At 43.0% G+C, this 137,068-nt stretch overlaps 3 protein-coding genes and 1 long non-coding RNA gene across 6 annotated transcripts; 2 read left to right on the top strand and 2 right to left on the bottom strand.

The window, feature by feature from the left end:
* Window positions 1–6,040: 6,040 nt before the first annotated feature.
* TMEM125 (transmembrane protein 125) lies at window positions 6,041–9,973 on the bottom strand. 3 transcript variants are annotated; one of them, XM_053575848.1, is made up of 3 exons: window positions 9,867–9,973; window positions 8,380–8,533; window positions 6,041–8,160 (listed from the first exon to the last, which is right to left on the bottom strand). In XM_053575848.1, exon 3 carries the CDS (start codon window positions 8,014–8,016, stop codon window positions 7,357–7,359), a length of 660 nt encoding a protein of 219 aa, XP_053431823.1. In that variant the 5' UTR covers window positions 8,017–8,160; window positions 8,380–8,533; window positions 9,867–9,973; the 3' UTR covers window positions 6,041–7,356. The 3 variants fall into 3 exon arrangements, with proteins under 3 accessions (XP_053431823.1, XP_053431822.1, XP_053431824.1); XM_053575847.1 differs by having other exon boundaries at window positions 8,380–8,517; XM_053575849.1 differs by lacking the exon at window positions 8,380–8,533.
* Window positions 9,974–17,765: 7,792 nt separating this feature from the next.
* CFAP57 (cilia and flagella associated protein 57) lies at window positions 17,766–122,432 on the bottom strand. The gene is made up of 23 exons (XM_053575840.1): window positions 122,349–122,432; window positions 121,926–122,088; window positions 114,007–114,323; window positions 111,955–112,241; window positions 109,960–110,167; window positions 101,795–101,947; window positions 82,928–83,067; window positions 81,714–81,879; window positions 80,895–81,008; window positions 66,402–66,614; window positions 64,330–64,503; window positions 58,040–58,201; window positions 47,028–47,183; window positions 45,932–46,025; window positions 45,136–45,326; window positions 44,398–44,571; window positions 43,211–43,369; window positions 40,421–40,564; window positions 35,181–35,297; window positions 33,663–33,797; window positions 33,440–33,583; window positions 26,566–26,698; window positions 17,766–18,122 (listed from the first exon to the last, which is right to left on the bottom strand). The coding sequence occupies exons 2-23, from the start codon at window positions 122,080–122,082 to the stop codon at window positions 17,911–17,913; spliced, it is 3,750 nt and encodes a 1,249-aa protein (XP_053431815.1). The 5' UTR covers window positions 122,083–122,088; window positions 122,349–122,432; the 3' UTR covers window positions 17,766–17,910.
* Window positions 80,944–122,102, top strand: LOC128574888 (uncharacterized). The gene is made up of 8 exons (XR_008376874.1): window positions 80,944–81,035; window positions 82,018–82,078; window positions 82,946–83,100; window positions 114,073–114,117; window positions 114,252–114,335; window positions 116,345–116,408; window positions 118,861–118,952; window positions 121,973–122,102. It is a non-coding gene; the product is annotated as an uncharacterized LOC128574888 (long non-coding RNA).
* Window positions 122,433–122,518: 86 nt separating the features above from the next.
* On the top strand, window positions 122,519–130,169 carry EBNA1BP2 (EBNA1 binding protein 2). The gene is made up of 9 exons (XM_053575845.1): window positions 122,519–122,717; window positions 122,800–122,883; window positions 123,120–123,292; window positions 123,899–124,022; window positions 125,376–125,465; window positions 127,593–127,668; window positions 127,911–128,004; window positions 129,695–129,857; window positions 129,982–130,169. The coding sequence occupies exons 1-9, from the start codon at window positions 122,652–122,654 to the stop codon at window positions 130,030–130,032; spliced, it is 921 nt and encodes a 306-aa protein (XP_053431820.1). The 5' UTR covers window positions 122,519–122,651; the 3' UTR covers window positions 130,033–130,169.
* Window positions 130,170–137,068: the final 6,899 nt, after the last annotated feature.

The following is a 137,068-nucleotide window of genomic DNA, read 5'->3' as shown; positions in this document are numbered from 1 at the left end:
TTGGATGCTAAGACACAGAGCTCACACTTCAACCTGAGTTCGATCTCATCTGTGGATGAGGGAGTGTCATAATCATGACAGAAAAGATACTCTGGCTGTTGTGCAGAGATGGATCAGAGGAGAGAGGGATAGAGGCAATAAGACCTGACAAGATGTGGCATGTGGACAGAGACTCCAGAGACAGAAGGGAGGCAGAATTAATGGACTTGTCAGATTCAGGTATGAGGGGTAGGAAGCCCTGGCATCTGGAACTGGGGCCAGGTGCACTGAGAAAGAGCAGGCTGGAGGTTTAAAATTAGATGCAGAATTTCCATGGGGAGGTGCCCAGGGACAACAGGGGTCCTAGGGAGAGAAGTCCAGGCTGGTGAAATGGGTTTTGGAATACTCAGCATTAGGGTCACTGGGAGTGGGAATGGATGAAATCTCCAGGGATGGGCAGAGTGAGAGGAGGAGGCCTTACGGACCTAGTGGGAGACACTCAGGGAATATCGGCAAGGGAAGCTTGGGAGGAAGCAGCCAGAGAGGAGGAGAGCTCAGTTCCCGCTGCCCCAACCTTGCAATTATTTCCAAGTCCAGAGCTGGTCTGACCCTCGCCCACAGGGGAAGAGCCTTGGCAGCAGACCTAAGGGGCTGTAGGCATAGACTGGCCTCCAGGGGAGGAGCTGCTGCCACCACAGATAGCTCTCTCACTTCCCACACAGAGAGGCATTCTGCATGCAGCTCAGCTATCCCTGTTTTCATGTACTTTTGGGGACCTGAATTAAGACCTCTGTGGAATCCAGGGGAAAGAAAGGGCCTAATCCCAGATGGGCAGCTGCTTTTCCTGAGCCCTTACAAGGGTCCATGAGCTGGGGCTTCCTTTCAGAATTCATGATGGGTAACAAGCATGGCTGATCAGGGGCCTGGAATCACACGGACCCTTTAAGGATCCTTTAAGACCACTTGTGATTGGAAGAATCTCTCCCATTGTGTTTCACATGCCTGGCCCCAGGTGCAAAGAGAGCATGATCTAGGTCCACAAAGTCGAAGGGCCAGGGGTGCTGGAGCTGCCTGGGGGCCTAGGACTCAGCCAGATAGGTCCTCTTTGGTCTGGCCCTACACTACCTACTCTGCCCTGGGAACCCCAACACAGATCTGACCATAGGGGTCAACCCAGCCACCTGCTGCCTTAACCTGCTGCCTCCAAGGGCAAAGCTATGCCCCTTGTTCTGGGTGGAGGCCACAGCCATGAAATTTAAGAAACTCCAGCAGCATCCTGGTGGAGTGGCAAAGTGAGTTGTAAGCACAGGTTACTTGGATTCAAATCCCAGCTCTGTCCTGTAGATTTTGTAGATGCTGTGTGGTCTTGGGTAAGTTATTTAACCTCTCATTGCTCCAACTTCTCAGGAAAATGGGCATCTGAACAGTACTTACCTCATATGGTTGTGAGCAAGATTAAATAAGTTATCTGTGCAAAGTAGAACAGAGTGAGTGTTCTGGAGGCCTTGTTATATCCCTATAGGCACTCCAGGGCACTGGCTCCCCAGAAGGGGCAAATAGCCAACTACCTCCTTATTCACTTCTAGGCTGGGGATTTGAACGTCTCTGTTTCCCAGGACTCAAGTGGGAAGAGCTGGTCCGGAGAGCAAAGGATTTGAGTTAGAATCCCTGATGCTGTAGAATACAAGAAAAACGCAAACACCATCACTAATAATAGCACTGACGTTCTAGCACTTTTGCTAGGCAGGTAACCTCATTTTAGGGATCAAGATGATGAGGCTCAGACAAGTTAACCGCAATCTGCCTACTTTGCTCAGCAATAAAGCTGTGATCTCACCTTGAAGAAATGGTAAATTAGACTCAGAGAAGGAACCTCTTGGTTGTTGGACATGCTCCCATCTTGCTTGGGCTGACTGCTTCCTCCCTCAGGCTTCCCAGTCCCTAAGCAAATAGGGGCTGAGAAATTTCAGGGTGTAAGCTCCAGGTCTGGGGAAATAGGCTATGAGGGAAAAGCTGGCCTATTTCATTTCATTGCTGGCTGGATCTGGCCCTCAGCATCTGCTGCTCATCCTTGGGGTGAATGCCAAGGCCATGTCCAGGGGAATCTCACAAGTCCCCTGGAGAAGAATCAGGAAGGCAGCTCTTGTCCTTCTGCAGGAATTGGACCATGTTCAGGTCTGCTGGGGTCTGGAGGAAGCTCCTTGAGGGAGATCCAAGTGTTTCCAGAGATCCCAGGGTCTCTTGTGGGATGCAACTAGGTCTGATGTGAGAACTACCTAGACTGGCCCAGATTTGGCAGTTTCAAGAGCATATTCTTTCAGTGTCTGACATGCAGGTGACATGGCTGAGAACCTAGAGTTTGTTTTTTTTGTTTTTTGTTTTTTGGCCAGGGCTAGGTTTGAACCCGCCACCTCCGGCATATGGGACTGGCGCCCTACTCCTTGAGCCACAGGCACCACCCGAACCTAGAGTTTGTTAAGCCCAGGAGGGACGTATGTCAATTTTCTCCACACCTGCTACCTGATGGGAGACTCTAGGTCCAGGCCCCTCCACCAGGTCTCTCCATCAGTCCCTTCTTGTCATTCAACACCAGTTTAAATTTCAGGGTCTGGACCCTTCTTCGTGCTATTGCTTCTTTCTGGTATCCTCTTCCCACTCTCCAGCTTGGCCAGCGTCTTCTCATCCCTCGGTGGCCAGCCAAGATGGGATGTGGGATGTTTGGCCATTTTGTCTTCTTTTTTCCTAAGGCCAATTTCTGGCTTCATTCAGCAGGCAGCAGGCCCCAAATACTATTCTGGCCACAGTACTCTACTTTTCTGACTCAAATCTTACCATGTTTTTTAGTTCCTAAGGACAAAGTCTAAATTCCTCTGTTGGGTGAAGTGGTGAGTTGAAGAACTTTAGCCAGATAGGAAGGGAGGTGAAGACAGGAGGGGCACCTTTAGAGGCCAGTGGATCACTGGCTATGATGTAGACCAAGGAGTTTAGATAAATAGTTTGAGCTAGCAGAAGGTAGATGTTGTGAGAAGTCTGCTTTTGTGACTGAAGAGGTGGGAGCATTCCTGCCTGGCCTGTGCCTCTGCCCAGCTCATGCTATCACCTGTCTCCTGGTAGAGTTGAGTGAACAGGTGCTGACTTCCACTACCCTATGGGATAGGCTCTCTTGGGGCACAAGCCAATCTCTACTTCACATCCTTCCCAGGAGAGCCCGGTGCTGGCCTTGCCCATGGCAGCTGCTCCATCAGATGTTTACCCTGGGTAACTCTCTTCCCCATTTTCTAGCTTTGATGTTTCTGTTTCCTTTAGTTTCTTTTTTTTTTTTTTAATTATCTCACTTTCTAATCAACATTTTATTTATTTATTTATTTTGCAGTTTTTGGCTGGGGCCAGGTTTGAACCCACCACCCCTGGCATATGGGGCTGGCACCCTACTCCTTGAGCCACAGGCGCCACCCTTCTTTAGTTTCTTTTTTCTTTTTTGAGACAGAATCTCATTTTTTTTGTAGAGACAGAGTCTCACTGTACTGCCCTCGGGTAGTGTGCTGTGGCGTCACACGGCTCACAGCAACCTCTAACTCTTGGACTTACGCGATTCTCTTGCCTCAGCCTCCCCAGCAGCTGGGACTACAGGTGACCGCCACAACGCCCAGCTATTTTTTTGTTGCAGTTTGGCCGGAGCTGGGTTTGAACCTGCCACCCTCGGCATGTGGGGCCAGCACCCTACTCACTGAGCCACAGGCGCCGCCGCTCCTTTAGTTTCTTAAAAGAAATATTATGAGGCTGGGCACATTGGCTCATGCCTATAATCTTAGCACTCTGGGAAGCCAAAGTGGGTGAATTGCTTGAGCTCAGGATTTCAAGACCAGCCTGAGCAAGAGTGAAACCCTGTTCCTACTAAAAATAGAAAAAACTAATTGGCCATTTTGGTGGGCATCTGTAGTCCCAGCTACTCTGGAGGCTGACTCATGAAAGATCGCTTGAGCCCAAGAGTTTGAGGTGGCTGTGAACTATGATGCCACGGCACTCGGAGTGACAGAGTGAGACTCTGTCTCAAAAAAAAAAAAAAAGTGAGAATTGTGAAACAGTCTAACCTTGTCTCTAATGAAAGGAAAAGGAATTTCTCCCTATGCAGCTGACCTTCTGTGGTCCTCTATAGCCCCAGGGTTGGTCATAGAGATTCTACTTGGGAACCCAGGAAGAGTGAGGACTTCTGGGGTAGAGGGCACAGGGCCTCAGTGGTAGTGGTCCAAATTCCCTCCCCTCCCCAGTTATAGGGCGTCTTTCCCTCTGCTCTTGTACACACTTGCCAGCTGGCCATACCAGAGTTCTTCCTCTATCCAACAAAGCAGCTACTCCGTCAGAGGCTCATGCTAGTAACCAGGGACACACAGACTAGCAAGATGCAAACCCCATGCGAGGAGCTCCCCTCCTAAACAGGGAGATGGGCACCCAAAGAAAGAACTGCACATTGAAGGCCACAGTGGGGTATTATGGGCACAGAAGAAGGAAGCTCACAAGTTTAAAGGGAGAGGGTTGGGGGGACACCCCAGATGATGTGGAGAAGAACAAGAAAGCAAAGAGAACAGAACCTGTGGGGAAGTGAGAGACATGGCAAGTTCATGGCTCATGGGGTTATCTGTGGGGACAGTGAGACTAGTGAGGAGACCAGGAGAGAAGGACAGAACACCAAGTGCAGGCCTCTCCCTGGGTGTTCCATGGGCACCTTGTCTGGAGGTGACACTGTGCAGCACCTCGGGGTTGTCTGAGGTGGGGAGCCACTGAGAGGTTTTTTTTTTTTTTTGAGACAGAGTCTCACTCTGGTGCCCTGACTAGAGTGCTGTGGCATCATAGCTCACAGCAGCCTCAAGTTCTGGGGCTCAAGTGATCATCTTGCCTCAGTTTTTTTCTTTTTTTTTTATTGTTGGGGATTCATTGAGGGTACAATAAACCAGGTTACACTGATTGCATTTGTTAGGCAAAGTCCCTTTTGCAATCATGTCTTGTCCCCAAAAGGTGTGGCATACACCAAGGCCCCAACCCCCTCCCTCCTTCCCTCTCTTTCTTCCTTTCCCCACCTCTCCCTCCTTCTCTCTCTGCTGCCTCAGTTTTTTTTCTATTGTTAGTAGAGATAGGGTCTCGATCTTGCTCAGGCTGGACTCGAACTCCTGAGCTCAGGCAATCCACCTGCCTTGGTCTCCAGGAGTGCTAGGATTACGGGTGTGATCCACCACACCCTGCCCACAGAGAGGTTTTAAGATGTATTTTCATTTTAGTTTTAGGCTGATCTTGGGGGCAGAGGATTTTAGAGAAGAAAATAGCAAATGTAGGGAGAAGAAAAAAAATAGTAAGGAAACAACTGTATGATTCAGAGACAGAGGGTTCCTTCCAGGTAGTGAGTTTAAAGATATAGATAACCAGGGGAGGGTGTTTGAGGGGAGCCAGAGGAGATGGTGATTTGTTATTGGGCTTGGGTGTGGAGACCGTGCAGCTGCTGTGGCCATCTGGGACAACCCTGAGGGGATGCACGGAACCCCCAGGGAGAGGCCTATACTTGGTATTCTGTCCTCTCCAGTTCTCCTCAGGCTGCTCCCTCCCTCAGCTTGCCACACCCTTGACCTCGCCCTCTGCCTACAGTTTTCTCCAGGAGACATCCTGACCTTGCCTGCTTTGACAGCAATTTTTTCTTATCAAAGCCTCTGTAGCCCTAGACTTCTTTGGAGGCAGGTCTCCTTTCCCTGCCTCTCTGGGTATCTTCCATGGGGCTTCATGCAGCCTGCACTTTGCAAAGCAGGAAGTTGATGACAAAGTGATCTGGAGCTCTGCTTCCAGTGGGAGTTTATTGTTGTCACCCAGGAAATGTAACTGCACACCACAGAAGGGGAGATCCCTTCCATAGCGACTCCAAACAGGAAGTGACTCTTCCTGGCCCAACCCAGGAGCCCAGGAGCGGGCCAGCTGGTGCAGTGGCTGCACTGACGCAGGGTGTGCTGGTTTCAGAGGTGGGGTGGGAGCCACCCTCAGGGAATCAGCTGAAGGGACACAATATAAGGGAGGAGCAGTCTCTAGAGAAACCAGCTCTAATAGCTCATCCTGAACCAGCAAGTGAGCAAATGCAAAAGACTCAGGTCCCCAGCACCCTTTCCCTGGGACTGCAAAGCTACCTCCTTCCCAAAGCTGAGCGTCCACTTGACCCTCTTCCCTCCAGTGCCTGGCCTGGCTGGCGAGACCTTCATGGTGCTGTTTATAAGGCTAAGAAAGAGCTCACTTTGGACAGGTGGGGTATGAGGTCCACAGGAAGGGAGAGTCTCTGAGGTGAGATGGTGAGACAGAAGCAGCCACTATTTTATTGCACGTCTGCCATGAATCCAGTCCTTCCATACATTTTACATTTAATCCTCACATTGATGAACACAATCTCGAACCTCAAGCAACTGAGGCTACAGACGCTAAGTCACTTGCCCCAGTGAATGTCCAAGGGGGGAGGCCATGCCAGATCTGTTCTGTTTCAGAGTCCCTTTTCTTTCCACTTTGCCTCCAGTCACTCTCCTCAATCAGGGGCCCCTGCTGCTGTCTCTGGGGTGGGTAACAGTCACCCCTGTGGAAACTGCTGGTGGGTGCTGCCAGACAGGGTTGAGGGGTACTGAAAATAGAAGTCAAAATCTTTAGGGATCCCAGACACAGGCAGTTCCTTGGACACAAATACTCCACTCCAAGAGGCACACGCTAACCTTCCCATGGTGTGAATGTGTGGAAACACACAGTCTTTTTTTTTTGAGACAGAGCCTCAAGCTGTTGCCCTGGGTGCCATAGCATCACAGCTCACAGCAACCTTAAGTGATTCTCCGGCCTCAGCCTCACAAATAGCTGGGACTACAGGTGGCCACCACAACGCCCGGCTATTTTTTGGTTGTAGTTGTCATTGTAGTTGTCCAGGCTGGATTCGAACCCGCCAACTCTGGTATATGTGGCTGGTGCCAAGCCCACACAGTCTCTTAATCACGCATCACGAAATCCTACAGAGGGCTGACACAGCCCTGGGCACATATACACACTCAATGTCTGTGCATGTATGCACATAATGCACCATGCCCACACCACCTGCACATGCATGCACTTTGCACACATACTTGCACATATGTGTCACGCAGACACATGTATGCACACATGCACCACGTGCATGCACTATGCAGAACACACATGCATGTACATATGTACCACACAAGTAGCACACCATCTATGTAGGCAGGCACCATGCAGCACACACATGCACATACATATGCACCACCCACACATTCATGTATGCACATATGCACCACCTACATACATCCTGACGCAATTCTGGGGGTGCAGCAGGTGGTAGGAAGGGCTCTGGCTCTGTCAGATGAGGTTGGCAATGCTGGATGTGGTCTCTTGATGCTGGCCAGTAGACAATTGTCCTGAGATGCTGAAGATGCTGGCATTGCCACCATGGCCACTGTGGGTGGAGGGGGTGGCTGTACAGATGGAGTTACAGTATCCACTCACGCCCACCTGATATAGCAGTAAGCCCAGCAGCAAGAGTGAGCCCAAGGCAGCCAGAGTGATGCCCACAGAGAGCATGGCAACTAGGGGCTGAGCAGGGGCTGGGGCAGCGGCCAGCCCTGCCAGGGTCAGGCCGGTGACCAGCAGCACGAGGCCGCTGAGCAGCACCACAAGGGCATCAGCTCCCCCACCACTGCGCAGCAACGCAACATGGTGGGCCTGACGTATGCAGTTCATGTCCTGCACAGCTGAACTCATCAGCTGCTTCACCAGAACCAGCAGGGCCAGCAGACAGAGCACGGTGCCGGTTGCTAAGCGCCACTCGCCTGAGCGGCTGCTAGTGGATGACAGTAGGACCACGCCGCCTGCCCCACAGCCTGCCACAAGGCCCACGGCCACGGCAAAGCAGAGTGCCGAGCGCCGTGGCTGTTGGGACCACCACAGCTCCACTTGCTCTGCCAGTACATCGGCAGGCAGCCCCTGGGTCCCTGGGGCTTGAGCCCCCGGTTCAGACATGGTGTGCTGAGGCAGTAGTCAGGGCAGAAGGACAGTGTTAGGGTCAGAGGATGCAGTTCATGGCCTGGTGCCCCGACCACCTGCTTGGCAGTTACAGGCCCAGACTTCTGTTCCTCTTGCAGTCCAGGCCGTGGTTCCCATCACCTGCAGCAGAAGGATCACAGTCTTATCTCCCCAGCCTGCCTGTTACTCTGCTCATACCTCGGAGTCTTGGGGATGACCTCTGGAATCCCCCCACCCTGGGGAAAACCTCCTCCCCAGCTTTGTCCTTTGGGAATGCCTCTCCCACGATCCCCAGGAGAGTTCCTGCCCCCACTGAGGCCCCCAGGACCCCTTGGGGAATCCCCTTCACTAGCCTCTGACCTCTCTGGCTCTGGATCTCCCAGGTGCCTGTCCCGGATGGTGCCACTGTGGACGATGGGACGATGGGACGATGAACAGCCAGAGATAAAGCCTCATTCAGGATCTCACTCACATGGCCAAAGCTGTCACCACTGGTTCCTGGGGGTGGGGGGAGCTGTGAGGGAGGGGACTTACAACTTAACTCTTGTGGAACCAGAGTGTGGCCCTGAATTTCCTCTGTCAGGGCTTTGTCTCCTCTTCCTCTCTGGTTCACTATTGAACCCTAACAGCCCTCTCCCCTGACATCTTGACCAATCTCACATACTGACTTTGGCACTATAAAACTGCTGGTTTCCAAATCTGTCTCTCTCCAACCTGATGTCCCTCCTGGCTCATTAGTCACCTTGATGTCCTTGATGACTCGTAGTCACCCCTGATGCAACAGGTCTCAACCCAAGTTCGTCATCACACCCCAATGCCATCATGCCTTCCTGGGTTCCTCACTTCAGGCACACAAACCTCAGCCACTAGTGGACTCCTCCTCCTTCCTCGCAGCTAAAAATCCACCCCGCCCAGACCCTTCCCACCCAGGAAGTCTAACTCAGGCATTTCTCCATCCAGTTCTCATCTTTCCTCCCACTGCTCCTGCCTCCTCACCCCCTTCCCCCTGCTCTCCCCTCTCTTCTCCACCCACTCCTACCATGCCATTCTCCCCCATAGTTTCCCTAAAGTGGAGTGAGGGAACAGTCCTTCCCACTGGAGGGAACTTGGCAAGGGACCTGACAGCAATGGCTCATTTAACTTGTCCTCTACAGGACAGTCGGCACAACTCGGATTGGGCAAAAATGAAGCAGCTGTGGCCCCTGGGAGCCCCAGGCTGCAGCAAGAGACAAAGCAAGCAGGCCTGACTCCTGCAACTGGTGCTGCATGTGGAGCAGTCAGTACAGAGCCCTGCGAGCCAAAGAAGGGCGTAGGGGGTGGATCTGGGAGCCTTAGTTTCCTATCTGAAAAGTGAAGACAAGGACAATTGGCTGGGAGAGGTTTGAGCCACTTGACACCTTCATTTCAGGATTTCAATACAGCCTAGAGCCTGCATAGATGCTCAAAGCATGGTTTTTGAATAAATGAGCTCAGTGTTACCCTTCCAATTCAGGGTAGGATATAGGACTTAGGTGCTGGATCCTTTCAGGAATCTGACTACGTGGCGCAGCACAGGTCACACCCAGGTGAGGTATTTGTCCTCCAGGAGACCCCTCTGCAGGGCTTGCCCTTCCCCACCAGGGGGCGAGGCCAGTGCTGATGCCCCCCCAGGGAAATGGGGGAGGTGCTGTGGGCGGGGCTGCGGAGTCAGGCTCAGCATTCTTGAGGGCTCTGACTTCACTGGTCCGAAAATGCTTGCACAGTTGTGCTGAGACGGCGCGCTAGGTGGGGCTGGGATGGAGGTTCTCAGGGAAGAGCTCATGGGAGAAGGTGGGGGAGAAAGAGGTGGGGGAGTGCGGGGCACTCACGAGAAGCCTGGACGTGCTGGATCCGATCACAGCAGGCAGGACCGGGCAGGTGGGGCGCTCTAGCTGTGTTTCCGGGGAGACGCTTCACCTGCCTATCCTGCACTCAGGTGAGCCTGGGGGAGGGGGATTAACAGGTGTTGTTTCCAGGGCTGGGCCTGAGCCGATTGGCTGACGTGGCACTGCTCCTTCTGTTGGTCAGAGGCAATCTTGGGAAGGGAGGGCCTTCTACCTGCCGCTGTGAGGGCTGGGAGCACAAGGGCAGACCTGGGCAGCAGGAGAAATGTTGTGTGCCTGTCCCAGAGCCTGGGCCCTGACCCAACCCCCAGTTCCTACCCCAGCTTAGCTTTAGCTGCAGTCTCAGAACCTCACATTAACTCCAGCTGCAGTTCCAAACCTTGACTACATGGTACCCTTATCTCCCATTAGTGACCCAGTTCCTGCTGCCCATCTGAGTCCTACTTCCCCACCTCCATTTCCAAATTCAGTTTTAGTCCCAGCTCCTAATATAACCTCAAATCTGGTTTGAAATCTCAGTTCTAACTTCTAACTCCAACCCAAATTCTAGACTTAGGTTCTAGACCCCCAAACCTGCCCTCGGCTCCAAACTTGACTCTTGTTCCTGAACCAGCCCCCCAAACCCAATGGCAACACCAGTTGATCCCCAAACCCAGCCCCAGTACCTCCATCCCTTGGTCTTGGGATGGAGCCCTCACTTGCTCATTGTCCTCCAAAGCCTCAAATGCCTAGCCCAGATAGGCATCATCCACATGGCCAGCCCCTTCTAGGGGAGGCAGGGTTTGAGTAAACAGGGAAGAGGGGTAAGGAGGCCTTTCAGGTGGGAAGCAGGAGATCCCAGAAGATACTTTTGAATGAATGCCACCCTCCTTCACAAAGCTCATAGAGCTCTTGTCATCCACACCAGGTTAGACATTTGCCACTGGCACTCTGCCCTCTAATGAGAGTAAGCTTTATACAGTTCTGCAGTCTCTGCCCTCCAGTGTTTGAACTCAGGAGTTCCTCTGCCTGGAATATTTACCACTCCCCACCCTTACATTGTTCAACTGAAATGTCACCACCTCCAGGAAGCCCTCTCTGATCAGCAGGCTGGTTTAGGGGCCTTTTTGCTGTACCCATAGCAGCTGTGCTTCCCCCACAACTGCCTTTACTGGAGTGTACTTAATTGTTTTTACTTCCTGTCCACCCCCTATTAGACACATGGTCCCTAGTGAGTGTAGGAATAGTGCCTGTTTCGCTAACCATTGTGACATCAGTAGCCAGCTTGTTGGGAAAACCAATAAATATTTGTCAAATAATTGGCTGAAGAAATGAAAGCAGGAACTGACAGATGTGAGGTTTTGAACAGGCAGCATCTGAGATGAAGCTGGAGAGACAAACTTGGCTCAGGTTGTACAGGACCTAGGAGACTGTGTGAGGCATTTGGACTGTGTGAGGTGCCCATGGAGGGCTCCAAAGTGTAACAGGGACACAGCTGGGGCTCTGTTCCTAAAAGGCAAACCTGGCCTCACACACCCAGACTGGCAAAGGGTGGCTGGTGGTGGTGTGGGTGTTGGCTATTTCTTATTCCTAGGTCTTTATGATGCCTGTTGCTCTCTTCTTCTGATGCAGATGAAATCGAAAAGAAAAACAAAACCAAAGTTATCTTTACATTTTCAGTTCACAAAATAACTGCATCTCTTTTCCTTGTTCTGTGGAGTTGATTAGGGGATCATCATAACTCTAGAACAGTCCTGTCCACTAGAAATACAGTGTGAGTCACACTGTAGTTTAAACTTTTCTAATGACCACATTAAAAAATTAAAAAGAAACAAGTAAAAGTAAAACATTAAAATTCAGATATTTTATTTAATTCCAAAATACATGTGAATATACAAGTTATTGGGTTTTTTTGTTTTTTTGTATTTTTTTTGTAGAGACAGAGTCTCACTTTATGGCCCTGGGTAGAGTGCCGTGGCATCACACAGCTCACAGCAACCTCCAACTCCTGGGCTTAAGTGATTCTCTTGCCTCAGTTTCCCGAGTAGCTGGAACTATAGGCGCCCGCCACAACGCCCGGCTATTTTTTGGTTGCAATTCAGCCAGGGCTGGGTTTGAACCTGCCACCCTCCGTATATGGGGCCAGCGCCTTACCGACTGAGCCACAGGCGCTGCCCATGAATATACAAGTTATTAATGAGCTATTTTATACTGTTATTTGGTACCAAAGTCTTGAAAGTTCAAGTATGACCTTTATACTTATGGTGCGCCTCATTTCAAACATGCTTAGTTGCCACATTTGGCTTGAGGCTGTGTCCTTACAGGGCAGCACAGCTCTAAGATGTCCTTCCCCTCAAGAAAAGTTAGGGCAGGCTGGACTGGGGAGGGGACAATGGTGAGTGGGGTGTTACAGGCTTTCATCTTCACCTTTGCAAAGCAATGTAAAAGGTATCCCCTTATAATAAAGGGGCTCGGCTCAGAGGAGCTGTGGAGCAGAGGGCCCAGAAGGGCTTGATGGCTGCAGACTCCTCTTGTACACATTTGACATTTATGTACCCTCTGGCCCCAAGGAGGGTCCACCCCCAGTCAGACCAGCCGTCCTGGGCAGAGCTGGGACAGAGGACCCATGAGATTTTTCTCTCCTTTTCCCTTCCCTTGGGGGTTTGCTGGGAACTTTACGGGTAGGAGATACAAAGCCTAAAAGCTTCCTCAGTTTAAACATTGACTGGGCAAACCTTTGTTCTACTTCTGGGTCACTGCTGTTACCTTGGAATTAAAGTGGAAAGGCAGGCTCCTCTCAGGGCTGTTGAACTCTGTCCCCAAAGCAGAGGTTGTTGGGGTAGCTCAGATGGATGGCAATGAAGGTCATGAGGAGGCGGCAGTGTGGGCACAGTGTGGAAGGTGTGAATGAACTGCCCCTGATGCATCAGAAGGCAGTTGGTGGGAATAGCAAGGGTGGAACCTATAGGAGAGGCTGCGCGACACCTCTTTGCTTCTGCCATGTTCCACTTCAGGCTATTCTCAATCCAGTGGCCCAGTGATCCCATTAGAAGGTAGAGCAGACCATGCGCTGCCCACCTCCCTTAGATGAATGGCGTCCTCCTGCTATCTCCAAGGCCCTCTTAGCTTCACTCCCGCTGTCTTGGAGCCTCTGCACTGTCTGTCCCCTCTGCCTGGAATGCTTCTCCCTCACATTGCTCCTCCCTCCCTTTCTTCAGAAATGTTCTCAGATGTCACTCTCTCAGGGAGACATGGCTACTTTGTCTAAAATCATAACTTCCCTCAATATTTTCTAGCCTGACCTCACTTTTATTTCCTTTGTTCCCTTATGTTTTTCCTTAGCACTTAGCCCTTTCTAATATGCTGTATATTTCTCTCAATCTGGAATTATGTCTGTCTTGTCCCCTACAATGTACACTTCATGAAGGAAAGTGAGTCTTGTTTGTTCATTGTGTGTCCCCAGCTCCTAGAATATGCCTGGCATATGCTCAATAATTGTTGAATGAATAGTGGAAAGACTGGTTTTGGAACTAAAATGATCTTACAGGTTCAAGGTCTCAGCTCTCGCTGTGCATCCTTAAGGAAACTTCCTGCTCTCTATGTGTCTCAGCCTCTCCATTTGTAAAATGGGGACAACAGTACTTAGTCTACATAGGTGAGGGGTATTAAACAATAGAGTTAATTTAGCATACATTCCCTGTGTCCCTTCTCTGGAGCAGGTGTTGTGTACATGCTGGAGATGCAGGACGAGGAGAGAAAAGCCATCCCTGCTGTCCCAAGGGCAGAGATGAGTGGGCACAAAGTGCAGGGTACCTGCAGGTCCTCAGTGGCCCAGGCACCCCCGCCACCATGCTTAGTGACAGTTGCCTAAGACAGACATCTTTTGGAGTATCAGTCCACTCATAATAACCATCCTCACCCCAGCAACCAGAATTATATTTTGTGACACACCACTATGGCTATAGTTGATTAGACGGACTGAACCCCAAGCTAGGCTGAAAAGATTCTCTGAAAATTGGACTAGAGACTTCATTTCAGCTTGAGGGCTTCTACTAATGAGAGGTGCTAAGGTACCCTTCTGCCAGCTGAACTGGCAAAAGAAAGCTGGTCTGCAGAGAGGGGCAAGGATAGGAGAGGGTGAGGGGTTCCAGAAGTGTCCCAGGCCCTGGCTAAAGTCTTTCCTGAGATCTGTTGCATCTCTGCTATGAGATCCTGTGAGATATCATCCCCAGAGCCAGATAATAAATTCTCCTTTCTTACTTCAACTGGCTGGAGTTGGTTTTTGTTACTTGTAGCTGAAGATGGGCCCTCAGAGCTCCCATGTACAGAACTAGAATCCTGTAGTCCCACTTATGATAATGTATAAATACACGCAGTAGGTACTTAGTGAGGACTAGTCCACATTCATTGCTTCTGCTAAATCTTACCATGTGACACATACTCAATGAGCACACAAGTTCTTGCATACTGTCAGTCAGGTGATAAGTAATAAGGTAATAAGTAACCTTAGTCTCTCGTGCTGCCTGATGCCTACAGCAAGGTTACTTCCTTATAACTCTGTTCCTCAGCCCAGCTCAGCTCAGGGGAGTCTGGCTGCATCTTGCACATGTGTAGCAGGCCCCTGAATCTCCAATGGTCTAGGAGAGATCACCTCAATGGAATTCAAGACTAGTGAACCCCACTCCTGGTCCTCAGATGCCTTCCCTTTCACTTCTCACTGCAAATCCAGAGCAGTGATTGTACGGGGTCCTACCTGGGCATGAAGATATTCCCTGGCCCACTAGGCACCCTTAGGTCCTTCATGGGACGAGCTGGTTGGCAATGGCTGGCCCATGTTTTATGTAAGAAGCAGGATGGTGATGCCACAACATCTTGCAGCATCTTCAGGTCTGAGAGAACAGAATGGCAGAGGAGGCTAAGCTGGGAGCTCACACTGAGCTGATGCCCAGACTCTAGAAGAAGAAGAGGTCCAATAGATGTCTGGGGTCCAGAGAGAGGAATTCTGGAGGCTCTTACATCAGGGTGGCCCAGCAACCACCAATGGAACCAGCTGTCACATGAATCTTCTGAGATCAACAGTGGATTGCAACCAGAAGAGCAAAAGAACAGTCCATGTGCCAATGCCTAGTTGCTTGGGTGACCAGCAGGACCTCTGTGGCTGCTGCAGAAGGAGATGACTGCAGGCTTGTGCCATCCCTGAGGGGTCAACTAGCTGAAGAAACCTTGTGAGGGAGGTGGGGGCAGGAGTGGGGTGAGTGCCTCTGGCCTCCCATGGAGTCAGGACAGACAAGGGAGAGGGAGGTTTTTGATGCAACAGCCAAAGAACCCATGCCACCCAATAGGTGGATGTAGGACTGAAATAAGAACATAAAGCGATAAATAAGGGGCTCGGCGCCTGTGGTTCAAGCGGCTAAGGTGCCAGCCACATACACCTGAACTGGTGGGTTTGAATCCAGCCTGGGCCTGCAAAACAACAATGACGGCTACAACCAAAAAATAGCCAGGCATTGTGGCAGGTGCTTGTGGTCCCAGCTACTTGGGAGGCGGAGGCAGGAGAATCGCTCGAGCCCAGGAGTTGGAGGTTGCTGTAAGCTGTGATGCCACAGCACTCTACCCAGGGTGACAGCTTGAGGCTCCGTATCAAAAAAAAAAAAAAAAAAAAAAAGAGGTAAACAAGGTTGTACCTCTGGCCCTAGACTTTCTAGCCAGCAGCTGTGTTCACCCCGTGTAGTTAAGAAAACACCCTGCTGGCCTGCTAGCCAAGGTGCCAGGTTCCGCAAGGGTAGGGCTCTCCCTGGCCTGGACTTCCTCATCTTCCTCACCAGCTGGATGGCAGCCAGTGTAGGCTAGGTTCAGTTTAGCTTGGCTTGGGAGTTTTTGGCTCCTTTAAGTTCTGGTTTAGACTCTCCAGGTGTCACACTGTTACACCCTCCACCACTTGGCCTGTATTGTTTGGGCTCCTGTCCAGGGCAAGGCACTGAAGGAAGGGCTTGGCGTCATCAGGCAGCCTGGGCTGGACCCCGGCTCTGCCTGTGCTGGTCACTTTTCTCTAGATTTTAATTCCTCATCTGTTAACCAAGGTCCATCTTCACGTGAAATGCAATGTCTTGACTCCAAGATATTTTTCAGTTGAAAAAATCTATCACTTGAAGGTTGATATGTTCTAGCTGTGGCGAATTTCCTTCTGGACCTTAGAAAAGCTCCAGCTTCCTCTGAATTTTTATTCTTCCCAGATCAATGCTCTCTCCCCCTTGGCTGGGCTGACTTCTGCCAGTCCTTAAGTCAGAAGACTTCATGTCTCTCCCCGCTGCCCTCATCTTGGTCCAACCCACCATCCTCTCCCACCTGGGCCCCCTCAATCAGTTCCCCACACAGATACCTGAGTGGGCTTTATAAACAGATGCATCCCTCATGGGTCTCTCCTAGTTGGAGAGGTGAACTTGAGGGTTAGGAAGGAGACAGCATGGCAGGTGTGATGTGGATGGGAGTAGAGTTGGAATTGCCCTCCGAAGGATAAAGTTCATGAAGCGAAGTGTGGAGCAAGAGCATTTCAGGCAGAGGAAACCATGTGTGGAATGACCTGAAGGCAGGAAAGACCTTGGCCTCTTACAGGAACTGAAAGGCCAGTGCAACAACAGCTCAGAGAGCAGTGGGCAGTGACCTCTGTGTGCCTTCAGCCCTGCATGATCTGACCCTGCTAACCCCAGCCCCCAAACTCATTTCAAGTCAGTTTCTTCAGCAAAGGTACAGCCAAGATGTGAGTTTGGAGTGGGGTTTGAGTCCAGAAGAGCTCACATACCTGGCCTCCTAATTTAACCAGCCATCACCTTTGTGGGTGAACCTCTGTGGGGTGCCTGGACATTTTCCTGCTCTCTGGATCTGGTCTCCCAGTGGGACGAGGACATGTGGAGAGCACACTGGTATGGAGGGGACAAGCTGCCTGCTATGATGTGGCACAGGCTGGGGAGGGTAGGTAGTTGCACAGGAAAGAGGTTCCTGCAGACCTGTGGAACACTGCCCCATGGCCTCTGCCGTGCGCCTTCCTTCTGCTGTCCATAACTTTTGGGAGAGCCTTGCCAAATGTGATGGCCAAGTCTTGCTCTCACTGTGAAAACTAGCCCAAGAGCAGTGCCCAGAGTTTTGGTAAAGCAGATTAGGGAAAGATGGGAAGATGGCAAGTTTAAGGTAACCAATGGGGACCAGCAGGGACTATGGCTTAAACATTTGTCATTTAGGTATTTAGAAGAGCGTCTGGTCTCTGCAGGCAGAAGACAGGGATGTTGGGTTATATTCTTTTGCTCATTAGTGCAATAAAAATTATCTTTCTTGGTACTTATGTATGGCTGGGTCTCAAGATCAGCCCAAGAGGAAGGAGAAAAAGTAGTACCCCTAGGAATGGATGAGTGGGACAGGGCCCTGCTGAACAAAGATGGCACGTCTAGGACAGTGTGCAGGTGAGAGGAGTAAGGACAGAGCTCTGCTTATAGTTCTAAGAACAGGGTTAGCAGATAATGTAAGACTTTGGGGGATTCTTGTAGCATTTCCATAACCATTACTTTACTGCCATCTTTTCCCCCTCTTTACATAGATATCAACATCCTCGGAAAGTCTCACTGCATTTCATAAAGGAGAAGGAAGGAAATGTAGAGGCTTTGTCTGGTCCTGACAGAGTTGGCAGTGGGGAAAGCCTGGGGAAAAGCCCCATCCTTGAGGCCCAGGGAGGAAAGGGAGAGGGAGGAGGCCAGCCTCAAGTCCAGCGTGATCTCAGTGCCAGGCTGCCCTGTGCCCACATAGGGACAGGTGGTGGTGGCTCTAGAAGGCCTGGAGCCTCCAGTCTTCTGGCTCCCCATTTCCCTACCCCTGCCTGGGCCCTTAGCTAAGCAGAAATTGGACAAGGTGTTGGCAAACACCTTTATTCCAACTGTGTCCCAGACTCCCCAGGGTAGGAGAAAGAGGCTGGTGGGGTCAGTGTTGCAGTAACCATGGGCGTTCCAGCCGCAGGCATATGGTACTGCCTCTGGCTGTGGCTGCACACAGCTCACTGGAGGGGTCACTTGGTCTGCACCTCAGTGTCCACCTCTGAGGCAAGGGAAGGAAGCCGGATTCCAGTGAGGGTGTGGAAGCCTGGCATTTGCTCCTGTTCCTGGATCTGGTCTCTGAGGCGCTGGATTTCCAAGCGTTGCATTTCGATGATTCTCCACGTTTCTTCTTCTTCGTTCAGTCTCGCGGTGGGGGTGATGCTGAGCCCATCCTTGCTAGGTGCTGTAAGGGATGGAGCAGGACTAATGAGGACTTGTTCACTGGACCACTGCATGGCATCCTCCCTTCCCTAACTTACTCCCAGCCTCCTCAAACACTTATCAGGCACCTTCTGTGGGGCAGACGATCCCAGATGCTAAACACAGAGATGAACCGCTTCACTGTCTAACGGAGATGGACAAACGAAGAGCCATGTTTCAGAGCAATGAGATGAATGCTGAATGCACCCCAACCCAGCCCCTTCTGACCCCTGGGCGCCCCCCGCCCCATGGCCCCATGTCCTGCTCCACATGCCGTGGGCAGGGTGGCACCGTCCAGGTGACCCGTGCTGCCTTCCAGACCACTGATCTTCCTCTTCTTGTAAAACCCCTGCTCCTGCAGACAGACACTGCCCTCACCTCTTGGTGTGTCCACTCACTAATAGTGCTTCTTGGCTGAATAGTCTTTCCTGTCTCAGGGGCTGGTGTCATTGTGGATGACATCAGTGAACAGGAGGTTCTAGGGCTTACCACGTTCTCTGGCCTTACATGCTGAACTCCCAGCAGTAAAGACCTTGGCCTCCATGCCCCATCAACACCCATTCCTGTGGCTTCCCCTCCCTCATCACCACCCAGGATCCCCAACTAGAACCTAGAATCTAGACTGTCCACTCCAGCCCTGTCTGCCTATGCTCAACACACAGGAGCTCTCACTGAATTGAGACCTCTTCCTCTTGGACAGCTGTTTCTCATCTACCGAATGGATTCCTTTACAGTCACCCCCTTTTCTGGCCAGCAAGATTCACAGTGAGTTTGTCCTCCGTCTTCCCATTAGCCCCTCAGTGTTCCAGCCACCTGGTCCTCCTGTCCCATGTGCTCTGCACAGCCCAGACCTGAGACGCCCACCCCTCGGTGTTTCCCTTTCCACATCTGGCCGGTTGTGTGCTACTGCAAAAACTAACACAAGATTCTTGGGCTTCAGATGGTTTTATGTCCATAGTTGGCAAACCCTTCTGTTCCCTGCAACGACATTCCTGAACTTGGACCTCCTCCGACCTCCTCCCCTCACACTTCACAGTGGGCACTGGCACCTCCTCCAAGAAACCATCTGTAGCTTTCTGACACTGTCCACTATCTCTCAGAGCAAGGAGGGGAGGGTGTCTTTCTTCTGCCTGCTGCTATCTGGAGGGAAAACTGGAAAAGAGCAGGTGGTGGAGGCCAGGGAAGTTTCAAAGAGGAAGTGACTGACCCTGCCTTGGGCCTCTAACTGGTCTAACAAGTGAGCATTCAAATAGCACTTGGCTTATCCTGCCTATCTTCCCAGAAGTGTGGACCATTCTCTTTCTGTCTTTGCTCCTTGACTCTTCTCCTTTTCTGCAGATTCTAGGCTCTTGATTATTTTTTTTTAAGATAAGGTTTTCCTGGGATAGAGTGCCATGACATGTCACAGCTCACCACAACCTTAACCTCCTGGGCTCCCAGTAGCTCGGACTACAGATAAGCACTATAATGCCCAGCTTATTTTTCTATATTTTGTAGAGAAAGGGTCTCCCTCTTGTTCAGGCTGGTCTTGAACTGACCTCAGGTGATTCTCCTGCCTTGGCCTCCCAAAGTGCTAGGATTACAGGTGTGAGCCACTTCACTGGGCCCTAGGCTCTTGATCTTTTAGTACTTCTTCTTTTCTTGGTCTTGACCTTTCATCTTCTTTCTGTTGCTGGTTGTCCCTAGCAATTACCCCCAGAGTCAAGCTGTGAGGGCAGCGTGGCCCTGGGGCCTAGGCAAGCAGCTCCCCTGGGGAGGCACAGCACACACAGGCAGACAAGCCTACCCCACCTGCCCTGTCAGCTCCCTCCTCTCTCTCCTGGTTACTAGCATCTTTGGGAACTTACACACACTACCCCTCCTTGCCCCCGGCCCTATGCTCTCTCTCATCTGCCTTTACTCATGCTGCTTACCAGTCACCATCTGGCTTCCCAGGGGGACCCACTGTGTGTTTGTGAAGCTATGGTCCTAGAGGTAGCCACTGGAGTGAACCTGAAAATGCTGCAGCACTTGGAATTCTTCCTCTCTCTCTGCCCTGATGCCAGCAGGCCTGGCCACACATTTGCCCCAGAGCTTCTTCTGGTGTTATAAGGATTTCCCCACAGATCGCAGCTGTAAGGCCCTTTAGGCTGTTGTTCAATCATGGATGAGGCCAAATGCCCTCAGGCTGAGCAGTGGGAGACACTGCAATGGCAGTCTCTTCCCACACTTATAGGGGAGGGAGATCAGACACAGCAGAGCCACTGGGTGGGTTTTCCCCTCTCCTTAACCTTTAGCTTCCTAATTCTCTATTGCTTTGACTGTTTTTTTTTTTAAAAAAGATATGCCTGCAGTAGAAAACTGGAAGGAAAACATGCTTTTCTTTTTTCTTGATTTAATAATTATTATTTATCAAAGTTATATATGTCTGTAATTTAGAGTCAAACAACCCTACAAAGCTTATTTTTTTTCTTTGAGACAGAGTTTCACTTTGTTGCTTTTGGTAGGAGTGCTGTGGTGTGGCAGCTCACAGCAACCTCAACCTCTTGGGCTTAAGCAGTCGTCTTGCCTCAGCCTCCCAAGTAGTTGGAACTACAGGTGCCTGCCACAATGCCTGCCTATTTTTAGAGACAGGGTCTTGCTCTCGCTCAGGCTAGTTCCAAACTCTTGAGTTCAGGCAATCTCCTGGCCTTAGCTTCCAGGCGTGAACTACCGCAGTCATCCTTACAAAGCTTACTGCAAATAACAGTAATTTCTTGTTCTACATACATTTCTCGGTCCTCAGAGGCAACAATTTCAATTATTTTAGCTAAATTCTTTTGGTATTTACTTCCACACTCTGCTTTGATTGACGTGCTTGTGTTGCTTCTTTGATTTGTCATTTTGGGGTATTTTCCACTGACTTCCCACTATGAACAATGAGGACATAGCTTCTCTTTGACACCTTTCCCTACCCCATGGATACTTCTCATCCCTTTACTCCTCCCCCCCAATTTTGCATGAATTAATAGTCAGAATTTACACTGTTATGATTAATGCAACTGCCAATCATGTAGTATACTACATGAAGCATGTAGTATACTACATGAAGCATGTAGTATACAATGATTCTTTTTCCATTCTGCCAATAATTTGCTTTCCCTGGAGTTACTTTTTTTTTTTTCATTCACCTCATTTACATGTACTAAAATACTGAATGCTATATATCATATTGCTAATCCAATCTCAACTCTTTGGTAGTCATGTAAATATTCTCAATAGATATTTAGATATTCTATCAATTTCATCTCTTCCAAGTGCCTTGTGACCTACTCCATCTGCCCAGATTGCTCTTATAGCTGTTGTCTAGCAATTTGCCTTCATCATCATTTTAGGGAGTTTTTTGCTTTTCTCTCTTATTTAAGTATCCTGTTTCTTCAATCTCATATCTTTCTCTTGGTTTACTGCCTTCATTTGGTGAACATCAAGTAGCTTCCTGAGAAAGTATGCATGGAACGTAAATCTATTGAGATCTATTTGTGTATCTGAAAATGTCTTAATTCTAACCTTTCCCTGATTGATTGCTTGGCTGTGCTTACAATTTTGGCTGGGTTTACAATTTTGGATTAGAATCATTTTCCCTTGGAAGATTAAAGACATCAGTCCATCGTCTCCTAGCTCCCAGCTGGTGTTGAGAAGTCTAATGCAACTGGGATTTATTGTTGTTATTTGGCAATTTTAGGTCCTTTAATGTCATAAGGCTAAATGAAGAAACTATTTTTTCCATGGTTATACATGGATGATATAATAGCTTTTTAAATTTAAAATTTTAAAAAATTATGGTAAAATCTATATAATATAAAATTTAACATTTTAAGCCTACAGTTCTGTGGTCTTAAGTACATTCACATTGTTGTACAACCATCACCACCAACCATTTCCAGAACCTGATTTTTTTTTTTGTAGAGACAGAGTCTCACTGTACTGCCCTCGGGTGTGAGCCATGATGTCACATGGCTCACAGCAACCTCTAACTCTTGGGCTTACGCGATTCTCTTGCCTTAGCCTCCCGAGCAGCTAGGACTACAGGCACCTGCCACCACACCTGGCTATTTTTTTTTGTTGCAGTTTGGCCGGGCTGGGTTTGAACCTGCCACCCTCAGCATATGGGGCCGGCGCCCTACTCACTGAGCCACAGGCGCCACCCCAGAACCTGTTTTGTCTAAGCCAACTAAAGCTCTGCATCTATTAGAGTACTAACTCACCATTGTCTTCTCCTCCCCAGTCCATGGCTATCCCCATTCTACTTTCTCTATGAATTTATTCCAGCAATCTCTTTTAAGTGGAATCATATAATATTTGTCATTTTCTGACTGGCTTCTTTAACCTAGCATAATGTCTTGAAAGTTCATGCACGTTGTAGTATTGTGTAGAAGTTCCTACCTTTTCAAGGCTAAATACTATTCCATTGCACATGTATACCACATTTTGTTTATCCATTCACCCATCAAAGGACATTTGGGCTGCTTCTACTTTTGGCAATTGTGAATAATATGGGGTACACATCTATGTTTGAGTCCCTGCTTTCAATTCTTTTGTGTATATACACAGAAGTAGAAAATTTCAGATTACGAGAGTACAAAGATAAAAATCCAATATACATTTCTGGATCATATGGTGGTTCCATTTTTAATCTTATGAGGAACTGCTGTACTGTTTTCTACAGTGGCTGTACCATTTTATGTCCCCATCATCAGTGCACAAGGGTTCCAATTTCTCTACCTCCTTGTTTAGACTTGCTATTTTTTGTTTTTGTTTTTTATAGTAGCCATCCAAATGGGTGGGAAGTAGTATCTCATTATGGTTTTGATTTATTGTACATTTCCCTACTGATTAGTGATATCAAGAATCTTTTTGTGTGCTTATTGGCCATCTGTATATTTGGAGAAATGTCTATTCAAGTCCTTTGTCCATTTTAAACTTTAATTGTTGTTGATTGTGGGTATCCTTTATATTCTGGATATCAATCCTTTATCACATATATGATTTTCAAACACTTTTCTCCCATTCTGAGGGTTGTTTTTCTATTTTATAAATAATGTTTTTTGATGCATGAAAGTTTTGAATTTTGATGTGGTCCAATGTATTTTTTCTTTGTTGCCTGTGCTTTTAGTGTCATCCACCGAAGAAATAATTGCAAAATCCAATGTTCCGAAGATTTTCCCTTTTTATTTATTCTAAGAGTTTTATAGTTTTAGCTCTTACATTTAGATCTTTGATCCATTTTGAGTTAATTTTTGTATATAGCGTAAGGTAAGGCTCCACCTTAATTCTTTTCTGTGTGAATATCCAGTTTTCCCAACATGACTTATTGGAAAAACTGTCAGTTCTTCATTAAATGGTTTGGCACCCTTGCTGACAATCATCTAACCATACCTGCAAGGGTTTATTTCTGGGCTCTGTATTCTATTATATTGGTCTGTATGTCAGTCTTTATGCCAGTATCACACTATTTTGATCCACAATAGTGTTGTAGGAAGCTTTGAAACTAGGAAGTGTGAGACTTCCAACTTTGTTCTTTATCAAAATCATTGTGGCTATTTGGATTGCCTTAAGATTCCATATGAATTTTATGATGAGTTTTTCTGTTTCTGCAAAAATGTCATTGAGATTTTGATAGGGATTGCACTGAATCTGTAGATTGCTCCGGGTAGTACTGACAACAATATTAAGTCTTTGGATCCATGGACACAGGATATCTTTCCATTCATCAATGCCTCATTTCTTTCAGAAATGTTTTGTAGTTTTCAGTCTTTTGCCTCCTTGGTTAAGTTTATTTCTAAGTATTTTATCCTTTTTGATACAATTGTAAATGCAATTGGTTTTTTAATTTCCTTTTTGGATTATACATTATTAGGGTATAAAAAATGCAACTTGTTTTCATGTGTTGATTTTGTATCTTGTAAATAGGATTATTGATCCTTTGTATGAAAAATTCCCCTATTCTTTTTGGAAGTTGGGAGGATTTTTATCTTTGTACTCTCGTAATCTGAAATTTCCTGATGTGGGTCTATTTTTGGCCATTGTTTTGGAGGTTGAGTGGATCTAACAGCTGCTGCTTCTTTTTTTTTTTTTGAGACAGAGTCTTGCTCTGTCACTTGGGTAGAGTACAGGGGTATCATCATAGCTCACTGAAACCTCAAACTCCAGGGCTTAAGCAATCCTCCTGCCTCAGCCTCTCAGGATTATGGGTATGTGCCACCATGCCCAGTTTAACATCTTCTTAAACAGATTTTCTCTCCTGATTTCAGCCCCACCTGTACCTTTGCTTCTAGACATAACTGCTCCTTATAATCCCTGAGCCTTCCGGGGATTTTGTGGTATACATGAGGTTTCTTCTAGGTGGCTTTCAGATGACAATTTCTCTTGTTCAGATAAAGGATTCTTAAAAAATCAACTGAATCAGTCAATTCCTTAAAAAAAAACCTGTGTATTTTGAGCTTACTTGCCTTGCCCACCTTATGTTCAAAATTAGAGGTCAGACTTCAGTTTCTTATGATTGAGACAGACAGTTGGTAATACCTGTCTTCAGTTGTTTCAAATGAAATTTTCCTTGAGTAAAATGAGGGCCTGATGTTTAGTTTGCTTCAAAATAATCCATGCAGGTGTGGGAGGAATTAAGTAGGTGGAGAGGATACTGATGAAACAAGAGTGACAGGAATTGATATATATTAAAGTTGGGGAATGGATTCATGGAAATTCATTAGACTTTTCTCTCAATTTTTGTAATAGTGATATGAATAACCTGGTTATATCAGATAACATCCTGAGGAGGTCCCAACCGACTATTTGTTAGGATGCTTGAGTATATTTGAAACATTTTTATTTTTTATTTTATTTTATTTTGAGACAGAGTCTCACTATGTTGCCCTCAGTAGAGTGCCATGGTGTCACAGCTCACGCAACCTCCAATTCTTAGGCTTAAGCAATTCTCCTGCGTCAGTCTCCTAAGTAGCTGGGACTACAGGTGCCCACCACAACGCCTGGTTGTGTTTTTTTTTTTTTTTGTTGTTGTTGTTGCAGTTGTCAGTATTGCTTTAGCTGGCCTGGGCTGGGTTCGAACCCACCAGCTTCCGTGTATGTGGCTGGCACCATAACCACTGTACTATGGGCGCTGAGCCTGAAACATTTTTAAAAAGAAGTCCTACAATTGTTCACAAGCACATCTGTACTTTATTTCCAAGATGGTTCCAACCTCTGAGGAGTCAAGTATTTCAGTCTTTATAACACATGCTGTGCTCTCATGCCTGATCTGTAAACCTAATTATTACAGCTTGGGGTACTGTGCAGAGGATTTACTCTTCTCTCAACTTCAACTCTAACCAAGAGGGCACAATGAGGAAAGAAAATGATAAACATACATGTATGTATAGAGAGTTATGTAGTTTAAGACTAATAAGAACTTGCAAAAATAGTACAGAATTCCTGTGAACCCCTCAGCCACTTCCCCCAAGGATAGTATCTTGTAACCACAGTATATGAGACAAATGACATTTGAAGGACAACATCCATAGCTATGGGATATTTCCATTCATCAAGGTCTCTAACCTTTATTACCAAATACAAACCACCAGAAAACAAAATATCGGAACTATGTTGGCTTAATTTTCCATAGGCATACCTTATACTCTTGGTTTTTATCTACTGTTTGGATGAGAAGTGGATACTTGAAGAATGTTTATTGTCTGAAAAGCTGTAGTTAAAGACTGTTTATTGTTATTGAATATTCCTTTCCTAAGGATCCAAGTGATGTTTCTCATAAGAGAAAAGAAAAGGTTTGTCTCTCTAGAAAAAAACTTCCTTTGCCGTACCACGAAAACTATGTAAACTATCATTTTTCTTTGTTTCTTTTTTTGCCTGGGCTGTCAGAAATTCAGAGAACCTTTAGAATAGTTAATTGCAGTAACTACCTCATCTAATATTCATGTAATTCTTTCCCCTCTCCCTTTAAATAGTGTCTCATCTTTCTTTTTGTCTTCATTTAAATTGTACAGGTGCACAATCCCTTATCCACAATTCTAAAATTCAAAAAGATCTAAAAATGGAACGATTTTGAAATTCAGGAAGCTTAGTGTGAATATTCATATGTCACTACAGAAATACTAATGTGTTTGATTTCAGAGCACTGCCCCAGACCCCTCAGGGGGAAGTTATGTTATATATAGTATACTCTTCCTAAAATCTGAAAGAGTCTAAATTTCAAACCATAACTAACTCCAGGGATTGAAGACAGGGGACTTGTGTGTGTCACAGATCCTTTAGAGAACAGACATGTGGCATAGATAGGCTCCTAGAAAGCCAGGGTTTCATGTGACCTGATACAGGAGGAAGCCAAGGGAAACCTCCTAGTGGCTGTCATCTGTCCCTTGATCCTAAGGCCCATCTCCTCTGGCCACTGGTGATATTACCTGAGTCTGGAACTTCTTGTGGTCGGATTTTCTTGGAAAGTTTCAGAGCTGCTTCAAGGTCATAGACTTGGGAGCGAGTGAACTTCAGCTCCCTACGGAGCTCATTAATTTCCTTGATCAGAGAGACATTTTCCTGTGGAAAAGAAAGAAAAGAGATTGAGTATGTATGGATGAGTGATCAGTGGGCACAGGGCATGATCTCTTGGGACTGAAGGTGTGGGGAATGGGCAGGATAGGGTATGGACCCAGGTTGACGCTACAGAGTCTCTGCTGGGGCATGAGCCTTTTCCTAGCTCATTGCTCAGCCTCTAGGTATCAGTTAACTTGCCTTCAGGTGGACTCAGCACCATTCCCATCGATCCATGCTCTTTTCAACATCAACAACCACAATGCTCTTCTAAGCATCTTTTGTATGTGTTTAATGCACTTAAATGCCAGAATAATCCTATGGCTAGATTCTATTATAATCATTTTTTACAGAGGAGGAAACTGAGGCAAAGAGAGGTTATGTAACTTGCCTAGATTGCATAGCTAGCAAGTGGCAGAGCCAGGATTCTAACCCCAACAGTCTGGCTCCAGAGCTCTTAAGTACTATGCCATATGTCATTCATTTTTGTATTCATTCATTGAACCCACATTTATAGGGAATCTGGTAAGTTCTTAGAATGCAGACATGGTCTGTCCTCAGCAGCATGCTATTTAGTGAGTAATATAGAAAAGTAAACAGATAATTAAGATTTGCTACATCCACTGGAATTTCACTTCTCTTATTATTTGTGTTGGGCAAATATTTATCCGTCTACCCACCCATCTATCCATCTAATAAATAACTATTACTATGTAGTCACTCAATATTACGTATGCCCCGTGCTGATTCTGGGGCATCCTAGCCCCTGCTTCTGGGGAGTTTACAGTTTAGTGGGGCATATGGACACAGCTTAGTGCAATGGTCCTTGCTGTGACTGAAGAATAGGGCGCACAGGGTAGGCATTTAGCTGACCAGGGTGCATGTCTAGGAACTGATCCGTGGGCTGAAGTTTGAAGAAGTTACCAAGGAGAAAGTAAAGGGTGTTTCAGACAACTGAACAGCAGGAGGAAAGGCATAGAAGTGTGACACAGCTGGGGGGCCCTGCAGTAGTTCTGCATCACTGGAACACAAAGAGAGAAGAGGGGAATGGAGAGGAGTGAGGGTGAAGTTTGCCGGAGGCCAGACAGTGAGGGCTCTGCACTCTGGGATCAAGTAGTTTCTTCTCTCTTCTTTACCCCATCTCAAATCTCTGCCTTCCATTTTGCACTCAGCACAAGTGCCCTAAGGTAGCACTGGGAGGAGTCTCTGTCACCATGGCCCAGAGAGACCAACTACTTTGCTTTTAGAGCTCACAGCCTCAGTAATCAGCTTGTCCTCAGCACTGCCTGGTATATGATGAGAAGCTTGTTACATGCAGCTCTGACACAGTAGGTCTGGAATCGGCCCTGAGATTCTGCATTTCTAACCAGCTCCCAAGAGAAGCTGCTGCTGTTTTGTAGGCCAGACCTTACTTTGAGTAGCAGAGCCCTTGAGGGTCTGAGAACCAGAAAAGGCAAGTGCAGGCCAAATCTATATAAAACAGACTTGTTCCAGGAACAAACTGTGCTTCTACTTGGGACATTATTTCAGGTATGGTGAATATGGGGTCAGATACCAGAGAAAAGGATGACCTTAAGCACTGTCCTTGCTGAGCTGTGATAAGCAGTTCTTCTCTATGAGGATGTGCCTGTGGAACCCAGGAGGTTGCAGGGACTGAGCTGGGAACACCCCAACTGATTCCTTTCCTGCAGCAACTCTGTATCAAATTTTAGTGACCCCTGACCCTAAACCTAACCCTACTACCATTTCTTTTTTTTTTTTTTGCAGTTTTGGCCGGGGCTGGGTTTGAACCCGCCACCTCCAGCATATGGGACTGGCGCCCTACTCCTTGAGCCACAGGCACCAGCCCCCTACTACCATTTCAATTCCTCTTAGTTCACACAATCAGTTACTTCCTCTTCTTGGTCCATACTTGGTCCTACATCTCCATCCATTTTGTGGCTGAGTCCTATGGATTTTGTGTCTGATTTGAATCTGCAATGGCCCCAGGTGGAGCCCCTGCCCCAGCTTTTCCCAACCTCTGTCTCTAGGATGAGGATTTCTGGTTCTTGGCATCCTGTGGAGTGAATGCCTATCCCAACCCCACTGTCAACCTTTGACACCTCCACAACCCAAATAGAGTTTTGGGCCTTAAATGGGCCTCCAGGGCATGACTAAATCCTTATTAGAGATGGAGGCCCATGACTCAAGGTAGCCTGACTCCCTTGTTCTGTTAATTCAATCAAAACAAACAAATAAAAAAAAAAAATCACCTCACAACCAGGTCCTGAACGCTTACTATTCACCAGTCATTGTGCCAGACCCAGGAAGTCCAGCTTGGCTGCAGTGTGAAGAGATGCAGTGAGAGGCTGAAGTGGGGTCCAGCCAGTGTGAAGAAGGGTGGAGCCAGGAGACAGAGTGTTCCAGGCCTGGAGCCAAGAGGGAGCAACAGAACCTAAGACCCTAAAACCTTAATGATAACAATAGTAACAACAGAGTAATCAACAGTAACAGTATACTGGATTCCTATCACATATTGGTTTGCACACATGCCCTCATTTCACCTTTACAATGGCCTTATGAGGAAACTGAAGAAGTGCACACACACGATGGAGCTGGGGTTTGAAGCTTGTATCTGCCTAGAGTGCCCTGTTCCTCTATGTCAACTGTCCCTAGACTCTATTTTCTGTTTATGTCTCCTCCATTTTAGTATCTCACAATCTCACACAGTAGGATGTGATGGCCAAGGGCACTCCCAATAAGTACAAGTTGGGCTTACTGCAAAAATGTTTTCTGAATGGCTTTGTTCTTAGGGCCACAGAGGCCACACTGAGGTCAACTGTATGTGCTTTGGGTAGCTTCATGAATTAAAAATGTGAACTCAATGGCCTGTGGAGTCTCCTGCCTTGATACCTCTTTGGTCAGGATGGCCTACCAGAGCGAGGCCCTCCACTCCTCCAAGCTCCCCACCTAGTTACTCAGGGAAACTCTGACATGGGGGTCATTAAGTGCCATGTCTTGGAAAATGTGAGACTGGTGGAGTGGGGCCGAGTGCTATGGCTCACACCTGTAATCATAGCACTCTGGGAGGCAAGGTGGGTGGATTTAGCTCAGGAGTTCAAGACCAGCCTAAACAAGAGTGAGACTATCTCTAAAAATAGCCGGGCATTGTGGCTGGAGCCTGTAGTCCCAGCTACTATGAAGGCTGAGGCAAGAGGATGACCTGAGCCCAAGAATTTGAAGTTGCTGTGAACTGCAATGCCATGGCACTCTGCCAAGGGCCACAGAGTGAGACTCTGTCTCCATTATATAAAAAAAAAAAAATCTAAACAAAGGGGCCATGGTGAGCCATGGGGGACTGCCTTTGGCCTTTGAGGATGACTGCTGTCCCTGGCAGATCTTTCAGACAGCCACAGCAGGCAGAGAAAGGAAAGGAATGCTGATAGCACCCCCTACTGGCATATTCTGAGTTGATGCCTTTAAGAACATGGCAGTGCTTCACGGCATGGAAAAAGCATTTATTCCATGAACCTGGAATCCTTGCATCAGTAGCATGTTTCTGGAACCTGCAGTTAGTGGGATCGCCATCTGCCTAGCTGCACAAATAAGCCATCCTGGAATCCTTCTCCGCTCTCCTTTCAACAGTCCTAAGCATTTCTAAGCACTGTTTCTACTCTGAAATGCCTTTTGACATCACTACTTTCTCCTCCCAAGCCCTTCTCATCCACATTTAACCCTTAACTGTCGTCTCCTAAGGAGTTTGCCTGCCACCTGCCTCTTTCCCCATCAGTCCTCATCTTGCAAACTGAGTTAATCTTTTTAAAACAAAGAAATACTCCTACTTAAGGAATCTTGGGTAGCACCTGTGTACAGGACAAATTCTGTGCTTCTTGGCTTGGATGGAAGGGGCTTTTCAACCTGATCCTCAGATCTCTCCCACCCCAGTGGGCTCTGCTTCCTGCCCCCAGGCCCTACAGTCAGCTCAGGTCTATGGACTCATAGGTCTCCAAACACCCCACTGGCCTCACTCTTCTCTGCTTTCTCTCTGTCTAGAAGGCTCTTTCCCTGGTTGTTCCCTGATCACCTTCTGCTCACCTTTCAAGGCCCAGCTCAAATGCCGTTCCCCTCAGAAACCTCTGAGTCCCTAAGGCATAACTGAACCCCACTTCAGGGATGAGCTCACAGCACTGCAGATACAGATTGAGCAGCAAGTACTTCTATCTGGTCCCAGTTCCCTATGGTGAACTCTGGAAGGCTAGGAATAGTATCACATTCATTTTGAAATACTCCATAGCTGATGCAGAGCTTTCGGTGTCAAAAAATGTGTACTGAATGAAGAAAATGTGTGTCCCAGATGTTTGTATTTCATAGCAACTCTTATTTTCATATCTGCAAGGGTGCTGAGGTATGGGGTGGGGAGGCCCTGAGTTCCTATCTGAATATACAAATGAGACAGTGACCTCATTTACTCAGTTATTTTCTAATGAGTTGCTTTCAGTTGCCTGTATGCCTTGGCCTTCCTCAGCCCTTTTAGATTGAAGTGCCAGGGACCCAGTGCCTACTGATGTGGCTCTGGCTAGCTCCTGACCAGCACCTACCAATCTATCAGATGCCTGGCTACCCTCTGGGGTCTGGGATCAGCTGTGCTGTCCCCTCTGCTACTCTAGGCTGCATCCCCCTCTTTTTTTTTTTTTTTACACACATGGTCTTATTCTGTTGCCCAGCCTAGAGTTCAGTGGCCAATCATGGTTCACTGTAGCTTGGCACTCCTGGGCTCCAGAAGTCTTCCTGCCTTAGCCTGCTGAGTGGATGGGACTACAGGAAGCCACCATGCCCAGCTTCCTTTACCTTGGATATTGAATAGTTTCTTTGCTTGGTAGAAGGGGAGAGACATCACATTTATCTGAGCACGTATTCTGTTTCTGTTGTTCATGTCAATCTTGCAGTAACCCCCTTCTCCCCTCCCCAGTTTCTGTTTTCTTCCCAGGTTTACAGATAAGAAGGGAGGCTCTGGAGGAGTTCAGGAGTCTACCTGTGGTCTCCTGCAGAAGAGTGTGCACCATGGCGGGTCCACTCTTCTCCCCCCAACCCTGGGTGGGAAGTACATGGAACAGTGGTGCTGAAAATTTTTCCTTTGAAAAAATCTTCCAAACTGTCTGTAAGCAAAATCTTACATAGAGACCACTGTAATTAGCAAGCAGTCTCTCTCTGGCTGGGGGGGGTGTGACCCAGAGCCCCACCCACCTGGGTCCTCTTCCTGTTCCCTGCAAATGCCAGTTATTTCTTTGGATCCCTCCACACCACACAGGTTTATAATGCTGCTGGGATTTCCCTTGTTGATAGCTCCCTCTGCCTCAGTCTCCTTTGCTTCCCACTTCTACCTGGCCCAGCACCCTGCAGAGTATTGGGGAGCAAAAGAGGGCACAATGCTCACTTGGAGCAGCCTCATGCTAACACCTGTACTCTCTGGCTGGCTTTTGGTCATCATTTCTTTCCTTCTCTTCCTTCTCCTAGGACTGACGTTTGCTTTGGGCACCTTCTTGGCCTGGAGACAGGGACCTAGTCCCTCAGACCTCTGCTCTGGTGACAAGGCACAGAGGAGAGTTCAGCAATGTCACCATAGGTAGCTGCTTCTGTCACCCCAGTCTCACTGCTCATCTTGCTGTCTCTGGGGCTCTCCATGCTCTGGGCACTTGTGGCCCTTAGCAATGGCTCTGTGCGTGGCTGCTGGTGCCTAAGGCCTTATTAGCCAATCTATTCCTATCTCTGGGCCTCCAACTGCCCTTATGGGCCAGGAGTAGGACAAGGGTTAGATGGCATGAGTTGCTTTTCAGTGGGGCTGTCTGTGAGATGGCATGAGATGAGGCTGGTCAGGCCTGAATCACAGTGTGCTCTGCCCAGCTGTGAACAAACTAGCCAAGCCGGGAACTGGTTTGTTCCAATCCAACTGCAACCTGCCTCTGTTCCAGTATTTTAATTATTGCATTAATGGAATGTGAACATAAAAGGTATGTGCGTTACAAATGTAATTCTGATGTTCTCTTTTGATATTAACTCACATTAATTGCCTCAGATGATACTGATGCCAAACAGAAATATGGTAGAAGAATCATGACTGCCAGTCCTGAGAATGTGCTTAAGGGGTGGCAGCAGTGGGGTCAAGCTCTCCCAACACCCCCAGGAAGGATCCTGGGAGGTGGGTGTGAGGAGCTTATTAAATCAGCTAGGCCACCGTGGCGTCTCAGCTCATTCATAGCAACTTCCAACTCTTGGGCTTAAGCGATTCTCTTGAGACCCTGCTCACCAGAAATTTGATGAGGCAGCAGGGAATGGTATATTCCAGTAGGGCCATATAATGTGAACAGCAGAAGAAAAAGTAGTAAAATAATTAAGGTAAAATAGGAGCTGGACATACAAGAGAAGAGGAAATACAAGAGAGAGTGAGTCAGGAGAGCTACAATGATGTGGAGGGACCAGGGGCCATGAGAAGAGTGAGGAAGGACACAGGTGTACTTTGGATAAAGGTGGGGTAGAACACAGGAACACAGTGTGCCCCATGAAGTGTGGGGGCCACTGGTAGGGTATGGAGGTGCCTAGCAAAGTTCCTTGGTGGGCTCTAGGCCACGGTCATAGCCAGCATGAGCTCTGGGGGAGCCAAAAGAAAGTCTTAGGGAAAGGTCCTGGGTCCCTATGTCTCAGAGGGACCCTCTACAAGCCTCCTCCTCTCAGATGGCTCAGTCACCAAGTGAGTGGAGAGCAGCATGGTACCTGCATGATGCGGACGTAGTCGGTGCGGTGCAGCTCACCCTCCTTGATCACTTTCTTCTTGAGAGTGGCCAGGTTCCTCTCCAGGTGCTCCCGCTGCCGTGTGTACTCCTGCTGCAGGTCTGTGTTCAGCCCTGCGATCTCCACCTAAGGGGGCCAAAGGGGTTCTCAGTAGGGTGCGGGGGCATGGAGGGCAGGGCAGGGCAGGAGGAGAGGCTGAACTCACCATGTCTGCCCGCTGCACGTACTTCATAAAGAGACCTTGGACCTTCTCTTTCAGCAGCCGCGGCTCTTGGAAGTAAGCCACGCAGTTGTGAAGATCTGTCTTAAACCGTCTCACCAGGGCTTCCAAGTCCCGTTCCTGCAACCAGAAACATTTCCTTCTGGCACTGTAGGGTGCTCTTGGGGGGAGGACCAGGGGCTGCAGGCGGAGAGAGGCTAATGGCACAGGAAGGGACAAGAGACACCTCATGAGGGACTTCCAGGTGATTGCCAGGGGTCATGCAGGGCCTGGAGACCTAGATGGGCCCACAGCCATGAGCTGGAGGCACTAAAATTCTTGTGCAACTGCCCTGGGCTGGGCACCTGGCCTGAACAGCGTACACGGCACTTCATCCTTAAGGGCCCATGCTCTTAAGGTTCTGGATTCCCTTCAGGACCGCAGGCCTTAAAAGATGAAAGGAAGCTCATGTGATTGCCATATTCCTTTCGAGCCAAGATAGAAGGCACCATTTCCCAGCCCAGGCATTTAAGGTCTCCATTCTTAGCTCACCTGACACTCAGGATCCCTGTTGTGAGCAGGTTGGGGGGTGGGGAGGATTTGGGAGTGTGGTGGGAAATCACTCAGTTGGATGGATTGGTTCACCTGCATACTTGGGGGGGGAGGATTTGGGAGTGTGGTGGGAAATCACTCAGTTGGATGGATTGGTTCACCTGCATACTTGGGCTAGTCCCCCTCTCCAAGCAGCTTTTATCTACCTCCTCCTTCCCTGACCTGGATAGTCTCCCCTTTCCTTTGCTCCCAGAGCCCTTTCTACACATTCCATATTCTCCTACCTTGCAAGATCATTATTATGCATACCCCCATTATCTGCTTCTTTAGCTTGAGAAGGGCATTATACCTCTCCATTCATGCTCATAGCTCTGCAACTTCCAGAGTCACCTAGTACAGAGCCAATGCCTAACACAGGGGGTGGGAAAATCCAGTGTGATTTAACAAACATGGAGTGGTCTGTGTTCAGGGACAAGAGCACAGCTGAGTACGGTCCTAGGCCCAGAAGACTCTGTTCCCAGAGCTGGCTGTCTATGTAATCCTAGCCATGGGTGTGGAGTGAAGTCTCTTAACTTCCTGATTTCTCTGACTTTACTTTCCTTACTTGTAACACAAAGAGCTGGAATAGACGATTTTTGAGGTTCTCCTCACTTCACCAACTTTCTAGTAGTTAAAGCCTTAAACCAATGACCACAAATAACCTCTCTAAGCATGTTCTTTTCTAGGCCAAACAAGCTAAATGTTCCTGAGAAACTGGCTTTGCACACCTTGATCACTTTGTCTAAAGTCATTTAATAGTCTCATATAGCTTCAGGCAGATAGTGTAGGTGAGCCTGAAATCAGGCAGGACTGTGAGCAAGTAGAGAATGTGAGCTAAAACTGCATCACCACCATGGGCTGGCTCTGACTCTTGGAAACCAGCTCCCTGTTGGGGACAAGTGCCAGATCCTGAATCCAAGATACCCCACATACCTTCTGTCTCTCTCTGCCCATCTCCTTGTCAGTGGCTCTTAATTTCTGCAACAATTCCGCAATGTTCAGCTCCAGTTGTGTGTTCTGCTTATGAAAACGCTCCAATTCAGTTTCCATCTGTGGAGAATAAGGGAAAAAGAGTTAAGAACAAGAAAGTTAACAGAAATTATCTTTGAGAGCTGACGCTTTTTGGTGGGAATGTTTCCCTGGATACCAGGACATTGATTTTTTTTCTAGTTCCCACATAGGTCCTCTAGATCAAAACCTTTCTTCTTACTCTTTGCCACCCTAAAATCTCCCCTCTCCTATGTTGTGGTTCTCTGGCTAGGCTGAGAAGTCTCCCTCCTGGTCACTTACCCTTTCCTTCCACTATGCTGATTACTTCCTTTCTTAAGTTCCTTATAAATTGCTAACACTCAGGGACCTCAACTCCAATGAGAGGCAGGGTTCCCCAGAGAAGCACCTTCCCACCTGAGGTTGTAGGGTGAATCTGGATCCTCTGGGGCCACAAGTCATTCAAAACAGTCTGGAGTTGACTCTAAAGAAGAAGGTTTTGGGGGACATGCCTCTAGGCATCCCTGACCTCAGACATAAAAAGGAAAGGGTTCTTGGCCTTATCATTCTGTGAAAATGTCTTAAAAAAAGTACAACAGAGGAGTTTCCTGTCTTCAAAAGAAAAATAAGGAACCACCAGCGAGCTTCTGAAAGATTTTTAAATTTATTGTTGCATTTGTATTAACCAGAGACAGAAGAATGACAATTGGAGTGTCTGATTTAGGATGAGACTAGCCATATGTGGCCTTTCAGTTGACTTAATTCCTGCCCAAAGCAAAAAAGTGATGTTTGATTTACATACTATATCTGGTAGACATGTCAACAGAGAGGGTTATTGACTGTTCTAAGAAGACAGGAGAGTTCACTGGGTTTTTTCATGGCTGGGTAGACTTTTCCCACTTGTCTATCATACCAGGTCTTTTGGTCAAATTTCAAAGCTCTTGGCAAGATTCTGGGGTACCAGGAGGTCCCAGGGAGACAAAGCCACATTATAGACATGAAGGCTTAGCTTTTAGAAGAACATTTTCCTCATTATTGGAACCATTTTGTATAGCTACAATAGCCCTTGCATAAAGGGCGTACTAACTATATAGTTGATGAAGGAATGATTGAGTGACAAGTGTGGTGGGCAAAGGGGAACAATAGTGAGGGTCACGAGGAGGGCCTGAAACAATCTGCTAAGATAGATAGGTAGTGCTGGTGGACCTATGTAGAGCCCTTGGACACACGTCAAGTGTGGGTATTTGCACAGTGAAAGAAAGAATGTGCCTATAACAAGGGGCTGCCCGCTGTCATAGGCTTAGGGATATAAAATTGAGGAAGAGGTAGTTTCTGTCTTCCAGAGGCCTCAGGTCTGCAGGGGTAAGAAAGAAACCCAGAGTTAATGTGGAACAGGATACACACCATTTCAAGTAGAGGTAGAAAGCACCCTATGTGTACACAGAGAAGGTGAGCAGGTGGCACCCAAAGAAGGGAAGCTTCAGCTAGGTTTTGGAGGAATAATAAATGTTCTAGGACAAAGGGAAAAAGTAATTCCAGACAGAGAACAGCCTACACACAGAGAGGACCAGAAGCGTAGGCAGTCTGGTGTTTTTCTGCAGCTATAAGCGGTTCAGGAAGGTGCATCTGAGTGAGAGAAGAGATGGGGGCTGTGCAGGTCACAAGGGACTCAAGGGCAGAGACTTAAAAGGTAAGAAGTTTGGCCTTTATCCTGAAATCTCAGGGAGCCACTGAGGTTTGCCCCAGGGGAGTGGCATGATCTAATTGGCATCTCAGAGGGCCTGATGCAGAGGTTCTACTGCAAAGAGCAAGACTAGAGCCAGGCAGACAAGGCAGGAGGCTGGCGCTGAGGCCTGGGAGAGAGGATAGTGTCCCAGGCCACTAAAATGGCAGCTGGAAGAGAGAAAGGAGGCTTCTCCAGTTTGCATGGTTCCTGAAGGTCATGTCTGAGTGCCTGTGGCTGACTGTGCCTCTTTCTCTACAATCTTAAATGAGCACTGTCAGATTAGGTTACGAGGGAAGAGATATGAAGTGTATTATTTACCACTGATCTTTTTTTGTTCCCAGGCAAAGCTTCAAACTACTCTAAGAATAAAAGTAATCCCTCTGATAGAAAAATTGTGAAATATGTCAAATGTGAGTAGCTGGCTGCACAGCCAAATCACTAGTATAGTACGTGGGAGTAAGTATGGAAATTCCATCTACTTCTCCATGCCCTTTTCATCATACTTAAGGATTCCCAACAGGCATTTTGCCCCCCAGGGGACATCTGGCGATTCCTGGAAACATTTTAGTTGTCACACCTTAGGAAGGGGGTGCTACTGACATCTAGTGGATACAGAGCAAGGATGCTGCTAAACATCCCACAATGCACAGGACAGACCCTCCTCAAGAGAGAATTATGCACCCACCCAAATAGCCATAGCACCAAAGTGGAGAAACCCTGTACTAGATGTATAAATGATCATAAACTAAAAAGGACAAGGTTCTGGAAACCTCTCCACTAGGAAGGACACAGGGACACTTGAGTCTTCAGAGGGAAGCTGGAAAAGTGTGAGGGGAGGTGCCTGAGATAGGGAGGTGTTATTAGAGGTCCCAGCTCTACAGATGAGCTGAGGGCTTGGGGCTTCCTTCCTTCAGGAAATGGAACTTCATATGTGATCTACAGTGGGTGAGGTCTACCACCCTCAGAGGGAAGCCCCAATCAGAGGACCTTGAAAGGAGCCAGGCCCAGATATCAGGCCTGACACCAAATGGCACTGCAGAGGGCAGGAGGGGCTCTGTCGGAGTCATCCTAAGGGCAACCATATTCCCCGCTAAGAATCAAGGCCATGGTTGGCTTGTTAGTTCTGGAAAAGGTAAATGATTGCCCAGATGTGTTGGGATGGAAAGTAAGCTGAGCTTTAGCAAACTACTGACCCAATTTTAAATTCAGCTGACAGAGAGATTTATCAAATGAGGGCACAGACACAGGGCAGTGATTTCCAGGGGCCTACAGTGCATTCACCTTCTGGGGGCTGGGGCCTCTGCTTGTTCTCCCATCTTCTTAGGCTGCTGCTATGGTCTGAATTCATATGTAGATACCTAACCCCCAATGTGATGGTATTAGCAGTTGGGGGCACTGGGAGGTGATTAGGTCACTGGAAATAAGCCTTCCTGAATGGGATTAGAACCATCACAAGAGGGACCAGAGTGAGCTCATCAGCCCCTTTTGCCCTTCTGCCTCATGAAGACACATAGCAGATGTCTATGATGAACAGGCCCTCACCAGATACCAAATCTGCTGGAGCCTTCACCTTGGCCTTCCAGCCTCCAGAACTTGAGCAATAACTTTCTGTTCACAAATCACCCATTCTATGGTAATTTGTTATAGTAGCCCAAATGGACTAAGACAACTGCCATCTTTGGGCCTTGAAGCCACTTGAGAATGGCAGGAAGCACAGAGGACTCAGTCTTGTGGTCAGCCAGAGGCATCCTTCCTCATCGCAGAAGCCAGGGAGAAAGTCATTGCCATAAGGACCCTCTCTGGACCCTCTCAGCCTTGGCCTGACCCCCATGAGACTTCTTTAGTGGCCTGCCTGAAGCAAAGGCTTTCCTGGGCAGAATGGCTCCACCACAGTTCTTGGATGTCCCATTCTAGTTGGTCATCAGTGTCCTCTGACACCCTCGTTCCTATTATTCTTGTTCAGCACAATAGTTGCAAGGGTGTCCAATCATGACCTGTGGCATGCCATGAATGCTTATCTAAGAGTTGTCTTGGGCCACGCGTTAAATACACAAACATTAATGAATGCTGATGTTAACAATGTTCCATGCATAATTTTCGTGATATCTACCACCACAGATAACTATTCATAGCCAGCTGGGTTCACAGTTGGACACCCCTGTAGAGGACACAGAAGGGGAGCAGGAAGCTATTTTGTCTAGGGTTCAGGGAAGGCTTCCTTGAAGAGGTGACATATCAGCTGAGGCCTGAAAGATGCAGAGAAGCCAGTCATGTGAGGATTTTGGGCAAGGACCTTCCAGGCAGAGGGAGAAGCCCCACAAAGCCCTGAGATGAAAAAGCCTGGTTTGTTGTAGCAACTGTCAGAAAGCCAGTGAGCTGAAGCAGGGGAGGGAGCCTTGAGGAGGCAGGAGAGGCAGAGAGGCCAGATCATGTGGGGTCTTTGGGTCTGGGCTGAGACTGGTTTTTATTCTGGCTGGGACAGTACACTATTGGGGATTCACTCTGGCCTCTATGACTGGCAGCTGGAGTCAAGTCCAGATAAGAGATGGTGGGAGAATGGATGGAGGTGACAGCTGCAGGGTGGAAAGATGGTTGGATCTGAGATGTCTTTCATAAAATGATCAGATAGGCATTGGTTTTGATTTGGATACAGGCATTAAGGTAAGGCAGAATCAAGAAAGACCTCTACATTTCTACCTTAAGTAACTGGGTGAATCATGCTACCATTTACTGAGGAACAGGAAATTGGAGGAAAGGAGAGGGAAAAATCAACAATTCACTTTTAGATTAGCCATGCACTTCACCATGAACTGCTTTCTGCCCAAGGAGGGGAAGCTGACACATGACAGGTCAACACCTGTGGTAAGGAAATGCCACCTGCAGGGTATCCACGGGACTAAGAGGAACACTTGTCTTTGCCTGGATGCTGAGAAACCTTTGTTCAGTTGATCATGCCTCTAACTCTTTCCTCTCCACCTTCATCCTGTTTGCTTCTCAGAACATACTCCTAACTATGCCACTCTCCTGCTCAAGAGTCTTTGATGACTTCTCATTCTTTATCAGATGAAGTACACCTAGGCTTCAACCAACATTTCCAGTTTGAGAAGAAATGTTGACTGGGGTGCGTGGGGTGAGGTGGGAGTGAGTGTCCTGGCAGGATGGCTCGCTGGCTGAGTACACAGTGCCCCCTGGTGGCCAAGGGCTCCACAGCTGTGCATCTCTATTGAGGGCACAGAGGCTCCAGCAAGGCCAGAGTTCCTCCCAGGATCCCCTGGCAAGCTAAATCTCAAATCTGGGCCACAGCCTTCCCCGTGGAACCCCTGTGGAGGAGGCTGCAGACATCCAGGGGAGCAATGAGAGCTCGAGGAGAGCTTCTTTTCATTTCCCCAGGCCAGCTAGCAAGAGTGGAAAAGGAAGACAGAGGGTATGAGGGACCAGGGTTTCACAGATGGCTTCTTACCTCCTGAATCTGTTCCTTCATCACCTTGATCTCATTTTCTCGAGGTTCTATTTGCTTTTTCAGCTCCTTTATTTTGTAGTCAAGCACAAACTTGAATTTCTCTAGTTCTTGATTTTTCTTTTTCAGGTCATAAATTCGTTTCTCCTGGGGAGGGGGTGTGAGATGAAAGAGTGAGAGATATCACAAGGCCCTGGTGTGTGAAACCCCTTTAGAACAAAGAATATAAATCCCACAACTCCCCAGATTGGGGAGGTACACAGGCTGACTTTCTCCCCATGAGGGAGCAGCGCTGACCCCTGAGTTTCTGTACTGAGACCTTCATTCATCCACTCAGGTACTCATTCGTGTACAGGTTGACGATAACCCTATTTTCCAAAGATGGCCTCAACAGCATCTCTCATTCTACACTGTAGCTTGTCTACAATGTGACCTTGCTGCTTCTCCATCAGTATGTGGAAGCTAATTCCCTCCCCTTGCATCTGGCTGCCTTATGATGTGATAGTAACGCAAACAATGCAGCAGAAGGGATGCTGTGTGGCATCCAAGGTGAGGTCAGAAGAAGCCAAGCAGCTTCCATCTGGCTGTCTCGGGACACTTGCTCTGGGGGATGCCATCTGCTATGCAAGAAGTCTGAATACATAGAGCCTTCCAAGCCAGTAGGTGTTAAGAACCCAGCTCAAAAGACCCAGCTGAGCCCAGCCTCTAGGCCATCCCTGCCAAAGTGTCAGACACATGACTGAAAAAGCCACCTTGGATGTCGATCAGCTTCTAGCTGTTTGAATCACCCTAGTCTTCCTAGCTGAGGCCACAGATATCAAGGTCAGTGACAAGCCAACCTGTAATACACTATACAGATCCACAGAATCTGTGAGAAAACTAGTTGTTTTCAATCATTAAGTTTTAAGCTAATTTGTTGCATGGAAATAGTAACTGGAATATAGGCCTGTCCATCTATCAAGCACTTACTGGATGAAGACCTTTTGCCAAGTATAAGGATTCCAAATATGAATATGACACAGCCACGCCCTTAAGAGAAGACAGTAGCTGGCAAACAGATGTATAAATTAATATAATCCTAAAGTGTGGTAAGTGTTGCCTAAGAGGAAGGCACAGAGACACAGCATTTATTTAGGGTGATGAGAAGAACTGGCTTGAGTGTCAAGTTTGTGGGGGAAGGGCAGATTGAGGCTGGGGGAAGCCAGGGAGGAAGGCAGGGGTCTTCAAGTTGGGTCAAAGAGTCCAGGGGTTGGCCAGCTACAGCCTGTTGGCCAAATTTGGACTGTTATTTTTGTAAATTTTTACTAGAACATAGCCAAGTTCATTCATTAATGTTTTGTCTATGGGTGGTTTTGCATTATAGTAGCTGAGCTGAGTAGCTGAGATACAGACCATCTGGCTTCCAGATCCTGAAATACTTACTACCTGGTCCTTTACAGAAAAAGTATGCTCACCCCTGTGGGAGTAATGGGGACTACAAAGAGGTTTGAGTGGGTGAGTGGCATCATTACACTTGTACTCTAGCTGTGCATGGGTGGTGGGAACCAGGGGCAGAGGTGGGAAGTAAGGCTGTTAGGCCAGGTACGAGGCTGACCGGGGGGACCATGTGGTTGGTGTAGCAAGTGACCTGCACTCAGTCCATGGGGACGTGTCACCAAGGATGCCTGAAGCAGTGGACCCAGCTGCCTCAGGTTCTTATCCTCAGACTGTCCCCTATAAAGAATGTGACCTGGGGCAAGATACTCAGCCTTTTGGGACACAGCTTCCTAAGCCATAACCTGGGTTGTGTATGCCCCTGGTGTGCCGGTAGAATTGAATATGTTATAGTGATGGCAATTAGCCCAGCGCCAAGCACACAGTAAGGCACTTTACTAGGTCAGGAGGACTGAATATCTTTTTTGAGCAAAAACCACTTTGAGAATCTGAAGAGAGCTTTGGAACCTCCCTTAAAAAAAAAAAAAAAAAACAGATGTATATGCAAACACTCATGTGCAGATGTGACATCCAGGCATAATCCCCTGGAAAAGTATGTGTTCTAAGACCCCTTGAGGAGATTGTTGGCCCTATGCATCCTTGTTTTATAGGTGAGCACAGGACAGCTTAGGGATGTTGGTTAAGGTGCTAGGGCCAATTAAAGGATGCACCTGTGCTGAAACCTGCTTAACTAATTTTGGAGCCTGAGTCCACTCCAAGGCAGCAGTGGCAGAGGGGATGGAAAGGAGGGCACAGAGTCTGGATGTACTCAGGAGGATGACAGTGAGGTCTGGATGTAGAGGTGTGTGCCCCACAGAATGTGATATGTCTGTCTTCTGAGTGCTTTGTGAGGAAGGCATCACCAAAGCACAACCAGCCTGCTGGAGCAGCAGCTACAGGACCAACCCCAGCAGAGTCCTTCTCTGACCAGGGGGACCATGTGGGCAGTTGAGTAAGTGAGCTGTGCCCAGGATGTGGCAGGATGTGCCAAGGATGCCTGAAGCAGTGGACCCAGCTGCCTCAGGTTCTTATCCTCAGACTGTCCCCTATAAAGAGTGTGACCTGGGGCAAGATACTCAGCTTTTTGGGACACAGCTTCCTAAGCCATAACCTGGGTTGCGTATGTCCCTGGCTTACTGGCAGAACTGAATATGTTGTGATACAATTAGCCCAGCACCAAGCACACAGCAGGTACTTTACTAACTGTTCATCCCTCATCGAGGTAAATAAATGTGTTCAGAGAAGCCAGAGACCCTCTCTCTCCTGAGCTCTGCCCTTGCTGCCTGAGCCCAGCTGGCTGTGGCTGAGGAGGGACTTCACCTTGTCTTGAATAGTCTCATCTCTTTCTTGGATTTCTCGCTTGAGGCCTTGGATGTCCTTTTCTAGGGACCTAATGACTCCTTGTAACTTCACCTGCTCTCCCTTCAGGATCTCAATGTCATTGATTCGCTCTTCAATCTCCTTCTGCAGGCTGCTGAACTAATGAAACAAACAGCAATGATACTGCACATTAAAAGTCTTTGAACTCACGTCCACTCCTCCCAAGTGTCTGGATGAGAAGAGTTCCCCATCACTGGCCAGCTGTGGTCTGAACTGCCACCTTCTATGAATTGAAAACATCTGGCACTCACCATTTCCAGGCTTGCAGGAGAGACTATTTGGAGAATTTGGGACAGTTCAGAAAATTTCCAGGCCAAATGGACAACACAGTATTCTGTAACATGTCAGCCAGGCCCATTCCCTGTATGTGCGGGCTGGCTGTATCTGCACAGAGCCTCTGGAGACCAGTACCCCAAGAGGACCAGGGACCTCCATGACCACCCTGACCTTGAAAGGTGGGGATCCATACCCCATCAAGGTCACAAAACTTGGGCCCTAACTGATGAACTGTGTTAGCCATATCCAAAAAGGAAGACATGACTGTCCCCTGGATTGACTAGTAGTGTGATTTCTAACAGGAAGAAACTTGAGCTTGCTTTTCTAAGGCTAAATGTTTTGGGGAAACTGGCAATTCTTTAAGGATCTATGAGTTGACTCCTCCCTCACTCCAACCTCAGTGGACTAAAAGCATCTTCTCCACTTTGTAAACCAAGCCTCCTGCACCCCCCTCTTCCTCTCCCACCCACGAAGTCTGAATAGGAGTCATCCATGATGCTGCACCAAGAGCCTGAGGACACCTCCAGGCTAGGACTTTGTCTATTTCATACTCAGAAGCTCTGTTTCCTTTCCTATTGGGGGTTTAGCTCTGAGAGCACTGACTAAATCTTACTGGCAACAAGCGAAAGCCCAGAGAGCATGTCAGTGCACAGGTGACCTCACTGTCCCGGAGGGAAGGCTGGACGGCTACCCTTTCAGAGGATGTGGAAAGGATTTTTCTGCTCACTGAGATGAGGATTTCAGGTAGGACCCCTGCCAGGCTGCTCAGGGTGGTCTGTCCACCTGTTCTAGCTTTCTTGGCCACACTGCCCTCGCCCATCCCCACCCTCCTCAGACAGCAGCCTGGTAACCTTTTTCCTCATGATGCCTGTTTCTCCTTTGAGCCGCAGGTTTGACTCCTTTTCATCCCGGAGCTTCTTCTCATACTTGGTTTTGATATCTTGGATTTCTCGGTCTTCGTCTTCTTCGATCTGCTTCTTGGTCTCTTCGAACTCCCGCAGCTGCTGCCTGACATCCTCCTGGGCCTGGCTCAGGGACAGGGAGAGTATGTGGTCAGGGGAGAAGGGACTCATGCCACCTTTGTGCCAAGAGGGTTTGGAGTGAGACAAGCACACACTCCTATTACAGGGAATGGGAAACAATGCCATTCCAGAAATGGTCACCCCTGGGCATGACCTCTTGACCTGTCCACCTTCTTCCTGTCTGTCCTTCTGTCTTCCCTTTTCTGTACCACATGAGGCCTCATGCTCTACCCTTTAACTACCCCTCTCACCAACATCCTCAGACCCTGGACCCCTCTGGTCTTCCTCACACACACCCAAGCTTCCTTGGGACAGTTGGAATTTTGTATATTTTTGTGAAAATACTTGGCTGTTTCTCCCATTAGATGTAAGGTCTTTGAGGGTAGAAGTCTTGTGTATCATGGCCAACACCAACTTCCCAGGTTACAACATGGCCAGACACACAGCAGCTATGCAATACTGACCTGAATGAACTTCAGTCTTTAATTCTGCCCTCCCTCTCTGTAGTCCAACCAACCTTGCCCTTTCTCTGACAGAAAGCACAGTGTGACTTGCTAGCAGCAGCACCTCTTCCAGAAGGGTGGTTTTCTCCTGCAGTTTCGCCTCGTAAAACTCAGTCAGCTCCTCCAGGGCCTGGCTCTTGGTCTCTTCATTATCCCGAAGCTGTTTTTCATACTCCTCCTGCATCCTCTGGGACTTAAGCTGCAACTCCTGGTACTTCTCATATTCTAGAAGCAACTTTTGGTTGTTGCAACATTCTGGAAAGAGGCAAGGAAGGTGTTAATTTTTAAGGGAGGAGCAGCACCAGCCTCCAGGACACCCAGAACCTTGGGTGCTTCCCCACTCCTTCTAGCACCAGCTGTCTCCAGAGTTCAAACGCCTGCCTGGCTTTCTTCCCTGCCCTGACTCTATCATCTCCTCCCAGTAGCCTATCTCCCTGCCCTCCCATTCTGGGCAGAAGGTTTCTGGGAAAGCATACAGGGGTGTTTGGGGGACCAGGGCCAAAAAGAATGTCCTGAGGGTAGAAAACAAGTATCAGTATCCCCATTTTACAGAAGAATAAGGTGAGTTTCAGTAAAGTTAGATGACTCTCTAGAGCACCAGCAAGTAAACAGAGGGTCTGGAACCTGAGGTAGTCTATCAGGCTCCAATCTCGAACTTTTCTGTATCTCCTACTCTCATGCAGTGGGTGTTTAATGCGTGTTAAAACCATGGTGAGTTCCAGGGGATAAATGTAGCCTGTTTTTAGCCAAAGCCATAGTCCCTTCAGTGTCTGGGACTCTCAAATGTTTTCCTGTGACCTATGTCCTCTTCTAAGCCTAGCCCACTGCCCTCTGCCCCAGGCCTCCACTTGTGGGCTCACCCAGGTCTTGTAGTTCCCGGTTCTGCTTTTCTAGGAGGTCTTCTATATGCTCACGATGAAATACATCCTGCTTGTCTTTTTCTGTTCTTAGGACCTAAAACAGTCACTTTCTCATTTATACACATCTGCTAAAAGCAGTATTAGGGCAAGAACTAATTATACAAGTAAGTAATATCCTCTTTCACTCACAAACATTACTCAAGCAACCACCACACTACTGCTTTCTATTTACATTATATTCTGCTCTAAAAATTCTATACCTTCCCCATTCCTTTCCTTTTTATATCCTAGCTACTCAATGGGTTTGTCAGTGGTGAGTTCAGTTTTGGACATATATCAAATAAATTTCTGGGTGAAAAAGTAGGTATTTGTTAGAATCCTCTGCTGCTGACGCATTGGTGGTGAGTGTTTTCTTTACCTGAGGAGGAAGCTCCTTGAAGGCTGGGGAGGTGCCATACCCAGGAACCTAGCTCTGTGCTTGGCTTATATGGGACAGCAAAAAATTGTATAAATGAATGAATTAGTAAAATGAATAACCAAGGCTTTTTTCAGCCAAATTTAACATAAATAACACAAATATCTTGTGAGCAAAAAATTAGGAGTTTTAAATAAGGTGCCAGAACAAAGAAAAGATTCTGGGAGAGTCTTGGACCAAATCTAACACACAAATTAGATTAATTTGATTTAACTTCCTGGCAATCCAGGAATCAATATTCTACTAGCTCTCCCCCTTTTATACTTTTACAATTTTTTTCATTTGTTTTTAAACAAGATTTTTCTGATCATACATTCTCACTGTAGAGAATTTAGAAATTATGAAAAAGTATAAAGAACAAAATTTAAATTATCCAGAGGTAATTGTATCACTTTCTATTTCCTATGCGTGTTTATTTTACTAATTAATACCAGTGACCACAGAGAGGTTTATGTATTTTTTTTTCACTTAGTACTTAGTTGTAAGCTATTCTGATGTCACCTACTGTATTTTAAATATCTGATTCTTTGAGTATAGCGTGGGTAGTACATGCCAGTCCCATTTTGAACAAAGTGGAAATTTCTTGTTATTTGTGGTCATTGGTCCATCTCTCAAACAGACCTGGTTTTTTGTTTTCAAAGACTCCATTTCCTGGATGAACTTGTCTGTTAGCTCTTTAATCTTCTCAGAATAGTTCATGTCCTTTAGTCGAAGCTGATACTCATTCTCCATTTTTAATTCTTCTACACGAGTCTTCAGCTCCAACATAATCTGAGCCTTTGGGAGAAGGAAACAGAATTCGTGTGGGTGAATCGGGCCTTGATCTGAGACCTACAGCTCTGCTGAGCTTTTAAAATCAATATGTCTCAATTAGAACTTGTCATCTTTCTCCCCCAAGAAACACAGGCACATGAGCTTGTCCCTCTATTTCAGCAGTTCTCAACCTGTAGGTCACGACCCACAGGAACTGTATTAAAGGGCACGGCATTAGGAAAGTTGAGAACCACTGCTGTATTTGGTGAGCCCTTCTGTATGCCAGGCATTGTGTTAATGAGTCTCCTTCAAACTGGCCTGAGCATCTCCTGCTCAAGGAGGCCAACTCAGACCATACTACTCAATCCTGCTGCACCCACCTCCACTCCCAGCACCTGTGACACTTTGTCTTTATTGATAATACATGCCTTATTATTTTCTAAGATCTTGGCACTAATACATAATTTCCTTATTATTTTATTTATTTTCTTTTTCCTCTGCCTCCAGTAGAACTTAAGCTCCAAGTAGGCTGGATCTTTGTTGGGTTTGTTTGCTGATGTATCCCAAGGACCCAGTTCCTAACACAGAGCAGGCACTCAAAAGATAACCATTTCATCATGAGCCTGCCCCCATGGCAGCCAAATAAACATATAATTACAAATTGTGATAAATGCCCAATGCCGGGCACTTCTCAGTACTGTGGTCTGTCTGTGAATGTGCCTTCAATTTAGGTCCCAACTCTCTGTCTTGCTGGTTCTTATGTCCTGTGTCTTCTTCCTCAATAGAAGTTTTCTAAAGATACGGTAAGAGCTGCACCTCTCATTTCCTGAAAAAGTTAATATAGATGACAGAGTGGGCAAGAACACAGGTGTTTTCTCTTGTTTGCCTAGGAGGACACCCCCTGCATCTCCACTTCATCTTCTCTGCTTTGTTTCCCCTACCACCCATGAATGACTTGTCATCAGGTAACACGCTATGTTTGTTTCTGTATCCCTGGCCAGCAGGGACCTGGTGCACAGGAAGTGCTGAGATGAGTGGTGAACACAAACCAAATGTGCAAGTCAGGGAGGTGACAGTGAGGATGCTGGGTCAGGGCATGGCATGTGACTGGGTATGGGGGAGGCATAGAAGAGGAGGCTGAGACTGGGTCAGACTATCAAGCACCCTGCAGGCTATGGAATTGGGGTTTTATCCTGGAGAACGTCCCAAGGTCCTCATCTAATCTGATCAAGATGACTTTGGCATCATAAGGACTTTCCAGAAAGCAGTGTGCAACATGACCGAGATTAGAGAAGGTCTGGAGACAGGATGATCAGTGGGAGGATGACAGCATGGTCCATGTAAGAGATGGCCAGGATTTGGACTGAGGTGGGGGAGGGAGGCAGAGAGGGAGGAAAAGCTTGGAGAGAGATAGTTCAGAGAAATTGGCTTCTGCCTGGGTGTGGGGTGGAAACAAGTGAGGGAGGATTGCGTTCCAGGTGTCCCAGGTTAACGGCCTACAGATGGGGCATGTCCTGCCCTGTTTCCCTGCTCTACTCACAGAGCCTCACACAGGACCTGCAGTGTTGTCAGCACTGAGTGAACACTTACTCACTGGTGACCTCAGGAGTCCACCTTGGGCTGGTGGGCTACACTCATCAGTGGAAGTGACCCAGCTTCTGTCATGCTGTTTGAGATTCCCTGCTCATTGTCTTTCCTCAATCCAGTCCCCAGGTCACCACAGAGTAATCTCTCCAGGATGTGACTCTTACCAAATTGGTCCCTAACTTCCATCTATCAGTGGGTCCTTTTGTTTTTTTTCCACACAGGTCTTAAGCTGTCACCCTGGGTAGAGTGCTGTAGCGTCACAGCTCGCAGAAACCTCAAACTCTTGGGCTTAAGCGATTCTCTTGCCTCAGCCTCCCAAGTAAAGCTGGGACTACAGGTACTCACCACACACCCGGCTATTTTTTTTTTGGTTGTAGTGGTCACTGTTGTTCAGCAGACTGAGGCTGGATTTGAACCTGCCAGCTCTGGTGTATGTGGCTGGTGCCCTAGTTGCTTGAGCTACAGGCGCCAAGCCTATTAGTGGGTCCTTATAACAATTTCCAAAGTCTAATGCAGCAGGTAAAAGGCCCCTGGTGAGCTGTTTCTCTCTCCAGCTTCATCTCGGGAAGCCCTTGTCTCTGGCTTAGTCTCTATTCCCCAGCCATTTTTCCCTAGTGAGAGCACTACTCTCATCCCTCTGTCCACACTCTTTCCGCAGTGGGGAAGGCCCTTTCCTGTTTGTTCTGAAAGGTTCTGAGCAAGGCTTATGTATTCTGGTTGGACACAATGAGTGTACAGCTGTGCCATCCTCTGTGAGCCTTGTCTGCTTACCATCCATTCAGCTTCTCCCTTAGGGAGCGCTTCACAGAGCTATGCACTCGAATCTCCGCAAAACACCTCTCATTAACAGGAGGGTAGTCCCTTTGCTACAGCAGTTAAGAGAGAGTGCTCTACATTAAAACTGGATTAGAACTCTAGTCCTACTACTTATTAGCTCAGTGACTTTGGACATCTCCCAAACCCTGTTTCTTTCTTTCTTTTTTTTTAAATTAAATCATAGCTGTGTACATTAATGCAATCATGGGGTACGATGTGCTGGTTTTATATACAATCTGAAATATTTTCATCAAACTGGTTAACATAGCCTTCATGGCACCCTCTTAGTTATTTGTGTTAAGACATTTATATTCTACATTTAGTAAATTTCACCTGTACCCTTGTTTTTTTTTGGCCGGGGCTGGGCTTGAACCCGCCACCTCCGGCATATGGGACCGGCGCCCTACCCGTTGAGCCACAGGCGCCGCCCTCACCTGTACCCTTGTAAGATGCAGCATAGGTGTGGTCCCACCAATGACCCTCCCTCCACCTGACCTCCCCCCTCCCCTTCCCCCCTTCTTCTCTTTCCCCATATTCTTGGGTTTCATAGTAGGGCTACTATTGGATACTTTTTCTTCCATTCTTGAGATACTTTACAAAGAAGAATATGTTCCAACTCCATCCATGTAAACATGAAAGAGGTAAAGTCTTCATCTATCTTTAAGGCTGCATAATATTCCATGGTGTACATATACCACAATTTATTAATCCATTCGTGGGTTGATGGGCACTTGGGCTTCTTCCATGACTTAGCAATTATTAATTGGGCTGCAATAAACATTCTGGTACAAATATCTTCGTTATAATGTGATTTTGGTCTTGTGGATATATACCTAGTAGAGGAATTGTAGGATCAAATGGCAGGTCTAGTTTTAGATCCCTAAGTGTTCTCCAAACATCTTTCCAAAAGGAACGGATTAGTTTGCATTCCCACCAGCAGTGTAGAAGTGTTCCCTTTTCTCCACATCCACGCCAACATCTCTGGTTTTGGGATTTTGTGATGTGGGCTAATCTTACAGGAGTTAGATGATATCTCAAAGTAGTTTTGATTTGCATTTCTCTGATGATTAAGGATGATGAGCATTTTTTTCATGTGTCTGTAGGCCATGCACCTGTCTTCTTCAGAGAAGTTTCTCTTCAAGTCCCTTGCCCAGCCTGAGATGGGATCACTTGTTCTTTTCTTGCTGATACATGAGTTCTCTGTGGATTCTGGTTATTAAACCTTTGTTGAAGACATAACCTGCAAATATCTTCTCCCATTCTGAGGGCTATTTGCTTGCTTTACTTACTATGTTCCTGGCTGTGCAGAAGCTTTTTAGTTTGATTAGTCCCAGTAATGTATTTTTGATTCTGCTTCAATTGCCCGGGGAAGTGGGGGGAGGTCCTCATAAAATATTCACCCAGGCTGATTTCTTCAAGTGTTTTCCTTTCACTTTCTTCTAGTATTTTTATAGTTTTGTGCCTTAAGTTTAAATCTTTAATCCAGTGAGAGTCTATCTTAGTTAATGGTGAAAAGTGTGGGTCCAGTTTCAGTCTTCTACAGGTCACCAGCCAGTTCATCCAGCGACATTTGTTAAATAGGAAATCTTTTCCCCATTGAATGTTTTTAATTGGCTTGTCAAAGATCAAATAACAGTAAGTAGTTTGGTTCATGTCTTGGTTCTCTATTCTGTTCCATACATCTACCTCTCTGTTTTTGTGCTAGTACCATGCTGTTTTGATCACTATTGATTTATAGTATAGTCTGAGGTCTGGTAGTATAATTCCTCCTGCTTTGTTTTTATTTCTGAGTAATGTCTTGGCTATTTGAAGTTCTTTCTGATTCTGTCTAAAATGAAGTATTATTTTTTCGAGATCTTTAAAGTATGACAGTGGGGCTTTAATAGGAATTGCATTAAAAGTGTATATTGCTTTGGGTAGTATGGACATTTTAACAATGTTGATTCTTCCCAGCCATGAGCATGGTATGTTTTTCCATTTGTTAACATCTTAAGCTGTTTCTTTTTCTTTCTTTTTTTGCAGTTTTTGGCCAGGGCTGGGTTTCAACCTGCCACCAGCATATGGGGCCAGCGCCCTACTCCTTTGAGCCACAGGCACTGCCCCATCTTCAGCTATTTCTTTACTTAGAGTTTAATAGTTCTCTTTATAGAGGTCTTTCACGTCCTTTGTTAGGTATACTCCCAAATGTTTCATCTTCTTTGGCACTACTGTGAATGGAATAGAGTCCTTAACTGTTTTTTCCAGCATGACTATTGTTGGTATATATAAAGGCTATAGATTTATGAGTGTTGATTTTGTAACCTGAGACACTGCTGTATTCCTTGATCACTCCTAAGAGTTTTGTACTAGAATCCCTAGTATTTTCCAGATAATCATATCATCTGCGAAGAGTGAAAGTTTGATCTCTTCTGACCCTATGTGGATACCCTTGATCGCCTTTTCTTGCCTAATTGCCATGGCTAAGACTTCTATTACAATGTTAAAAAGTAGTGGAGACAATGGGCAACCTCGCCTGGTTCCTGATCTGAGTTGAAATGATTTCAATTTAACTCTATTCAATGTTACTGGCTGTGGGTTTGCTGTAGATGGCCTCTATCAGTTTAAGAAAAGTCCCTTCTAAACCCACTTTCTTAAGTGTTCTTATCATGAAAAGATGCTAGATATTATCAAAAGCTTTTTCTGCATCAATTGAGAGAATCATATGGTCTTTGTTTTTTAATTTGTTTACGTGATGAATTATATTTATAGATTTACATATATTGAACCAGCCTTGAGACCCTGGGATAAAACCCGCTTGGTCATGGTGTATAATTTGTTTGATGCGTTGCTGGATTCTGTTTGCTAGGATCTTGTTCAATATTTTTGCATCAATATTCATTAGTGATATTGGTCTATAATTTTCTTTTCTTGTTGGGTCTTTTCCTGGTTTGGGGATCAAGGTGATGTTTGCTTCATAGAATGTGTTGGGTAGTATTCCTTCTTTTTCTATATTTTGGAAAAGGTTGAGTAATATAGGTACTAGTTCCTCTTTTAAAGGTTTGGTAGAATTCTGATGTGAAGACATCTGGTTCTGGGCTTTTCTTTTTAGGGAGATTTTGTATAGTTGATGCTATTTCAGAACTTGATATTGATGTCTGTTCAACATTTCCACTTCATTCTGGCTAAGTCTAGGGAGGTGGTGTGCTTCCAAGTATTGATCTATTTCCTTCAGATTTTCATATTTCTAAGAATAGAATTTCTTATAATATTCATTAAGGAGTTTTTGAATTTAAGGAGTCTGTTGTTATTTCATCTTTACCATTTCTGGTTGATGAAATTAGAGATTTTACTCTTTTTTTTTTCTGGTTAGGTTAGCCAAAGGTTTATCTATTTCATTGACCTTTACAAAAAAACCAACTTTTTGATTTATTGATCTGTTGTATAATCCTTTTGTTTTCAATTTCATTTAATTCTGCTCTAATTTTGGTGTTTTTTTTTTCTTCTTCTGCTGGGTTTGGGGTTGGAATGTTCTTCCTTTTCCAGTTGCTTGAGATGTCCCATTAAGTTGTTAACTTCCTCTCTTTCCATTCCCTTGGAAGGCTTGCAGTGCCTGTTAGAACTGCTTTTGCAGAATCCCATAGGTTCTGATAATTTGTGTCTTCATTGTCATTTTGTTCCAAAAATTTGGTAATTTCCTTTTTAATCTCATCTATGACCCAGCTATCATTCAGCATGAGGTTAGTTTCCATGTTTTTGTATGTGTATGCAGATTCCTGTTGTTACTGATATTCCATGATGGTCCAAGAAGATGCAAGGAATAATTTCTATTCCTTTAAATTTGCTGAGGTTAGACTTGTGACCTAAGATGTGATCAATTTTAGAGTATGTTCCATGGGCTGATGAGAAGAATGTGTATTCAGTTTTGTTAGGATGAAATGTTCTGTAGATGTCTGTAAAATCCAATTGTTGGATCATTAAGTTTAAGTCTAAAATTTCTTTGCGTAGCTTCTTTTTGGAGGATCTATCTAACCCTGCCAAAGGAGTGTTGAAATCTCTGACTATTATGGTGCTGGAGGAAATCAAGTTGCTCATGTATGTTAGAATCTCTCTTATAAATTAAGGCGAATTCTGGTTGGGTGCCTAAATGTTAATAATTGAAATCTCATGTTGAGTGTTACCCTTAACAAATGTGAAGTGACCATCCTTATCGTCCCTTACTTTTGTTGGTTTAAAGCCTTTTGTATCTATGAATAAAATTGCAACACCTGCTTTTTTCTGATTTCCATTCACCTGAAATATAGATGACCATCCCTTCACCCTAAGACTATATTTATCTTTTAAGATGAGATGAGATTCTTGTATGCAGCAGATATCTGGCCTGAGTTTTTGTATCCAGTCAGCCAACCTGTGCCTCTTTAGAGGGCAATTTAAGCCATTCGCGTTAACTGTAAATATTGATAAGCCTGGTAGAATTTTGGGTATTGAGTTTTTCAAAGGTCCAGTGTGGAAGTTGGAATTTGCCACTGTGGAAGTTGGAATTTGATCAAAAGTTTCTGAGTGAGTTTACTTTTGTGGTAGAGGATTGTGCTGGTCATTATAGAGGATAGGTCTAAGAATATCCTGGAGAGCTGGTTTCGTTATGGCAAATTTCTTCAACATGTGAATGTCATTAAAGTATTTAGTTTCTCTATCATAAATGAAACTTAGTTTTGTTGGATACAGGATCCTGGGTTGAAGGTTATTTTGTTATAGGAGAGTAAAAGTTGATGACCACCCTCTTCTAGCTTGAAAGGTTTCAGCAGAGAGATCTGCAGTCATTCTGATATTCTTCCCCTTGTACGTTATGGTTTTCTTATGTCTAGCTGCTTTCAGAATTTTCTCCTTCATTTTAACTTTGGCAAAGTTAATTATAATGTGCCTAGGTGAAGTCTTATTCAGGTTGAGTCGTGCTGGGGTTCTGAAACTGTCTGCTATCTGAATTTCAGAATCTCTTGGCATGTCTGGAAAGTTTGCCTTCATTATCTCATGAAGAAGAGCCTCTGTGCCTTTCAAAGCCACCTTGTCACTTTCAAGAATTATAGGGGTATTTGCGAAACTTGGTAAATGTAGAATGTAAATATTTTGGCACAGTAACTGAGATAACGCCGGAAAGGCTATGTTAACCACTGTGATAAAAATGTGTCAAATGGTTTATGAAGTGAGTGTATGATGCCCCATAATCATATCATTGTATACAGTTATGATTTAATAAAAAAAACTTAAAAAAAAAAAAAAAGAATTCCTATAAGGAGAATACTAGTTTTCTTCGAATTATCCCAGAGGTCTCTGAGAGAATGATCTATTTTTGCTCTCCACTTCTCTTCCTCTTTGAGTGTTTAGGAGTGTTCAAAAGCTTTGTCTTCAATGTCAGAAATCCTTTCTTCTGACTGCTCCATTCTGTTACTGAGGGATTCTACTGTATTTCTCAGATCTTTGAGGGGCTGGAAATTCTTGTCCAATGTGTCAAAATATTTGGTGATTTTGTCTTTGAATTCATTGAATTCTCGAGACAACTTTGGAAATGCTCCTTGAATTTCCAATTCCAACTTTACCTCCATTCTATTAATCTTATTTGCAATCCAAACTCTGAATTCAATTTCTGACATCTCAGCCATCTGTTTATGAGTGGGATCTTCAGTTGTGTCCACCATATTGTTCCTTCAGTGGAGGGGTGGAGGGTTTGATCTACTCTGGTTATTCATGTTACCAGAGTTTTTCTGCTGGTTCTGCCCCATGATTATTTTATACCATTTGGCTATATAAGCAGATAAGGTGAAGTTGAGTTGGGGGCTCCAGGAGTAGTGATTAACCAGCCTTTTGCCCAAGCACTGGGACTGGTGTCCGTACCTTTTCCCCTAGAGCTTTGTCAAGGACTCATACAGTGCTATGGCCTGAGCAACTGGGGACCTGCTTGGTGTGGTCGGGCTAGGTGGTTCTGTCTTGTTTTCAGCTGGTCTCTGTCCTACCCTAGGGAATTAGTTACTCTGGGTTGAAGTCTCAGCTGTGGAGAAATACCAGCAATTGAGTCACCCCACCCCCCATGGGTAACAATTGGAAAAGGAAAATCAAACCTTCCCACAACCGCACACCCAGGGTTGGTGGATAGTCCCTGGGTGATTGGCTCAGTTCAAGAGGTCCAAATCAATTGTCCCATTCAGCACCAGTCTCAGTGGGAGAGTTCAAAAGGTCTCCGGCAACTAGACAGCAGGGGTCTGCTGGCAGCTCAAGTATGACTAGCTCCAGTGCTCCATGAGGTCAGAAGGACCCACCCAGCAAATGAATTAGTCTGGGAAGGTTGATACCTCCTTTCCCACCTTGCATCTCTGTCACACCCAGTCACTGGTAACCTCGCAGGATTGTGACCCAGTTCCCTCCAATGAGCAGATGCTCCAGACGTTTGTGCATGCCTGAGTCACAGGGAGATCTATGTCTCCTTGGCCAGGCCACCACTCTCTGCCACTATCTGGCAGGAGGAGCTGAGGCCTGACAACCTCAAGTGCTTAATGGAGGCTGGGGTGGTTCACCCAGTTCTAGCCCCACCCCTGATTGATGTTGCTGACAGAACAGAACAACTTCACAGAATTTGTTTCTGTCCCGGCTATATTCCCCTATGGATCAAATGTTGGTTGAGTTCACAGAAACTGTGACTCAGCCCCGGTCTGTGCTGCTGCCTGGAGTCGGCAGTGTCTGTCTTGGCTGCAGTCTGTGTTGGGGTGGGTGCAGCTAGAGCTCATACTCACCTTTCAGTTTCTGCCTCTTCCTGCCTGCCTTTGTCTCAGCTATGATCCCCTGAGGGCTGGGTGTGTCTTAGGCTCACTAAAGTAGTCCTTCTGGTTCAGCCATGCTCTGGGAGTATACCGTCTCTGTGCGTGCATATTCTGGTCCCCACGCTCCACCCAGGCAGGTACTGCCTGAGGCATACCCTTTACTCACGGGGCCTGTGTTTTGGTCCCAGATCTGTTCTACCAGTGGCTGCCACCGGAGAAGATGCCTGGCTTCCTCTGGTTGCCCAGAGAGACAGGGAGTGTCTCTCCAAAATATCCCCAGGGGTGTGAGCCCTATTGTTCCTGCTGCTGCCGCTGCTGCTCTGTACCGTGGGGGACCACCTCTCCCTCTCCTGTATGGTTCCCTCTCAGTTGACCATCTTCTCCTTACTCCTGTGCCTCAGAATCAGCACAGACGAGCAACTTCCAATGCTCTGTCCACACTTCTCAGGAAAATGCCCAAGAATCTGGAATCCATTGGGGACAGGCTTCCAGACTTCAGGGTGAGAGTGGAGGGGAGTGCTGGGAGTTCAGAATTGCAGGTAGAGAATATATACGGTTTTATGCTTGGTGGGAGAGTGCCATAGCACATTTTTAAGTCCTTTCTAGAGAAAGAGTTACAGTTTTTAGAGGGTCTCTCCCATGGGATAAAATAGGAGAGGATCTTAACTCTGCTCGCTTGTTTGTATACAGTATATTGTGAGCCATTCTCATGGGGGAGGGGACTCCCATCCACTTGGTGATGGATTTTGTACCTATTGTTTCCTTGGGGTTGCAGCTTGCCTCAGCAGGGTTGATGTGCATTCTTCAACCTTCTCTCTTGGCTCAGCTCCAAACCATTGGCTTACTTGCTAAACTTCTGTCCTTTAACTCTTCTTCTGGACGGGAGCCTCTGTGGTAAGCTGGCTCCTGTGAGCCATCTTGTCTCTGCCCCCCTCTTTTTTTCTTTCTTTTTTTGAGATAGAGTCTCAGTCAGTTGCCCTGGGGTTGAGTGCCCTGGTATTATAGCTCAACAGTAACTTCAAACTCTTGGGCTGAAGTGATCCTCTTGCCTCAGCCTCCTGAGTAGGCTGGGACTACATGCACCCAGTACAATGCTCGGCTATTTTTTAGAGATGGGGGTCTTACTCTTACTCAGGCTGGTCTCAACTTCTGAGCTCAAGCAATCTACCCTCCTTGGCCTTCTAGAGTGCTAGGATTACAGGTGTGAGCCCACTGTGCTTGGCCCTAAATACCTCTTTTTTTCTAAAAAAGGCACCATGTACTAGCAATTACTGAGTTTCACAGGCACAACTGGGATATTCAGTTTGTCAGTTTGATTTTGTAAAAATTTATCAATTGCCTCCCATGTACCTAGCATGTGCCAGAAACTGGTGGTCATACAAGAGAATTGTATTTTATAGTTCCTGTCCTCAAAGAGCAGAGAGAAGAAAGCCAGTAGACAGGATAAAAGCACAGCACAGTAGAAGTCGAGATGGTCATGTGATGGAACACATGTGGGGTGGGGGTGGAAACAGAATCAGTGACAGTGAGGAGGACGGCTGGGTGGTATGGACAAGGACATGCAGGGGAGCCAGGGATTCTGCACTGGGCATGGGGTGCAGCCAGGCTACAGGGCTTGGGGCTGGACTGAGGAGTCTGCATGTACTCTGGTGAGGAACTCGCAGGGCCCTCGTCACTAGACCTGATTCTTACCTTCTCTTCCATGTCTGTTTTAGTCACAAGCACCTCTTCGGCAAAGCCCACCTCCCTCTCTCGCTTGATTCCCCGACCATCCTTGTCAAAGACCCTCCAGGTGAACAGGCAGCCATCCTCAGCAGATGACACCAGGAACTGGTCATCAAAGGTGATTGACATCTGAGAGAAAAAGATCATGGACAGGAAGCCTTCTAAGGCCGTGGGTGGTTAAGCCTCAGCTGCCTACTGTGCTGCCCCTTCCTCCATGCAGTCCCAGGCACAGCCTCACAGGGAGGTAGACTTGATTGTTGGTGAGAACGAGCTGGGAGCCTGCACAGGCATCTGTTCATGAGAAGCAAGGCTGTGTCTACATTCCCTGTGGTTCTGGCATCTGAAGGGTCAGTTATTACCTAGAATGTATAAAGAACTCTCAAAATCAAATAGTAAAGACCCTAAACAACCCAATTAAAAAGTGGGCAAACAATACGGAGCCATTAGCTGAAGAGGATATACAGATGGCAAGTAAGGACATGAAAAAATGTTCACCAATATTAGCCATCAGGGGAATACAAATTAGGACCAAAATGAGATATCACTATATACCTATTAGAACAGTTAAAATAAAAACAGAAGCACTGTTTTGTACCAAATGCTGGCAAGAAACCGGGTCCTCATACTTCCCTGGTGAGAATGTAAAATGTACAGCCACTATGGATAATAGTATGGCATTTTTCTTTTTTTTCTTTTTATTTTTTTTTATTAAATCATAGCTGTGTACACTGATATGATCATGGGGCATCATTCACTAGCTTCACAGACCGTTTACCAAGTTTCACATATACCCTTGTAAGATGCACTGCTGGTGTAATCCCACCAATCCCCTTCCCTCTACCCACCTCCCGCCCCCCTCCCTTTCCCCCTTCCCCTATTCTTAGGTTGTAACTGGGTTATAGCTTTCATGTGAAAACCTTAAATTAGTTTCATAGTAGGGCTGAGTACATTGGGTACTTTTTCTTCCATTCTTGTGATACTTTACTAAGAAGAATACGTTCTAGCTCCATCCATGTAAACATGAAAGAAGTAAAGTCTCCATCTTTCTTTAAGGCTGCATAATATTCCAGGGTGTACATATACCACAATTTATTAATCCATTCATGGATCGATGGGCACTTGGGCTTCTTCCATGACTTAGCAATTATGAATTGAGCTGCAATAAACATTCTGGTACAAATATCTTTGTTATGATGTGCTTTTTTGTCTTCTGGGTATATGCCCAGTAGAGGGATTACAGGATTGAATGGCAGATCTATTTTTAGATCTCTAAGTGTTCTCCAAAAACTGAACATACACTATCATTTGATTCAGCAATCATACTCCTGGCCATTTATCCTAGATAAATGAAAACTTATGTCCACAGAAAAGCCTGTACATGATTGTTTATAGCAGTTTTATTTGTAACAGCCAAATACTGAAAAAAAAAGCTATAATAGGTACCATGAACAATATATTACTCAGCAATAAATGGTGCATAATTATTGTGTTAAGACATTTATACTCTATTTAATGAGTAGAGTGAACCATGAACAATATAATGAGTAGAGTGTCTCATTTCATGTCAAATATATTAAGTAGAGTATAAATGTCTTAACACAATAATTAAGTAAGTGAGGTAAAGGCTATGTTAACCAGTTTGATATAAGCATTCCAAATTGTATATAAAATCAGCACATTGTACCCCACAAATGCTTTGATTTACACAGTTATGATTTAATAAAAAATTGTTAAGAAAAAAGGAATAAGCTATTTTTTAATGCAAAACAACCTGAAAGGATCTGAAGGTTACTAAACTGAGCACATTTAAAAAAGCCACTTTCATAATTATATTAAACTGAACAGCTTCTGCACAGCAAAGGAAATAATCAACAGAGTGAGCAGACAACCTGTTGAATGGGAGAAAATACAGCAAACTACTAATCTGATAAAGGACTAGTATCCAGAATATACCAGGAACTCAAACAATTTAACAGTAAAGAAATAAATAATCTCGGGGTGGTGCCTGTGGCTCAGTTAGCAGGGCGCCGGCCCCATATACCAAGGGTGGCGGGTTCAAACCCAGCCCCGGCCAAACTGCAACAAAAAAATAGCTGGGCGTTGTGGCGGGTGCCTGTAGTCCCAGCTACTCGGGAGGCTGAGGCGGGAGAATCGCCTAAGCCCAGGAGCTGGAGGTTGCTGTGAGCTGTGTGATGCCACGGCACTCTACCGAGGGCATTAAAGTGAACTGTCTCTACACACACACACACACACACACACACACAAAAAGAAATAAATAATCTCATAAAAAGTTGGGCAAAAGACATGAATAGACATTTTTCAAAAGAATATATACAAATGGGCATAATATACTATGTATGAAAAAATGCTTAACATCACTAATTATAGGGGAAATGCAAATCAAAACCACAATGAGATATCATCTTACTCCAATTATAATGGCCATTACTATAGACAAAAAGAGACAAAAATAATAGCACATGCTGGTATGGATGCAGAAAAAAGGTGTTACCCACTGTTGGTGGGAATGTATGCTACTGCAGACATTATGAAAAACGGTATGGAGATCTCTGAAAAAACTAAAAACAGAATTATAATATGATCCAGCAATCCCACTACTGGGTATATAGTCAAAGGAAAGTAAATTAGTATATGAATGGGACATGTGCACCCCTATGTTTACTGTAGCACTATTCACGATAGCCAAGATATGGAATCAAACTAAGTGTTCATCAATGGATGGATAAAGAAAATGTAGCATATACACCAAGTGGGATACTATTTGACCAAAAAAAAAAAAAAATGAAATCATGTCATTTGCAGCAACATGGAGGTCATTATGTTAAATGAAATAAGCCAGGAACAAACAGACAAATAGCGCGTGTACTTACTCATATGTGTGACCTAAAAAATTTGATGTCAGGGAAGCACAGAGTAGAATGATAGATCCCAGAGGCTGTGGAGGGTGTGGGGTGGGAAGGGCAATTGAGAGGTTGGTTAATGGGCACAAACATACAGTCAGATAGAAGGAATAAGTTGTAATGTTCCGTAGTAGAGTAGGGTGGCTACAGTTAACAACATATTGCATATTTCAAAATAGCTAGAAGAAAGGACTTCAAATGTTCCCAACACATAGACATAAAAACCCAAAGCAATGGATACCCTAAATACCCTGACTTGATCAATACATCTTCTATGCATTTAACAAAATATCACATGTACCATGTAAATATATGCTAACATTGTGTTTATGCTAACACAATGTTAGCATATATTTTAGTTTTTAAAAAGCCATCTTCAGAAGTTCATATTACCTAATTCCATTTATATAAAATTCTCAAAATGACAAAAATTTTAGAAATGGAGAACAAATTAGTGGTTGTCAGGAATTAGGGATGATAGAGGGGTGTGGTTACACAAAGGTAGCATGAAGGAGGTCTTTGACCATTTTTCATAGTGGTGGGACACCAATGTCAAAGCACACCAATGTCAGTTTTATGGTTTGGTATTTTATTATAGTTACATAAGATCTAATTATTGGGGGGAATTAGGTGAAGGGTACATAGGATTTCTGTGCTTTCTTTAAAATTTCCTGTGAATCTATGATGATTTCAAAATAAGAAGTTAAAACCAAAGAGATAACTACGAAACATGTCTTCTCATAATCAGCAACATGTGTCAAGAACCTTAAAAAGGCAACACTCTTGTATCCAGGAATTCTATCTCTAGGGAATTTAGTGTCAGGAAATAATCAGAGATGCACATACAAATTTGCAAGCTAGGATGTTCACTGTAGTTCATAAGATCATTTAAATGCCTAGTTGTAAGAGAAGAGCTAATTAGTTATGGCCTATCATATGATAGGATATTTATGTAGCTACCCAAATCATGCTTTTTGAGAAATATTTAATTATATGGAAAAAGGTTTATGATAGTGTTAAGTGAAAAAAAGAAGCAGACCACAATAGAGTGGCCGAACAATATAATCTTTTTCTTTAATTCATGAACTTGTCACAGTACAGTATGATATTAACTTTATTTAAAACACATGCTATATATACAAGGGTCGAAGGAAATGTATCAAAATAATGATGATGCTATCATGAGGATTTTTATTTCTAAAATAAATGTGTTGCTTTTATATCAGAAAAATAAATATCTTATCCACAAAACTTAGTGGATCTGAAGGGAAGAAAGGGAAATATATTGTAGTAATTCATTTTGGAACCAAGGCTCAGGCTCAGGTTATTATAAATGTAAATGTAAAAACTTTTCTTTTTCTTTTTCTTTTGTGAGGAATAAAAAAATCATTTTTATTTTTATGCCATCAGACCTATGGATAAATAGCAATAGATCTATAATCTTTGTAACCCATGGATAAACCTTTTCTTAATAAGGATAGTATCTGCAAACAAGTAAATATAGGATTTGGGACATAATTAAAAATGTCAGATGTTGGTGTCCTCTATCTGGAATAAGAGATGAGATGGGAGAAGAGATAATATACACATTTTCCCAGTGCCTATTTTTCAGGGGTTTTGTATAAACAAAAATAATACTTAAAAAAAAACTATAAATAGCCTTCGAATTGGCTATGAATTTTTTTTTAGGAGACAAGAGTCTCACTCTGTCACCCAGACTGGAGTGCAGTGGTCCAGTCATAGCTCACTACAACTCAAATTCCTAGGTTTAAGCACTCTTCCTACCTCAGACTTGCAAGTAGTTGCACTGTAGGACCACATCAGTACACTGGGCTAATTTTTTTAAAAAATGTTTTTGTAGTGACTAGGTCTTACTGTGTTGCTCAAGCTGGTTTCAAACTCCTAGTCCAGCGGTTCACAACCTGTGGGTTGTGAACTGTATTAAAGGATCGCTGCGGCATTAGTAAGGTTGAGAACCACGGTCCTAGTCTCAAGTGATCCGCCCATCTTAGTCTCTTAAAGATCTGGGATTACAAGTGTAAGCTACATGCTGAGAATATTGGCTATGACTTCTTTTTTCTTTTCTTTTCTGATCTCACTCTGTTGTGCAGGCGAGGGTGTCATAGCATCAGCCTAGCTCACAGCAATCTCAAACTCCTGGGTTCAAGTGATCCTCCTGCCTCAGCCTCCTGAGTAGCTGGGAATACAGGTACATACCACAACATCTAGCTAATCTTGCTGGAGCTCCTGAGCTCAAGCGATTCTCCTACCTTGGTCTCAGAGAAGGCTAGAATTATAGATGTTAGCTGCTGCACCTGGCCTTGGCTATGATATTTTGATAATCATTTTGCATGTTAGAGAATTCTTTCATTTCATTTTTTTATTATGGTAAAATAAACATTACATAAATTTTATCAGCTTAATCATTTTTAAATGTATAGTTCAGTGTTATTAAATTCAAGCATAATGTTGTGTAATCATCACCACTATCTCCCTAACTCAGGTAAAATTGAAACTCTATACCCATTAAATAATTATTCCCCATTAGTCCCTCCTCCAGCCCCTATAAACCACCCTTCTTTTCTTCTCTGTGGTTTTGACTGTTCCAAATATCTCACAGAAGTGTAATGACACAGTATTTGTCTTTTTGTGACTGGCTTATTTAATTTAGCAGAATACCCTCACAGTTCAGCCATGTTGGAGTATGTGTGAGCATTTCCTTCCTTTTTAAGGCTGAATACTATTATATTTTATGCATACACCACATTTTGTTTACCTAGTCTCCTGACAATGGACACTTGGGTTACTTTCACACTTTAGTTATTAACATAGATATTACTTTATGAGAACAGAGAATGAAAGGACAATTTACAAATGTTGCTCACATTATTGTCCCCAGGGCCTTTTGCATCCTCAGGGAGCAATAGAGGTTAATCTCCTAGGCTATGACTCTATTTCAAGGAATTCACTGGAGAAAGGGCACTTGTGGATCATTAACAGCAACACCTACTGCAGCTGGGATGTAATGGCAGTAAGGCTGGGACCCCTACAACATCCATCACACAGTCAATTATTATGCATAATATTGTGATGAACCACCCCGTATATAATCTTTAGGTATATCTGTAATTATTTCTGAGGCTAAATTCCCAGAGGTAGTTTAAACAAAGAATACTAATAGGTAATAGATATGTTTATTGAATGGATTTGTGGAAGAATATTCAGGAGAGGAGGTGTAAGGAGAGAGAAAAGATGGAGGGAGGCTGAAGGAATAAAGAAGATAGGTATGTGGCAGACAGATCCAGGATGGTCTCCTGAGGGGAGGGTCCCTCTCACCTTGGTGACAGGACCAGCATGGGCTTGGTACTCGTTGAATTCTTTCTGCAAAGGTAGAGGGTACTTCATTGCACGAATGGTTCCCATTGAGGTGCCCACAAACATCATGCGCCCGGAATGTGAAATGACAATGGCTGTGTAGGTGACATCGAATGCTGACATCTCTCGAAGGACCTGGAATGCAGACAGCTCTGTTCAGCAGGAGGGGCTGAGCTGCATCTCCAGTGTCCCAAAGCCATTCTTTCCCTCTCCTCCAATAGCACTCTTAGGGATCTGTATTTAAGGAAGTTATTTTTCTATTCCTTATAGCATCTGGAATAGTGCTTAGAACATAAAAGGCACAAACTAAATATAATGTTTCTTGGTTGCTTGACTGATGAATAACCAGTTCTAGGAGTTGAGAATAATACTAGTGAAAGGAAATAGTTATGTAGATGAGCACAGTTCTATGCCCTTTTCATCTTGTTACTTATTCAATTCTTACAAAAACCCTCTGAGGTGGCCCCTGTTATCCTTATTTTAAAGATGACAAAACAGAGTCACAAAGGTGATATCTAACTTGCGTTGACTCCTGTACCTAGTGAGTGGCAATCTGGCTCCAGTCTCTGTACTTGACGGCTAGGGTATCATGCACCTCAAAATGAGAATGGGATGTTGACCATAAATTTATTCAGTAAACATTTATTAATGCCCATTATATAAACAAAACTATATAGTAGTCCCCCTTCATCTGTGGGGGGCACACCTGGTAGATTACTGAGACCACAGATAGTACTGACCCTTGTACGTACTATGTTCATACATGCCTATGTAACTATGATAAAATTTAATTTATATATTAGGCACAGTCAGAGACTAACAACAGTAATTAAAAATAGAACAATTATAACAATATACTGTATACAAATATCTTATTGTACTGTACTCACCTATTTTTGGACCGTAGTTGACCTCAAGTGACTGAAACTGCAGCTCAGGGGAGACTACTGTACTATCAGGGAACTCACTGATTCCTCCACTCATTGAAGCGTTCACCCATCCACCCGCCTAAACATTTACTGAGTAACATGTGGGCTAATCAGCCAGAGGGGCTATCAAGACAAGTGAAACATGGTCGTGCCAGAAAGGACATTTACTCTGCTGTTGCACTGTAAAAGCCACCACAGGATTGGGATAAGACTACTTGGAGGTATACAGGAGAGTCATCATACCCTATGCCACTATGGGGAGACCTGCCTGGGGTCAGCTTGCTGCTGTGGCACCTATGCACTTTCCCAGGCACCAGCCACATGACAGTGATGAGCCCTGAGGAAAGGCCAGAGAAGCCTGTGCAGATCAGCTATTGCTGGGCTCCTAGAGAGGGACAGAAGTCACATTTGTATGCAGTGTCCTTGCTGAGCTCTCCTGTTTTCCCTTAATTATTTGCAGCCAAATGTATTGGGGGATTTCAACAAGAATTGGTGGCCCGCCTAGCTGATAAACATTAACTATCCAGTCATTCCATGCTTGGTATGTAGATACGCTCTGAGAAACTCATGTTTAGTCAACTCTGTTGTGTGAACATCACAGGGTGTACTGCCATGAACCTGGGTAATCTAGCCCACTACACCCCAGGCTGTATGATCCAGCTTATTGCTCCTAGGCAACAATGTGGACAGCATGTTATTGTGCTGTGTACTGTAGCAACTGTAACACAATTGTGAGCATGCATCTAAACATAGGAAAAGTACAGGAAATATGCGGTTTTAGAATCTTATGGGACTGCCACTGTATATGCAGTCTGTTACTGACATCATGTTGTGTTTTTACCACAGCAAAGTAAGTGCAGACCAAGGGTAAGACAGCAGTTCAGAGAGGATGTTGACCTCTATGCCTGGAAGGTAGAAGAGAAGTTATAGAGAGCAATAAAACAGAAATGGTAAGGAGCCCCACAATTCAGGAACGGCACTGGGCAGGAGATTCTGGAAGTGACACTAACTGAACTGGCTCCCCAAAAGGAATGAGGAGCCAGGTGTTATTCCATGAAGAAGAGGCCTGTACAGCAGCACAGCAGTCTGCAGGAGCAGACCCACCGAAGAATCTGCAATCTCCTTGATGGTCTGGTCTGATCCAACAGCAAATATAATTTTGGAATCAGGAGAGATAGTAACATAGTTGTAACTGCAGGACTTGAGCACACATTCTGTCTCTCTCTTCCCTGTGGTCAGATTCCATTCATATACGGCACCATCTGTACCACAAGAAATCAGTTTGCTGTCATCTGCATTCCACACGATGGAACGAATCTGCAGGGGATGAAGATGTGTCTGGTTAAGGGGGTACATGTATGAACATGCACATGCATGCGCATACACACACACACACTCACACACAGACACACACTGCAATGTGGAAAATACATGAACTCCTCAGATGCTCCACTAGACTGAGGCAAAATATCCTTTCCTGACATAGGCCCTTCTGCCAGCACAAAACACAGCTTCTTGGAAATGTTAACATTCTCTTTCCAATGAGACTTGCAAACCACTGAGGAGGAAACACTCATTTCTTTTTCATTTTATGAATGAAAAGACTGAATCATAATAGTTCATTAAAACTATAACCAACAAATTTTTGCTGATTTTTTCAAAACTTTTAAATTTTGGCATAGTTATATATTCACAGGAAGTTGCAAAAACAGCACAGAGAAAGTGGACTTCTGGAATGACAAAGTACAGGCCTCAGGTGACCCCAATAATAAAATAAGTTAACTGATAAATATGACCCAAACAGTCATTTAACTTCTGTAGAAACTATCCTAAAGGCATATAGCAAATAGAAAATCCACTTAATTTTGGTAGGAACAGTCCGTGGCATTTAAGCCATGATTTGCCCCAGCTTCAGAAACTTCACTGCTGTGTACTCTGGGCAGGTGTGGCTAAGACAAAGGGATTCTTTTCTCCTCGCAGCTCCCAGTCTTGGGATGTGGTTTCACTCTGGAAGTGTGGACTTCTGGCATTTCGTATCTCTGCCCTAGTCTCATGTTGCCAAACCTATATTCCACACAGGCATGGCCAAGGGACCTGGACTCCTCTCCCTGGGCCAGTCCCCACTCATCAGTGGAAGCTTAACTGCGAGTACAGCAGCCAAGAATAATGGTATCCCAATTGGTCCTGCCCCAGTTTGCTCATAGGGTTGAGGTTCTAAGCCATGAAGGACCAGGGGCTTACACACACACACACACACACACACACACACACACACACACACACTGCCACATGAGGATGTTACTCCTGGGAAAGCAGGTCCCTGAGCCCAGCTCTAATACAGTGGAGTAACGCTTCTGCCCAGGGCAAAATCAGGCCCTAAGACAAAGAGCTCTATGGCTCTGTGTGATGGGACTGACTTTTTTGGGAACAACATGGAGAAGTCCACACCTGTGGATATTGTCTGAAAATATAGTAATCTTGGTGGAGAACGATTAAGAGAAGATTGGTAAATCCATGATACAAGTGAAATAGCAGAGTAGAATTTTAATAGGGAATAACAAGGGAAAAAAATAGTTAAGAAGAGCCCTTCTGAGGTCACAGGCATCTCTGAAGGCTGGATGGCTATGTGCATGTGCTAGACTGCACCCCCCAGGTGCAATTGGAGGAAGATGGGGCCGGAGCACTTCAAAGCATCTCCTAAGCTACACACAGATTTAATTACACAGAGAAGAGTTCCTCTGGCACAAGGGGCTTAAATATAACAGCCTATCAAACACTGAACAAGATCCTCTGACTCCTAGGAAACTAAATCATACCCATCCCTGGCAGCCTGGAAGACTGTGCATGCCCAAGGCTCAACCCTCTCTTACACAATCATGGAACATCCAAGTCACCAGTGTCTGGCTGAACATGAAGTACAAAACAAACTCTGAACTGTGGTATCAGCTCCCAAGCTACAAACAAATCCAATAGTAAAGGGCAAAAATCTAACTGACTGAGGGTTTTAGGTACAATCTGTAACTAATAAACATTTTAGACCACCCAGAGGCAACCCCTGGATAGACTAAAGATATCTGAGCAGGGATATCAGAGGCGACACACTGCCAGGGAAAAGGAATTCACAGAATTAGTTCAGCAGATAAACAACCATCCAACCAACCATAACAACCCCCGAGAAGAACATGTATCCAGAATTGCTACAGTATGTTGTTTAAAATATTTGGTCAGTAAAATATTTGGTCATTATTATGTTTATGAAACATAAACAAACAAAAAACAGGATAGTGTGACCAACAAGAAAATGACAGAAAGGAAAAAAAAACAGGCAATAGAAACTTTTGAAGTTTTTGAAGTTGCGCAGATGATGAACTAAGCAGACTTCAAGGTAGCTCATATAAATATATTCAATATCCTGACGAACACAAGTATTTATCTTGCCTTCAATTATTTATAATTAAACAATTTATAATTGATAGTCTCCTCAAATAGAGACTATCAATCAGGAGAGAAAAATTACTTAAAAAAATCAAATACGAACATTCCAGAGTTGAAAAATACGACCACTGAAATGAAAAATTTACTAGGTGGGCTCAATAGTAGCTTTCACCTGAGGAACTGGAAGGTAAATCAATAGAGATTATGCAATCTGAGGGACACAGAGAAAAAATAATCCTGAAAAATCAACAAAGCCTCAGAGAAATGTGGGCAACCATTAAACACACCAACATATGTGTACTATAATGGGAGTACTATGAGGAGAGAAAAAATATACAAGTAAATAATGCTGAGCACATCCCAAATTTGTTGAAAAACATTAACAAAATATTCAAGAAGTATGATAGATTCCAAGTAGGATAAATGCAAAAAAAAATCTATGCACATCATAGTTAAAATGTTGAAAGCCATAAAAAAAAAAAATGATTCCCATACAAATGAATGCCCATAAAGATTAACATCTGGCTGTTCATCAGAAGCAAAATAGGCCCTTAGGCAGTGGGAAATGGATTCAAAGTACTAAGAGTAAAAAAAAAAAAAAAAATCTTATATCCAGAAAACCTATATTTCTATATTTTAAACATAAAGCCTAAATATATTCCCAGTTAAACAAAAACTGATAAAATCCATTGCTAGATGATCTTCCTTACAAGAAAAAATAATATAGGCTGAAAGTAGGTGCCCTCAGACTGTCACCTGAATTCATACAAAATAACAACACCATCAAAGGACCAGGTAAAAAGTAATAAGTATATTTGACCCAACAGCACAAAGAAGATGAGTAGGAATAAAGCTTTATGGGAATAAGAAAATGGCACCAGATGGTGACTCAAATTCACAAGTAGAAATGAAAAGAATCAAAAGGGTAAATAAGAAGGTTGATATAGGCTGGGTGTGGTGGCTCATGCTTATAATCCAAGTACTTTGGGAGGCTGAGGTGTGTGGCGTGCCTGAGCTCACGAGTTCAAGACCACCCTGAACAAGAACAAGACCCTGTCTTTACTAAAAATAGGAAAAATTAGCTAGGCATTGTGGGAGGCACCTGTAGTCCCAGCTACTCAGGAGGCTGAGGCAAGAGTATCACTTGAGCTCAAGACTTTAAAGTTGCTGTGAGCTATAATGACACCATGGCACTCTAGTCTGGATGCCTTCAATTCAGTTCACTCACAGGTTCATCCTAGCCTTTCCCTTTTCCATATTTGTAACTCCCTTCTCCAATAATGAGAAAACTGGCTCCCATTATGATGAATATCATTATCTTCAATATATTATTTATTTTTTGCCTTATTCCACTGGTTAGGATCCACAGAAGGCACCATGTTTGTTTTTACTTTGGAATACTTTCATAATTTCATGATCAAGCACACTGTTGTAGATTTTCCATAAATATCTCATATAAATACAGAAAGTTCCTTATTATCTAATTAGTTGCTTTTTAAAAATATCATGAGTGTGCTGTAAGGGTTCCTAATTCTATATGAAATCAGCACATTGTACCCCATAAATGTATACATGAAAAAAAATAAAAATATCATGAGGAAAAATAAATAAAAATATCATGAGGCAGCCCAAATCCTTCTGATCAAGGCCTCCCCCAAAATAAAAATATCATGAATAGATGTTAAAGTTTATCAACTTGTATTGTATCTTCATTTACAGAGGTAAGCATATCATTTTTCCTCACTGTTATGTTAATTGCATTCCTGGAATAAACCCAACTTAGTCATGATGTGTTATTTTTTTATACACTATTACTGGATAGGTCTGATGATATTGTGTTTAGGGCTTTTCTATCTATATTCATAACACATACTGGCTTATTATCTTTCTTTCTTGTGGTATCTTTGACAGGTTTTGATATCATGATTATGCTGGTAGCACAGGACAGAACTGGAAAGTAGTCCCTCTTTAAAAAATTTTCTCAAAGTTTTTTTTTCAAGATTAGTGTTATTTATTCCCTATGTGGTGATATAGTCCTGCAGTGATATGATAGGGGCCTATAGTTTTTTTGTAGGAAGGTTTTAAATTACAGATTCAACTTGTATAGGAATTTGTCAGTTTCATTTACATTCAAAGTTATTGCCATAAAGTTGTTCATAATATCTTCTATGCTCTATTTAATGCCCAAACAACCCTATAGTGACATTCTCGTTTTATTCCTTGGTTATTTGTATCTTCTCTCTCTCTTTTTTGCTCTTGATCAGTCCTGCTAAGGGTTTACCTATTCTGTGTTTCCAAAGAATCAGGTTTGGCTTTAATAATCTTCTCTTGCATGTTTGTTTTCTATTTCATTAACTTTTGCTCTTATCTTTGTTATTTCTTGCCTTTTATTTTCTTTGAATTTAATTTGCTGTTCTTTTCCACTGTTTGGAGATGGATGATATTTTCTCATTTCTAATACAGTATATGTATGTGTACTTAGGTTCTACATTTTCCTGTATGCATGGCTTTAGCTGCATCCTCTATCTGTATTTTTTTTAAATGTTACATGTGTAATTCTAACATATGCCCCTGATTAGAGACTAGTGTTATAAGGACTTGCAAACTGATAAAACAAAATTCCTGGATGGGTATGGTAATGCATCAGACTCGCATTCTGTGTTTTCATCTGCATCCTCACCGTCACCTGAAGACTAAGTACATTGCTGAAGCTGAAGAACTTGGCAGCTCTCAAAAGGAATCTTGTATTTACACAGCACTTTCATTTCCCAAGTGTTTTTTTTTTTTTTTTCACTTTTCCTTCTGAAGACCTGTTATTTGCTGAAGTTAATGGCCAGGTTTTAGTCTTTTTTTTATTTTTATTTATTTTTTATTTTTTTATTAAATCATAACTGTATACATTGATATGATCATGGGGCATCATATACTCGTTTCATAAACCATTTGACACATTTTTATCACAGTGGTTAACATAGCCTTTCTGGCGTTATCTCAGTTACTGTGCCAAAACATTTACATTCTACATTTACCAAGTTTCGCAAATACCCCTGTAAGATGCACCACAGGTGTGATCCCACCGATCCCCCTCCCTCTACCCACCCCCCCTTCCCACTTCCCCCTATTGTTAAGTTGTAGCTGGGTTATAGCTTTCATGTGAGAGTCCCAATTAGTTTCATAGTAGGGCTGTGTACATTGGGTACTTTTTCTTCCATTCTTGGGATACTTTACTAAGAAGAATATGTTCCAGCTCCATCCATGTAAACATGAAAGAGGTAAAGTCTCCATCTTTCTTTAAGGCTGCATAGTATTCCATGGTGTACATATACCACAATTTATTAATCCATTCGTGGATCGATGGGCACTTGGGCTTTTTCCATGACTTAGCTATTATGAATTGGGCTGCAATAAACATTCTGGTACAAATATCTTTGTTATGTTGTGATTTTTGGTCTTCTGGGTATATGCCCAGCAGAGGAATTACAGGATTGAATGGCAGATCTATTTTTAGATCTCTGAGTGTTCTCCATATATCTTTCCAAAAGGAATGTATTAATTTGCATTCCCACCAGCAGTGCAGAAGTGTTCCCTTTTCTCCACATCCACGCCAACATCTCTGGTCTTGAGTTTTTGTGATATAGGCTAGTCTCATTGGAGTTAGATGATATCTCAAAGTAGTTTTGATTTGCATTTCTCTGATGATTAAAGATGATGAGCATTTTTTCATATGTCTGAAGGCCGTGCGCCTGTCTTCTTCAGAGAAGTTTCTCTTCAAATCCCTTGCCCAGCCTGCGATGGGATCCCTTGTTTTTTTCTTGCTGATGCGTTTGAGTTCTCTGTGGATTCTGGTTATTAAACCTTTGTCAGAGATATACCCTGCAAATATCTTCTCCCATTCTGAGGGCTGTCTGCTTGCTCTGCTTACTGTGTTCTTAGCTGTGCAGAAGCTTTTTAGTTTGATCAAGTCCCAGTAGTGTATTTTTGAAGCTGCTTCAATTGCCCGGGGGGTTCTCCTCATGAAATACTCACCCAGACCAATTTCTTCAAGGGTTTTCCCTGCATTCTCCTCTAGTATTTTTATAGTTTCATGTTTTAAGTTTAAATCTTTAATCCAATGAGAGTCTATCTTAGTTAATGGTGAAAGGTGTGGGTCCAGTTTCAGTCTTCTACAGGTTGCCAGCCAGTTCACCCGGCACCATTTGTTAAATAGGGAATCTTTTCCCCACTGAATGTTTTTAATTGGCTTGTCAAAAATCAAATAGCGGTAAGTAGCTGGATTCATCTCTTGGTTCTCTATTCTGTTCCAGATATCTACTTCTCTGTTTTTGTGCCAATACCATGCTGTTTTGATCACTATCGATTTGTAGTAAAGTCTGAGGTCTGGTAGTGTGATTCCTCCTGTTTTGTTTTTATTTCTGAGTAATGTTTTGGCTATTCGAGGTTTTTTCTGATTCCATATAAAACGAAGTAATGTTTTTTCAAGATCTTTAAAATATGACAGTGGAGCTTTAATAGGGAGTGCGTTGAAATTATATATTGCTTTGGGTAGTATGGACATTTTGATAATGTTGATTCTTCCCAGCCATGAGCATAGTATGTTTTTCCATTTGTTAACATTTTCAGCTATTTCTTTTCTTAAGAGTTTCATAGTTCTCTTTATAGAGATCTTTCACGTCTTTTGTTAGGTAAATTCCCAAATATTTCATCTTCTTTGGCACTACTGTGAATGGGATAGAGTCCTTAACTGCTTTTTCAATTTGACTGTTGTTGGTGTATATAAAGGCTACCGATTTATGAATGTTGATTTTGTAACCTGAGACGCTGCTGTATTCCTTGATCACTTCTAGGAGTTTTGTAGTAGAGTCCCTAGTGTTTTCCAGATATACAATCATATCATCTGCAAAGAGCGAGAGTTTGATTTCTTCTGACCCTATATGGATACCCTTGATCGCCTTTTCTTCCCTAATTGCGGTGGCTAAAACTTCCATTACAATGTTGAAAAGCAATGGAGACAATGGGCAGCCTTGTCCTGTTCCTGATCTGAGTGGAAATGATTCCAATTTAACTCCATTCAATATGATATTGGCTGTGGGTTTGCTGTAGATAGCCTCTATCAGTTTAAGAAAAGTCCCTTCTAGACCAATTTTCTTGAGTGTTCTGATCATGAAGGGATGCTGGATATTATCAAAAGCTTTTTCTGCATCAATTGAGAGAATCATATGGTCTTTGTTTTTTAATTTGTTTATGTGCTGAATTACATTTATAGATTTACGTATATTGAACCAGCCTTGAGACCCTGGGATAAAACCAACTTGGTCATGAGGTATAATTTGTTTGATGTGTTGCTGGATTCTGTTTGTTAGGATCTTGTTGAATATTTTTGCATCTATATTCATTAGTGATATTGGTCTATAATTTTCTTTTCTTGTTGGGTCTTTTCCTGGTTTGGGGATCAGGGTGATGTTTGCTTCATAGAACGTGTTGGGTAGTCTTCCTTCCTTTTCTACATTTTGGAACAGGTTGAGTAATATAGGTACTAATTCCTCTTTAAAGGTTTGGTAGAATTCTGACGTGAAACCATCTGGTCCCGGGCTTTTCTTTTTAGGGAGGTTTTGTATAGTTGATGCTATTTCTGAACTTGATATGGGTCTGTTCAACATTTCCACTTGATTCTGGTTAAGTCTTGGAAGGTGGTGTGCTTCCAAGTATCGGTCTATTTCCTTCAGATTTTCATATTTCTGAGAATAAAGTTTCTTGTAATATTCATTAAGGATTTTTTGGATTTCTGATGAGTCTGTGGTTATTTCGTCTTTGTTGTTTCTGATTGATGATATTAGATATTTTACTCTTTGTTTCCTGATTAGGTTGGCCAGAGGTTTATCTATTTTATTGACCTTTTCAAAAAACCAGCTTTTTGATTTATTGATCTGTTGTATTATTCTTTTGTTTTCAATTTCATTTAATTCTGCTCTAATTTTGGTTTTTTCTTTTCTTCTACTGGGTTTGGGGTTGGAATGTTCTTCCTTTTCCAGTTGCGTGAGATGTCCCATTAAGTTGTTAACTTCCTCTCTTTCCGTTCTCTTGAGGAAGGCTTGCAGTGCTATAAATTTCCCTCTTAGAACTGCCTTTGCAGTGTCCCAGAGGTTCTGATAGTTTGTGTCTTCCTTGTCGTTTTGTTCCAAAAAATTGGCGATTTCTTTCTTAATCTCATCTCTGACCCAGCTATCATTCAGCATAAGGTTATTTAACTTCCATGTTTTTGTATGGGTATGCAGATTCCTGTTGTTACTCAATTCAAGTTTTATTCCATGATGGTCCGAGAAGATGCATGGAATAATTTCTATTCCTTTAAATTTACTGAGGTTAGACTTGTGACCTAAAATGTGGTCAATTTTGGAGTAAGTTCCGTGGGCTGATGAGAAGTATGTGTATTCAGTTTTGTTGGGATGAAATGTTCTGTAGATGTCTGCTAAATCTAAATATTGGATGGTTAGGTTTAAATCTAAGATTTCTTTGCTCAGCTTCTTTCTGGAGGATCGATCCAACACTGCCAAGGGAGTGTTGAAATCTCCGACGATTATGGAGCTGGAGGAAATCAAGTTACTCACGTCTGTTACAGTTTCTGTTATAAATTGAGGTGCCTTCTGGTTGGGTGCATAGATATTAATAATTGAGATTTCATCATATTGAGTATTACCCTTAACAAATATGAAGTGACCATTCTTGTCCTTCCTTACTTTTGATGGTTTAAAGCCTACTGTATCTGCAAATAAAATTGCAACACCTGCTTTTTTCTGATTACCATTTGCCTGAAATATGGATGACCATCCTTTCACCCTGAGTCTGTATTTGTCTTTTAAGTTGAGATGTGACTCTTGTATGCAACAAATATCTGGCTTGAGTTTTTGTATCCAGTCAGCTAACCTATGCCTCTTTAGAGGACAGTTTAAGCCATTCACATTGATGGAGAGTATTGATAAGTCTGGTGGAATTTTGGGTATCGAGTTTTTCAAAGGTCCAGTGGACATTTTTAATCCTTTCGCCAGTGTGGAAGTTGGAGTTTGATCCGAAGTTTCTGAGTGAGTTTACTTTTGTGGTATAGGATTGGGTTGGTCATTGTGGAGGATAGGTCTGAGAACATCCTGAAGAGCTGGTTTACTTATGGCAAATTTTTTCAACATATGAATGTCATTGAAGTGTTTAATTTCTCCATCATAGATGGAACTCAGTTTAGCTGGATACAAGATCCTGGGTTGAAAGTTTTTTCGCTTTAGGAGATTAAAAGTTGATGACCAGCCTCTTCTGGCTTGAAAAGTTTCAGCAGAGAGATCTGCAGTTATTCTAATATTCTTACCTTTGTACGTTATAGTTTTCTTTCGCCGGGCTGCTTTGAGAATCTTCTCTTTCATGTTAACTTTAGTGAAGCTAATTATGATATGTCTGGGAGATGACTTATTGGGGTTGAATCGTGCTGGGGTTCTGAAGCTGTCTGCTATCTGAATTTCAGATTCTCTAGGCATGTTTGGAAAATTTTCTTTCATAATTTCATGCAGAAGGGCCTCTGTGCCCTCGGAGGCGACTTCATCGTTCTCAGAAATTCCTATAATCCTTATGTTGCTTTTTTTCGAATTATCTGAGAGTTCTCTGAGTGAGTGATCCGTTTTTGCTCTCCATTTCTCTTCCTCTTTGAGAGATTGGGAGCATTCGAAGACTTTATCTTCAATGTCAGAAATCCTTTCTTCTGCTTGCTCCATTCTGTTACTGAGGGATTCTACGGTATTTTTCATATCTTTGAGGGCTGTAAGTTCTTGCTTCAGTGTGTCTAAGTCTTTGGTGTCTTTAAATTCGTTAAATTCTTGAGACAATTTTTGAATTTCTCCTCGAATTCCTAATTCCATTTTATTAATCTTGTCTGCAATCCAAATTCTGAATTCGATTTCTGACATCTCAGCCAGTTGTTTATGAATGGGATCTTCAATCACATCTGCCGTATCTTTTCTTGGGGGGGTTGATCTATTCTGTTTATTCATGTTACCAGAGTTTTTCCGCTGATTCCGCCCCATGGTTATTTTACTCCCTTTGGTTTTTCCCCTGGGGTTTTATCGAGGGCCCGTACAGTGTTGTGGCCTGAGAAACTGGGGCCCTGTCTGGTGTGGTGAAGCAAAGTGGTTCTGTCTTGCTTTCAGCTGGTTTCTGTTCGATCCTATTGCAACTTCTACTCTGGCTTGAAGTCTCAGCTGTGTGGAAAAATCAGCAATTAAGTCACCCCGCCTGCCCACCTCTGGCCCCAGTTGGAAAAGGAGAATCAAACCTTCCTACAATCGCACACCCAGGGCACCGCCTGAAAAGTCCTCAGTCTATTAGCCCAGTTCAAAAGGTCCAAATCAGCTGTCTCAATCGGCACTTGTCTCGGGTGGGAGAGTTCAAGAGGTCTCTGGGAACTGGATCACAGGGGCCTGGTGACTCCTCTGACACGGCTCACCCCAGTGCAGCGTGGAGTCAGGAGGAGCCACCCAGCAAACAGAGCAGTCTAGGAAGGTTGACGTCTCCTTCCCCACTTTGCCCCTCCGTCGGACCCAGTCACTGGTATCTCTGCAGATGGCTAACCCAGTTGCCTGCAGTGAACAGACACTCCAGGGGTTTGCACCTGCCTGAATCGCAAGGAAGTCTGCCAGGCCCCCGCAGACTGCCGCTATCTAGCAGGAGGAGATGGGGCCTGACATCTTTGAGTGTTTGATGCAGGTGATGGGAAGGAGGTGTTCACTCAGGCTTAGCCCCATCCCTGATGGATGCTGCTAACAGAACAGAACAGACAACTTTGCGGGGTTCTGTCTCTGTTCCTGTCGAAATCGCCTACAGAAGACGGGCTGTTTTGAGTTCAAACGTCTTTGCTGCTGGAGATTTGCGTTCGAACACCTCTCTGGGTCGGCCCGCCCTGGAAGCTTCCCGGGTTTGTGAGCCGTGTCAGGAAATCCCCCGCTCACCGGTGGCCTCCTCTGGTTGCCCAAGGAGACAGGGAGTGTGGCCTCAGAATATCCAGAAGTGGGTGTTCTGCCGTTAAAGAAAAAACGGCTGTTGATCTACCTCCAGGGAATTGCTGCTCTGGTGTGGGCACTCAGGCGACCCTTTTCTCCTCTGTCCCGCGCCCCAGAGTCAGCACTGAGCGGCCGCAGTTTGCACTGGGTCCACACCCCTCAAGAGATCCCCCAGGAGTTCTGATTCTGATGGGCCCCCAGACCCCGATTGGGAGTGGGGGGGGGAAGCTAGAGTTTCATTCAGTTTTACGCAACACTACGGCCCGGGGAGGGCTCTTGCACTGCACCGCAGGGAAGTGCCGCCAAGGCTTGATTTCCCCTCAGCAGAGTGCCCTCTCCTCGCTCACGTGTCCCAGAGTCAGCGCTGACCTGACGCAGCTCAGGCACTGTGCACTCCCCTTGAGAAATCACCCAAGGATCCGAACTCCTGGGGGATAGGCCCTCAGAACCCGAGTGAGAGTAGGGGCTCTCAGCTCTCAGCGGGGAAGCTAGAGTCTTATTCAGTCTTGTGCCTGCCCCGTAATGTTGCCCGGGGAGGGTTGCTGCACTGCACCGCAGGGAAGTGCCGCCAAGGCGTGACTCCCCTTCAGCCCGGTGCCCTCTCCTCACTCGCGCGCCTCAGAGTCAATGCTGACCAGTCGCAACTCGGGGACTGTCCACTCCCCTTGAGAAATCACCCAAGGATCCGAGTTCCTGGGGGACAGGCCTCCAGACCTCAGTGGGCGGGAGGGGAGCGCCGGGGATTCAGGGTTGCCGGCAAAGGATTCCCAAAGTTTTATTCAGTTTTATGCCCGGCAGGAGAACGCCATGGCACCCCAGTAGGGGAGGTAGGTCCAGTTTTTAGAAGGTCTCTCCCTGGAGTGTAGTGGGAGGGCCTTTAATTTCTGCCCGCTTGTTCAATTGTGGGGCTCTTGAGCCGGTCTCATGGGGGAGGGGGACTCCCGTCCGCTTGGTGGTGGATTTTGTACCTTTTGTTTGCGTCCTTGTGATCACAGCTTGCCTCAGCGGTGTTGATGTGCGTTCTTCAACCTTCTCTCTTGGTGAGGCTCAAGTCCACCAGGATACTTACTAAATTCCTGTCCCTTAACTCTCCTTCTGGACGGGAGCCTCTGTTGAAAGCTGGCTTCGGTCCGCCATCTTGTCTCCCCTCCAGGTTTTAGTCTTTACATGACCTCTCTGCGACATCTAGCACCACTGACCACTCTATCCTTTTGGAAATTGTGTAGTTCCTTGCCTTCCTTGACATGATTCTCTGATTCCAAGTTCTCCTTGCATCTTCACTTTCAGTCTTTCATCAGCTCCTCTTTTTTCACCAAGTTCTTAAATGTTGGCCCCTCTCCTCAATCAGATTCTTCTCAGATTCCACACAGGCCCTTGGTGATCTAACGGATGCTTGTGACTCCTTGACTACCTAATCCCCTGATCTTCATTGTCAACCCTGACTTCTTTCCTGACCTCCACTCACACACTTCACACTTCCTAGGCAAACCAAACATAATATATCCAAAATGGATCTTTCTTCTCTGTCTCTACCACTAAAACCATGGCTAATTCTTTTTGTTTTGTTTTGTTAGATATAGAGTCTCACTTTATCACCCTCATTAGAGTGCCGTGGTGTCACACCTCACAGCAACCTCCAACTTCTGGGTTTAGGTGATTCTCTTGCCTCAGCCTCCTGAGTAGCTGGGACTACAGGTGCCTGCCACAATGCCCAGCTATTTTTTATTGCAGTTTGGCCAGGGCGGGGTTCGAACCTGCCACCCTCGGTATATGGGGCCTGTGCCCTACCCACTGAGCCACAGGTGCCACCCACTATGGCTAATTCTTGATCCATCCTTCACTCCCACATCCTAGCTTGTTTCTGTCACTCCAACTTCCCTCCCCTCTAATCCATCTGTGATACTGTTTAGAGAATTGCCTTTCTGATCTCACTTTTTCCTTTATGAAATCCTTTCAATTACTTCTCATACCTACTGAGTAAAGTCCTGCTCCTTGGCATGGTGCACGTGGCTTCTGTGATGTGCCCAACCTTTCCGTCTCCTGCTTGTGAACTTGAATTTTTTGTTTTGTTTTGAGACAGTCTCACTTTGTTGCCCAGGCTAGAGTGCAATGGCATCATCATGGCTCATAGCAACCTTGGACTCAAGTGATCCTCTTGCCTCAGTCTCCCAAGTTGTTGGGACTACAGGTGCCTCGCACATGCCCAGCTAATTTATTTTTTCTTCTATTTTTAGTAGTGATGGGGTCTCATTCTTGCTCAGGCTGGTCTGGAACTCCTGAGGTCAAGCAATGCACCCACTTTGGCCTCCCAGAGTGTCAGAATTACAGGCATGAACCACCACGCTTGGCCCCAGCTCCTGCTTTTATCATGCCCAGTGTCCAGCCACATGAACCAAAAGCACCATCCAATTCAACACTCTATTCCATCATCTCCAACACACCCTTCTGCCTAGAAAGTCTTTCTTTTTAAATGGCCTATTCTCTACCAAGTCAGCTGCTGACTTCTCTCACATCCAATCTTACTCCAGGATGTACTGGTATATTTCCTAAAATGTTTCAAATATACCCTCTTCTCCCTAACTTCACCATCATGGTCCAAAATACTATTATCTATGGAGTAGACAGATATCCTCCACAGCTTCCTTATCATTTATACCTTTTTATCTTCCAATAGATTCTTCACTCTGGAGCCAAAGTAATCTTTTAGAATGCAAATTTGTCATATCACTCCCTGTCCTGAAAGTCTTCAGTGATTTCAAGAAATAAGGGGAGTCCAGGCTCCCTATGAACTCTCTAATCTCAGCCCCTGCTTCACCACAGACTTCAGTTATTCTGACACCCCATGAAATCTCTCATCTCTGGTCTTTGGATCCCTATCTGCAATGATTACTCCCTTCCCCTTACCACCTCCAACTTTGTCTGGTTAATACCTAGTTACTCATCCAGGACCAAACCTTTACAAGTAGCCCAACCTAAATTATGCCAACTCCTTCATTATTTCTTCTCATAACAACCACATTTTTCTTTCATCGAATTAATTGCAATTAGTAATTAAATGTGTCTGAGCATTTGTTTCTTGTCTCTTTTAGCACTGTGCCCCTTGTTTCCCAGGACACTGTTAATCACTTACCTTCCCTGTGTGTCCTTTCAGGTTTGAGATGTTCTCTAGGCTTGTGGTGGTAAAAATGTGAATCACATTGCCATTGACTGCAGCAAACAGGTGACCTCCATTGCTAAAGGAACACTACAGGGAAAGACAGCAAATGAACAAGTAAGCAAGAACAAAATGGACAGTCCAATTGGAGGTTATAGGCAAGGGTTGCTTTTCCCAAAGAGTTGAGGCTGAAATGACCAGTGCAGGTAGGAGTGAAAGGAAGGTGCCATTAGGACCGAGGGGCAGCTGGCATTTTCAAACACTTTCACTATTCTGTAGCCCACAGTGGCCAAGATGTTGACACTGCCATGCCCACTAATCACTAAGCTGTCTGGCCAGCAGAGCACTCATTTTGTCTGTAGAAGCTCCATTTCAGAGCGGGAAAGTGAGTCCTGAAATCACAGTCCCGTTTCTGTAAGCCCTTTCAAAGGAAACTGCTTCTCATTGATGATGCTAATTTTCCCACAGCCCCTGCCAATTTCCAACCTTGTCTTCCCAGCTCTGAGTCTGATTCTGAGACTGCTTTTCATTGTCAAAATTTGCCAATATTCCACCACTACAGAGAGGGATCTCTGTGTGGGATCTCATAGGTGGGATCTCACAGTGAAATGTTTTAGTGGGTATAAGAAAGTGGGGATAGAATAATATACTCAGTAAGTTTCTTGGGTGAAGAATTGGATTTTTTCCTTTTTAAAAAAACTACTAAATAAAATTCTCTAAGACTTTTGTCCCACCTTCCCAGAACATGTGAGTTCATGATATTTCCATGCTGGCTCTATTTCCAACAGTTTTTACCTCTCTGCATCCTCTGATAGAGTATTCTTTGAAAGAACGTATATCATCGATGAGTAGATTCATAAGGCGTAGTTTGTCAGCAAACCCCACTACGATGAAGTGTCCAGACGGATGAAGGCTGATCGTATATGCCTCTTCCTGGTATTCCTTAAATAGTTCTAGAGTACTGTGATAAATATCAATTACTGAGTTACAAGCCTAGCCTACTAAATCCCTCAAGTACTCTGCTATATTTGTTGTATGTTGTCATCATAGCCCCTCAGATACTTTATTGCTCACAATTATTGGCTCCTCTCTTTTCTAGATTTTGGTTCCTGGAGGATGATGTCCAGCACTGAGTATGGCAAACAAGCAGACTGATAAAGGTGCTGGGCAATGATTCAGAAGACAAAGCTCTATTTAGATTCCCCAAATCACAAGCATCCCCCCACCCCAGCAGTCCCAGAAGTTGGATGCAAGAGCAGAGACATGTGCAGGGCTGAGTAGGGTTGGAGATTCTCAGGGAAGCTCTGCTGAGGTAACATCAGTAGGGGCTGGGGGGTGGCTGGGATAGTGAGGAGAAGAAAGAGGAGGAACAAGGGGACTGCTCTATGATGCAGAAAGCAGATCTGGGGGAAGTAAGGAGACAGGAGAGCTGGACAGACATAGGAGTTTGTGTAACAAAGTCAAATACTGGGGAGTTATCTTTATGTCCCCAGTGTCTAGCAGAGTGTCTGACATGTAGTAAGCATTAATAAACCACAAAGTTTTCTTGCCTATGCAAGAGTGAGAAACAAGTAGGTTGACTGACTTGATTTAAAGAACATCTATTCCAACTGAAAGTTTCTAAGTAATTTTTTTTTTTTTTTTGAGACAGAGTGTCACTCTGTCACCCTGGCTAGAGTACAGTGGCATCATCATAGCTCACTGAAAACTCAAACTCCAGGGCTCAAACAATCCCCCTGCCTCGGCTTCCCAAATACTTGGGACTACAGGCACATGTCACCACACAGCTAATTTTTCCATTTTTAGTAGAGACAGGGTATCACTGTTGCTCAGGCTGGTCTCAAACTCCTGAGGAAGTTATCCTCCCACCTCAGCCTCCCAAAATGTGAGCTGCAGTGCCTGGCCTCTAAGTAATTAATTTTAAAACTCTCCAATTAAAATAATTCATGTTAACAAAGTTAAAAATGGAAATCCTGAATACTACAGTAGCAAAACCTTTCATTCCTTACTTTGATTCATAATTCCAGATGCGAACAGATCGATCCAGAGAAGAGGTGGCAATGAGAGGTTTGCGGATGCAGGTATCTAGACCGGTGATGGATGATGAGTGTAAGGGGTACATCAGATACTCAAAGTGAGCAGGCTCCCCCTGGAGAAATTGTACAGAATGAAATCCAGCAGGGTAAGAAAAAAGCTGGCTGTGTACCTCAGCTCTAATTAATTCCCATAAACTTTAATTAGCCTAGTTGTACAGAAATCAGGCTGAAGGCAAACTGTTTGAATACTGTGCACATTTTCCTGTGCCACTATTATTTTAAAGGCAACAAAATGTGGATATTCTAGAATTTAACCTAACCATTCCTGTACTGGAGAAAGATTTAGGTGGTTTCCAATTTTTATTATTTAGGAATAACACTTTAGACTAAATATTCTTGCATACAAGTATTTGTGTTCCTACTTGATTTGGTATGAATGATTTTAAGGACTTGCATAAGTTTCTAAAATGGTATGAATGATTTTAAGGACCTTCATAAGTTTCTCTCCAGAGAGAATATCTTAGTTATGGTACCATCAGCAGCAAATGAAAGTCAGGTGAATGACTTTAACTTGTACTGCATCCTATTCACTGGTTATGTAGGTTCCAGATGTCTGTCATTAGAGGCATTATCCCTGGGACACCTGAATGATGAGTGACAACTGGGAAATGTAATGAAGTGTACATATTTAGGTCTGTTCATGAGCTAAGACAAAGGCTGAGATGGAAATCCCCTCAAATTCTGGCCCTGCATCACTTATAAACTTATCTACATTGCATCCTACTCTACTATCTCAGAAAAAGAAGTCGTGTGCTGGGGTGGGTGGAAGGTAGAGGTTAGTCCTATACTTTTTCCTTCTCCAATACCTTTGACTTGTTTCTAGTAGGATATTCCTATTAGCTTTCAAATACACTCAAATGTCTCTTGACTTAAAAACAAAAGGAATTCAGACTGAGGAACAAGATGGCGGCCAAGTAACAGCGTCCTTGCAACTGGGTATGGTGAGTCTGGGGAGACAAGACTCCAGGCATCTCTGGCTGGTGGGATCTGCCTATAGTCATCACTTTGAGGACACAGGGAGTTAGCAAGAGACTTCTGGACCCCAGGAGGAGGACAAAAGCAGTGGAAAACTGGATTCATTGAAACCTTAGTCCAGAGACAGGGCAACTTAAAGACCAAGAGGAAGTGAAAGGAAAATTAGGGCAAGGAAACAGATAAAAGAAATCACTCATGAGGAAGAATCAGCAGAAAAATCCTGGCAACATGAAGAACCAGTCCAGAGCAACCCCTACAAAGGGACTGTGAGGTAACTACTGCAGAGGATTCCCCCTATAAAAAATTGTTAGAAATGACAGAAAGGTAATGTAGAATACACATGATAAAAACAATGAAGGAAATGAAGGAAACAATGAAAGAAACTGCTGATAAAAGTGGAAAATAACCAAAAGGAAATCTAAAAACAGAATCAAATAGGAGATGAACGATATGAAGAATATAGCAGAGATGAAGGAACTGAAGCAGTCAATTAAGGAACTTAAAGATGTAATAGAAAGTATCAACAACAGATTAGACCATGCAGAAGAAAGAATTTCAGAGATAGAGGACAAAGCTCTTGAGATAACTCAGATAGTTAAAGAGGCAGAAAAGAAGAGATAGAAAGCAGAATGTTCACTGACAGAATTAGGGGACTTTATGAAGCATTCAAACATACAAGTTATAGGTATCCCAGAAGGGGAAGAAAATGCCCCAGAGGAATGGAAGCCATACTAGATAATATTATAAATAAAAATTTCCCAAATATCACAAAAGATTTTGACACACTCCTTTCAGAGGGATATCGGACCCCAGGTCACCTCAATTCTAACTGAGCTTCTCCAAGACACATTGTGATGAATCTGTCCAAAGTCGAGACAAAAGAAAAGATTCTTCAAGCTGCCAGGAGTAAGTGCCAGTTTAGCTACAGGGGCAAATCCATCCAGGTGATTGCACACTTCTCTAATGAAACTTTCCAAGCAAGAAGACAATGGTCATCTACCTTTAATCTACTTAAACAGAACAGTTTCCAGCCCAGAATTCTATATTCTGCTAAGCTAAGCTTTAAAATTGACGGAGAAATCAAATCATTTACTGATATACAAACATTGAGGAAATTTGCCACAACAAGACCAGTTCTACAGGAAATACGTCAACCTGTTCTACACACTGACCATCACAATGGATCAATAGCAAAGTATGAACTCAGCAATTAAAGGACAGAACCTAACGTCCACGATGATGCAAAAGATAAAACTAAGCAATGGACTCTCACAAAATGAGATGAATAGAACACTCCCACACTTATCAATTATATCAATAAATGTTAATGGCTTGAATTCCCCACTGAAGAGGCATAGATTGGCTGACTGGATTAAAAAACACAAGCCATCCATTTTGCTGTCTGCAGGAAACACACCTGGCTTCAAAAGACAAATTAAAACTCCAAGTTAAGGGTTGGAAGACAATTTTTCAGACAAATGGAATTCAGAAGAAAAGAGGAGTTGCAATCTTATTTTCAGATACATGTGGATTTAAAGAACTAAAGTCAAAAAAGACAAAGATGGTCACTTTATATTGGTCAAGGGAAAAATACAACAAGAAGACGTTTCAATTCTAAATATTTATCCACTCAATTTAAATGCTCCCAGATTCTCGAAACAGACCTTACTCAGTCTGAGCAATATGATATCTGATGATACCATAATAACAGGGGACTTTAACACTCCTCTTACGGAGTTGGACAGATCCTCTAAACAAATTAAACAAAGATATAAGGGACTCAAATGAGACCCTAGAAAAACTATGTTTGATAGACGCATATAGAACATTCCATCCCAAAGCTAAAGAATATACATTCTTCTCATCGCCCCATGGAACATTCTCCAAAATTGATCATATTCTAGGCCACAAAACAAACCTCAACAGAATCAAAAGAATTGAAATTTTACCTTGTATCTTCTCAGACCACAAGGCACTAAAGGTGGAACACAATTCTAACAAAAACGTTCAACCCCACACAAAGACATGGAAATTAAACAACCTTCTGTTGAATGACAGTTGGGTGCAGGAAGAAATAAAACAGGAAATCATTAACTTCCTTGAGCATAACAACAATGATGACACAAGCTATCAAAACCTGTGGGATACTGCAAAAGCAGTTTTGAGAGGAAAATTTATCGCTTTAGATGCCTACACTCGAAAAACAGAAAGAGAGCATATCAACAAACTCACAAGCCATCTTATAGAATTGGAAACAGAAGAACAATCTAAGCCTAAACCCAGCAGAAGAAAAGCAATATCCAAAATTAAATCAGAGATCAATGAAATTGAAAACAAAAGAATCATTCAGAAAATTAATGAAACAAGGAGTTGGTTTTTTGAAAAAATAAATAAAATTGATAAACCTTTGGCTAGACTAACTAGAAATAGAAAAGTAAAATTTCTAGTAACCTCAATCTGAAATGATAAAGGGGAAATTACAACTGATGCCACAGAGATACAAGAGATCATCGCTGAATACTACCAGAAACTCTATGCCCAGAAATTTGACATTGTGAAGGAAATGGATCAATATTTGGAATCACACCCTCTCCCTAAACTTAGCCAGGAAGAAATAGAGCTCCTGAACAGACCAATTTCAAGCACCAAGATTAAAGAAACAATAAAAAGCTTCCAACAACAACAAAAAAAGCCCTGGTCCAGATGGCTTCACACCAGAATTCTATCAAATCTTCAAGGAAGAGCTTATTCCTGTACTGCAGAAATTATTCCAAAAAATTGAGAAGGAAGGAATCTTCCTCAACACGTTCTATGAAGTGGACATCACTCTGATACCAAAACCAGGAAAAGACCCAAGTAACAAGGAGAATTTCAGACCAATTTCACTAATGAATATAGATGCAAAAATTCTCAACAAAATCCTAGTCAATATATTACACCTTATCAAAAAGGTCATACATCATGATCAAGTAGGTTTTATCCCAGGGATGCAAGGCTGGTTTAACATACACAAGTCCATAAACGTTATCTACCATATTAACAGAAGCAAAAATAAAGACCACATGATCCTCTCCATAGATGCAGAAAAAGCATTGATAAAATCCAGCATCCTTTTCTAATTAGATAGGATGCTGGATTTTATCAAGGGTCTCATTTGAGTCCCTTATTTCTAATTAGAACACTGCAGAGTATAGGCATAGGTGGCACATTTCTTAAACTGATCAAAGCTATCTATGACAAACCCACAGCTAATATTTTACTGAATGGAGTAAAACTGAAAGCTTTTCCTCTTAGAACTGGAACCAGACAAGGTTGTCCTCTGTCACCTTTCCTATTCAACATAGTGCTGGACGTTCTAGCTAATACAATTAGGCAAGACAAGGAAATAAAGGGAATCCAAATGGGAGCAGAGGAGGTCAAACTCTCCCTCTTTGCTGACGACATGATCTTATACTTAGAGAATCGCAAAGACTCAAGCACAAGACTCCCAAAAGTCATCAAAAAATACAGTAATGTTTCAGGATATAAAATCAATGTTCACAAGTCAGTAGCCTTTATATATACCAATAACAGTCGAGATGAGAGGCTAACTAAGGACACAACTCCCTTCACCACAGTTTTAAAAAAAATGAAATACCTAGGAATATACCTAACGAAGGAGGTGAAGGACCTCTATAAAGAAAATTATGAAATCCTCAGAAAGGAAATAGCAGAGGATATTAACAAATGGAAGAACATACCACGCTCATGGATGGGAAGAATCAACATTGTTAAAATGTCTATACTTCCCAAACCAATCTATCTATTCAATGCCATTCCTATTAAAATACCAACATCATACTTTCAAGATTTGGAAAAAATGATTCTGCGTTTTGTATGGAACCAGAAAAAAAACCTGTATAGCTAAGGCAGTTCTTAGTAATAAAAACAAAGCTGGGGATATCACCATACCAGATTTTAGGCTGTACTACAAGGGCATAGTGGTCAAGACAGCATGGTACTGGTGTCCACATTTGGAATCGAATAGAAAACCAGGAAATGAAACCAACAACTTATAACCACCTTATCTTCGATAAACCAAACAAAAACATACCTTGTGGGAAAGACTCCTTATTCAATAAATGGTGTTGGGAGAACTGGATATCCACATGTAAAAGACTGAAACTGGACCTGCACCTTTCTCCACTCACAGAAATTGATTCAAGATGGATAAAGGATTTAAATTTAAGGCATGAAACAATAAAAATCGTTAAAGAAAGCATAGGAAAAACACTGGAAGATATTGGCCTGCAGAAAGACTTCATGAAGAAGACTGCCCTGGCAATTGCAACAACAAAAATAAACAAATGGGACTTAATTAAACTGAAAAGCTTCTGTACAGCTACTTTACTTCTCTATTACACTAGGGATAGACATGTAAATTGTTTTCAACTCTTCACTGCTATAAACACTATCGGGAGCATCTTTGTACATATTCTTTAATGGCCTTGCAGGATGAAATAAACTCCTGATTTGTATCCAGTGGCAGATTACTGGATAACAAGGTACATACATAAATTCTCTATTTGACTAAGAACTATTGAGATTGTTCACTAGAATGGCTGTTACATATAGACGGTTCACTAGAATCGCTATTTACATTCCTATCATCACCACAATAGGATTCCCAATCTCCCCTGTCCTCAGAAATCACTGGTGATATCTACCTTTATGATTCTTGGTAATATAATACAGAAACTTCTTATAAAGAAACATCACAGAGTTGTTTTAATTTCCTTTATTTTTTACTCACAGGCAATAGAAACTCCTTGGTAGAATACCCACATGTTGGATCTAACAGACAAAAGCTTCAAAGTTGCCATTATAAACGTGTTCAAAGAACTAAAGGAAACCATAATTTAGAAGTAAAGAAAGGAATGATGACAATGTATATCAAATAGTCAACAATAAACAGATCTCATCAATAAAAGGGAACTTGATAGATCAATAAGGATTATGCATTTGAAGAACAGAGAGAAAAAAGAAGAAAAATTAACCGAGCCTCAGATAAATGTGGGACACCATCAAAGAAACTAATGCATAATATAGTATGAGTATCAAAGGAAAAGTGAAAGAAAAAGAAGCAGAAAAAAATGTTTTAATAAATAATAGCTAGGGTGGTGCCTGTGGCTCAGTCGGTAAGGCACTGGCCCCATATACCGAGGGTGGTGGGTTCAAACCCAGCCCCGGCTGAACTGCAACAACAAAAAAATAGCTGGGCGTCGTGGTGGGCGCCTGTAGTCCCAGCTACTCAGGAGGCTGAGGCAAGAGAATCGCTGAAGCCCAGGAGTTGGAGGTTGCTGTGAGCTGTGTGATGCCATGGCACTCTACCGAAGGCCATAAAGTGAGACTCTGTCTCTACAAAAAAAAAAAAAGCTAGAAAATTTCTAGTTTATTAAAAAAATTTTAATGTAAACACATAGGAAGCACAATGAACTCCAAGTAGGAAAATCACAAAATGATCCATAAAAAGACATATCACAGGAAAAATACTGAAAGCCAAAGACAAGAAGAAAAATTTGAAAGCATCAAGAGAAAAATTTACCAGGTAATCTCAATAATGTTAACAGTAGACGTTTTAGCAAAAACAAAGGAAGCCAGAAGAGCATGGATTAACATGTTCAAAGTGCTTAAAGAAAAAACAAAAATAACAACAACTTGTCACCCAAGAATCTTATATCCTGCAAAGCTATCTTTCAAAACTGAAGATGAGATAAAAACATTACCAACAAAAATTTAAAGAATGTGTTGCTAACATACCTGCCTTACAGGAAATCCAGTTGAAAGCAAGTGGCCCCAGACAGTAATTCAAATCCACATAAAACACAGAGCTGGTCAGGTAATGACATAATTATAAAAGACAATATAAATACATATTTCATCTTTTTTCTTCATTAACTGATTTAAAAAACAGTTTTTATGTACTTATTTTGTTTTGTACTTATCAGTTTCTATGTACTTATTTTGTTATCCATACAAAAATGTTTGCAAAACCCTGTATATAATATACTGTTGGCCTATCAACATACAGAATGTAATATATTTGCCAATTATAGGACATAGATGGTGGGTGGAAACAAATGTGTAATGGATTAAAGAAATAACTCCAATGGTAACTCAAGGCCACAGGAACAAATGAAGAGAACCAGAAATGATAAAAAAGGTTAATATAAAAAAGCTATACATATATAATTGTTCCCCATTATTCCCTTAGTTTTTTTAAAAGATAAGATTTAAGGTAATAATTATAATAATACATTATTTGGTTTATAATTTTTTTTTTTTTTTGCAGTTTTTGGCCAGGGCTGGGTTTGAACCCGCCACCTTCTGCATATGGGGCTGGCACCCTACTCCTTTGAGCCACAGGCACTGCCCCTGGTTTATAAAATTTATAGGTATAATATACAAAACAATAATATCACAAAAATGAGAAAAGGGAATATAGATATATAATTGTAACATTTATATATCTTTTTTTTTTTTTTTTTGTTTTGAGACAGAGTCTGACTCTAGCCCTTGGTAGAGTGCTATAGCATCATAGCTCACAGCAAACTCAAACTCTTAGGCTCATGCAATCCTCTTGCCTCAGCCTCATGAGTAGCTGAGACTACAGGCACCCATCACAATGCCCAGCTATTTTGTTGTTGTTGTTTAGCAGCCCCAGGCCAGGTTTGAACCCACCAGCCCTGGAGCATGTGGCTGGCACCCTAACCACTGAGCTACAGGTGCCCAACCAGCTTTTATATACCTAAACTGGCATTTAATTAGTATAAATCTGAATCTAACAAGTTGAGGGAGACAAGCATTTGCTGGCCTGGTACCCCCAGGGTTAGACTGAGCCCAAGTGGAACACTTGCCAGTGGCTATTGAACACATGAGGCAGGCAGGCCTCAGCTCCCCCAGCTGGCTGGTAGCTGAGGGCAGTGGCTGGGCCTCGGGGGCATTGACCTTCCTTTGACTCTGATAGCTGCTAAGCCGGGGCACTTCGCATTACTGGAGGGAGCAAGACTGCAGCCCTGTGGGGTCACCTGTGATTGGGCGTGAAAAAGGAACAAAGTGGAGAAAGAGACTCAGCCCCCTGGTCCTACTGTGCTACTTTCTGACTCTGTAAAGCACCAGAGAGAGCCAAATCTGAGCAGAGACCTCTGCTATCTAGCTGACGGAGACCTTTCAAGCTCTCCCACCTGAGAGTTCGTACTGACTGGGTCAATTGGTTTGGAACCCCTAACTTGGGACAATCACCCAAGGACCCTCTTGGGTGATATCCTGGTTGTGTAGTAACAGGAAGGGTCGATTTCCCCATTCCAGTTGTAGTCTGGGGAGGTGGGGTTTCTTAATTTCTCGTATTTCTTCACAGCGAAGACTTCACCAGAGTCACTGATCCACCAGAATCGGACAAGAACCAGTTGAATACAAGACTGAGCCACCTAACTCTACCTCACCAAGCAGGTTTCCCCAGCCTCAGACTGTAATACTCTACAGGTCCTTTGCAAAGCTAAAGGGGAAAAAGCTGCAGTCATCAGTCCCAGATCACTAACAAAAGGCTGGTTAACCACAACTCTCGGAAACCCCAATCCAATCTCACCTTACCAGGCCACCTAGCCTACAGTGAAAAACAATCATGAAGCGGAATTAGTGGAAAAACTCTGGCAACATGAACAATCAGAGTAGATCAACTTCCCCAAGAAATGATAAAGCAGACACAGCACAAGATCCTATTCACAAACAAATGGCTGAGATGTCAGAAATCAAGTTCAGAGTTTGGATAGCAAATAGGATCAACAAAATGGAGGAAATGATGAAATTAGAATTTAAAGCAGAAATTCAAAAGATGTCTCAAGAATTCAATGAATTTAAAGACAAAATGACCAAAGATTTTGACACATAAAAGCAAAAAATTGCAGCCCTCAAAGATCTAAAAAATACAGTAGAATCCCTCAGTAACAGAATGGAGCAGGCAGAAGAAAGGAACTCTGATATTGAAGACAAAGCTTTTGAATGCTCCCAAACACTCAAAGAGGAAAAAAAGTGGAGAACAAAAATGGATCATTCTCTCAGAGAGCTCTGGGATAATTCAAAGAGGTCTAATATTCGCCTTATAGGAATACCTGAAAGTGATGAGGTTGCTGTGAAGGATACAGATGCTTTACTTCATGAAATAATTAAAGAGAATTTTCCAGACATGCCCAGAGATTCTGAAATTCAGATAGCAGACAGTTTTAGAACACTGGCATGACTCAACCCAAATAATAATTCTCATACAGATTATAATTAATTTCACTAAGGTTAATATGAAGGATAAAATTCTGAAAGCTGTAAGACGTAAGAAAACCATTACATACAAGGGGAAGAACATTAGAATGACTTCAGATCTCTCCGTTGAAACCTTTCAAGCTAGAAGAGGGTGGTCATTGACCTTTAATCTCCTTAAACAAAATAACTTTCAACCCACGATCCTGTATCCAGCTAAACTGAGTTTCATCTATGATGAAGAAATTAAATACTTTAATTACATTCACATGTTGAAGTAATTTGCCATAACTAAACCAGCTCTTCAGGATATTCTCAGACCTATCCTCCATAATGAACAACACAATCCCCCACCGCCAAAGTAAAATCACTCAGAAACTTTTGATCAAATTCTAACTTCCATAGTGGCAAAAGGATTAAAAATGTTCACTGGACTTTCAAAAAACCCGATACCCAAAATTCTTTCTGGTTTATCATTACTCTCAATTAATGTGAATGGCTTAAATTGGCCTCTAAAGAGAGACAGGTTGGCTGACTGGATTCAAAAACTCAGGCCAGACATCTGATGCATTCAAGAATCTCACCTTACCTTAAAAGATAAACATAGACTTGGGGTGAAGGGATGGTCATCTATAATTCAGGCAAATGGAAATCAGAAAAGAGCAGGTGTTGCAATTTTATTCGCAGATACAATAGGCTTTAAACCAATCAAAGTAAGAAAAGACAATGATGGTCACTTCTTATTTGTTAAGGACAACACTCAACATGATGAGATTTATGCACCCAACCAGAATTCACCTCAATTTATAAGAGAAACTCTAACTGACATGAGCAACTTGATTTCCCCCAGCACCATAATTGTTGGAGACTTTAACACTCCTCCAGCAGCGTTGGATAGACCCTCAAAAAAATTTTAGAATTAAACTTAACCATTCAACATTTGCATCTAATAGACATCTACAGAACATTTCATCCTAACAAAACCGAATACATATTCTTCTCATCAGCCCATGGATCATCCTCCAAAATTGATTGCATCTTAGGTCACAAGTCTAACCTCAGCATCATTCCTTGTATTTTCTGGGACCACCACAGAATAAAAGTTGAACTCAGTAACAACAGGAATCTCCACGTGCATACAAAAACTGGGAAACTAAATAACCTCATGCCGAACAATAGCTGGGTCATAGACGAGAAGGAAATTACCAAATTTTTGGAGACAAACAATAATGAAGAAACGAACTATCAGAACCTCTGGGATATAGCAAAGGTGGTCCTAAGAGGAAAATTTATAGCGTTGCAAGCCTTCCTCAAGAGAATGGAAAGAGAGGAAGTCAATAACTTAATGGGACATCTCAAGAAACTGGAAAAGGAAGAATTTTCCAACCCTAAACCCAGCAGAAGAAAAGAAATAACTAAAATTAGAACAGAACTAAATGAAATTGAAAACAAAAGAATCATACAACTCAACCAATCAAAGAGTTTTTTTTGAAAAGGTCAATAAAATAGATAAACCGTTGGCTAACCTAACCAGAAGTAGAAGAGTAAAATCCCTAATTTCATCAGTCAGAAATGATAAAGGCCAAATAACAACAGACTCCTCAGAAATTCAACAAATCCTTAATGAATACTACATAAAACTCTCTCAGAAGTATGAAAATCTGAAGGAAAAATATCAATACTTGGAAACATGCCACCCTCCTAGACTTAGCCAGAAAGAAGTGGAAATGTTGAACAAACCTATAACAAGCTCTGAAATAGCATCAACTATAAGAAATCTCCCCAAAAAGAATGGAAGAAAAAGTATCCAATGTACTCAGCTCTTCTATGAAGGTAATTTATAGCTTTCACATGAAGGCTATAACCCAACTATAGCACAAGACTATGGGGAAAGGGCCAAGGAAGGGGAAGGGAGGGGGGAGGTTTATGCTGGAGGCAGGGTAGTTGATGGGGCCACACCTATGGTGCATCTTAGAATGGGTACAGGTGAAACTTACTAAATGCAGAATACAAATGCCTACATACAGTAAGTAAGAAAATGCCATGAAGGCTACGTTGAACAGTGTGATGAGAATATTTCAGATTGTATATGAAACCAGTACATTGCACCCCTTGATTGCACTAATGTACACAGCTATGATTTAACAATAAAAATAAATAAATAAATAAATAAATAAATAGAAATCTCCCCCAAAAGAAAAGCCCGGTACCAGATGGCTTCACATCAGAATTCTACCAAACCTTTAAAGAGGAACTAGTACCTATATTGCTTAATCTTTTCCAAAACATAGAAAAAGAAGGAATACTTCCCAACTCATTCTATGAAGCAAATATCACCCTGATCCCCAAACCAGGAAAAGACCCAACAAGAAAAGAAAATTATAGACCAATATCTCTAATGAATATTGATGCAAAAATATTCAATAAGATCCTACCAAACAGAATCCAACAACACATCAAACAAATTATACACCATGACCAGGTGCGTTTCATCCCAGGGTCCCAAGGATGGTTCAATATACGTAAATCCATAAATATAATACATCACATAAACAAATTAAAAAACAAAGACCATATGATTCTCTCAATTGATGCAGAAAAAGCTTTTGACAATATCCAGCATTCTTTCTTGATCAGAATGCTTAAGAAAATAGGTATAGAAGGAACATTTCTTAAACTGATAGAGGCCATCTACAGCAAACCCACAGACCATATCATAGTGAATGGAGTAAAACTGAAATCATTTCCACTCACATCAGGAACCAGGCAAGGATGCCCACTGTCTCCAACTGCTTTTTTAACATTGTAATGGAAGTCTTAGCCACTGCAATCAGGCAACAGAAGGCAATCAAGGGGATCCAAATAGGACCACAGGAGATCAAACTGTCACTCTTTGCAGACGATATAACTATATATCTGGAAAACCCAGGGAATCAACTACAAAACTCATAGAAGTGATCAAGGAATATAGTAACGTCTCAGGATACAAAATTAACACTCATAAATCTGTAGCCTTTATATACACAAACAATAGTCAAGGGGAAAAAACAATCAAGGATTCTATTCTCTTTACAATAGTGCCAAAGAAGATGAACTATCTGGGAGTGTATCTAACTAAGGATGTAAAAGATCTCTATAAAGAGAACTATGAAACTCTGAGAAAAGAAATAGCTGAAGATGTTAACAAATGGAAAAATATACCATGCTCATGGCTGGGAAGAATCAACATTGTTAAAATGTCTATACTACGTAAAGCAACAGATTTAATGCGATCCCTATTAAAGCACCTCTCTCATATTTTAAAGACCTGGAAAAATTAGTACTTCGTTTTATATGGAAACAGAAAAAAACCTCGAATAGCCAAGACATTACTCAGAAATAAAAACAAAGCAGGAGGAATCACGTTTCCAGACTTCAGACTGTATTATAAATCGATAGTGATCAAAACAGCATGGTACTGGCACAAAAACAGAGAGGTAGATGTATGGAACAGAATTGAAGACCAAGAGGTGAACCCAGACACTTATCATCATTTGATTTTCGATAAGCCTATTAAAAATATAAATTGGGAGAAAGATTCCCTATTCAATAAATGGTGCTGGATGAATTGGCTGGCAATTTATAGAAGACTGAAACTGGACCCATACCTTTCTCCTCTAACAAAAATTGACTCTCACTGGTTAAAGGACTTAAACTTAAGACATGAAACTATAAATATTCTTAGAGAGAGTGCAGGAGAAACGCTTGAGAAAATTGGCCTGGAAGAGTACTTCATGAGGAAGACAATTGAAGCAACATCAAAAATACATTACTGGGATCTGATAAAATTAAAAAGCTTCTGCACTGCCAAGAACACACTAAGTAAAGCAAATAGACAGCCCTCAGAATGGGAGAGGATTTTTGCAAGTTATACTACCGACAAAGGTGTAATAACCAGAATCCACAGAGAACTCAAACTTATTATTAAGCAAAAAACAAGTGATCCCCTTTCACTGTGGGCAAGAGACATGAACAGAAGCTTCTCTGAAGAAGACAGGTACATGGCCTACAGACACATGAAAAAATGCTCATCATCATTAATTATCAGAGAAATGCAAACCAAAACTACTCTGAGATACCATCTAACTCCAGTAAGAGCAGCCCACATCACAAAATCCCCAAAAAACAGATGTTGGCGTGGATGTGAAGAAAAGGGAACACTTCTGCACTGCTGGTGGGAATGCAAGCTAGTACATTACTTTTGGAAGGAATTTTGGAGAACACTCAGGGATCTAAATGTAGACCTGCCGTTTGATCCTGCAATTCCTCTTCTAGGTGTACATCCAAAGGACCAAAAATCATTTGGCAATAAAGATATTTGCACCAGATTGTTCACTGCAGATCAATTCATAATTGCCAAGTCATGGAAGAAGCCCAAGTGCCCACTGACCCATGAATGGATTAATAAATCACGGTATATGTATATCATGGAATACTATGCAGCAGTAAAAAAAAAATGGAGACTTTACCTTTTTTATGTTTACATGGATGGAGCTGGAAAATATTCTTCTTAGTTAAAGTATCACAGGAATGGAAAAAAAAAGTATCCAATGTACTCAGTACTACTGTGAAACCAATTTATAATAACTCACACTTGCATATGAAAAATGAAACACAACTTTAGCCTAGGATGAAGGAGGGAAGGGGAGGGAAGGGATGGGGAGAGGGTGAGAGGGATAGTAGAGGTTAGTAGGGGGAACACAACTATGGAGTACATTGCAAGTACAAGTTGGTTCTATCATGTGTAGAACACAAATGTCCTAATGCTGTAATTGGGTAAATGAGGTGAAAGCTATGCTGATTAGTATGATGTAAGCACTTCAATTTGTACAAATAATCAACACACTGAAATGGCATAAATGTATTTATGATCTATGTACAAAAGACTTATTAAAAAAGGATTAATAAAAAGATCCAATTACATGCTATGTATGGTAGACACACTTGAATAAAAGATACAAACATTATTGAAAGTAAAAGGATGGAAAAAGATACATAATGGAAATAGTAACTACAAGAAATCTGAAATGGTTCAAGTAACATCAGACAAAATAGGCTTCAAAACAAAAAATGTTACTAGAAACAGATATTTTAGGATAACAAAAAGGTCAATCCATCAGGAAGATTTATTAATTGTAAACATGTGCACCTATCAATAGAGCACCAAAATGTATAAGATAAACACTATAAGGGGAATATAGACAATTTACCAGTAAGAGCTGAAGAGTGCAATACCCCACTTTCAGTAACAGATAAGACAACGAGAAAGACAAGAACATGAAACAGAAGACTTGAACAGCACTAGAAACCAACTAGACCTATCAAACATTGATGGAACACCTAATCTAGTAATAGTAGAATATACATTTCTCTCAACTGCACATATAACATTCTCCAAGAGAAACTGTACACTCAGGTATACACTATACACTAAACCTCAGTGAATATAAATAATACAGAATATATCCTCTAAGCACAATGGAATGAAATTAGAAATCAATAACAAAAAAGGGAAACCTACAAATACATGGAAATTAAATAATACACTCATAAAAGAAATAGGTCAAAAAAGAAATCAAAAGGGAAATGGGAAATATTTGAGGTGAATGAAAATGAAGACACAACATACCAAAACTTGCAGGAAGCAATAATTAGAGGGAAATTTTATGACTGCAAAGAGGAAAGATCTTAAATAAGTAAAATAATCTTCACCTTAAGACACTGGAAAAAAAGAGCAAACTTAACCTAAAACAAACCAAAGAAAGGAAACAGTAAAGATTAGACATTAATGAAATAGTAAATAGGAAAACAGTAGAGAAAAATTAATGAAACTAAAAGTTGATTCTTTGAAGAGACCAACAGAATGGGAGAAAATCAAATTAATAGAATCAGAAATGAAATAAGGGACATTACTATCAAGCTTACAGAAATAAAAAGGATCGTAAAGGAATAATGTGGAAAAGTATATGCTACTAAATTAGATGACTTAGATGAAATGGACAAATTCCTAGTAAGACACCACTGTGAAATAACTCAAGAAGAAATAGACAACCTAAATAGAAGTATAACAGGTAGAGAGATTAAATCAACCAAAAAACCTTCCTATGAAGAAAAACCCAGGCCCAGATGGCTTCACTGGTAAATTTTACCAAACATATAAGGAAGAATTATGCCAATTCTTCACAAACTCTTCAAAAATACGTATATAAGGAAAGGCTAGAATACTTCCTGGTTCATCCTATGAGGCCCCGATAACAAAAGTGGACAAAGACATCACAAGAAAACTACAGATCAGTATTGTTTATAAATATGAGCACAAAAATCCCCAACAAAATATTAACAAACTGAATCTAGTAACATATAAAAGGGTTATATACCATCAAGTGGACTTTATCCCAGAATGCAAGGGTGGTTTAACATTTGAAAATCATTTAATACAATATACTACATTAATCATTTAATACAATATACATTAATAGACTAGAAATTAATAGACTAGAAAACAAAACCCATATGATCATCTTAACAGACATAAGGAAAGCATTGGACAAAATCCAACACTTTTATGACACTCAAAAACACGGCATAGAAGGAAATATTTTCAGCCTAATAAAGGATATCTTCAAAAAACCTATAGATAGCTCTATACTTAATAGTGAAAGACTAGCTGCTTTCCCCCTAACATGAGGAGGAAGAGAAGGATGTCTGCTCTCATCACTTCTACTTAACAATGTATTATACTAGAGGTTCTAGCTGTGACAATTAGCCATGGAAAATAAATAAAAGGCATTCAGGTTAGAAAGGAAGAGTAAAACTACCTCTATTAAAGATGATGTGATCTCATATATGCAAAATCCTAAAGAATCCACTAAAAACTATTAGAATGAATAAGTGAGTTCAGCAAGGTTTCAAGATACAAGATCAGTATGCCAAGATTAATTATATTTCTATACACTTGGAATTAATAATCCAAAAATGAAATTAAAAAAGAATTTCATTTACAATAGCATCAAGAAGACTAAAATGGAGTATGTAAAGATAAATTTAATTAAGTAAAAAAGTTATTCTCTGAAAACTACTCTGAAACACTGAAAAAAATTTTAAAAAGACCTAAATAAATGGAAAATACCCCATGTTTTTGGATCCAAAGTCTTAGTACTGTTAAGAACAACCCTCCTGGGCAGCACCTGTGGCTCAGAGGGGTGGAGCGCCGGCCCCATATGCCGGAGGGGTGGGTTCATAACCCAGCCCTGGCCAAAAACTGCAAAAACAAACAAACAAAAAAAAAACAACCCTCCCCAGATTGATCTATAAAAAAATTTAGTGCAGTTCCTATCAGGATCCCAGATGGCTTCTTTGTAGAAACTACCAACCTAATTGTAAAATAGTGTAGAATTGTAAGGGACCCAGAAAAGCCAAATCAAACTTGAAAAAGAAGAACAAAGGTGGAGCATTCCCAATTTTAAAACTTACTGCAAAACTACAGTAGTCAAGACATTGTTGTCCCGCCATGAAAAATGAAAAAGAAATCAATGGAACAGAATTGAGAGTCCAGAAATAAATACACAAGTCAATTGATTTTCAGCAAAGGGGCCAAGACCATTCAATGGAGAAAGAATAGTCTTTCCAACAAATGATGCTGGGATAACTGGACATCCACATGGAAAATAATGAAGGTGAATCCCTGCCCCATGCCATATACGCAGATTAACTAAAAATGGATCCAACTCCTGACTATCAGAGCTAACACTATAAAACTCTTAGAAGAAATACAGGGGTAAATCTTCATGGCCGCAGCTATGGCACTGGATTCTTAAATACAACACCAAAAGCATAACCAACAAAAGAAAAAGATAAATTAGATTTACTGAAAACTTTGGCTCATCAAAGAGCACTATCCAGAAAGTGGAAAGAGAAGCATCAGATTTGGGTTGTTTGTACATTTGGGTTGTTTCTACCTTTTGGCTTTTATGAATAATGCTACCATGAACATTCCTGTGGAATGGGAGAAAATACTTACAAATCACATATCTGCTAAAGGACTTATATCTAAAATACATAAAAGAACTCTTACAACTCAATAACAAAACATATAACCTACTTTTAGAAATGGCCAAAAGATCCTAATAGAAATTTTTCCAAAGAAAAAATACAAATGAGTAAATGTACATGAAAAGATGTTCAACATCATTAATCATCAGGAAAAAGCAAACCAAAACCACAATGAAATACTACTTCACACCCACTAGGATGGCAATAATTAAAAAGTCAGATAATGGGACTACAAATTGGTATAGCCACTATGGAAAACAGTCTGGCAGTTCCTTAAATAGTTAAACATGGAGTTACCACTTCTAGGTAGAGAAATTGAAACATATATTCACACAAAAATGAGTACAGGAATGTTCATAGCAGGATTATTCATAAAAGCTGAAAGGGAGAAACAACCAAATTGTCCAAATGTGATGCATAAACAAAATTGTTATATCCATATCACAGACTACTATTTAGCCATAAAAAGGAATGAAATACTGATATATGCTACAATGTGGATGAACACTGAAAACTAGACATAAAAGTTCATATATGGTATGATTCCCTTTGTATGAAATGTCCAGAACAGGCAAATCTATGTAGGCATAAAACAGGTAAGTGGTTACCTAGGACAGTGGAGGGGAAGGCTGAGGGTAGGAGGATGGAGGAATAATAGCTAAAAGATAAGTGTTTTTTTTTTTTTTGAACATGAAAATGTTCTAAGATTGGTGATTCACCATCTTGCACAACTCTGAATATAATAAAAACCATTGAATTGTATACCTTGACTAGTTATTTGCATGTGAATTATAGCTCAATAAAGCTGTTATTTAAAAAGCACCATACTGAGAAAGATTTGTTAAAATTTCCTACTATGATTATTGATGGTCTGTTTTCCTTGTTGCTCCGTTCTTTTGCTTTACACATTTTGAATCCATGTTATTAGGTACATGCAGACAAAATTGTAATATGTTGTTTTGATAAAGTGGACCTTTTATAAATACAATGTGACCTATATCTTTAATAATGCTTTTTTGTTATAATGTCTGCTGTGTATTTATACCAGTTTTGTTATTCCACAATAATAAAAAGCAAAAATAAACCTTTTTGTAGAAGGCAAATGTATTTGTGCACTTGAGCAAATACAGCAGCAGATTAAATTCCCTGAAGTGCAATTGCTGGGCAAAAGGATATGCAGGATTCAAATGTGACAAGGCCAATGTGTCCTCCAAAGATGTGGCAACCTCACAATCCCACTGAGCGTATCAGAGTGCATCTATGTGACATATTAAAATTAGGATTTCTTTTGCTTTACTATAAGCAAAAGGGGTGAGTGAGCCCCTGCTCAGCTTATGTGGATTAAAATTTGCCCCCATGGTGACCCATCACCCTCCCAGGCACATAGGCCCTGGTCTGGAAGGAAGCATTGCTAGGAAGACTTGCCTTGCTGATCTCTGTCAGGGACATGGTGATGCTGTACAGTTGGTTCTTACTGGTGCTGGCAATCAGGGTCTCCTCTGAGGGGCTGAAGCACATGCAGAGTACGTCTTGTTTGTCAGACTGACTTGGGTCATGGCTCTGTGGGTCCACAGGAATCTGTCCGAGATGCCAAACAGTTATCCCACCTTGTCAGGGCATGCTAAGGCTCTCAGAGTTTTGTCAATTTTATCTTACAGATTCCCTGACAGGAATGCTTCCTGGGATCCCCCTTAGGTGTGAACAAGGGAGGTCTTGAGTCACCTCTGTGGATTTTAAATGTCACCCTGCATTCATCTTTAAGTGATTGGTAGCTAGATAATAAGACAGTAGCACATGTGAAAATTATCAATCTGAGATTCCCTCTTAAAACAAGTGTCAGTCTAAATCTGCTCTTGCCCACCAATTGGAAGCCAAGTGCTTGTAATCACCTGGCACCAAGCACACCAGAGTGCACTTCAGGGCAGCATAGGGGCATGTGACAGCTCTTCTTACCACATGAGGTAGGTGACAGAGCATTGAGAAGAAAAGGGTCACACAACTCCTGCCAGTAGTCTCTGAGAGTGTCTATAGTCCCCCAGAAGACATTATCAAATTAGATTTCCTTTTCCCTGGATTTATCTTCTATGAAAACTGAAGTTATTGAAAGGCTGGCCTGCATGCACCTTTTCGACGTCCTTACCACATAGACCTTATTCCTTTGAGTATGGCTTCTGCTGCACTACTTGCTGAAACTCCTCCTCAAGAAGAAATTTCCTGGGATTGGATTAAAGATGGCGACCAAGTAACAGCTTCCCTGCAACTGGGCACGGTGAGTCTAGGAGATAAGACTCCAGACATCTCTCGCTGGTGATATCTGCCTATAATTATCCCTTTGAGGATACAGGGAGACAGCAAGGGACTTCTGGACCCCAAGAGGAGGACAAAAGCAGTGGGAAACTGGCAAGTGGTTGCATGTGTTTGATCGACCTAATCACGCCGGCAACCGTGAGTACAAGCAGCAGTGAGACTGCAAACTGGAAAAGCCTTACCTGTGAACTGTTTTGGTGTTTTTGGACTTGGCACTCAGTTGAACTGCCTTGGGAAGAGCTTAGACAGGAGTGCGGAGAACTTTGGGCACTGTCTGGGGCCCCAGACAGAGCCACTGAGCTGGGCTGCAGGGAGCCATTGTGTGAGAGAACTGCCCTGGCAAGCTCCGCCCTCCGGGTCCCAGAGCAAGGAGCAGGCTGGACCTAGTAACCTAGCAACTGAGCAGCCTAAAGGGGGACTGAGCTGCCTTACAGCCTTAACCATTAGGGGCAGAGTGAGATGGTTTTGGCACACTGGAGGCTCGGGCTGTTGCCCTGGGTAGAGTGCGTGGTGTCACAGCCCATAGCAACCTTAAATTCCTGGGCTTGGTGCTGCCTGGACCTCCCTAAGATCTGTGCCATGACCCCACACTAATCGGGCCTCCGCATGCCCTGACCAGGAACTGCGGGAGCCATGCAACCCTGTGTCCTCCCTCCTGTGTCCTCCCAGCCTCCAAACTGGCCCGCTCGTCTGGCCAGGCATACTGGTAGCTGTGTGCCCTCTGGAGCCCTCCCTGCCTCTACGCAGAGCCCTTCTCCTGGCCAGAGACTGCTGGAGCCTTGGGCTCTCTGTGCCAAAGTCACTGGGTGCCAGGCACTCCCAGAACCATGCGCAGCACCTCCTGCCCTGTTGCTGGATCCGGGTGTGTCACACGCCGGAGCTGCTTCCACAACCAGAACTCCCTAGCTGGAGCAGCCCCAGAGGAACTACACAGGGTCACTCCTTACAAAGATCAAGCAACAATAGAGTGATCCCACTCGGATCTAATCTTGGAGAGACACCTCCCCAACTCTGAGGACAGCTAGAGGCAATGGTGAAAAACAATCATGAGGCGAAATCAACAGAAAAACTCTGGCAATATGAATAATCAGAGTAGATCAACTCCCCCAGGGATCAATGGGGCAGACACAGCACAAGATCCCATGCACAAACAAATAGCTGAGATGTCAGAAATCGAATTCAGAATCTGGATAGCAAATAAGATTGAATTAGAACTCCAAGCAGTAACCCAAAAGATATCTTAAGAATTCAACAAATTCAAAGACCAAATGACCAAAGATTTTGACATTTGAGACAAGAAGTTGCATCCCTCAAAGATCTGAGAAACACAGTAGAATCCCTCAGTAACAGAATGGAGCAAGCAGAAGAAAGGATTTCGACACTGAAGACAAAAAAGTTTTCGAAAGCTCCCAAACTCTCAAAGAGGATGAGAAATGGAGGGCAAAAACAGACCACTCTCTCAGAGAGCTCTGGGATAATTCGAAGAAAACCAACATTTGTCTTATAGGGATCCCCGAAAGCGATGAAGTGGCTTCACAAGGCACACAGTCTCTTCTCCATGAGATTATGAAGGAGAACTTTCCAGACATGCCAAGAGATTCTGAAATTCAGATAGCAGACAGTTTCAGAACTCCAGCACGACTCAACCCGAATAAGACATCCCCCAGACACGTCATAATCAATTTCACTAAAGTTAATATGAAGGAGAAAATTCTGAAAGCTGCCAGACGAAAGAAAACCATCACCTACAAGGGCAAGAATATTAGAATAACTGCAGATCTCTCTGCTGAAACCTTTCAAGCTAGAAGAGGAAGGTCATCGACTTTTAATCTCCTAAAACAAAACAACTTTCAACCCAGGATCCTATACCCAGCTAAACTGAGTTTCATTTATGATGGAGAAATTAAATACTTCAATGACATTCACATGTTGAAGAAATTTGCCATAACTAAACCAGCTCTCCAGGATATTCTCAGACCTATCCTCCATAAAGACCAGCGTAATCCTCCCTAACAAAAGTAAACCCATCCAGAAAATTTTGATCAAATTCCAACTTCCACAGTCCCAAAAGGATTAATAATGTCCACTGGACTCTCGAAAGGCTTATCAATATTCTCAACTAATGTGAATGGTTTAAACTGTCCTCTAAAGAGGCACAGGTTGGCTGACTGGATACAAAAACTCAAGCCAGATATCTGCTGCATACAAGAATCGCATCTTACATTAAAAGACAAATGTAGACTCAAGGTGAAGGGATGGTCATCTATATTCCAGGCAAATGGAAAGCAGAAAAAAGCAGGTGTTGCAATCCTGTTCGCATACGCAATAGGCTTTAAACCAACCAAAATAATTAAGGATAAGGATGGACACTTCATATTTGTTAAAGGTAATACTCAATATGATGAGATCTCTATTATTAATATTTATGCACCCAACCACAACGCATCTCAATTTATAAAAGAAACTCTAACAGACATGAGCAACTCGATTTCCTCCACTTCCACAATAGTTGGAGATTTTAACACCCCTTTAGCAGTGCTGGATAGATACTCCAAAAAGAAGCTAAGCAAAGAAATCTTAGATTTAAACATAACCATTCAACATCTGGACTTAATGGACATCTACGGAACATTTCATCCCAACAAAACTGAATACACAGTCTTCTCATCAGCCCACGGAACATACTCCACAATCGACCACATCCTAGGCCACAAATCTAACCTCAGCAAATTTAAAAAAATAGAAATTATTCCTTGCGTCTTCTCAGACCATCATGGAATAAAAGTTGAACTCAGTAAAACAGGTATCTGCATACCCATAAAAGAACATGGAAGCTAAATAACCTTATGCTGAAGGACAGATGGGTTATAGATGAGATTAAGAAGGAAATCACTGAATTTTTGGAACTAAACACAATCAAGACACGAATTACCAGAACCTCTGGGATACTGCAAAGGCAGTCCTAAGAGGGAAATTTATAGCACTGCAAGCCTTCCTCAAGAAAACGGAAAGAGAGGAAGTTAATAACTTAATGGGACATCTCAAGCAACTGGAGAAGGAAGAACACTCCAACCCCAAACCCAGCAGAAGAAAAGAAATAACCAAAATCAAAGCAGAGCTAAATGAAATTGAAAACAAATAATTATACAACAGATCAATAAATCCAAAAGTTGGTTTTTTGAAAAGATCAATAAAACTGATAAACCTTTGGCCAACCTAACCAGGAAAAAAAGAGTAAAATCTCTACTTTCATCAATCAGAAATGGTAATGATGAAATAACAACAGACCCTCAGAAATTCAAAAAATCCTTAACGAATACTACAAGAAACTCTACTCTCATAAATACGAAAATCGAAAGAAATAGACCAATACCTGGAAGTATGCCACCTCCGAAGACTTAGCCAGAATGAAGTGGAAATGTTGAACAGGCCTATATCAAGTTCTGAAATAGCATCAGCTATACAAAATCTCCCTAAAAAGAAAATCCCAGGACCAGATGGCTTTACGTCAGAATTCTACCAAACCTTTAAAAAAGAACTAGTACCTATACTACTAAACCTCTTCCAAAATATAGAAAAAGAAGGAATATTACCCAACACATTCTACAAAGCAAACATCACCTTGATCCCCAAACCAGGGAAAGACCCAACAAGAAAAGAAAATTATAGACCAATATCACCAATGAATATTGATGCCAAAATACTCAATAAGATCCTAACAAACAGAATCCAACAACACATCAAAAAAATTATACACCATGACCAAGTGGGATTTATCCCAGGGTCTCAAGGCTGCTTCAATATACGTAAATCTATAAATGTAATTCAACACATAAACAAACTAAAAAATAAGGACCATATGATTCTTTCAATTGATGCAGAAAAAGCTTTCGATAATATCCAGCATCCCTTCATCCCTTAAGAAAATTGGTATAGAAGGGACATTTCTTAAACTAATAGAGGCCACCTATAGCAAACCTATAGCCAATATCATATTGAATGGAGTTAAATTGAAATCATTTCCACTTAGATCAGGAACCAGGCAAGGTTGCCCATTGTCTCCATTGCTCTTTAACATTGTAATGGATGTTTTAGCCATTGCAATTAGGGAAGAAAAGGCAATCAAGGGTATTCACATAGGGTTAGAAGAAATCAAACTTTTACTCTTCACAGATGATATGATTGTATATCTGGAAAACACTAAGGATTCTACTACAAAACTTTTAGAAGTGATCAAGGAATACAGCAATGTCTCAGGCTACAAAATCAACACCCGTAAATCCGTAGCCTTTATATATACCAACAATAACCAAGCCGAAAAAAGTCAAGGACTCTATTCCTTTCACAGTAGTGCCAAAGAAGATGAAATATTTGGTAGTATACCTAACAAAGGATGTGAAAGATCTATACAAAGAGAACTATGAAACCTTAAGAAAAGAAATAGCTGAAGATGTTAACAGATGGAAAAACATACCATATTAGTGAATGAATATTAGTTTCAGAATCAACATCGTTAAAATGTCCATACTACCCAAAGCAATATACAATTTTAATGCAATTCCTATTAAAGCTCCATTGTCATATTTTAAAGATCTTGAAAAAATAATACTTTGGGGCGGCGCCTGTGGCTCAGTCAGTAAGGCCCCGGCCCCATATGCCGATGGTGGCGGGTTCAAACCCAGCCCCGGCCAAACTGCAACCAAAAAATAGCCGGGCGTTGTGGCGGGCGCCTGTAGTCCCAGCTGCTCGGGAGGCTGAGGCAAGAGAATCGCTTAAGCCCAGGAGTTGGAGGTTGCTGTGAGCTGTGTGAGGCCACGGCACTCTACCGAGGGCCATAAAGTGAGACTCTGTCTCTACAAAAAAAAAAAAAGAAAAAATAATACTTTGTTTTATATGGAATCAGAAAAAACCTCGAATAGCCAAAACATTACTCAGCAATAAAAACAAAGCAGGAGGAATCACGCTACCAGATCTCAGACTGTACTATAAATCGATAGTGATCAAAACAGCATGGTACTGGCACAAAAGCAGAGAAGTAGATGTCTGGAACAGAATAGAGAATCAAGAGATGAATCCCGCTACTTACTGTTATTTGATCTTTGACAAGCCAATTAAAAACATTCAGTGGGGAAAAGATTCCCTATTTAACAAATGGTGCTGGGTGAACTGGCTGGCAACCTGTAGAAGACTGAAACTGGACCCACACCTTTCACCATTAACTAAGATAGACTCTCACTGGATAAAAGATTTAAACTTAAGACATGAAACTATAAAAGTACTTGAAGAAAGTGCAGGGAAAACTCTTGAAGGAATCGGCCTGGGTGGATATTTTATGAGGAGGACTACCCAGGCAATTGAAACAGTGTCAAAAGTACACTACTGGGACCTGATCAAACTAAAAAGCTTCTGCACAGCCAAGAACATAGTAAGTAAAGCAAGCAGACAGCCCTCAGAATGGGAGAAAATATTTGCAGGTTATACCTCCGATAAAGGTCTAATAACCAGAATCCACGGAGAACTCAAACGTATTAGCAAGAAAAGAACACGTGATCTCAGGGTGGGAAAGGGACTTGAAGAGAAACTTCTCTAAAGAAGACAGACACACAATCTACAAACACATGAAAAAAAGCTCATCTTCCTTAATCATCAGAGACATGCAAATCAAAACTACTTTGAGATACCACCTAACCCCAGTAAGAGTAGCCCACATAACAAAATCCCAAAAGCAGAGATGTTGGCGTGGATGTGGAGAAAAGGGCACACTTCTACACTGCTGGTGGGAATGCACACTAATATGTTCCTTCTGGAGGGATGTTTGGAGAATACTTAAGAGACCTAAAAATAGACCTGCCATTCGATCCTGTAATTCCTTTACTAGGTTTATACCCCAAAGATCAAAAGTCACAATATAACAAAGACATCTGTACCAGAATGTTTATTGCAGCCCAATTCATAATCGCTAAGTCATGGAAGAAGCCCAAGTGTCCATCGACCCACAAATGGACTAGCAAATTGTGGTACATGTATACCATGGAATACTATGCAGCCTAAAGAAAGATGGAGACTTTACCTCTTTCATGTTTACATGGATGGAGCTGGAACATATTCTTCTTAGCAAAGTATCTCAGGAATGGAAGAAAAAGTATCCTTTGTACTCAGCTCTGCTATGAAGCTAAATTATAGCTTTCACATGAAGGCTATAACCCAACTACAGCACAAGAGTATAGGGAAAGGGCCAAGTAAGGGGAAGGGAGGCGGGAGGTTTTGGTGGAGGGAGTGTAATGGGTGGGGTCACATCTACGGTGCATCTTAGAATGGGTACAGGCGAAATAGAATACAAATGCCTACATACAGTAACTAAGAAAATGCCATGAAGGCTATGTCGAACAGTTTGATGAGAATATTTCAGATTGTATATGAAACCCGCACATTGTATCCCTTGATTGCACTAATGTACACAGCTATGATTTAACAATGAAAAAAAAAATTAACAAATCTACCAGGAAGGGAAAAGAAAGAAAGGAGAAAGAGAGAAATTGAGAAAGTAATAGCTTCCAATTTTAGTGTAGTTCTGATACCAGAACCTGGCAAGGAAGGTGTTGAAATAAAAATATCAGACTGCAAAAAAAAAAAAAAAAAAACTTCCAGGGTGAATTACATACACACCCCTTAGGATAGCATTTGAGATCTTTTAACACATTTAGTTCCCTCTTTCCCCTCAGGCAACTTGAATCCCTCTCCCCTGGGCAACAGAACACACCACCTGCACCCCCTCAGTGGTTCCTTTAACTTTGTCCTCCATCAGGAGTTCCTAATTTGTTTCTTCCTGTCAAATGATATCCATCTCCTTCCTCGAGGATGACAATCAAACACCAAGAAGCTTTTCTAATTCTTTCCCTGCTAGATAAAATCCGTCTCCACAGCACTTTGTATCACAGTCCACATTTATTGAAGGCTTATTATGTGCCAGATGTTATGCTTAGCATTAGATATTAACATAGAGTATAACACTATAATTATTATGAGAACATGAACGTTTTAAGAGGAAATACAATATAACAAAGTTCTCTCCCAGGATTTGAATCAAGCTCTTCCTCTTTTTAAACCCCAATTCTTTTCACCTCATCCCAAAGCCTCCCTTAGGACAGATATTTTGAGTCACCATTTCTGCTCAGTACTCTAGCCCTGTCCCTTCCCATCGGCCAGCTTGGCAGAGCACTGCTGCCAGGGGGACAAATGTCAGTAGGACTCCAGTTTTGCTTCTTCCTTCCTTCCCTTCTTACCTGAATTTCTCTGCTCTCACGGTAAAAATCCTTGTCTTCCAGCTTCTCAAAGAGCAGAACTCTCCCTGGCCCAGCAGAACACGCAAATCCCTTGGAATAGGGTGCGATGGCAAACACCTCAGGCATGGCCATGTGGGCCTGGCTACTGGCTGCGATGACCTGTTCATAGGAGGGAACTGGAGAACTGACTGGAGGAAACTCAATCAGGCTAGAAAAGGAAAACAGCAGATAAAGTTTACAGAGGCAACTCCACGGAGATGAGCTCTGCTAGAGAGGAGAAAGAGGGCAGCCCTTGGCAGTGGGAGAAACCACTCTATGCTCCCCTTTCCCATGGCCAAATGCCACCCTTTGGTCTGTATGCTATGCAGACTCCACAGAGAAAAGACTGGGAGGGCATGCATTTATCTGGCAGTGTCACAACCCTGTGTGGTTACTGTAATGATGATGATGATTACCTCCTTTCGTTTAGAAAAAGGTGGCTCAAAGGAATTGAGTTTTCTAAGACTACACAATTAGTAAGTGGCAGAGCTAAGATTTCCATTTTTGTTCATTTATTTATTCATATAACAAATATGTATATCTGCTTATAAATGTTTAGCTGGAGTTCTACTATGCTACTAGCTCTGTGAAAAAAAGGTAAGAAAGGCTGACACAGTTCTCACCTTCTGAAGCTCACAGTCTGGATGACATGTGCTAAGGACTGCTGGGGATGGCTGAGCCTACAGTCAGCAGGTCACAAGAGTTTTTCAAGGATGGTTTCACAAGAGGGGCACCTATCTCAGAAGAGTGGAAGCTGAGAGTTAAAGGACAATCAGGAGTGTGTCAGATATGTGTACACTCCTAGGGGAGTGGGGTGTGCAGAAGCAAGGCTGTGGGGTGGACAGAGGCAAGAACTACAGAGGAAGAGAACAGCAGGGACATGAGGGCCAAGTCAAGGAGTCTGGGCTTTGTTCTGGGAGTCCTGGACCCCAGGACTGAAGGAGTGAACACAGCAACTGGAGAAGGACATGGAGATTTCTCAGGAAGCTCCTATATAATCCCACACACAAAAAGGAGATGTCATTGGCATGGGGGAGGTGATGAAAAGTGTGTAGATTGAGGGCAGCACCTGTGGCTCAAAGGGGTAGGGAGCTAGCCCCATATGCCAGAGGTGGCAGGTTCAAACCCAGTCCTGGCCAAAAATGGCAAATAAAAGTGTAGATTGAAAGTTACTGAGGAAGAAGAATGTACAGGATGCCACTGTGGTTGAGGGCTGAGGTTCTAGAGTTAGACAGATCTGGGCTTGAATCCTCATCCTGCCACTTGACAGTACTGTGATCTTGGGTGGATTACTTAGGCTCTTTGAACCTCAGTTTCCTTATCTATAAAATGTGCACGATCTTAGTATGGACTATACATGGTAAGAATTCAATGGGAATATATAGAAAGTACTTAGAGCAGTATTGGGTGCATTCAAAGGTGTGTCCCAACATTCATGAGATAGCACTTGTACGGGCTATCCTAGAAGCAAAGCGGGACCTCTCTTACATTGGTCAATAGTACCGTTCCTTCCTCAGCCTGCTCCTCACCCCATCAGACTTCTTGGTTGGTCTCTTACCTCTTAGTGAATTGTAAGTTCCTTGAGGACTTCTGCCCCTGGCACCTAGCAATATGCCTTTTGCACACTTGCAGGGTATCGGTGGACAGTTATTTAACCAATTCAGTGATTTAGTCACTTGAAAATATATTTTTGAAAAGCTATAATTTTGAAGACTGGTACTAATAAAAGGCTTATAAAAGGAAGTTAGGTATAAACATGAAAATAATTGTATCTAGGCTATGTTTATAACTATCAAATCTGTGCTTGAATATAGATTAATACTAGAAAGGAAAAGGGAAAGTGAATATAGTTGACTTTTAAGGTAAAGGGGTTATAAGTGGTTTTTAAAGAATGCAGTTTTTGTATGATGCTGTTAGTACAATGAGTATATGAGCATAGCCCAGAGGGGAGCATACCTCTCTGATTCCTGGATGACCTCCAGGCTTTTAGAGCCATTGGTAGTCTCCTTGACCATTATACTCGTCTCCCAGCGTTGATCTCCAGATTCAAAAAGGAAGAGCTTGCCTGTATCAGTGCCAACAATAATCTTGTCATCAGTCACCCAGGCATGAGCTAAATAGTTTTGGGGTTCTCCCCTCTGGAAATTGGTTTGCTTCAATGTTCCCTCAGTAAAACGGAGAAGCTTAAACATCCCACTTCCCGTGACACAAATATGAGTGTTATCCTGGGGACTGAAGCTCACCTGTACGATGTAAAAAAATTAAAGAAAAAGATGATTCATAAAACCAATCTTGATGGAATTACATGTATTTCTCAATTTTACTAATTAATATTTATTTCAGGTAGGCTCAGAATATCCTTCAAGTATCACTAAATGATGTAATTCCATACCACATTTTACAAGGGCCATTAATATTGTACAGCCCATGAGTCTTAATCTAGGAAATCTACAACCCATGAGTCTTAATCTAGGAAATCTACAAAAGCCAAAAATCAGAAAGAGCAGGTTTTGACAACAAACTCTTTACCAACAAACAGAATAAATCTCAGCTGGAAACACAGACAAGGCTTAGATAGGGGAGGAGAGGAGCCACATATTAGGGGATGTCATGTGGTTACCAATTGAGCACCCTTCATCCTTAGCCCCTATTCCAATATACAGGCGCTCCCCAACTTACCATGTAGTTCCATCCTGATAAATCCATCACAAGCTGAAACACATTTAATACACCTAACCTATCCAACATCATAGCTTAGCCTCGTCTGTCTTAAGTATGCTTACAACACTCACCTTAGCCTGCAGTTGGGCAAAGTCATTACTAACACTGTAGAGTACCTTAGTGGGTTTATCTCTGCAATGGCATGGCTGCCTGGGAGCTGTGGCTAACTGCTGCTGCTCAGTGTTATGAGAGTACTGTATGGCATATATTGCTTTTGCACCATCATAAAGTCAAAAAATTGCAGTTGAATCATAAGTTGGGGCCTGTCTATACAGTAATGGGCAGTCAACCTGCTGTCTCCACTAGATGTGAGCTACTTGAGGGGCTGGGGTTTTTTCAACTCTGTATCCCCAGTGCTTAGTTCATTATGGACAGCCAATAAACATTTATTGGATCTGCCTGGCAGGAGATATTCTCTGCTTTGTACAGGGACACGTCACCAGGTCTCACTATGGCCTGGTAGAAACCTTGATAACCTTCTGGTTCTACCTGCCTTTGATATGATTCTTTGATCACCAAGCAACCTTCTGATTACTAACTTCACCTCTTGACTTCTCTATTACTAGGAAGGGAGTACACTGGATGAATGATGTGCATGTTCTGCTTGTGATATGCTGGTTTACACATCCATCTCTTGTTCACTGAATAATTGAATCTATTCCTGAGACACTGATTAGCTAGCATTTCTGAATGTGAACAGAACTGAGTTCTTAAACTTGTAAAACTGGGTCCTAGATCCTAGGCTAGGGTGACTATACCAAAATTAACCTCCTCGGGACTCCCCGTCTATGCAGTCAGCCAGGCTCCTGATGAGTTATATTGATTTTGCCCTTAAACCACAATATAAAATCCTGCAACTTCATCAACAGCTTCCTAAAGATCTACCACTTTACATTATGCTCCTGAAATCTTTCTACTGCTCAGCAATAATGCTGGCAAGAGGCCAGGATCAGGGAGAGACGCCAAGTTTTATTAATCCACCTCCGGGCCCAACCAGAAAGCTGTTCTGGGACAGAGTAAGGAAGACTGGAGCTAGAGTCAGAGAATTCCTTTGCCCCACTACTCCCTCCCTTTGTGCTCCCGGAGGAGTTATTTACTCTCTTGGACCCTCAGTTCTCTCCTCTGTAAAATGGGGATAATAACCATGCATACCTTACATGGGGGTTGTAAGGCTAAATTTTAAAATGCATGTTAGAAATTAGAATTGTGATACACAGAAAGTATTCAGTACAAGACAGCTGTAATTTTAGAAATAATTTGCACCATACTTGTTATGCTATAAAGTACCTGGTAGACAGGGTTGTTCTGAGTGTCAATTTTAATGATGGCCATTACTTTCTGTTTTTCCCACAGCCAGTATACAAGGTTTGATTCTGGAGGTGATGTCTGAGTCAAGAGGTATTTGGAGTCTGGAGAAAAAGCCATGCTAATAAATTTATGAACCGGGAAGTCAAAATTACTCAGGATTTTGCGCTTTCGGCAAGGGATGGATGACAATTCATAAATGGTGATGACAGGTTTTTCTTGTACAGTCTCAGAGATAGCGAGGTAGCGCCGATTGGGACTGATGGCCAAGGCCAACATGCCCTGACTCTTTTCTGAACCTGCAAACAGAGGTAAGAGGGAAAAATGAGGATAGATTACATTTTCACCATGATTAAACATAAGACAGGCACAGTAGTGGGCACTGCTGATGCAAAGGCAGGAATTATCAATCTCTGGCAGTCCCTTGGTACAAGTGGATATGGCTATTATGAAAATAACTAGGACAGGTACCTTTGAGGATATAATGGGAGGAGAAGCTGGAGACTCCTTCATGAAGAAGGATAAGATGGGATAGGGTATGGGATGGGGGAAGGAGGTAAGAGCTTGAGCAAAGGAGTGGATATAATGTAGGCTGTAGCACAGTGGGAGAACTGCAAACAGTGGGGCATTGCTGGAACACTGCATGTGAGTTGGGTGGCCAAAGATGGACCTAAGAGGGTTGGGCAGGGTCAGATCCTACAGGTCTTTACCCCTGAGTGGCCAGCGTTCCACACTCTTCCTCTAGTCCAGAGGCTAGGATGCTAGCTGCTGGATTCCTCAGCTACCTTTCCAGTTAGGTGATCTATGTGAAATTCTGGCTATGAGATACATGCAGACGTCTTCTGGAGTGGCTTTATGATAAAAGTTGTGCTTTCTTAAGCACCAGGGACAGATGTGTTCTACCCATTTTGTCCTGGACTACAGAGGTGATATCTGGGGATACAATAGTCATCTGGCCATCATGAAGTAATAAGCATGGAAGTAGAAGATATGCTCCTTTAGAAAGCAGAGTCTGAAGCAAAGATTAAAGTGAAAATATTTTATTTGGAAAATGCAGTCATGGCCACAATATAATTTTTGTGGGCTCTGGGCATTTACTTTGGCTTTTATGAGGCCCTTCCTTTAATAAAAAATATTAAAAATGTATTTAATATATTATTTTTAAATGTTGACTGCCTTCAAATAAACAGAAATATAATTCAAGATGGATCATATATTGTGGGCCCTAGGCCCTGTACCTACTGTGACTAGTGGATAAATGGTGTATGGATGCAGGCTTGGGGCATGAGGCAAGGAAAGATGTGCTAGAAAATGACCATGATGTGCCCCCCTGTGATGTGCCCCATGTGCTGCTAGATACAAGTCAGGGAGTGATGTAGCAAGTTGCTCAGTAGGCAGCACATGGGAATGCTCTGGAAGGGCTGCAGGGAGTCATGAAAGCTCAGAGATGAACCCAAGTTTGGGGTCACTGAGAGTATCACACAAGAGTTTAGACTTCTCCTGGGAGGACACTGGAAATTTTTAGAAAGAGTCAGATGTGTGTTGTCAAAAGAACTTTCTGGAAGACAACCCTGAGGGAAGGACACCAGTAAACAGGCTATTTCAACAAGTGAGAGGTGATGGTAGCAAGAAGCAGCAAGAAGCAATAAGTAGCAGTAGGGGCAGCAGGAGTGGAGAGGAGGGGAGACCACAGAAACATTAAGAGGCAAAGACAGAAAATGCCAGGAATGCTATGTTAACCAGTGTGATGAAAATGTGTCGAACTGTTTATAAAACCAGTGTATGGTGCTCCATGATCGCATTACTGTACACAGCTATGATCTAATACTAATAAAAAAAAATTAAAAAATTAAAAATAAATAAATAAAATAAACCATAAAAAAAAAAAAGAGGCAAAGACAGGCTGGGCACGGTGGCTCACGCCTATAATCCTAGCACTTTGGGAGTCTGTGTTGGGTGGACTGCTTGAGCTCAGGAGTTTGAGACCAGCCCGAGCAATAGCGAAATCCTGGTCTCTACTAAGAATAGAAAAAACTAGCCAGGTATCATGGTGGGTGCCTGTATTCCTGCAGTCCCAGCTACTCGAGAGGCTGTGGCAAGAAGATCGCTTGAGCCCAAGAGTTTGAGGTTGCTGTATGACGCCAGAGCACTCTACCCAGGGCAACAGAGTGAGACTGTCTCAAAACAAACAAACAAAACAAAACAAAACAAAAAAAAAAAAAGAAAAGAAAGAGGTGAAGACAGTAAGACATGTAATCACCTGGCTGAGGGGGAAAGAGAGAGAAACGAGTAGTGAATGACATTGAGGATTCTGATTTAGGTGATGGGAAGCAGAGGGCCACCTGTGATGGACCGCAAGCTGAGGAGGTTACTGCCGATGAAGAGTACGTCCATTGTCTTGTGCCTAAATTAGCCCATCCTAATACTATTTATTCATGCTTATTTGCTTCTATATTTTTATACTTGTGCCTGTGGCTCAGTGAGTAGGGCACCGGCCCCATATGCTGAGGGTGGTGGGTTCAAACCCAGCCCCGGTCAAACTGCAACAAAAAGGTGGCCGGGTGTTGTGGCGGGCGCCTGTAGTCCCAGCTGCTTGGGAGGCTGAGGCAAGAGAATCATGTAAGCCCAAGAGTTAGAGGTTGCTGTGAGCCGTGTGAGGTCATGGCACTCTACCCGAGGACAGTACAGTGAGACTCTGTCTCTACAAAAAATAAAAATAAAAAAAAAGGAAAAATTTACACTCAAGTTTTAATTTTTTTTAATTTTTTAATTTTTTTGCGACACAGTCTCACTTTGCTGCCCTTGGTAGAGTGCTGTGGTGTCACAGCTCACAGCAACCTCAAATTTTTGGGCTTAAGCAATTCTTTTGCCTCAGCCTCCCAAGGAACTGGGACTACAGGCGCCCACCACAACGCCCAGCTATGGTTGTAGTTGTCATTTTTGTTTGTCAGGCCTGGTCTGGGTTCGAACCCACCAGCTCCGGAGTATGTGGCTGGCTCCCTAGCCGCTGAGCTACAGGCACCGAGCCTACACTTAAGTTTTTAATACGTCTGGACTTCATAATGGTAAAAGGTATGAAGCAAGGATCTAAATTACCATTTCCCAAATACCCAACTAGTACCACAAGTAATCACTAATGCCACCCTCATGATACACAAAAGTTATATATTGACATAGATGTAATTAGGTTCCTGGGATATTTCCATAGGGCCACACTGCTTTTGTAATCATATCTTAATTATGTGTTTGAATATCTGGCAAGGTAGAGTCGTTAAGGAAAGAGGGGGAAAAAAAGGAAATGATAAATTCAGTTGTGTGTATGTTGTGTGTGAGGTCATGTTGTAGCAACTTTAAGTAAGGAGGTCTAGCAGTTGGATGCGATTCTAAAGCTAGGAGAGGCTGGGACTGAAAATACAGATTTTCAGTACAGTGGAAGCAAAAACTGAGCATGGGGCCAGCACAGTTGTTCATGCCTGTAATCCTAGCACTCTGAGAGGCTGAGGTGGGAGGGTCCCTTCAGCTCAGGAGTTCCAGATCAGCCTCAGCAACAGCAAGACCATGGCTCTACTAAAAATAGAAAAATTAGCCAGGTGTTCTGGTGGATACCTGTAGTCCCGTTACCTGGGAGGCCGAGGCAGGAGGATCACTTAACTCAGGACTTTGAGGTTGCTGTGATTTGGGCTAATGCCACGGCATTCTAGCCTGGGCAACAGAGTGAGATTGTCTCAAAAATATGCAACTGTAAGCATGACATTGCTCAGAGGAGGCAAAGGAACACTGCTCACTCCTCTTTTTGTGCTTTCTTGCCAGGCTCCTACTGACACACAGCATGTGTCCTGCTCCCTTACCTAGTCCTGCTCCTTTGAATACACTCCTGCCTCTATCACTGCACTGAAAGCTTCTGAGGGGAGGGGCCATGGCTTTCCTGCAAATTCATTCATTCATCTGTCATCCATTCAATCATCAGTGCCTGGTACCTAGTAGGTGATGAGCATGTGTTGACTGATTTTTGAGTGTGTAAAATGCTTTGTATTGCTTTAACCTGGTTGATGACTCCTCTCCTCCTTGAAATATTTTAGCTCTCACATGGATTTCTTCTGGTCTTTTTGATCACTCCTGCCAAGTCTTTTTTGTTGGTTCTTCCACTCATCCCTAGCACTAAATGCAGGAGTGCCCCAGAGCCTGCTCATTAGGCTTCTTCTCTTTTATATAGACATCATTCCCTATTAGGACTCTCACACTGTGAGAGGGTTTAAATTTCACCTCAATGCTGGTGACACTCAAATTCCTATCCCATTCTGGATGGACCTCTCTTCCTTAAATTCAGGCCTGAAATCAAACTGCTTACTTAGCATCTCCATTTGGATGTCTAGCAGGCACCTCAGCCTTAACATGTCCCAAATCAACTGCCATCTTTAGCCTTTTTCATCTCTATCAACAGCGACTCCACCTCTCCCATTCTCAGGCCAAAACCTTTGCTGCTTCTTTTCTTCTGCCCCACATCAGGCCCGTGAAGAAATCTGTCACGTCTACCTTCAAAATATATCCAGGATTTGCTCTTTCCTCACATTCCTTGGTGCTGCCTCCAGCCTGCTCTCAGCACTATCTTCTCTCACCTGGATTACAACACTTACCCCCTCAACTGGTCTCCCTGCTTCCTGCTTCCTTCTGGTCTCTCCATTGTTTTTCTTTAGGAGACAGGGTCTCACTCCATCACCCAGGCTGAAGTGTAGTGGTGTCCTCAGAGCTCAAGCAATCCTCCTCCCTCAGCTGCCCAAGTAGCTGGGAGTACAGGCATGTACTACCATGCCTGGCTAATTTTTCTATCTTTTGTAGAGATGAGGTCTCACTGTGTTGTCCAGGCTGGCTTGAACTCCTGGCCTCAAGAGATCCCCCTGCATCAGCCTTCCAAAGTGCTTGGATTACAGGTATGAACCATAATACCCTTTACTCCTCCTTAGACATATTCTCTGCTTAGTAGCCAGAATGAACCTGTGGCAATGAAAGTGTGATCATGTTACCACTCAGAACTCACTCACATGGCTTGTCATCTTGCTCAGAGTAAAAGCCTGTGACCCATAAGGCCCATGTGTGTTGCTACCCATCATTTCTTTGCCTCTCCTCTTCCTCCCTACTCTTCCATCCTTTCCCCTCCAGCCATACTGGTCTCCTTGCTTTTCCCAAACACACTAATCATCCTCCTAATTCAGAGCCTTTGCTACTCTCTCTGCTACAGCCCTGCCCTTCCCACATCAGTAAGGCCAGCTCCTCTGCTTTCTTCTGTCTACATTCAAAAGAGCAGTCCTCAGTGAGCCCTCCCCAAGCCCCATTCTACAACTCCATACTCTCCCAATAGCTTCAGCTTCCATGCTTCATTTTTTCTCACTAGCATCTACAACTAACACATAGAGTACTTCTTTTTGTTTACTGTCCTCTACCTTACTAGAATGGAAATACCAGGAGGATAAAGGTTTGTATGCATGTGTTTGTGTGTATCTGTTTTATCCCTGGTACATGGAAAGTACTTGATAAATTTTTTGTAAATGAACAAATGAATACATCTGAGCCTCATCATGACTCTGAGCTGAGCAACTCCATCTTACAGATGAGGAGATTGAAGTTCCATGAGCTTATAAAAGGAGGAGTTTAACCAAATCCAGGTGTCCCAATTTCATGACCTTTATATTTTTCACTTCATGAGTAATACCCTCAGACTTGGGCAGCAGGGATCCTTCCCTTTGTCCCATGTTTTAGAGTACCCCTTTGGGGGTCTCCTCTGGCTGGGTACCCTTCCATTAAGTGGAGTCTAGGGGCCACCTGCTGTTTTCAAGGTCTCTTTTAGATCATGTCCTAGGAGCCCAGCACTCTGGCATTTCCTGTCCAAATGGCAAATGGCACCTGAGTCTGTTGACAAGATCAGTATTGGATTCCTCCCAATCCTGTCTCTATCCTTGGCCTGAACCTGAAGGATGCTTAAAGGGCAGTTGTTTACAGGATCTGTGGGTAGAACTTGAACATATGGGCTGGGAGGATCCACACACATGTAATGTCCCCTGATGTAAGATAGAGTTGGGAGCAGAAGAGAAGTAGTGTAAGTGGGAAATGAGAGAATATGAGCACAATAACTCAAAGTAAACTCTTGGTGGATACATTATGTAAAGAAAATCAATGAACTAAGTGATTAAAATCTAAAAGAATAATTTAGATTACTCCACAGTGGAGTTCCCAAAGGAGATAATAGAATAAAACGGTATAAGAAAAACAAATTTTTTTGTATACCAGTTGAACGTGGCATTTACTATAAAACTATTAATAAACAGAAATTCTCAGCAGTTGTGGGGCTAATGCCCATGATCCTAGTACTTTGGAAGGCTGAGGTGGGAACTTCACCTGAGGCCAGGAGTTTGAAACCAGCCTGAGAAAAACATGCCCCTGTTTCTACAAAAACCAGAAAAATTAGTGGGGTGTGGTAGTATGTGCTTGCAGTCTCAGCTACTCAGGAGGCTGAGGTAAAAGGATCTCTTGAGCCCAGGAGTTTGATGTTGCAGTGAGCTATGATGTCATGGCACTGTACTCTAACCTGGGCAACAGAGCAAGATCTGTCTTGAAAGAAAGCAAAGGAAGAAAAGAAAGAAGGAAGGAAGGAAGGAAATTGTGTAAACCTATGAAAAGATACCCTCATCATTCTCATTAGTAATAGAGAAATGCAAATGTAAACCACAATAAGATACTTTTTCTCAACCACAAGACATACAAAACATTAGGAAGTTGGGCAATACCAACAGTTGGCAAGGTTGCAGAGGAATGAGGACTCTTATACACTTCTGGTGGGAGTGTAAATTGCTATCACACTACTCAGTACTTGTAGTGAGTTTACCAGGGGGAGTTTTTATTCAAGTAGATGAGTTTGTATGCACATAAGAACGTTTATGTAGGTATGGCTTGTAATAGCAAACAACTGTTATTCCCAAATGGCCCTAGGGAATACTAGGAAGGATAAAGAATATTCATATGATAGAACTTAGCCATATGAATCAAGACAAATGAGTCTCAAACTATGATGCTGAACACATATGCTAAGATTCTATTTACATAAAATTGCAAAATAGCAAAAACAAAAGTATATCTTGCATAAGGTTAAACATATATGTGGTGAAACTATATGGAAAAGTAAGGGAATAATTACAAAATCCAAGATGGGGTGTGTGTGAGGAGGAAGAGGAATGCAATTAGAGACAAGCACTGGAACTAGCCATCTTCTATTTCCTATACTGGGTGGTCTGGTTTACAGATCTCCATTTTATTGTAACTTAAAGAATATTATGTATTTTTTAGTGTATATTCTTTTGTATGTACATGTCACAATAGAAAGTGTTCAATGCAACAAAGGGTGGTAAACATTGATTAGGTTGTTAAAATCATGAATTTTACAACAATGTTAACAAAACCAAATGCTGTCTTGTTATAAGAATGCCTATTTGTGACTTAGAGTAAAATTTCCAGTATCTTCATCATACATAGATTCAAAATGTGTTGTAATGAAGATATGTACTCTGGTGAATTGCATTACACAACTCACAAACTGGCTCTAGTGATGATGATGACAATGACAATGATACTAGAGATGCATGAAAAGAGATCTGTCAAAATAATTTGTCTGAAAATTACAGGAAAAAAGTACTTTTAAAATTAACATTTTACATGTGATTTTCACTGATTGTGTAATTATTAATCTATACTTAAATAATACAAGCCGACATTTATTTCCTCTACATTTATAAAGCTACATGTATATACCAGTTGGTTAGGAAACCTTTTCAATCGTCATGTTAGGATTATGAGGTTATTATGTGGCACATACCGTTAATGTACCTGATGTGTCAGGATGGAAGGGGTTTTACCTGGAATGAATTTTTGCCATTTCTGATCCACATTGTACTTTACACAGTGATTTCCTGAAGGAAATATAATGATCTGTTCATCAAAGAAGAAGATATTGTTTGCCACGCGAGATCGAAGACCAAAAACATGCAGCGACTGAGCTACCACGGTAGACATGGTCTCCTGCCAAAGAGCAACTCCTGAGAACTCAGAAGCACGTCCTCCCGCCCAGGCCCCGCCAGACACTCCGCGTCCGCCCAGCTCCCGCCGCAGAGCACGCTCCGCAGGACACCCTCAGTCCCGCCCCCGCTCCCTGCGTAGGACACGCCCCTGCCTTGTCTCGGATTCCTGCACAACCCGCCACAACATGGCTCCTTCTTCTTTCCTTTCCTTTCTTTCCTGACTTCTAGCTCCTCCGGGAGACCTCAGGAACCTCCTCTTACCTTTCGCTGCTTCTCTCTGGGTCACGCACCACGTATCCAGAGACACCACCCCTACGCCCAGACACTTTCAAACGCCAGGTGGTTCCTATAGCAACGACGAACCGGAAGTGTGGGTCTGCAGCCGGAAGCGGAAGTCCGGATCGAAAAGTTGAGTAGTAGTCCTCTGTAGTTGGTGCTGTAGCGGGTGGCGTCCACGTGGAGGGGCAGTGAGGGTTGTTGGGAGCCCCAGGGCATCTAGCTGAGGCGAGGGCTCCTCGGGGTACTCTGTCCTTTATCGGAGGTGTTGGTCGTGCGTGCTGCTAGATGGACACTCCACCGCTCTCAGGGTCGGACTCAGATTCTGATGATTCTCTTGTCACTGACAGAGAGGTAGGTTTCAGCCGAGCTCGCTGGGCTGGGCGTGGGAGCGGGGCCTTATTCCTCTGATTTTGACTACAGTTGTGTCCTGCAGTTGCAAGATGCGTTTTCCCGAGGGCTTCTGAAGCCAGGTCTCAATGTCGTCTTAGAGGGGCCGAAGAAAGCGGTGAACGACGTGGTGAGCTCAGGCGCCGGGTCGAGGGCAACAACGCGGACAAGATGCTCACAGGGCACTGTTGTGCTTAGAAAACCGATTCTTGTTCCAGGAAAGATACAACCTGTTGTATTGCTAAGAGGGTCAATTACCTGTCTGGGTATTGGAGATTAGTGCTTTGTCCGTTGTTTTAGCCCCCTGGGCTTGTAAAAGACAAACTTAGGGTTGCCTTTTGATGAGTTACTGTCTGAATTTCTTAGAATGGCCTCAAGCGGTGTTTGGCTGAGTTCGAGAGGGATTTGGAATGGGTTGAAAGACTCGATGTGACCCTGGGTCCTGTGCCAGCGATCAGTGGATCTGAGGTACCAACACCTCAGAACAAGGACCAGAGAGCTGTTAATCCAGAAGACGACTTCCAGCGGGAGATGAGTTTGTATGTTTGTTCTCAAATGCTGCAGAAGATGAGGGTCCTTGTGCTAGAGAGTGAGGTTGAGAGGAAAGTAGTGAGCCTGCACTCCTCAGAAGGACCAGGGAGTTGCATAAGCCTGTGAGTGCGGAGGACTGCTTGTTTTGACTAAGAAGAGCTAAGAGATTCTCCCTAGTTGACGAAAGAGTTCCTTGGTCCAGCAATCGCAATTCCCTCTGTGGGCTGGTTAGAAATATTCCCTATTAAAGTATTTTTGAGTGTGTACATTCAGTTATTAGAACAAAAAATTGCTTATAGAAGGCTCTTGCTTGTTATTACTTATAAATTCACAATTAACATTAGTTTGTGTGTTATGGATACTTTTAGAGTGGTCATTCTTTTCAACTACTGACTTCTTTTTAGCAACAATTCCCCCTGCCTGGCATTCAGCTAAATTTCTTCTAGAACAAGTTAGTGAGGTTTAATCCAGTTTTTGTTTGGTCATCTGTCCTTGCCAATGGAGGTCAGATGTTGAGAGTCCTTCTGAGCTCGGATAATTCATGCGAGATATCACTAAGGAACGTTAAGACTTCTCTCCCTTACCTCATTTTGCATTTTGTCCTACAATCTTAGCTACCGTCAAGCCCAGGCTGCAGTGCTTGCAGTACTACCCCGCCTCCACCAGCTCAAAATCCCTACCCAGCGGCCCACTGATTATTTTGCAGAAATGGCCAAGTCTGATCAGCAGATGCAGAAGGTAAGACATGGATGTTTTGTCTGAAAGCCAGGGCTCTGCACTTAATTATATTCAGCTGGCTCATCTCTAAGATGACTTATAATACCAATAATGGGAAATATGTTGTCAGAGAACAATGATCTCTTCCCAAGATTGTCCACTTCAGAATCATGCCACTCACCAGCATTTAGATAAACATAACAAAGACGTTTTCCTAATCTGAACAATTAAGAAGAGAATAGGTACTGTGAGAAATTTGGTTCCCAAGGTAAAAATGGCCTCTTGTATTTCCTAGCTGTCATGGTTATGGCATGGTGGGTAGAGAAGGCAAACTGTTCCTCTCTGGCTATTGCCAATGAACAGAGCTATGACTTATAAATAAAAACTTTTCTCTGGGCCTTAGTTTTCTTTAAAATGAGGGATTAATGTGTGTCTCAGAGGTAGTATAACTTGCAGTTAGGTAGCTTGGTCCTCATTTAACTTTCGGAGGAAGAGAATTACCAACATCTAATCCAAGATACAGTGGGGCCTCTGAATCCATTGGTTTTGTATCTGTTGAATCAACCAACTACAAATCCAAAATTAATTGGGAAAAAGACATTCTATAAAGTTTCAAAAAGAAAACATGAATTTGCCATGTGCTGAGCACTACATTGAATCCAGGAGAATGAAGTGAAGTGTAGGCATTGTATTAAGTACTAAAGTAATCCTAGAAATTTGATTTAAAGTATATAGGAGGTTGTATATAGGTTATAGGAAAATATTATGACATTGGTGGATTTTGGTATCCACGAGGGTCCTGGGGCCAATCCCTCGTGGATATAGGGTACAACTGTATATTTTAATTGTACTCTTGTATCTCAAGGTGTATTTTAGGGAGTTCTTATATTGATGGTACCCAGGGAAGCTAATAGAGAGGTAAACCCAGACGTGTCTCTGTACAAATTCTTACTGTGAATTCTGTACCCACTGGCAGCTTCTCATCCTTTCACTGAAAGGTGTATATGTGATGGAAGAGGCCAGGTACCTGCTTGAGTTTGTTCTGTGTGTGATACATTGGAGAAGTGCACTGAGGTGCCTGCTGCTTTAACCTCAGTGTGCAGCCAGCAGGAATGGGGAGAAGTCAGTCTTCCTTCCCGCACATATACTAGGAGTGGGAAAGTTGCTTTGAACCTCTGGCTCCACCACTGACACGTTGAATCCCTTGAGCATAGTGCCCAGCCTGTGGACCTCACTGTGCTTGTGTGTAAGACATAGGGGTTGGAATAGAAGGTTTACAAGTTCCGTAGTTTCCATAACTCAAAGTTCCTGGGAACCCTAAGTAGTGGCCATCCCAAATTCCAATGACAAAACTGAGAACTCTTTGCATTTTAGATTCGACAGAAGCTGCAGACTAAACAGGCTGCTATGGAGAAGTCTGAAAAGGCTAAGCAACTGCGAGCACTTAGGAAATATGGAAAGAAGGTGAGCAGGAAAATGTGCGGGGAGCAGGGTGAGGTCAAATGTGTTTGTTAGATCAGATGGCTGTGGTCTGTGTGGCCCCCTGCCTTATGTGTATTGAGATGGTGTATTACTTGTCTCACAGAGGAGTGTGTGCTGGTGTTCATTCCTGAGCACAGTCTTACTTTGACAGCAACAAGTCACCAGGAATAGCATGGAGACTGAAGGAGAGTCATTCACTTCTCTGGGATCTAGTTTTCACACCCACACAGTGAAGAGTTGGGTTGAGATCAGAGTTTCTGCACCTGACCTCACAGCAAAATCAGTAAGGGAAATCTTTCACAACAGATGTCTAGGCTTCAGAATCTCTGGGAATCTATGTGTGTTTTCTTCCCCAGAAAGCCTCCCAGGGTATGCTGAGATGCATCCTGGGTTGGGGCTCACTACCCTCCTCTGTGATTCTCAAGTCCCTAAAGAAATTGTACTAATGGTTGTCATCCAGTCTGAAAGAAAACAAGCAGGACCTGTGTATTCAAACCAGGGATGTCTAATGTGAAACAGGATCAGGCATACCATAGCACTTTTTTTTGATTTCCTTTTATATTTCATGGTCACCCAAATAAGATGATGGGAATTAAAGTTAAGATTATGTAATTGGCTTGGTGCCTGTGGCTCAAGCAGCTAACCCACCTGAGCTGGTGGGTTCAGATCCAGCCCGGGCCTGCCAAACAACAATGATGGCTGTAACCAAAAATAGCAGGGCATTGTGGCGGGTGCCTGTAGTCCCAGCTACCTGGGAGGCTGAGGCAGGAGAATTGCTTGAGCCCAGGAGTTGGAGGTTGCTGTGAGCTGTGATGCCACGGCACTCTGCCCAGGGTTACAGCTTGAGACTCTGTCCCTCCCCTCCCCACCCCCCCCCCCAAAAAAAAAAGATTATGTAATTGAATGTGAGAGGAGTGGCTGGAGTGTTAAGGTGTTGTAATATTTTGCACACGAATGCTCGTAATCTGGGCTGCAGAACTTTTGTTCATTTTTGGGGTCATTTGGATTTGTCACTGACAAATCCTCCATGGAACAAGATTATACTATAGTGTCCTGTCCTCTGCAAGAAGTGTTCTGTAGACTTGTTTTACTGATCTGGGTGTGGTGGCTGAGATTATCTCAAAGACACCAGTGATTAGTTTCACCTAATCTAATTTGTAAAAAGTAAAACCTCAGTCAGGCATATTAGCTGCTCACTATTTCTAATTTGAAGAAACTTTATGGCAGTGGTTCTCAAGCGGGGTCAATTTACCCCACTCCCAGTAACTTTTTTCACTATCTGAAGACATTTTTGGTTCTCTCATCCTGGGGAGGGAGCTACTGGCATCTGGAAGGTAGAGGTCGGGGACACTGCTAAACATTCTGCAATGCAGGTTAGCCTCTTCATCCCCCCACCACTACAAAGAATCATCTTGTCCACATCAGCCAGGTCCCAATTGAGAAACTCTGTATTAGAGATTTATGTGTCTTCTTTTGACCTTACGGTGTTTTTTTTTTTTTTTTATCTGTTTCATAGAAAGATTTTTTTTCTCTTCTCTTTTGGTACCTTCATGCCTAGTAATAGTGGGTTAGATACAATTAATGGGAAAAATTGCATGTAGACCTAACCTTGATTTGTGACAGTGTTTTTGGCAAGATTGAACCACAGGGTAACAGTGCAGGCTTTGGGGTCAGACTACCTGGATGTGAATCTCTGTGTTTTAGTTTAGGGCAGTGGTTCTCAACCTTCCTAATGCTGTGACCCTTTAATACAGTTCCTCATGTTGTGGTGACTCCCAACCATAAAATTATTTTCGTTGCTACTTCATAACTATAATTTTGCTACTGTTATGAATCATAATGTAAATATCTGATATGCAGGATATATTTTCATTGTTACAAAGGGGTTGCGACCCACAGGTTGAGAACTGTTGGTTTAGGGGATAAGAACTTCACTGAACTGTTATAAAGGTAAACAGAACATATGCTTAGACCCCTTAATATAGCTTTTGGCTCATAGTAAATGTTAAATGATGGTGGTGTTAACCACAGAGTTGTCACTAAGAGAATGTCCCATACTTTCAGTCCTGGTTTGACATGGGAGTAACTGTCCTTGTGTCCATATCATAGGTACAAACAGAGGTTCTTCAGAAGAGGCAGCAGGAGAAAGCACATATGATGAATGCCATTAAGAAGTATCAGAAAGGTCAGTATTTCTCTCTGCTAAGGATGTAGGGCAAGAAATGTACCAGCTACCTTTTGTTAATTTGAGTACATAGTGCTTTGGAGCCATCTTCATTGACGTGAAACTATTATAGCTAAGTTTAGGGATTGAGTGGGGAGCAAGATCTGTCTTTTAAAATCACTTTAGTAAATAACAGACTAATTCTGTGGTTTCAGCTTTTTAAAAATATTCTGGTGCTCATTATAATACTTCTTCATGTACAGGCTTCTCTGATAAACTGGATTTCCTGGAGGGAGATCAGAAACCCATTTCGTGGGATAAGAAGGCAGGAGCTAAGGGCCAGCAGGTGAAGAAGGGGTAAGACTGTTCTGCTTGGTCAGTTTGGTTTGTGATGTGTAAAAGGCCAATAGCTCTTGAGTGTGGTGGTCAGCTCCACACAATGTAGCTTTAGCATTGAGAGATGCACCTGTTGCTTGTGGCCATGATTTCCAATGCTGTAGAATGGGTCTTTTAGTCATGGCAGCCCTCATAGGTTGAAATAAGGTCCTTTTAAGTATTTGGCACAGTGAAAGTAACTATGCAGTAAGTGTTGATTCACCAGCACATGGTGCGATAGTGAATAGACCTAGGTCTAGGTCCCAACTCTGCTACTTTGTAGGGTGATAGTTGTGAGCAAGTCCCTGTGCCTAAGTGTTAATTGCTACCACTCCTAAAATGAGGAAATAGTACCTACCTCATAGTACCATACAGATGAAAGGGATAATGTTGGCTATTATCATTTTTCTAGTCCACCTTTCTGCATACATGGCTACCAGGCCTAGGGGACATGATCATTTTATGTAACAAGAGTAACTGCAGTTACTTTAGTTACTATAAGCTATAGGCACACTTAGGGAGTGGTATGGAGGCACATTTTAGAAACAGCTGACACAGTCAGGGATGGCTTCCTGGAGGAGGGTCCCCCCTGAGCTAAGTCTGAAGGATGAGTAAGAACTGATCAGCAGAATATTAAAGAGGCCAGTTTCAGCAAGAAGGAAGCAATTGAATGAGCAGAGGTGCGGAGATGTGAAGAACAAGTTTGTGTGTGAGAGGCAGTGGGTGTTGGTGTCACTGAGTGCTCAGTGCTAGACCAGGAGTGCAGTGATGGGGCTGGGGGTCCTGGGCTGTTGGTCTGCCTTGTCGAGGAACTTGGGCTTTGTAGTCAGTGGGGAGGCACTCATGGATTGTGCATACAACAGTGAGTGTATCACATTCATGTCTTTAAGGTATTACGGGGCACTGTGTAAATGATGGACTTGAAGAAAACAGGTAAATTGAGAAGTAGACTATTGTGTAGTCCAGTTGGGGATTGATCGTGAGCTGAAAGTGGTTTTAGGGACAGAAGAGAAAATAGATTAAAGTAAGATTTAAGAGATTAAATTAGATTTAAGAGATTAAATTAAGAGATTTAAGAGATTAAATTAGCAGGACTCCATAACTGAATTGGGTGTAGAGTGTGAAAGAAGGAAGAATCAAGGAAACGTCCAGGTGTTTAGCCTCAGGGTGGGTAGATAGCTAGATGGTTGCAGCACCAAGCTCAAGTTAGGGCACATGCATTGGAGGTAAAGCCAGTCCAGGAAGGGAGATGAAAGGTGACTTTGGAGATGCTGAATTTGTGATTCCTGTGGGATGACTAGTTTTATAGTATATTACATTGGAATCCTAACTGCATGTATATATATATATCCTTAAAAGGACTGGAAACAATTCCTGGTGATTTAGCAAGATTTAGTTAAAATAGAAACTTTGCAAAGATAGCAGTAAACCACTTAATATACGTAAACCCTTTCCTGCTTCTTGCTTTGCTTTTTTGCCTTGGTGGTTAGAACAGTAAATACAGGAGCTACATAAGTTTGTAGGGTAAGATTGTAGGTCCATGTTTGAGATCTGAGTTCAGAAGAGCCTCAGGGGCTTTGCAAAAAGAAAGGAAAGTTGAGGATATTGTTGAGCACTAAAATTCATCAGGTTTTACAGTGCTGCAGTAACTCATAGGACCACTTTTGTACAGGCCCAGTGCTAAACGACAATATAAAAACCAGAAATTTGGTTTTGGTGGAAAGAAGAAAGGTTTGAAATGGAACACTCGTGACAGCTATGATGATGTATCTAGCTTCCAGGCCAAGACAGCGCATGGCAGGGGCCTCAAGAGGCTTGGGAAGAAAGGATTAAATGTAAGTGAGCACGGTGTCCAGGTGAGGGGCAGCCCAACCTCCTGTCCATGCCACATCTGCCCTCTCCCTTTCTTCCTTTGTGTGTCCTGCTGTGTGACCAGATGTAGTTTTTCTTTTTCTGTAGAAGAGACCTGGAAAACGAACAAGAGAGAAGTTGAGGAACAGAACACGCTAAATAGCATCTTTGAGTATAAAGAACCAGGAAGGAAGGGGTAAAGATGTGCAATTTCAAAATACAATTATATTCCTCTGTTGGTTTCTTTTGTAAAAATTTCTTTCTATCAGTAAACTAAAGAAAAAATATCAAAGGAACATTTTTCATTGGTTAAAAACTTATGATTGTAAGAGATTTAGAAGTGAATTTTCATATTGAGTCATAAATGCTGTTTATCAAGAATTTAAACTGTAAGTCAAAATTGCCTTCCTTCATGATAAATGAAGATACAAGTTGTACTGCTTTCCATTCCTCTTCCTGATTCCTCCCAAATGTTATATCATCATCGAAGTCCCCAAAGCTGGATGAATTGTGGTGAGATTTCCTTTGTGGCGCGGCTTCTGTTTCTAGCTGGAGTTAATTGTTACCTTCTATTTTTCTCTTGCCTAATTTTCCTTCTGTAGCCTTCATTTTTTTTTTTTTTCCATATTCTTCCACCTTATAGTTTTTCTGCTACAACCTAGATTTGTCACACATGGACATCTTGTCTCTTTTCTAGACCTAGGTTATTTCCATTATTTCCTGGATCCCATATTTTGCTATCTTACCTCGTGCTGCTTTTGTTGTGTTGCATTTCCTAGTATGCTCCTAAGAAGGGAAATGTGAGTGGTCAGCTTTTTACTTCCCTGCATTTCTGAAATTGCCTTTAGTGGGGCTGGTGTGAATTTCCCCTTAGAATGCTTCAGGCACTGCTGCTTTGTCTTGAAGCCTCTTGTGTTTTTCTCTCTGGAAGCTTTTCTTCTTCCTTCCAGTCTGATATTACATGGTGACATGCCTTGATGTGGGCCTGTTTCATTATTTGATTAGAGTATTTGGAAGGACTCATTCTTGGGAATTTTATTTGATAAACTCCCATCTCCCCCCATTTTCTTTTTTCTGATTCTGCAATTTCTGTTAGTCAAATATAAAGCCTCTTCTACCGATAACTTCTAAGTTTGTATTTTCTACTTTGGGGAAAAGATTTCTTTGATTAAATCATTTTATTCACTATTTAGTGTAAGTTTGATTTCATTTTATACCCCAGTCTTCTTGATTCTATGGTTCTTTTCCACATCATTTTATTCTCTACAGGCAGTATCTTATCATATCTCTTCAGATATGAATTATAGTTTAATTATTTTTTCCCAATTTTCTTCTGTTCCCTTCGCCCAAGAACTTTGATCTCCCTTTTTCCACATGAGCTGCAGTGTATCTGAGAAGGAAAAAGCATGGACTTTGGGCCTGGCTGTTACCTACTGGCTGTTTGACCTTAGGCAAGTTAATTTTTCTGTGCTTTGTCATCTCTGTGGAAAAATACAGACACAAGTCATTGGATTCTTGTCAACATCGAGTTCGTATATGGAAAATGTTTAGAACATGCCTACCACATAGATAATATCTTCATATAATTCAATAATCTTATATTCAATATTCCTCTCATATTTGCTTACTTAGTATTACTTTGCTAGTGTGGCTTTTCTTAATGTCTGATGAGCCTCAGATGTATTTAAGAGGTTCTGAGTTCCTGGCTGGATGCTGTGTGTAGGTGGTGCATGAGTGGGGAGGCAGGTCATGTTAAGTGCAGGGCTTTACTCTGTTGACACAGTTAAGTCAATTCACCTGCCCTCTCTTTCTCCATTGCAGGTTAGAAAGCACACTTTTAGGGAAGCTACAAACACCTGAGAACTATATAGGAGTCTTAAGTAGAAAAACCGATTAATTTTCATATTTTCTTTTTTTTTAGGAGCATCATTGGTACATAAAAAAGACCTCTGGTTTCGTACAATACTGTGTTTCTAGAATTAGAGTGAATTTAGTTTTTGTTAGCTAATTTTAACTAACAAAACAGGTTGTGTTTTCAGAAGACCTATTTTTGACAATTGTACAGTATTTATATAAAGGCCTCAGACATAATTAGAGACTTTGAATTGTGCATGGGACACTGAGGGTTTTAAGAATGGAGAACACAGGTTAACTACAGTTCACAATGGTAAGGCCTAAAGCAAGTTATTAATGCAGAGTAATTTTAAAAGATTAGAAAACTATGCCCTTCCTTTCATTTTTCCTGCCTTCCTTCCTTTCTTTTCTATTGTAGAGCAAAGGTTAGTTTCAGAGAGGTCCTCTGCAGAGCTCATTTATATCCCTTATACCTCGCTAAACCTCAGAATGAAGTATGATCAGATTCCGGCAATTTTAACTCTTTATATTATTTTAAAATACAGTCTATGCATTGAAAAATAGGTAGAGACCTAGAAATTTTCAGTGCCCTCTATAGACAGTTCTTGCTTGTTGTGATTCACATATATGTGACTTGCATTTACCAAAGTGTAGCTAAAAAACAGTTTCTCAATAACACTGTTCACATTTCATTTATTAAAGTGTGAACTGTGAGTAGTTGCATAATGTGAAATAATTGCTGTTAGCTCTTAATCCATAAATCACTGCATAATAACACATGCACAATGATTAGGGAACAATCATTGCTTCTTGCGAAGTTGGTCCATAATTGATCACCATGTGTTTGTTATTCATTCCACACACACAGCAAAGCATGTGCTTGTGTTCCCTCTTGTCTTGAGCTTTAAACCCAGGCGCATTTTCAGGAAGTAGGTAATTGAGAGAATTGACTAACATGGATGGATGTGCCATCAAGAAAAAACAACTGATGAGGCTGGAAGTACAATATGAATAGAATACTAATGGAGATAGAGACAGAGCTGATGTGGGGATGTTGGCACTGCTGCTGTTCTAGGGACTAGATACGCAGCCAGAGAAATTTCATGAAGGGGAGCCTGTTAACATGAGTGAGCAAAGAGATGAAGAGGAGTAGGATGTTTCCAAGGAAGTGACCCTGGTGAAAAATTTCACATTGGAGATAAGACATTGGAAGCATGATTGGGTAAATATCTATTAAGTAAAGGAAACTTATTTGCCACAGTGCATGTAAAAGATGCTTGCTCTAACTAATGGCCAGCAAATGAAAAAATGCTCATTGTCTCTAGTTAGAGAAATGCAAATCAAAACCACACTGAAATGTCACCTAATCCCAGGGAGAATGGCTTACATCATAAAGTCCCCAAACAATAGGTGCTGGCATGGATGGGGAGAGAAAGGAACACTTCCACTGTGTTGGTGGGACTGCAGACCAGTGTAGCATCTTTGGAAGGCAGTATGGATACTCCTCAAAGAACTTAAAGTAGACCTGCCATTTGATCCTGCAATCCCTTTACTTAGTAGGTATTTACCCAAAGGAAAAAAAAAAGGCTTACACTCAAATGTTTATAACATCACAAGTCATAAAAAAGATGGAGATTATGTATCTTGCAACAACCTGAATGGAACTGGAGACCATTCTCCCAAGTGAAGTGTCACAAGAATGGAAAAACAAATATCACATGTACCCAGTATTAAATTGGAACTAGTAGATTAACACCTACATGCTCATATGAGAGAAGGGAGGAAGGTTTGGGTAAATTCTATCCAATGCATTGCATGGGTATAGGGCACACTACCTGGGTGTGGGGCACACCTACAAATGGGACTTGATCCTTCCAAATGGAAACTATGGAATCTGTACCTCCACATTCATATAAAAGATAAAAACGATACTAGCTCTAGATGATAAGTTGTACAAAGAAGCCAAGCACCGTTTTTCACAAAGAAAGAAAACAAGTGATTGTGTTTCTACTGTTTTAGGTTGTAATCTACTGTATGTTAGGTTTACTATTTTGTTATGCATTTAACAGTAAGAGTTTTAGTCCTTTGACCGTTTTTTTTTCATTGCATAATTTAGTTTTCACTTCCAAGACTTTAAGATACATATTTTTTTTTCAAAAGACTTTGGCAACATTTTTTAAAGTTGACATTAATTTTTTCCAATGAAGATGGCTTTGCATTGTTTTAGCAAGCAGGACATTTTACCCTATCAGAGGGAGACCTTATCTCTGGAAAAAAAAAGTAAAATGCACCTCTTTTCCTATATGGAAACAATACACAGTATTTCATTTGCATTTTAGGTGACAGGATTAAGATTATATGTGGTTTTTACGAATATCTTGTCTTTGCTGGGTGTGGTGGTTCATGCCTGTAATCCTAGCACTTTGGGAGGCCAGGGCAGGTGGATTTCTTGAGTTCAGAAGCTAGAGACCAGCCTGAGAAAGACTAAAACCCTGTCTCTACTAGGAAAAAACCCCCAGAAAAACTAGCTGGCATAGTGGCGTGTGCCTGTAGTCCCGGCTACCTGTAGGCTGAGGCAAGAAGATTGCTCAAGCTCAAGAGTTTGAGGTTGCTTTGAGCTATGATGTCACAGCACTCTACCCAGGGCAACAGAGTGAAACTATGTCTCAAAAAAAAAAAAAAAAAAAAGTCTTGCCTTATATCACAATGCAAGATTTTATTGTTCCCTACCAATCTACTCTGAATTTCTCTATATGGGCTTCTATGATGTGAAATGGGTGAAATCTGCTAAAAATGCCCTAGGGATTTTCCATCCTTAGACCAAACCCTATTGTATATTGGTGGATCTATGGTATTCCCAAAACAACAAAAATAAAAATCAGTATCCAAAGGCAAACTATATATAACTCTATTTAAATGATGAGCAATGATTCCTTTAAACAGATTCACTCTTCCTCACTGTGGAATAAGAACTTTAACAGTTTCTTCTTTACGCAGCCATGCCAAAAGAAAAGCCAAAATGATCAGCACATTTCAAAATTTACAAATTTAACTTTTATTTTTCTCTTAAGTTTTTCATACTTTCTAGTTTTTAAAAATGCTAAAATGATCATGTTCTAGTTTGCAGTGGTTTAACATGTCCTTCAAAGTTCCCATGATGGAAACTTGATTCTCAATGTAACAGTGTTGAAAGTGAGACCTTTAAGAGGACCTTCAAATCCTCATGAGAGGATTAATGCTGTCAGTGGGGTGTGGGTTCCTGAGAAAAGGAAGAGTTTGGCTATCCTTTACTCCCCCTTTGCCCTTCCACCTTCCACCCTGGGTTGATGCAGCAAGAGGAGATCATCAGATGCACCCAAACTCCCAGCCTCGGTATCTACGAGCCAAATAAATTTATCTTCATAAATTTCCCAGTGTCAGGTTTTCTTTTACACAGCACAAAACAGACTAGGCCATAGTTCAGATTTATAATATTCAGTAAGTAGGAAAACATTTGAAAAGATGAAGAGATAAACTATTCCATTAGGCCCAGAGAGATAAGGATTATCATCAAAGATTTCTGGATTATTTTTTCAAAAGAGATGAAGTTACTTGGTTTGTATTATTATGATGTTCAGTAACTGATCTTAATATTTTTTTTTTCCTTTGGAGGAGACTTTATCAGAAGGGCATTAGGTTAGCCTTCCACATTTGGATGATTTTTTCTTTTTTTTTGAGAGAGTCTGACTATGTCACCCTTGGTAGAATGCAGTGGTGTCACAGCTCACAGCATGTAACAGATGATTTATGTGAAAAGTACTCTCTTCAAACTGATACATTCATTAAATGTAATCTTAGTCAATATTCCAAGAGACATTTGTAGAGAATTGACATCTGATTATAATTAGTATGGAAATACAAAGGGATAAGAATATAAAAAGACTCTGCTAAGTAAAAATTCTTTCCTATCAGATGTAAAAATTTAATACACAAATAATATAGTGTAGTGCTCCTGCAGGCATAGAGAGATGAAAAATTACCTAGCAGGAAGTATAGAAACAGACTCAGGAAGACGAAAGTGGCAGAGCAGAATAGTGGGGATAAGAGTGTCTTTTCAATAAATTGGTGCTGGGAGATATTTCTTTGGAAAATAAATTAAGATCCATTCCTACTTCACACTGTGATCAAAAATCAATTTATGAAAAAAAAAATCAATATACATGGAATGCAGATGTTCAGAAAGGGTAAAATGAAGACTTCTAGAATTGCTTTGCCATGTACAGCTGAAGAGCACTTAAGATGTGCTATGAGCTGTGAAATTTGTACCAGATTTGAAAGTGTGAAGAAAGTGTATAATCACTCCATACTTTTTATATTGAAACTTTGAAATGATAATAATTTGGATATTGAGTTCAATGTAACATCCTCAAAGGTAGTTTCCCCTGAGTCATTGTTCCCTTTTAATGTGCATCTGCTTTGCAATAGGAGAGGTTTCTGACTCCTTCTAAATATTTTTTTTCTTTTTTTTTTTTGTAGAGACAGAGTCTCACTTTATCACCCTCTGTTAAGTGCGGTGGCGTCCCACAGCTCACAGCAACCTCCAACTCCTGGGCTTAGGCGATTCTCTTGCCTCAGCCTCCCGAGTTGCTGGGACTACAGGCGCCCACCTATTTTTCTTTTTTTTTTTCAGTTTTTGTCTGGGGCTGGGTTTGAACCCGCCAGCTCCAGCATTTGGGGCTGGCGCCCTACTCCTTTGAGCCACAGGCACAGCCCCCGTCCGCCAATTTTTTTCTTTCTTTCTTTTTTTTTTTTAATTAAATCATAGCTGTGTACAATAATGCAATCATGGGGTACAATGTGCTGGTTTTATATACAGTTTGAAATATTTTGGGTCCACATGTTTTTTTGTTGTACTTTGGCCAGGGCCAGGTTTGAATATGCCACCCTCTGTATATGGGGCCAGTGCCCTACCCACTGAGCCATGGGCGCTGCCCCCTTCTAAGTCTTTTTAAGGAAATGTTTGACCAAAGTTAGGTCTGTGATATGACCCTGATCTCCTTGTTCTGCCACTTTGCTGTTCAGTCTCCTCCTGGTATGTCCTGGGATGGTTCTAGTAAACAGGCTGTGTCCCGAGAAGCCCAGGCAGGTGAGCTGAGAGCCAGAAGGGAGTGATCCAGGCAGGTGATTGGGGGCGCCCTGGCGGTCTAATGCAGCAGGATCCTATGCCAGGGACGCTGTTGCTTGGAGACCACGGAAGCCAGCATCCGGCCAGCAACTTGAGGGCACAGAGAGAAGCCAGTCAGGACCTGCAGCACCAAGGACGTGGCAGGATGCCAGAAGGAGAAGGAGGCCCAAGATGAGG

The sequence above is a fragment of the Nycticebus coucang genome, chromosome 22 (assembly GCF_027406575.1).
Source record: "Nycticebus coucang isolate mNycCou1 chromosome 22, mNycCou1.pri, whole genome shotgun sequence".
Lineage (NCBI taxonomy): Eukaryota > Metazoa > Chordata > Mammalia > Primates > Lorisidae > Nycticebus > Nycticebus coucang.
This window is presented reverse-complemented; position numbering and strand designations above follow the sequence as displayed.

Bases quoted from the DNA above. Each gene is read 5' to 3' on its own strand.
- TMEM125 (XM_053575848.1), bottom strand. From the start codon at position 8,016: ATGTCTGAACCGGGGGCTCAAGCCCCAGGGACCCAGGGGCTGCCTGCC.
- CFAP57 (XM_053575840.1), bottom strand. From the start codon at position 122,082: ATGTCTACCGTGGTAGCTCAGTCGCTGCATGTTTTTGGTCTTCGATCT. The intron at 101,948-109,959 runs GTAAGAAGGGAA...CATCTCGGACAG, and splicing joins GTGAGAGCAGAGAAATTCAG to ATTCCTGTGGACCCACAGAG. The intron at 43,370-44,397 runs GTTACCAGGCTG...TTGTTTCATTAG, and splicing joins CAGGCATCATGAGGAAAAAG to TTCAGCAGCCTGCAGAAGGA.
- EBNA1BP2 (XM_053575845.1), top strand. From the start codon at position 122,652: ATGGACACTCCACCGCTCTCAGGGTCGGACTCAGATTCTGATGATTCT. The intron at 123,293-123,898 runs GTATGTTTGTTC...CTACAATCTTAG, and splicing joins TTCCAGCGGGAGATGAGTTT to CTACCGTCAAGCCCAGGCTG. The intron at 125,466-127,592 runs GTGAGCAGGAAA...TCCATATCATAG, and splicing joins TTAGGAAATATGGAAAGAAG to GTACAAACAGAGGTTCTTCA.